Below are 122,304 nucleotides of genomic sequence, written 5' to 3'. Positions count from 1 at the left end.
GCCCCTATAGTATGGTCACAGCTATCGGGGGTAGCTTTGTCTGTGTATGTAAATGCGTGCTGATGAATGTCCTCAATACCCCCCCCCCAATCCTCGTTTCTCTCCAACTGGCCTCTTTCTCAAATGAAAATGAGGTCCACTTGTGGGGTGGGATGGAGGTACTTGCTGCCTCGGGCTGTCTGCCACAGGGGGAGAGCAGCAGAAGAAGAAGAACAGCACCCCCCTCGCCAGACAAGGCAGCAAGCGGCCAGCAGACAACACACGCACACAGCTACACACAGCTTACACACAGCTTACACACAGCTACACACAGCTTACACACAGCTACACACAGTTTACACACAGCTACACACAGCTTACACACAGTTTACACACAGCTTACACACAGCTACACACAGTTTACACACAGCTTACACACAGCTACACACAGTTTACACACAGCTTACACACAGCTACACACAGTTTACACACAGCTACACACAGCTTACACACAGTTTACACACAGCTTACACACAGCTACACACAGTTTACACACAGCTACACACAGCTTACACGCAGCTTACACACAGCTACACACAGTTTACACACAGTTACACAGCTTACACACAGCCACACACATCCTACACACAGCTACACACAGTTTACACACAGTTACACACAGCTACACACAGCTTACACACAGTTTACACACAGCTTACACACAGTTTACACACAGCTTACACACAGCTACACACAGTTTACACACAGCTTACACACAGTTTACACACAGCTACACACAGCTTACACACAGCTTACACACAGCTACACACAGCTTACACACAGTTTACACACAGTTACACACAGCTACACAGCTTACACACAGCTTACACACAGCTACACACAGCTTACACACAGTTTACACACAGTTACACACAGTTACACACAGCTACACACAGCTTACACACAGTTTACACACAGTTACACAGCTTACACACAGCCACACACATCTTACACACAGCTACACACAGTTTACACACAGTTACACACAGCTACACAGCTTACACACAGCCACACACATCTTACACACAGCTACACAGCTTACACACAGCTACACACAGCTTACACACAGCTACACACAGCTTACACACAGCTACACATCTTACACACAGCTACACACATCTTACACACAGCTTACACACAGCTACACACAGTTTACACACAGCTACACACAGCTTACACACAGTTTACACACAGCTTACACACAGCTACACACAGTTTACACACAGCTTACACACAGCTACACACAGTTTACACACAGCTTACACACAGCTACACACAGTTTACACACAGCTACACACAGCTTACACACAGTTTACACACAGCTTACAAACAGCTACACACAGTTTACACACAGCTTACACACAGCTACACACAGCTTACACACAGCTTACACACAGCTACACACAGCTTACACACAGCTTACACACAGCTACACACAGTTTACACACAGTTACACAGCTTACACACATCCTACACACAGCTACACACAGTTTACACACAGTTACACACAGCTACACACAGCTTACACACAGCTTACACACAGTTTACACACAGCTTACACACAGTTTACACACAGCTTACACACAGCTACACACAGTTTACACACAGCTTACACACAGTTTACACACAGCTACACACAGCTTACACACAGCTTACACACAGCTACACACAGCTTACACACAGTTTACACACAGTTACACACAGCTACACAGCTTACACACAGCTTACACACAGCTACACACAGCTTACACACAGTTACACACAGTTACACACAGCTACACACAGCTTACACACAGTTTACACACAGTTACACAGCTTACACACAGCCACACACATCTTACACACAGCTACACACAGTTTACACACAGTTACACACAGCTACACAGCTTACACACAGCTTACACACAGCCACACACATCTTACACACAGCTACACAGCTTACACACAGCTACACACAGCTTACACACAGCTACACACAGCTTACACACAGCTACACATCTTACACACAGCTACACACATCTTACACACAGCTACACACAGCTTACACACATCTTACACACAGCTACACAGTTTACACACAGCTTACACACAGCTACACACAGCTACACAGCTTACACACATCTTACACACAGCTACCACACAGCTTACACACAGCTTACACACAGCCACACACATCTTACACACAGCTACACAGCTTACACACAGCTACACACAGCTACACACAGCTTACACACAGCTACACAGCTTACACACAGCTACACACAGCTTACACACATCTTACACACAGCTACCACACAGCTTACACACAGCTACACACAGCTTACACACATCTTACACACAGCTACCACACAGCTTACACATAGCTACACACAGCTTACACACAGCTTACACACAGCCACACACAGCTTACACACAGCCACACACAGCTTACACACAGCTACACACAGCTTACACACAGCTACACATCTTACACACAGCTACACACATCTTACACACAGCTACACAGCTTACACACAGCTTACACACAGCTACACACAGCTTACACAGCTACACAGCTTACACACAGCTTACACACAGCTACACAGCTTACACACATCTCACACACAGCTACACAGCTTACACGACAGCTACCACACAGCTACACAGCTTACACACAGCTACACATCTTACACACAGCTACACACAGCCACACACAGCTTACACAACTACACACAGCTTACACACAGCTACACACAGCTACACACAGCTTACACACATCTTACACAGATACACAGCTTACACACAGCTACACAGCTACACACAGCCACACACAGCTTACACAGCTACACACAGCTTACACACAGCTACACACAGCTTACACACATCTTACACAGATACACAGCTTACACACAGCTTACACACATCTTACACAGATACACAGCTTACACACAGCTACACATCGTCAAAGGTCCACGGCCCTTCGACGCGGCCAGAGTCGTTTACCAGCTGGTCGCAGTCCAACGCTTATAAATCCGACTGCGTGTTGAATTGATTGAAGTGAAATGTATTTTGTTTTAAACATAAGGGGTCGTGGGTAACAAGTGTTCTTGGCCTGCGTGATCGACACCCCACCGCGTCCTCCTACGCACATCGCGGATTTGTACCTCGAACAATCCCAAGTGCACGAGTTCACGGCGCTCGAAGGCCAACAACGAATGTGCAACCGACGACGCGTGGTATCGCCGTCGTGTGTGTGTCTGTGTGTTTGTGTGTCTGTTTGTGTGTGTGTCTGTGTTTGTGTATGTTTGTGTTTGTTTGTGTATGTGTTTGTGTGTCTGTGTGTGTTTGTGTGTCTGTGTGTGTGTCTGTTTGTGTGTTTGTGTGTCTGTTTGTGTGTCTGTTTGTGTATGTTTGTGTGTCTGTTTGTGTGTGTGTCTGTGTTTGTGTATCTGTTTGTGTGTTTGTGTGTGTGTGTTTGTGTATGTGTTTGTGTGTGTGTTTGTGTGTCTGTGTGTGTTTGTGTCTGTGTTTGTGTATGTTTGTGTGTGTGTTTGTGTCTGTTTGTGTATGTTTCTGTCTGTGTGTGTTTGTCTGTTTGTGTTTGTGTGTTTGTGTCTGTGTGTGTTTGTGTCTGTGTGTTTGTGTCTGTGTGTGTTTGTGTCTGTGTGTGTTTGTGTGTGTTTGGGGAGCGATAGTGTAGCGGTTAGCGCTACGCTGCGCTATGAAACTGGCCACCCGGGTTCGATTCCCGCTCACGGCCAACACCAGTGACGATTATCTGAACCAGTCCCGGGCCTCCCCTAGGTCGACTTAGCCTTAAATGAGTACCTGGTGCGGTGTGTAAACATCGTCACTGGGGAGACAAAGGCGGTCGGGCGTGGTGCTGGCCACCCACCCCCTCATGTACCGTTCCGGCCTTCATAGGTGCTCGCTAACAGCACTTGCCCCTACAGTCCGTTAAGGCTATATGGGGGATCTTTGTCTTTGTGTGTTTGTGTCTGTTTGTGTGTGTGTTTGTAAAGCCATCTGGTCGCAGTACAGACGTTGGTTCCAATGTAGCAATAATTCGTAATCTTTATATATGTAGTGGGTTCCACAAAGACGCCCACTGGAACTTGGAGGCAACACGTTGATTCTTCATACAACGGGGTCACCATATAACCAATCGACGGGATAATGACTTCGGGTGGTGACCTCCACGGTTAGCTACGTAACCACTCGACGGGATGACTACGTACTGGTTACCAGGTCAGCTAACTCCCTGCCTGGTCCACGCTGCCGTGCGTGAGGCCCGACGACTTAGCCAACAAATTCCATTCCAAGAGACGAACAGCTCAGCTCGCTCTCGGGACTCGGCCTGTATAGCTACGGCAATACGGCCACGCCCCCTTCCAGATCCTTCTCGGAGACTCTGGACCCACATCACGTGTCCCTCTCACCTCCGTGGCCCTCGTTACTACTTCATCTGGTCACGTGCCCGCTCGGATTCACCCAGACTCCCATGTCCTCACCCGACCTCCCTCTCGCTGCCACCCGAGCGATGCCCCCTTGGGGCCCTCCGTTCCGTGCTCATCCCGGTGCTCGAGAGAGAGACTCCACACCTACAGTACCGCCCTTCTCTCGGGACTGGCGCTACGCCACAGAGACACGATACACGCCACTACATATACAAAATAAGTTAAACTTAACAACATGCAGGGGGTCAATGTAGTAAGTACTTAGAATGGGCAAATGTTAGCAATGCTAAAGCACATTTTACGATATAAATGTGCATCGCACGAGCATGGTTTTTATGAGAAAACTAACTTTTACTTCTTTTAAAGATCAACTTATTATTTTCGTTAAAACACAGTTATGTTTGCTTTAATTTAATATAGCTTTAGATCTATTTTTCCACAAGAGGAAACAAATGAATTGCGAGGAACTGACGAAACCGTACGCCTCACCGTTAACTGCACGGCAATGGAGAAAGGGACAAAAGAGGGCTTTAATGTCCTAACAATGTTACTCATTAGAATCCGCAGCATTTTCTTTGGCAAAGAAGTGACATTGGCAGCCTGTTGCTATAATCGAATTAGCAGTGAGCGGGGCTGATTCTTGCTTTAGCCACAGTTATATGATCTCCTGGGGAATTCATGCAGAATTCAAAAGAAAACTCCCCCCCCCCCCCCACGCTGTCTCGTGTTTACACATTTTCTGTGTGTCACATTACTGTGGGCACCAACATGTTGGCAGGATTGTTAGTATCGTAATTATTACAGGCAGCTCTCTCGAGCCATTAGCAGCCTGGGTATCCGTGCTAAGCAATTACGACGAATAGAATATCTGCTTTGCCTAGATTGTGTGTCAACTGATACATGGTATTCGTGTAATAGCATTAGTTTAGCTTAATTGGAAAGTTCCACTCCACTGTGGCTCACTGATTCTTAGTTTCTATGGTTGCAAAAAAAGTATCAAAATCTAACACCTCTCTTGTGGACCCAGCCAACATTGCCAACTCCCTTCCCATGGTCAAGTGCAGGCTAAAGAGTTTCCTCATCATTGCTCTCAACCTTTGATTTTTCTCAAATTTTCCCAATGATTGATATACCACTACGTAGCTTTTTTACATTGGATTGCCAGCCTCCCTGATGTGTTTTCAGTTGTCACGCATCCTGTAAGGCATGCTGTCTTGACAGTTTGTTCTGCATACTAGGAAATACGTTGCTGAAAAGCTTCCAGCATGTGGAACAAAACGTTGGACGTTATGCCGAGCAACGCGCAACACGACCGAAGGTGCATTGTTTATTTTTAAAGTTACAGAAATCATTGCCATAAATGTTTGTTTGAGCAAATAAACCACACACATACACACACATGCGCACACGTGCTTCGAATTGTATTACATTATCCCGAAGGTGCATATTTACCCTTGTCAAAAAGGTATGACCCTGATTATAGTGTGGGCAAAAAAAGCACATTTTATTATTTTTCCCAAATTCTCTGCCCAAGTCCAGGTACATCACTCAAGGCTCCCTCCATCTCTTCACCCCACAACATTAAAATGCACAGGAGAGCGAGTGTAGGTGTATCTATGGAAGGACAGCATCGAGGTGGTTCCCTGTTTCCTTCCTGACTGGATGAGGCTTCACATCAGCACCAGGACAAAGCAGCAGTTTTACCACCAATCGGAAAAACATTGGTGACTCGAGAAAGTTTAAAAGCTCACCCTATTAATCAAAAACATTAAAGTTATGCGGTCGGCCATAATCCATTAATGGCAGTGACCCCCGCATTTTGGAAACACCTAAAACAACAACCCGTGTGGCTTCATGGTGACGCGTTCACCTGGGTCCAAAGGTCGCCGATCCAGCGCCGTGCCACGGCTGCCACGGCTGCTACGTGTGGGGCCCTGATCGCCGTGCCACGGCTGCCACGGCTGCTACGTGGGGCCCTGATCGCCGTGCCACAGCTGCCACGGCTGCTACGTGGGGCCCTGATCGCCGTGCCACAGCTGCCACGGCTGCTACGTGGGGCCCTGATCGCCGTGCCACAGCTGCCACGGCTGCTACGTGGGGCCCTGATCGCCGTGCCACAGCTGCCACGGCTGCTACGTGGGGCCCTGATCGCCGTGCCACAGCTGCCACGGCTGCTACGTGTGGGGCCCTGATCGCGCGGAGCTTCAGTGGGGAGGTCCACGTCGCGCTTGCCGTCTTCTCGACACGAAACCGTGTAGAGAGACAGAGAGACACGGTGGCGTGGACTGGCGTCATGGCCAGGTTGCCGCGGTGTTTTTGCGCTGGGTTCTTGTTTTGTTTACGTCCAAGCCGAATGTTTACTGGAAGAAGACAACAACAAAAGGATGGGCAGACATAAACAACGAAGATGAAAATATTTAGAAAAAAATTGGTCTTCATAAAGTAAGTGTATATTAAAGAGAACTGCGAGCAACATGTATACAGCATCCAAACGTGTGAATGACAGGACAACTTGAGCAATCTTAAGGCTGAAATACTGTCATTTATAGGCTAGTCATCCTTCATCTGAAAACCAAATAACGTCACCTCGTCACCGAAACCTTTATTCAAGGAAAATTTTACATCACTCTAGGCAATCATAAAAGTAGCTCACTGCTCATTTTACAGGCGTTATTTATTTATTTATACTTAAGCACCACCCAGAATGTGGATGTAGAACAACCGTTTAGCTTTCCCCTCCATACCAGCCATAAAACCTGGGGACACCTGAGTCTCAACACGTGTCCCAAGCTTTAATAGCGATTTATTACAAATGTTTCCCAGGAGAGCTGTAATATTGCTTCCATAAATTTCCTTCTGCTCAGGATTCTCCCTAATGCCTAACACATGGACTGTTGAAGTTGAGATAGTGCAGCTCATACTTTGTCCTATCCAACAAATGATCAAACAAAAGAAAATGCATCTATTTTTTGGCTCCAGAAATACTGTTCCAATTTTTCTTGTGATTTTCATTAAACACAATAAAAAACATTGCCAAGGTAACTTTAGAAACTGTTTTAGCAAACAATTTCTCAAACAAGTCTGCACAAAAATTAATCACACAAAGAGTCTAATTATCAAGATCATACAATACAATGTAATTTTAATTTATATAGAATCTAAATGTGTCTGCATATCAAGACTGTATATAAGCAGTGGGCAAATACATTTTGTAGACAAAGGCAGCCAGTCAAAGGCAGATGAAAATGTGAATATCTTGAGTTTGGACTTAAACGGGGACAGGGAGTCAACAGCATCAATGGGTCGGCTCAAGGTGTTCCAGCAGACGAGAATGAGCGACCCCCCTGAGCGATGTTTCATTGGTGGCTTGGACGGAAAGCTTGATATTACCGTTTGATTTTTCAATATATGTAGCTGCACGATACCCCAAATACATGCCATTTTGTGCATCACTTAAAGGTGTGTTATTTTTTGGCATCCTCTCTCCTTGAAACATATATTTGCAAATTACTTCATCAACATCACAACCTACTGACAAACTAATGCCCACTTGGCAGACCGACGCTGCATCACCTGGTGTCGCGCAGGGACAGCCATCATCAGGGGTTCCCTGAGACTAAAAAAGAAAAACTACAGTTGGGCATTGGAATGACTGAGATGAGATGTCAAGCGCTTTGAGTTACTGGGACATTTAAGTCTCCAAAACGTATCCAGTGTGTTATATTGTGCCGAATGCCTCTCAAAAGCAAGGGGCTCTCAGAATTTGGTTATTCTTTACTCTACCAGGCTCAAGATAACATAAATATGCCCACTGATTTGCACAACGTCTTGATAAATTATCGTATTCATACCCTGCATAAATCTAAATTGTATGGTAATGTGAAAACATTTAATCTTGTGTGGACAGGGGCATGGTATATTTTTACATACACTCGCCAAAAGTTTCCACTGCCATGACTCGGAACCAGTTATTTACATAGTAACTCTTGCGGTTAGCTTATTTACGATATAGACTAAAATCCTGCATACAAAGGTGTATCTCTAAGTAAACATTGATTTATACTTCTCTAACTCACAACTGTGCTATTTAAGTAAAACGAGAGCCTCCGTATGAGTCATGACCCTGGTATTCGTGATTTTCTCTCTCTCAAGATGTTGCCACTAGATGGCAGACGTGTGGCATGATCAAATACACATTGTGCCCTTGCACAAATGTACAGCAGAAGAGCAGTGATCTGGTTCTTCGTGGTTTGTGTTTCGAGTGTATGAAGACAAGTGAACCCTGTATTAAAATGTGCAAATATTTAGATGGGCAGAACAGCTGCAGTCAAGATGTGAACATGTTTGTGATGACAACAGAAGTGGTAGGCAATTTATTAATCTTTGAAATTCACTCGTGTATATATATATTTAGTTGTGTGTGTGCTTTATCGAGTCAATGTCTCTTTGGTCAAACCAAATGTTAGGCAGTAGACGTTACGATTCATAAGTTAAAATCGATCATTGACTATATTACAATTGTTATGCACATATTACCACCTTGGTTGATAAAACATAATAATAATAATAATAATACGTAATTAACACTGCCTTATAACAGAAAAAACTACGTATATATAACATGTTTAAGTTTCGAACAATGAGCCACCTCCTAAGCCGAGAAAAGCCTGAGAGCCTCGATCATAGCTGGAGGTCGCGTTGATTATTAGGTTTTTTACCCTATTTCTGCTGTGAAAGAGTTCCATCTGATGAAATGAAGCCTGCTATATGAATACACTTAAGTTTTAACTCAGTGTTACCCATGAAGGTGTAGCGTTGTTTGCTAATGGACATCAAAAAGCTGACATGATGAATTTAGGAATTATATTGTACTTGATTATAATGGTCAGAAACATATCTGTACTCAACAAATTACACGCAGAAACATTTGTGAATTGAGAGTATATCGGTAATGATGGTGCATTGTACCACAACATCCTGAGCTTGACTCCTCGCAATACACAACAGTGGTAGAACCGGCACCTGGCCTGGCCCTCATGCTTGTAAACATTGCCACGAGTAAGTACCTGGTGCAGGTGTGTCAACACCAGCATTTGGAAGACAAATGCTGCTGGACATGGTACAGCTGGCCTCTTGTGTGCCTTGTCAATCAAAACAGGAGTTTGTAGCGAACAAAGGTCTTGACTACGTAGTCGGTGTTTATGTAGTGGTTATAAATTATTTTGCTCTTTCACACGCATCGGCTTTCCTTCGAGAGAAGCGTCTAAAGAACCCTTTCAACGTGATAAAATAATTGACGAACTCTCACCACAACCAATGGTTCAATAAGGTCAATGTGCAGCCCTGCAATTGCTTGCTCACGCCACTGCCGACAGGAGGGGCCTCTACCAGATGCCAAAAAGGGCATTTAGGCCGACCCTTCCAGGTTTTCCAGATATTCTGGAATAATTGAGAGTCCCTGCACTTTACTCCACCACACAGGATCAGCCGATCGACTAACTCCGGCGCACTACTTTATATATACTGCAGGGTGGACAGAGATTGCGGGTAAATTTAATAAACTTTCGCCAATTGTTTCAACTGCCATGGTGAGAGAAGAATCGGCGACCTCTGGGACAGCCAGTTAAAGTGCACACTAACCAATGCACCACGGCAGCATCCCCACACCTCCCCAAATAAGCATGAGCATCGGCGAGCACATAAATTACGTGCATCGGCAATGAACGAGTGATGAAATGTGCCATGAGGATGACATTAAATAACACAATTAGTTTATCTATGGCCAGTGCGGGTCAGCAACACTGGGAGATAGGTCCGAGCGGCGGGGGCTTGTTTGAGCATGATGGATGTCCGTGCCGCCCCCGCACACGGACGTGTTATGTGCAGTGTGGCGGAGCGCGCTCAGAGTCAATGCTTTGCATCTCACCTCGCTCACGCGAGCGGCCTCAGCCCAGCTGGACCCAATTTCCCAATCGGGGCCACGGAGAACAGGCATGGTCTTGTAACAGAGGCACAGTGCGTCATGGTCTCGTGTGATTCTGGGCAGCAAAAGTATGAAAACGATTCCAATTTGTCTGCCCGCGCATGTCATCTAAAGAAGAGCATGGGGCAGTGGTGGGCATTGGGTATGTGACGGGGGGTGGGGGAGGGAGAGGAAAGTGATTGAAACCAAATTGAAGAAGAAGAAGACTTGGAAATAATTAAACAGGGGGTCAGAGCGCAAGGTTAAACTTCAGGAGCAGCCAACTTAAGTGACCCTCAAGTGGTAGACATGAGAGAGGAGCCGTATAGAGTGCCTTCTGTGAGACGCTTTGTCAATCATTCTTTCATCGGAGAGGGCAGCAGTTATGTTGTCTGGGATCATGGGGGCAGGCTTGCAAAGAGGGCTCCTTGCTGAATGGTTGAACGGTGACCCTATTTGCACACTACCCTCTTTGCATTAAATCCACAATGCAGTTCTACAAATGCCTTGCTACACTTAATTAAGTCTCCATCGTACGCAACCGTCAGCACAGTCGTTATGGGTCACTGATATGCAAAGCTGCAATTGCATAAAGAGCTTCCATGACAATTATTATTCCTAACTATACATACCGTTATGTCTGGAAAAGAGCTGTAATAAATGAATACCTAAACGAAAATAACTAATCGTGCTCATATATAATACACGACTATGTAACATCTGTAAACCCAAGTTGCAATTAATATCAAGCAAATGTCAACCTTATACCAAAAACGAAATGCCAGTTATTTGCCCATGAAAACTTCAATTAATCTCAAGACTGCTTTATTGGAAGGGTCTTGCATTGGAATGTTTGACCGATTCCACGAAGTAAGATGTAACGTGTTGGGGGGGGGGGGGTGGTGCAAGAGTACCCCCCCAGAGAAAAACGTACGCAACGCTGTCATCTCCGTACCACTTCACAGCCCCATGCCTACAATGCTACAATGCCTGGCAAGCCCTGGCGGTCACCTAACCAAGCACTAACCAGATTCCACGATCTGACATCAGGCACGTTCAGGTTGATTTGGTCATGGGGAAAAATAATAACCGTTGAATCTTGAGCCATCGCACATGCATGTAAACGTCAAGTGTAGAAATCAATTGCTGAGCAGTTCAACGAACTCATCCCTCCACCCCGGAAGACCCCTTTTGCTACCATTCCTCATTCTCAAGACACATCCATAAACCCAGCCTTTGAGTCACCTCTGATCTGCCCACCTGCTCTGTGTCACTTGCCATCATTCCCTCCAAACAAGATGCGTCTTTCCTTCTCAACAAGAGCCTTCGTCTACAGAGAAGCGGCTAGCACACTGTACATCAAACGGCATCGACACAAAGGGGCTTGGGGGGAAAGGCCTTCCGACACAAAACGTCGCAACAAAGACCCACTGTGGTTTCAAAGACAGAACATCAAGTAAGACATTCTGAAGTCCAGTTGTTTTTTTTTGTTTCAGCATTATAAATTCACATGAGACCTTTTTGCACCTATTTGAATATTTTAAGCGTGTATACATATCCAAACTGATGCAAGCTTGTACAGTAGTAATTACATGATTCTAGATGAGTTTATAATTCAGACAAATATATACAGTGCAAATTAGCATTTAAGCTGCATCAAAGCATTTTTAGTCAATTACTTCCAACATTTTTTTGCCCTAACATTAGAATCTTGGCTAAAGCATTGCATTCCTTAATATTTTACCATTAGCTAAACATTCCTTAATTTGTCACAGAGATTAAAATGGCTTACGACAAAAACATGTTTCTGAAGTTTAAGACATTCTTTAAACAGGGAAGAGGAAAATGTAATTTCGATTTTTTTTTTATTGCTATGCCGTGATATTTTTTATTTGGTATCAAAATGTCAGAAAATTTCCACTAGAAAGTTTATTGATTGTAAATGAGATCCCAAGGTAGCATATGCTGCCTGCAACTTGCCAAACTAAACAAACCCTTTAGACATGATCACGATGTCGCCAAACATGACCAGGTCTCACTCGTACTTTCCAGTGCGAGCCTCAGAGTGAAAACACTGAAGGCAGCTTGAAATTTTCCATACGTATATAGCGCCGTTAAACCCACGAAATGCCTTTACAGTCACATTTAAAGTGTTTGCTGACATTCGCTTGTGCCGCGCATTGCTGCCAGCAGTCAGTACGTAAAGCATAGTGTGGAAAATTTAATTTTACGTGCGGAATGGTAAAGTTGACAACTAAATTTGTATGAAGAACTGAAACGAGATGCTGCGAGTCAGACCGTTTCCCAGTTTAATCAAGTTGCCCAAAGAAACATTTGCTTTTCGCACAGTCCAACACGATTCGGGCAGCTGTATACAGGCTGTATGCACTGGATCAGCAAAAAATTGTGCGTATAGTCAGTAGCCAAAAAGCCAAAACACACATTCTTGTAGCATGATTTCATACTACGTGCGCTAATCAAGGGACTGGAACTGGGCAGTATCAAGGGGAGAGGATCAATGTCCTGATGAGGGCCACACTTTCTTTCTAAATCTCCTCGCCCGCACGCATGCACAGACGCGCCCTACACGTGCTTGGCTCAAAATAGCAATCGCAGGCCTGGACCATCGGTCCACATAAGTACGAGGACGGACGTGCTGCGGTCAAAAGTCACGGGATAACATTTCACGAGTTGGTAACACACGAAGCACTTGAAGAGTATTTTTGTTGCCAAGGTATTTATAGTTACACAAACAATGCAATCCTCATACTGTAATAAACATTAATAAATATAAATTATAACTTTGTAAATCTCCATGCCGTGTCTGCAATGGGTGCTGCTTGAGTCGATGTCGCTATGCTGGTCAGTGTGGGGTGGAGAAGGAAGGGAGGGCATGAATTGGTTCAGATAGCACACTGCATTTTTTTAAGTAAGTTTTTTATGCCCCCTTGCACTATTCACTCAAAAAATGTACTGAAAGGAAATCCAGGCCAATTTTTGTTAAAATATGTATATGCATTTTGAAATTGAGGGAAATTAAAGCCAGTTTCATGACGAATCTCGAATCCAACACGCAATGCCAAGAACTGAGCGAGGACAACAACACACTGTCGGCAGAAATGCCATGCCACCTGGCAAAAATAAATTATTGAAACTAGTGATATATCTTCTTTGTTTCTTTCGGTAAAGTCACGTAGAATGAGAATAAAATAATAAATTGATAAAATAAAATAACACAATAATATTCTCACGACGTTTTGGCCACAACACAAGCAGCCTTCATCAGGTGAAGGAATGAGACTGTCTGGAGGACAGCGCTGGAGTGAAAAAGCCACGCTCAGATCGCGACCTTTAAGCTGTGTGAGAAGAAACAAAGCGCCTTGACAAAGGAATTAGCATAGAATTTAGCATTGAAATGGCTGAGTGATTAGCTTGTGACTGGTCACAGAAATGGCTATGTTAAAGTTAAAGCATACACATCCGCAGAGGCACCCCTTGACAAAGAATTAGCATAGAATTTAGCATTGAAATACCTGAGTGATTAGCTTGTAACTGGTCACAGAAATAGCTATGTTAAAGTCAGAGCATACACATTCACAGAGGCACCTAGTACAAATCAAACAGGAGAATTTAGCATTGAAATAACTAGGCGAATTTAGCATTGAAATAACTGAGTGATTAGCTTGTGACTGGTCACAGAAATGGCTATGTTGAAGTCAAGGCTTATACATCTGAGCTATTCACAGTAACTGGGTATACACTACAATATATAATGAATACTATATAGTGAACCAATACAAAACTAAAATATAAAATTACCTCAATGTTATCAATAAACTCTATATATTCTCCAATAAGCTAAGCTACCAACAATAAGTCGTTATATATCACAATGCTATATGGCGAAAAAATGGGTGGATTCTTACCCTCAACTTTAGCAACATGGATAGCTACGGGCCCCGTTCAGACGGACGAGTTCATCCATGGTCGGAACAGAGGAGGGGGAGAGAGACAGCTGCGAGGCGCTGTTATACTCCATGTTGTAAACCATACCATTAACCGTGGTGTGAGAGGTATTAAGAGTCAATGCCAGCGAAAGAGCTGCGGTCTGAAGGTCATTGTAATATACGATTAATTAAGAACGGAAATGGTTTAAAACATAAAAAGAGATCCCACCAACAGCCTGGTTACCAAAATGAACAAAATCATCTCTGATTCAACAGCATTAATTGATGAGACCAAACAGTTCTCGTTGAAACCCTCTGCTGCCAGACCACCAAGATTATATGGCCATCGAAAGATACACAAAGAAGATACACCCCTTCATCCCATCGTCTCTACTATCAACTCCCCCACCTATACTGCCACGTTTTCTTGCTGATATACTGCGACCTTTCACTGGAAAAACCACCTCTGCAGTACTAAATTCTACTCACCTGGTATCGACAATCAAAGGCATTTCCCTGTCCCCAGACGACCTTCTTGTCAGTTTTGATGTGGTGTCCTTGTTCACCCAAGTCCCGGTACCTGACACCATCGCTATCATTGAAGACCTGGTTCATCAAGGACTGCATACTGATGTACCCCCCCCCCCTGGTGAGACATTTCTTAACCAACACATACTTCACCTGGAATGGAACTTTCTACATACAAACTGAGGGCACCCCAATGGGCTCCCCCCTATCTCCGGTTGTAGCCAACGTATTCATGGAAAAATTTGAAACTGACGCCATCAAGACTGCCACTCTACGCCCAACCTTATGGAAGAGGTACGTGGATGACACCTTTGTCATCTGGCCACATGGCCAGCCTGCTCTAGACCAATTCCGCGACCACATCAATTCCATACACCCAGCCATCAGATTTACCATGGAGGTCGAAAAAGATGGAAAACTACCCTTTTTGGATGTCTTAATTAAAAGGAGACATGATGGTTCAATGATCCACTCTGTCTATAGGAAAGCTACCCATACATATGCTTACTTGAAACCGGATTCCCACCACCATCCATCCCAGAAGAACTCCCTCATCAAGACTCTATACCATAGAGCCCAATGCATATCCGACCAGGAACACATTACCAGTGAACTCAAGAACGTACACCAGGCTCTCAGGGCTAATGGTTACTCCGACTACACAATCCGCAAAGCCATCACTCCAGTCATGAAGAAGGATCCTCTTGTGGAGCCACTCAAAACCATCACCTTACCCTACATTGCAGGGGTCACTAAAAAGATCTCCAAAATCCTGAATAAACACAAGATACAGGTCCAATTCAACACAGTACATAAAATCCGTGATCTAGTTCCATCTGTAAAATATGCTGTTCCAGACATACAGTACCTGGGCGTTTACAAACTAAAGTGCTTCTGTGGTAGTAGCTACATTGGAGAAACCAAACGACATATCTCGGACCGCATCCGCGAACATAAAGCAGACTTGAAACACGGAAGAACGAACTCCTCTGCCGTGGCAGATCACTGTTATAATTCAGTGGGCTCACATGACATTGACTTCTCCAAGACGGAGGTTCTTTGCAAACCAACCGACTACCATGAGAGATTCGTTCATGAGGCCATTTACATATACAAGCACAGAGACAATTTCAACCGAGAAGATGGATTCTGGCTTAGTAACCATTGGAAAGATGTTTTAAACCATTTCCGTTCTTAATCAATTGTATGTTACGATGACCATCAGACTGCAGCTCTTTCGCTGGCATTGACTCTTAATACCTCTCACACCACGGTTAATGGTATGGTTTACAACATGGAGTATAACAGCGCCTCGCAGCTGTCTCTCTCCCCCTCCTCTGTTCCGACCATGGATGAACTCGTCCGTCTGAACGGGACCCGTAGCTATCCGTGTTACTAAAGTTGAGGGTAAGAATCCACCCATTTTTTCGCCATATAGCATTGTGATATATAACGACTTATTGTTGGTAGCTTATCTGATTGGAGAATATATAGAGTTTATTGATAACATTGAGGTAATTTTATATTTTAGGTTTTTTTTGGTTCACTATATAGTAGTCATTATATATTGTAGTGTATACCCAGATACTGTGAATAGCTCAGATGTGTAGGCCTTGACTTCAACATAGCCATTTCTGTGACCAGTCACAAGCTAATCACTTAGTTATTTCAATGCTAAATTCGCCTAGTTATTTCAATGCTAAATTCTCCTGTTTGATTTGTACTAGGTGCCTCTGTGAATGTGTATGCTCTGACTTTAACATAGCTATTTCTGTGACCAGTTACAAGCTAATCACTCAGCTATTTCAATGCTAAATTCTTTGCTAATTCCTTTGTCAAGGGGTGCCTCTGCAGATGTGTATGCTTTAACTTAGCTCTTTCAATGCTAAATTCTATGCTAATTCCTTTGTCAAGGGGTGCCTCTGCAGATGTGTATGCTTTAACTTTAACATAGCCATTTCTGTGACCAGTCACAAGCTAATCACTCAGCCATTTCAATGCTAAATTCTATGCTAATTCCTTTGTCAAGGCGCTTTGCTTCTTCTCACACAGCTTAAAGGTCGCGATCTGAGCGTGGCTTTTTCACTCCAGCGCTGTCCTCCAGACAGTGTCGTCCCTTCACCTGATGAAGGCCGCTTGTGTTGTGGCTGAAACGTCCTGAGAATATTATCGTGTTATTTTAATTTATCAATTTATTATTTTATTCTCATTCTACGTGACTTTACTGAAAGAACCAAAGAAGATGAATCCTTGCAGTCACGAAAGCTTTAAATCGAAAACTAGTGATATATTTTTAAATTTTAGGGTTAGTGCAATGCGGACATCCAACCATAAAGCAGCCACTGGTAGCATGCAACGGCCGCATGTAATACGCGAATGGCGTGCACATATATCACACACACACCTAGGATAATTATATCACGTGGAGAGCAGTGCATACTTTACTTCTAGATTTGAAGTTTTCGTGACTGCAAGGATCCATACTCTTTGGTTCTTTCGGTAAAGTCGGGCACAACACAAGCGTCCGTCATCAGGTGGGAAAGCATGGTCTGCTGCTGATGCAGACTGTTTTAAAAGGTGCATCAGTTTGCATCAGCAGCAGACCATGCTTTCCCACCTGATGACGGACGCTTGTGTTGCGCCCAAAACATCGTTATTTAATTTAGTTATTTTCATTTTATTATTTTCATTATTATTTTTATTTTTCATCTACGTGACTTCACCGAAAGAACCAAAGAGTATAGTGCATACTTTCTTTCATTTAAGAGCAATTACAAGATGATTAGGCCAATGCTGATGGTTTTCCCACTCGTTAAATAAAACAGCTGAAATAAGGACATTTTCAAAAATGGCCAGAAATGTTGGGCGTTTAAAGTTAATTTTGATGTTGTTGGAACGGCAAGCGAAATGTCTCAACCAGAAATAGTAAAATTATTTCATGTCAGGAAATCTGTCGGTGTTTAATTTGTTCATAATGTGCTTTTCTTCATACGTAATGGTGTGCAAAGATAATATATGTGATTATTTAATTATTATTATTTTGCAGTTCTGAGGCAAAGAAAAAGATGTGAAAAAGCAAACTAATGTTACATAAAGAACGCATAAAATATATATTTTAAAATTTCCATCCAGAGTTGAAAATTATTTCAACTCTGGATGTTCAGCATTCTGCACCATTTAAACTTCATTTATTCCACACGTTTTGGCTGAAAGTGAATGTTATTAACTGTGTGTAGGTGTGCATGTGAGGACTCTACAATGTTAACCTGCACCGTTTGGTCTCAAAAATGATAGAAGGATTGTGGTGCCGCCGCAGCGGAGCAGCTCCGTCGGGGGCCGTACACACCGCCGTGACACCACCAGCGGGGGGTGACAACCCCCCCCCCCCCCGCACGAACGCACACACACCCCACGTAGAGCCGGGAGGGGAGGTCACCTGGCCGACAGGTTTTTATCCAGAAGCCCCAAATGGGATCAAGCTTCATGGTTTCCCGCAGCCGGGAAATTGGGCGATCTCCCCCCATAGCTGATATTAAAATTATGTGGTCACGGCGGAGGCTGTAGAGCAGTGGTTCTTAACCTGGGTTCGATCGAACCCCAGGGGTTCGGTGAGTCGATCTCAGGGGTTCGGCAGAGCCCCCGCCACGGAGGTCCGGACACACTTGAATTATTGTGTAAATTTGTGATGACACACACGGCCCGCTTGGCCATCACTGGCTGCAGATGATCATGCTACACTGCTTGGCCAATCAGCGCTGCGGGGAATTTAGTGCGTACTCAGTAGTCAACGTGTGACTGTTGTTGTCGTACGTCGTGTGATTTCTTTAATATTTTATCCATACTAACTATGTCGGGCAAAAGAAGAAAGTGGTCGGACGAATATGTACAACATGGATTCTCATGTATCACGGAACGTGATGGGAGTGAGCGTCCTATCTGCATGATTTGCAACGCCAAGTTGAGCAACTCTAGTCTTGCACCGGCAAAACTAAAGGAACACTTCTTGAAGCTGAATGGAGACGGGGAATACAAGAACACAACACTTGCTGAATTCAGGGTGAAGAGAGCCAGATTCGATGAAAGGGCCACTCTGCCTGCTCTTGGATTTGTACCTGTTAACAAACCGATCCTGACAGCATCGTACGAAGTTGCTTACCTGATCGCAAAGCAGGGCAAGCCACACACCATTGGTGAAACACTTGTGAAACCAGCTGCATTAAAGATGGCGAATCTGATACTCGGAACAGCGGCCGAAGGTAAATTATCCCAAATTCCCCTTTCAAATGACACCGTCAGTGACAGAATAGAAGACATGAGTAAAGACATCTTGGCTCAAGTAGTCGCGGATCTGATTTCAAGCCCGGCAAAATTCAGCCCTCAACTCGACGAAACCACAGACGTTTCTGATCTAAGCCAGCTTGCTGTTTTTGTACGCTATGTGAAAGACGACATGATAAAAGAAGAGTTTTTATTTTGTAAGCCTCTTACAACAACAACGAAGGCAGCCGATGTGAAGAAGCTTGTGGATGACTTCTTCAGAGACAACAATCTTTCATGGGATATGGTTTCTGCAGTTTGTACGGACGGAGCTCCAGTCATGCTGGGAAGAAAGTCTGGTTTTGGTGCGCTAGTAAAGGCCGATGCACCACACATCATTGTGACGCATTGTATTCTGCACAGGCATGCGTTGGCAACAAAAACCTTACCTCCAAAAATGGCAGAAGTATTAAAAACTGTGGTGGAATGTGTGAACTATGTGCGAAAAAGTGCTCTGAGGCACCGCATCTTCAGTGAGCTGTGTAAAGAAATGGGCTCTGAATTTGAGGTACTTCTGCTCCATTCTAATATTCGGTGGTTATCCCGGGGACAGGTGCTGAATCGTGTTTTTGCCATGCGTGTGGAATTAGCCCTGTTTTTGCAAGAGCACCTACACTGCCATGCAGATTGCTTCAAAAATCCTGAGTTCATTCTCATTTTAGCGTACATGGCTGATATATTCGCAGCTCTCAATCATCTCAATCAGCAGATGCAGGGTGGTGGAGTCAATATCATGGAAGCGGAAGAACACCTGAAGGCTTTTCAAAAAAGCTACCGTTATGGAAACGACGAACAGAGAACAATAACTTCGCAAACTTCCCGCTTCTGGACGACTGTGCAAGTAAGATCGAAGATGTGTCTGAATCGGAGATATTTCTGTATCCACGGAACTGAAGCAAACAATTGCCACGCACTTAGATGAGCTTGCAAAGTCTCTCGACGGATATTTCCCTACAAGAGAGTCATATCCAGCATGGGTGAGACAGCCGTTCACGTTTGCTGTTGAAACAGCAGATGTCAATGATGAATTCCTCGACGAAATCATTGAAATTCAGCAGAGCCAGGTTCAACAGCAACTCTTCAGAACAACAACGCTCTCAACGTTTTGGTGTCGACAAATGAACAAGTATCCAGTTATTGCTAAGAAAGCCCTGGATTTTTTTTATACCATTTGTTACAACATATCTTTGTGAGCAATCCTTTTCGAGGATGCTGGACATAAAAACGAAGAAAAGGAACAGACTTTGCTGTGAAAATGACATGAGAGTGGCACTTGCCAAGGTCAAGCCACGCATATCTGAACTGATCTCTCAAAGGCAACAGCAGAAGTCACATTGATTTCCAGGTATGTAATTTGTTGTGAGTTTATGCATTGTGTTGGTTTTATTCTTTGAACAAGGTAATGTTCATGCACGGCTCATTTTGTGTACCAGTAAAAAACATATCTATGTCTTGAATTTGAAAAAAATAACATTTTATTTTTCACTAAAGAGGGGTTCGGTGAATGCGCATATGAAACTGGTGGGGTTCGGTACCTCCAACAAGGTTAAGAACCACTGCTGTAGAGCCTCCGCGGATGAAATCACACACACACGGCACGGGGCGTGGGAACAGTGGTACGCCTTTGTCATAGGTAGAATTAGGGACCCCAATAACAACGAGACAGGAGCATTCCGACATCTGAATGGACTGGGCAGCCCGGGGTGTGGGAACAGCGGAACGCTTTTGTTATAAGTAATATTACAGATCCGAATGTGAAAGGGACGAGAATAACTCGGCCTCCGATTGGGCAGGGCGGCACGGGTATGGAAGCATCTGAATGCCTTTTGTCATAGGTGGGATTATAGACCCGAATATGAAAAGGCACGGGCGAGCAAGTGCAGGGTCCGTGCAATACCTTTTGTGATAGGTAGGATAAAAAGCAGGTGAGGGTGACAGTAGACCAGTGTTCTTCAAATCATCGCGGTCCACAGAACAGGAGAGTCAGCCGTTCGAGACGTCCTTGTGACGAGCTTCAGCAGAGCCAGGCTCAACCCTCTACGGAGACGACCCACAGCCTCGCCCGTGTGAACGATTTAATCGAGGGTAGAGAGCGGAGCGATGGGCAGAATAAATTGAGCCTAGGACTCTCGAAGGATAGGCTAGGAGGGCCTGCTGACTCACACAATCACGCATAGTTTAACGGGTTACTCGCGGTAAATAAAATAACAAGTAGGGGGATAAACTGTGTCGTGTGATCTTTGGGAGTGTGAAGAGGAGGGTAGAGCGTGCTGGGTGTTCGCGTGCATGCGCGGTTGTTTACCCCGAGGCGGAGTGTTCAGCGTGCGCGTGCCTACGCGACTGTTTTCGGTGGTATTTAGCACTCGCGTACCTGTCCGATTGCTTACAGTAGTGCTTAGCACTCGCGTGCCTACGCGACTGGTTACGGTAGTGTTTAGCGCTCGCGTACCTGTGCAAATGTTTACAGTAGTGCTTAGCGCTCGCGTGCCTGTGTGACTGTGTTGCGGTCGCGTGTCTGCGCGATTGTCTATAGCGAGGTAGCGAGCTAAGCGCCTGGCGTGCGCGTATTCGCGCGGCTGTTTAAACGGCCCTTTAAATCGGAGCGGGGCGACTCCCTCCAATCAGCAGCGCGCGCACGGCCCACACCCCTGCCCCCTCACCCCCGATCCCAACTCCCTCGCATGTGATTGGTGTACGGGGCTGGCAGGTAGCGGCGTCGGGTGTGTTATTGCCTGGACGCGTGGAGCGTGTGTGTGAGGGAATCACACATCGGCACGCCGTGCCCGTTTTGTCCGTGCGGGACGGAGTCTTGCTTCACGAGCACGCTCACCGCAGCACGCCGCCGATCTAGCGTGGCACGCCGTGGGCAGCCACAAAGTTGGGGGCGCAAGGGGGCGAAGAATTGGGGGTTGGTAGCCCGGACCCCACAGAACAGTCGGGGGGTAGTGGGACGAATTTAACGGGGGAGTCGGGGGACAACGGCCCCGACAATTCGGTGATGGCGGGGAACAGTAGCCCCCACAGGATGACAGGTCATTGCTGAAACTTTGTGGAGAAGTAGTGGCAACATCTGGCAACTCCTACGGGAAGGGACATCACGGATGTGCAAAGCAATCTGGGTATTTCTAAGATAGATGTAAACAATGCCATGTGCTGTGGAATAGCGTTGGAGAATGAATGTAAAACCAGCAAGAGGCAAGCTGTACAGTTGGACAATAAGTGTCTCTCGTTAAGATGATTGTTTTGAGAGGTGTAAAAGATTTAAAAAATCGACATCAAATTTTGATTTAAAGCTTTCGTGACCGCAGTGATTCATATTATTGGTTCTTCCGGTAAAGTCACGTTGAAGGGAAACAATTAAATAATACAATATATATTAAACAATAAAAATTCTCACGATGTTTCGACTACAACACAAGCAGTCATCATCAGGTGTGAAAACCAGCGGAAAGAACATTTGTAAAAAACGCCACTTGTTTCAAATGTTTTTGCCGTTGGTTTTCACACCTGATGACTGCTTGTGTTGCAGTCGAAACGTCGTGAGAATTTTATTGTTTTATATATATTTTATTATTTTATTGTTTCCCTTCAATGTGACTTTACCGAAAGAACCAAGAATATAAATCGACATCAGTTGGTAAAAATAAAGATATGAGGATATTTAAGCAGATGTCCATAAATATATTATTGCGTACGTATCGAAAATAAGTATATGATTTGGAAATAAGCTGTTACGACAAAAATGGGAACTAATGTGGAGTGGAGCAATGGAATACCGTGAAAAATAGGGAAGGTTTCATTCGACGTTCACTAATTCAGATTTTTTTTCAGACAAAGAAGTACTTGCTAACGTATGCTTGTAATTCTACTTTAAACGGTCATCCCATCATGAGCATGCCCTTCAGAACAGCACATAGTTGTGCTGCCCAGAATTCATGCTTATACCGTGCACAAAAAAATATATATTCATGCTCATTCCAACAAGTTCAGGAAGATTCATGGTTCTCATGAGAGAATACAAACATTAGTTGTCACCCAAGGATATGTTTTTCTTACTGTAGACAGTAAAAATAATACTGCAAGGCTGCTCACAAATGGACTGCGACCCTTGAAAGTGGGGCTTACTGCATTGCTAAAAACAAAATTTTATCCAATCCCCAAAGCAGACATGGTGTGGTGAATGTGCTTTCATTGATTTTTCAGCAAATAAACGTACGTTTTGTAGCGGACACAGATTAATGCACATTTGGTTCATCTTGAAATGTTGGCAACCTAGATCCAGCTCTTAACATTCTACTGTAAATCAAATAAGAATCTTTAGGAAATTACAAACCATATTGGTATCGATTTCCATGGTTATGCTGTATGGCTCTCTTGCGTGATGTTGGGTTTGACCACGTGTTGTTGTTCGGCGTCTGTGATGTTTGACGTATCGCTCCACTTGCTGGGCACTTCTTCAGTCCCCGAAGAAGCTTTCAGATTTCTAGTAAACAGGAAAAACCAGCGAGGAGGCAACTTTGTACGTAGATTAAATATCTAATGGAGAGAAAAATAAAACAAACTAAAAATAATACTGTACATCACGACGTTTCGATCGCAACACAAGCGGTCGTCCTCAGGCGGAAAAAATATCCAGCAGTGGAACTGTTGAACCAGCGAGAGAGCAGCTACAAAAAGGCAGTATATATGTGGCGATGGGCAAGCAAGCAGGGTCTGAGCTGGAAAGGAATTCCATCCATGGACGCAAGCTCCTCAGTTGTGTTAGGGAGAGAGGGATTAGGGAGGGAGATTAGCATGAATGAGCTTCCGTCACCGCATAAGAGTAGCATGCCCGCATATGCGCACAACAGCAGTGTTAATGAGAGATTAGCACCATGAGAGTGCAATCCAAAGGACATGTGAGCATGAGAGGTGCAATCCAAAAGACAGGGAACTTGATTCGGAGTGTGTGGAGAGAGGCCGTAGAGTGCCTTGGCAACTGGAAAGTCTCACTGGGTTGCAAGACTTTTTTAGGTGTCCTTTCAGTGGAGGGGGTGGGTATTGTTCTCTATAATCCCAATTGAGTAATGTGCAGCTAATTTTTCAGCATTGGGATGTTTAGCTATGTGAGGAAACCAGACTACCTGGAGGAAACCTATGGAGGACAGTGGGGAGAACGTACAAACGGTGAGCAAGTCAGGAATCGAACCCTGCACTTACTGTTGTGAGGCCCTCGTGTATCCAATGCGCCACCCTGGACACACCGGAGTGCAGGCTGTTTTCGGAGTTATGGCAATGGCTGCTGGGTTTTTTTTCACCATCAAAAAGTTGTAAAAGACTGCCATTCTTAAAACACAGTAAAAGTTTCTCCAGTATCTATTGTGGAGATTGCTGAGGCTTGAACCGCTACAACAAGAAGGATAGGTGAGTTTCAGCTTCGCCCTTCTCTGCCAAGTGGTGCTGTGCTGAGCTTTCAATATGGCAGCAGTGGGGGCAAGCTTAATGCTACACAGGGCGGTATTTAAATGCTGCAATCAGCCGAACGTCAGTCCATAACATTTACAGTGAAGGAAACAATGAGAAGATTTGGCTCCAACTATTTTTCCTTCCCCCCCCCCCCCCAGGGGTCCAACTGCTAGCCCTTGCTCTGCCACGCACGGTGCCACCGCAGCACAACCTCCTGCTCTCACGCCGCACGCAAGTGGCGCCCTGCCGAGTCCGTTGCATCAGCACCGTCACCGACAGCGGCGAGGCAAGTTGGGAGCACGTGTGCGATTTGCAGGCCGGTTCTGCATTCATGCAGGGTGGCACAACAAGAAGGAGCTAGGTTCGATTCTCGACTCGGGAAACTTTCCGTGTGGCGTTTGCATGTTCACCCCCTTGATCTGCATGGATTTTCTCTGGGTTGTCCTGTTTCCTCCCATGGATGAAAACAACATAGATATACCATGTAGATGATATTGGCCAAATATCCCTATAAAAAATACTTTAAAATTACCCACTTGGGATCACACATAGCAATATCACCACCTACTGCGAATATTGGCAGGACCCTCCTGAAAAATAGTCTTTAGACGCAGTGAGGCTTTCGTGGCTACATAAGCTTAAGCATAATAATAAATTATTGTTGTACCTCACAAGGAGAGCTGGAACTGGGGGTACCCTTGGATAAACTGCAGCAGGACACTGCGACGATTGAGAGTTGATGTAAGGCACGTTGAGATTCTGAGACATTCAACTGCCCTATAAATGTCTTGTCCTTATTAAGACACAGGCTATAGCCCTTAAACATTTATTGTTCACATTTTCGGTCGTTATTTTCCATGCTAAGGCCTGTGTGGTGCCACAACAGCGAAGCCGCTCCGTGGAAACCGGGGCCGTCGCTGTGCTGCTGCGACCGAGAAGCCACCCGGCCACCGTCACAGCACTTCCCCCGCCACATAAACACACACACTCAAGTAGGGCCTCGTGGGGAGGGGGGGGCACCTGCCCTGAGTTTTTACCCGAGAGGCCCCCTCGTGGGGGTGCTCCACGGTTTCTCAGGGTCAGGGAATTGGCCAGGGTCAGGGAATTGCCCCCCAGGCCAAATGGCACTGCGGCGCCGTGGCCTAACTTAAAAGTGAATGACCACGGCCGCAACCTCCATCGCTGCGAGGTCGGACCGTAAGTACGAGGGAGAGAGGTAAGACAAAGGGGCGAAATTCTGAGAGAAAATAGAGAGCGGGCAGGTCGATTAGGTATCAGGCAGTAGCGAGATAGGTTAGACCTGTCCTGCTGGTCCGTACTGACACGCACAGTCTAGTTCGTTTATTCGTGGGGAATAAATCGTCCGTAGGGTATAAACCGTGTCGTGTTGCCTCTGTGAGTACGAAGGGGGGGTGCGTGGTGTGGCGAGCCTGCACGCTGTGATTCCACGGGACGGGGTTTCACTCCGCGGGCGCGCTCATCGCTGCACGTCCGCCCCTGAGCCCGCGCCGCGCGTGTAGCGCGTAGAGATAAATTGGCGAGCGGGTATTCCGCAGCCTAATTAGTTGATTCCGAATGGCTGCGACGGTAAATAAAACAAGATTACGCAATTCAAGCGCGTGATGCTGCTGGCGGTGGTTACCGCGTGTGTAGAGCTGCGCCGTGAGGTACCCGGGTACCCACGTGCATAATCATACAGAGGTTGTTGTGGTAGCGGTAGATGTGGTTATTGTGGTGGTGGGCATTGTGGTTGGTGGCACGGCTAGTGGTGCTCGTGCTGCGCCGCTGTCGCGCATCTTTACACGGCTATTCATAGCGCGAGTCGTAGCGGACGAGGGGAGCGACTTGCGGGCAGCTGCCGCGCTACCTTTAGCGCGTGCACGTGGTGGCCAAGAGGCGCGGGTCGCCGCGCGTGGCCGAGTGTGGGCAGCGGCGTGGCCGGGCACGCGTGTGCCAGGAGTCTTCTCCGAACATTTGGGGGGAATGCACGCGGGGAGTGTGTGTGAATGACTAGAGGTGGCCGAGAGCCAGCCAAGAGACGTGTCTCAGAGGAGGTGCGCGGAGGCAGCGAGCTCGGAGCTGCGAACGGCAGCAACGAGGAGGGAAGAGGAAGAAGGGGGAGAGGAGATGAGGGGCAGCAGCACCCACACCTGGTTTCCATTTTTATCTTTGTCAGTTAGATTAATTGTCTGCTGCAGAACCTTATACGTAAACATAATACCTGGGTAAGTTGTTTTATTAAAACATTAAGGATATTAAAGTAAATTCATGTTTAAAAAACAAGCAATATAGAGAGACAAATATAAATATAGCAATTATTCACGTCAAGCAGCAAATATGGTCAAGCACGTAGAGTTCTAGAGATAGCCCACCTAGAGCTCTAGAGAGAGCCCACCTAGAGCCCTAGAGAACCCATCTAGAGCTCCAGAGAGAGCCCACCTATAGCTCCAGAGAGAGCCCACCTAGAGCTCTAGAGAGCCCACCTAGATCTCTATAGAGAGCCTACCTAGAGCTCTAGAGAGAGCCCACCTAGAGCTCTCGAGAGCCCACCTAGAACTCTCGAGAGCCCACCTAGAGCTCTAGAGAATCCAACTAGAGCTCTAGAGATAGCCCACCTAGAGCTATAGAGAGAGCCCACCTAGAGCCCCAGAGAACCCATCTAGAGCTCTAGAGAGCCCACCTAGAGCTCTAGAGAGAGCCCACCTAGAGCTCTAGAGAGAGCCCATCTAGAGCTCTAGAGAAAGCCCATCTAGAGCTCTAGAGAGAGCCTACCTAGAGCTTTAGAGAGAGCCCACCTAGAGCTCTCGAGAGCCCACCTAGAGCTCTCGAGAGCCCACCTAGAGCTCTAGAGAGAGCCCACCTAGAGCTCTAGAGAGAGCCCACCTAGAGCTCTAGAGAGAGCCCATCTAGAGCTCTAGAGATAGCCCACCTAGACCTCTAGAGAGAACCCACCTAGAGCCCTAGAAAACCCATCTAGAGCTCTAGAGAGCCCACCTAGAGCTCTAGAGAGAACCCACCTAGAGCTCTAGAGAGAGCCCATCTAGAGCTCTAGAGGGAGCCCATCTAGAGCTCTAGAGAGAGCCCACCTAGAGCTCTAGAAAGAGCCCATCTAGACCTCTAGAGATAGCCCACCTAGACCTCTAGAGAGAACCCACCTAGAGCCCTAGAGAACCCATCTAGAGCTCTAGAGAGCCCACCTAGAGCTCTAGAGAGAGCCCACCTAGAGCTCGAGAGAGAGCCCATCTAGAGGTCTAGAGAGAGCCCATCTAGAGCTCTAGAGAGAGCCTACCTAGAGCTCTAGAGAGAGCCCACGTAGAGCTCTCGAGAGCCCACCTAGAGCTCTAGAGGGAGCCCATCTAGAGCTCTAGAGAGAGCCCACCTAGAGCTCTAGAGGGAGCCCATCTAGAGCTCTAGAGAGAGCCCATCTAGACCTCTAGAGATAGCCCACCTAGAGCTCTAGAGAGAGCCCACCTAGAGCCCTAGAGAACCCATCTAGAGCTCCAGAGAGAGCCCACCTATAGCTCCAGAGAGAGCCCACCTATAGCTCTAGAGAGAGCCCACCTAGAGCTCTAGAGATAGCCTGCCTAGAGCTCTAGAGAGCCCACCTAGAGCTCTAGAGAGCCCACCTAGAGCTCTAGAGAGCCCACCTAGAGCTCTAGAGAGAGCCTACCTAGAGCTCTAGAGAGAGCCCACCTAGAGCTCTAGAGAGTCCATCTAGAGCTCTAGAGAGCCCATCTAGAGCTCTAGAGAACCCATCTAGAGCTCTCGAGAGCCCACCTAGAGCTCTAGAGAGAGCCCACCTAGAGCCCTAGAGAACCCATCTAGAGCTCTAGAGAGCCCACCTAGAGCTCTAGAGAGAGCCCACCTAGAGCTCTAGAGAGAGCCCATCTAGAGCTCTAGAGAGAGCCTACCTAGAGCTCTAGAGAGAGCCCACCTAGAGCTCTCGAGAGCCCACCTAGAGCTCTCGAGAGCCCACCTAGAGCTCTAGAGAGAGCCCACCTAGAGCTCTAGAGAGAGCCCATCTAGAGCACTAGAGAGAGCCCACCTAGAGCTCTAGAGAGAGCCCACCTAGAGCTCTAGAGAGAGCCCATATAGAGCTCTAGAGAGAGCCCATCTAGAGCTCTAGAGAGAGCCTACCTAGAGCTCTAGAGAGAGCCCACCTAGAGCTCTAGAGAACCCAACTAGAGCTCTAGAGATAGCCCACCTAGACCTCTAGAGAGAGCCCACCTAGAGCCCTAGAGAACCCATCTAGATCCCTAGAGAACCCATCTAGAGCTCTAGAGAGCCCACCTAGAGCTCTAGAGAGAGCCCACCTAGAGCTCTAGAGAGAGCCCATCTAGAGCTCTAGAGAGAGCCCATCTAGAGCTCTAGAGAGAGCCCATCTACAGCTCTAGAGAGAGCCCATCTAGAGCTCTAGAGAGAGCCCACCTAGATCTCCAGAGAGAGCCCACCTAGAGCTCCAGAGAGAGCCCACCTAGAGATCTAGAGATAGCCCACCTAGAGCTCTAGAGAGAGCCCACCTAGAGCTCTAGAGAGAGCCCAACTAGAGCTCTAGAGAGAGCCCATCTAGAGCTCTAGAGAGAGTCCACCTAGAGCTCTAGAGAACCCACCTAGAGCTCTAGAGAACCCACCTAGAGCTCTAGAGAGCCCACCTAGAGCTCTAGAGAACCGACCTAGAGCTGTAGAGAGCCCACCTAGAGCTCTAGAGAACCCACCTAGAGCTCTAGAGAACCCACCTAGAGCTCCAGAGAGAGCCCATCTAGAGCTCTAGAGAAAGCCCATCTAGAGGTCTAGAGAGAGGCCATCTAGAGGTCTAGAGAGAGCCCATCTAGAGCTCTAGAGAGAGCCCATCTAGAGGTCTAGAGAGAGGCCATCTAGAGGTCTAGAGAGGGCCCATTTAGAACTCTAGAGAGAGCCCATCTAGACCTCTAGAGAGAGCCCATCGAGAGCTCTAGAGAGAGCCCATCTAGAGCTCTAGAGAGAACCCATCTAGAGGTCTAGAGAGCCCATCTAGAGCTCTAGAGAGAGACCACCTAGACCGCTATAGAGCGCGCATCGAGAGCTCTAGAGAGAGCCTATCGAGAGCTCTGGAGATAGCCCATCTAGAGCTCGGGAGAGAGCCCATTTAGAGCTCTGGAGAGAGCCCATCTAGAGCTCTGGAGAGAGCCCATCTAGACCTCTGGAGAGAGCCTATCTAGAGCTCTGGAGAGAGCCCACCTAGAGCTCTAGAGATAGCCCACCTAGAGCTCTAGAGAGAACCCACCTAGAGCTCTAGAGATAGCCCACCTAGAGCTCTAGAGAGAGCCCACCTATAGCCCTACAGAGCCCATCTAGAGCTCTGGAGAGAGCCCACCGAGAGCTCTGGAGAGAGCCCATCTAGAGCTCTGGAGAGAGCCCATCGATAGCTCTAGAGAGAGCCCACCGAGAGCTCTAGAGAGAGCCCATCGAGAGCTCTAGATAGAGCCCATCTAGAGCTCTAGAGAGATCCCATCTAGAGCTCTAGAGGGAGCCCATCTAGAGCTCTAGAGAGAGCCCATCTAGAGGTCTAGAGCGAGCCCATCTAGAGCTCTAGAGAGAGCCCATCTAGAGCTCTAGAGAGAGTCCATCTAAACCTCTAGAGAGAGCCCATCTAGAGCTCTAAAGAGAGCCCATCTAGAGCTCTAGAGAGAGCCCATCTAGAGCTCTAGAGAGAGCCCATCGAGAGCTCTAGAGAGAGCCCATCTAGAGCTCTAGAGAGAGCCCGTAGAGAGCTCTATAGAGAGCCCATCGAGAGCTCTAGAGAGAGCCAATCGAGAGCTCTAGAGAGAGCCCATCGAGAGCTCTAGAGAGAGCCCATCTACAGCTCTAGAGAGAGCCCATCTACAGCTCTAGAGAGAGCCCATCTAGAGCTCTAGGGAGAGCCCATCTAGAGCTCTAGAGAGAGCCCATCGAGAGCTCTAGAGAGAGCCCATCTAGAGCTCTAGAGAGAGCCCGTAGAGAGCTCTATAGAGAGCCCATCGAGAGCTCTAGAGAGAGCCAATCGAGAGCTCTAGAGAGAGCCCATCGAGAGCTCTAGAGAGAGCCCATCGAGAGCTCTAGAGAGAGCCCATCTACAGCTCTAGAGAGAGCCCATTTAGAGCTCTAGGGAGAGCCCATCTAGAGCTCTAGGGAGAGCCCATCTAGAGCTCTGGAGAGCCCATCTAGAGCTCTAGAGAGAGCCCATTTAGAGCTCTTGAGAGCCCATCTAGAGCTCTAGATAACCCATCTAGAGCTCTAGAGAACCCATCTAGAGCTCTAGACAACCCATCTAGAGCTCTAGACAACCCACCTAGAGCTCTAGAGAGCCCATCTAGAGCTCTAGAGAGCCCATCTAGAGCTCTAGAGAGCCCATCTAGAGCTCTAGACAACCCATCTAGAGCTCTAGAGAGCATCCCCAGCAAGTGCTGTACACGAGCATTATCTGTTATTATGCGCTAACAAAGCCTCTGATTCTACAGCTTTGGTAAAAAACGAAGCCAAGTTTACTTTCACGAATATGAGAATTTGGAGCCAGCTATAGCAGAACCAAGGTGGCTCGAACTTCGTTTCGAGTCATCCCGTACGGATAGTACAAAAACATTTTTTTTCCACTAGCAGCGGGAACCAAATGTTAGCAATCATGCCACACAAGAATCTTAGCAGGGCTCATTAATTTCTGGAGAGTTGAAGAAAATAACTCAGCTGTGAAAATGAAAAACATTCGGAGAGTGGCTGCAGAGAGAGAGAGAGGGCTTTTCCCATGCAGGGGCAGGCATCCCCATTACACAGCGGCTAAGTGACCCGTCATTCCTCAATCAACCACAGCACTCAACCCACCATGCCTTTGCGAATCTGAATGTGAATAAATCAGACATGTCAAAAGGTGGTCCCCCAAGAAAGTCACATTAATCCTAAATGTTTTCTTACTGCTGGCTATATATTACATGGCCATGTCATGCTACACATGTGAGTGTGCATGCACGGATGGATTATGTCGGCATGCATTATATAATGTTGATCGTTTTATATATTTATATACTTATAAAAACAGCAATCTGTAATTTACTCACCCAGGAAACCCTCTCGGGACCCTCAAGACACCCTTTTTGAAAGAGTGGCCTCTTTTAAATATATATCATCGATAAGTTTGGCCAATACCATCGATGAGTGTTTGGCTTGATGCAAGAGGGTACTGGAGAGTCCAGAGAAAACTGCACATACATGGTGGGGGGCGCGGCCATTTCCAGGCCACATTGCAGCCCCATGCCTACAGCACCTGGCATGCCCAAGCGGTTACTGATCCAAGTACTGTACTAGCAAGGCTAAAGCCTGCTTAGCTTCAGAGAGCTGATGAGATCTGGCACATTTAGGGTTTCTATGGCCAAAGGATAACAACTGGCAGGGAAAGATAATGTTTCAGCTTGCGGGTACTGTCGTACGATGCCTTTGGAAAGGTTTGTCATTGAATATGCTCATTGCTCTCTGCCCAATCAGCATAGATTTATTTTCTCACCTAAATATTGTAGCTGTTACAGTATTGAATGTTAATCAGTGCGTGTATATATATGATACGCTTCGTGTCAGGAAGCTGAAAGTGCCAATACGCACAACAATACATGGAAACGTAAATGATAAGTCATTTTCCAAGAATATCTTTGCTCGACTCTAAAACAAACAAGGTGACATAAACTCTGATACTGTTCACTGATAACAGAAACTTGCCTTATTTTAAAATAGCAAATATGATAAGAGTAGTGAAAAACGGTTTACTTTTCAAATTAAACATGGATCAAATAGCACGCAAAATAAGTCTACCGAGTCTGTATTGGATGATACAATGTTGCATTTGAGATCTGTACACGCGTTTAACCGTATTACCTCAAACTCCCTCTGTAATCAGTGGATGTGAGCCATAAATCTGATCAAATAAGTATCAAACAGACTGTTCGCATCCTGTGACAATTAACTACACACAGAGTTACACTCAATCTCGGAATGTTTGGTGAAAATTGTCCCTTCTTCGTAATGCACAAATGTATTAATCTGTTTTTATATTTTAAATAAAAAGTTACTTCACTTTATAATTGATTCCCTTCAAACACTAGCAATGGCTTAAACTACCTTTCCAGATAAAATACGAATTCAGTATCACTCTTCTTATTTGTGGCAATATCTGCAATTTATATTAACTGCCAGATATATAGGGTGTGGGGAAAAACTCCTATTACCTACGCCTCCAATCATTCCTATTATCTGCAACTAACATCGGATTCTCCATAACCGCATTGCGGAATAGCATCGTCTTATTATCCACAAAGGTTGTGTGTGTGTGCAAGTGGAATCGCATGGGAAGTTCATTTCCATTCTACGCGGGTTAATCACGGGTCTTCAGGGGCCATTTTCATTGGTAATTACTTATGGTAAATACGTCAAAACTACCATCATGCGCTAAAACAAATTGCATATATGTGGAGTTCGTCAAAAAATTAATATCTATTTGTTTATCAGCACGTGTTTTTTTTCAAGAAAAAATTGAGCAAATTCACATCAATTCAAAATGGTGCGAATGTTCTTCACGTGCCATCGTGGAACACAGGATCTGCGCTATTCGTTCCCCACATTACTGAGGGTGAGAGGAATTCTACTGTCTTGCAATAAAACATTTTTTTAATAGTACGTTTTGTCTTGTTGACTGTTCTCTGTGCTGACTTGTAGTAGTGCGCATTGAAGAGATTAGAAATTTGAGGCAAGAGCAGCAACTTACACACGGTGTTGGCAGAGGTTTAAAGTGGTTTCTGGTCGTCAATGTCAAGCTGTTTGCTTTCAGAGAAAGGAATTCAATGCAAATCTTCTTTCAAAGAAAGCAGCACATTACTGTGAGGTTGGCAAGGTGAAGAGCTTACGCAACATGATTCATCGATTGGTATTTATTCCCATTCGTCTTCGGTGTAACTTGGTGTATGTTAAGTCAAGTCACTATAACCCAGTCCTCATAACCCACCACGATGTGTCTTTCCGCATTTACCAAATGACTCCCAGTTCAAATACAAGTGAACGCTGCACGTGTCCCTTGATTATTAAACTCGCCGCACGTGACGCGCTGAGCAATTAACGCTTTTGCATCACGTGGAACACGCGTACATGCACACACAGATATTTATTTCACCAACTACTTGTTTCCTCCCTTAACATCTTAAATCTTCCTTCAAGAAACATCCTGAAGCAGAATATTACTGCGAAACACAACTGCCTTTGCAAATGTGACTTATAACTTTGATCCACATATATCTATGGTTCAATTTTAATGTGGAAAATTTATTGAGGGACTGTGTGATGTTTTGGTGTGGTCTGGGACTGTTTTTGCTGCTTTTCTGCCTTACCCAAACATGGGAATTGGTGTACTTGTTCATTTTGAACGTATATACTTTTATCGATTTTTTTATTTTATTTTCGTAAATTTCTTATCTTTCCTATACTTTGCACTCCTATCGTGTTTTTATATTGTTTGTTGTAACGTACTGACCTGCCCCTACTGGACATATGTGAAAAGAGCTTCATAGCTCATGGGATTTCTCCAGGATAAAGATTGTGAATATGAATCGGCTTGTGGCACATGTTTAACAATCACCGTGCACGTGCAGCGTGGAACGAGTGAATTTTCATTTGAATGCGGAGTGAATTGGCAAGTACGGAAAGACATAGCATGGTGTGCCACGAGGACTGAAGTTTGGGAAACCCTGCCATAACCTACGTGTAATATGATTCTTTTAATTGTTCATAAGCCAGAGCATTAATTCAAAAATAATCCCATTGCCCGTGCCTCTTCAGTGTATGAAAACAAGATGGCACATATAGCATGGGAACAAGATGGCACATATAGCATGGGAACAAGATGGCACACATAGCATGGGAACAAGATGGCACATATAGCATGGGAACAAGATGGCACATATAGCATGGGAACAAGATGGCACATATAGCATGGGAACAAGATGGCACATATAGCATGGGAACAAGATGGCACATATAGCATGGGAACAAGATGGCACATATAGCATGGGAACAAGATGGCACATATAGCATGGGAACAAGATGGCACACATAGCATGGGAACAAGATGGCACATATAGCATGGGAACAAGATAGCACATATAGCATGGGAACAAGATGGCACATATAGCATGGGAACAAGATGGCACATATAGCATGGGAACAAGATGGCACATATAGCATGGGAACAAGATGGCACACATAGCATGGGAACAAGATGGCACATATAGCATGGGAACAAGATAGCACATATAGCATGGGAACTAGATGGCACACATAGCATGGGAACAAGATGGCACATATAGCATGGGAACAAGATAGCACATATAGCATGGGAACAAGATGGCACATATAGCATGGGAACAAGATGGCACATATAGCATGGGAACAAGATGGCACACATAGCATGGGAACAAGATGGCACACACAGCATGGGAACAGATGGCACATATAACATGGGAACAAGATAGCACACATATAGCATGGGAACAAGATGGCACACATAGCATGGGAACAGATGGCACACATAGCATGGGAACAGATGGCACATATAGCATGGGAACAAGATGGCACATATAGCATGGGAACAGATGGCACATAGAGCATGGGAACAAGATGGCACATATAGCATGGGAACAAGATGGCACATATAGCATGGGAACAAGATGGCACATATAGCATGGGAACAGATGGCACATATAGCATGGGAACAAGATGGCACATATAGCATGGGAACAGATGGCACATATAGCATGGGAACAAGATGGCACACATAGCATGGGAACAAGATGGCACACATATAGCATGGGAACAAGATGGCACACCATTGCATGCTGAACATTTTAAGGCCATCGACAGACACGTAACATTTTAAGAATGCCGGCAGATCCATAACACGCAAGAACTCGTGTGCGATTTTTTTTAAATACCATTCTTAATTGCATGGGTTTAACAAGCTTACAAAACGACATTGCAAAAAATTTAACACTGGTGAAAGTGAAATGTGATGCAGATGTCTCAAGTGTTTCACCACTACCACCGCCACGACCACTTTATTTTTATGTTTTTATTATTATTAACAGGGACATTATGGTTGTTGAGAATAACAAGAAAACAATAGAATGTTCATGATACCACCTCTGAGGCACAAAAACATTGGGGCATATCATGGCAAGAAGAGGAATATCTCACAATAGCAGATTATCAGAGAACTACATCAAATTACATTGTTTTGAGTGGTGTATTACGATGGATCTGACAAGGAAGAGGCTTTTAATGTCACTGTATTTCCCAGGACAGCCACCTCAACAAGAGGATGAACCCAGGAAAGCCAGGACAGATGGCAACCATAATCAAACCTCATATATAAACTAAAGAGGTCGTTGCCCATTTGATTCCATGTAATGGATAGTGTTATCACAGATGTGCATTCATGTCATTGAGACTTTAAGACACATTGTTCTATGCTAATTTTTGAAATCAACATTATGCACCCTTCCACTGTGAACAGAACCTTTGTTTTCCAAAGGTAACCAAAGTCTACATTTTATGACTCCAAGCAGTGTATCCATGAAAATATATCCACTGCTGGATGAGAGCCTGCTCACACTTTTGGCCACTGCACTGTTGAAATATGAGCTATATATGTATTAATTATTTAATAGCAAATGTGTATAATTTCACTTCAAGAGAAGCCAACAAAATAATAAATAAATAAATTGCATTGAAACATTATCCCGCTTCTAACTTTAAAGTTCCTCAAAGTATAGCCAAAAGAGATGCAATGCTTAGCCAGGGGGGTCATGTGAAAGCACGAGAACATGCTGTCACATCGCACAGATTGACTGCGACCTGCCAAGTCACGGCGAGGAGCAAGAAATCAAGAGGAGCAGGTGACGGTTGCCATCGATATGGGTCGTGGCATGGTCCCAGGGACAGCCCTGCTTTGCAAAAAGAAAAACAGTATTGTCTCAGTGTGTTCTCACCTGGTTATAAATAAATGGAATTGACTTATTACCGTTGGCTTTCTTAAGTCCCCGTGGTGTACAAAACTCAACGGCTCAAGGTCAATAATCCATTGTCGTCGATGCCACCACACCCACCCCATTACCATTGATGCCATCTTCACTCCCTTCCTTCTGCGATACATCACAGATGTACACCCAGCATCTGTGGTGTGCCCGTGCCTCCACCCACCATCTGCCTTCAGGTCTTTCCCGTGGTCACCGATCTCTGGGCGCTACTCCAATTCCTGTCTCGGTAAACTGCCCTCCTCGATCACACGCACAGAACACGTCTCCACCTGTCGCAACCTCCATTCAACAGCTACAAACAAGACAAAAAAAACACACGCATTTCGGGCTCTCTCTCTCTCCAGCGTACGGCAAGTCTGCGCAAACCACACGTCCAAGTTTAAGTCTGTGAGCCATGCGATAGCTTCGGAAGTTGCGCGACTAATACTGCTCAGTCCGCCGGAGAGCGGGCATAGGATGCAAGTCATTCGCAATATGGTCCATTGTCTAGTTCAAGTGTCCGCAGTCACACTGTGGATTGTCTTTAAATCTCCACTTGTGGAGGAGGTGTGCGCAGCGACCAGATGCTGTTCTGAAACGGTTAGTTGAGCACTGTAGTTTTCTTTGCAGATCGCTCTGTTTGGGCACTGTTTTCGTGCAAGTCACTACATTAAATATGAGCGATCATCGTGGTAACTTGAATGGTCACGTCAGTTATGATGCTATCAAGCCCGAAGATCTACTTTGTAAGTTGCGTGGGGTTTTGACGGCTGTGCTCTACAGTTTTCCGTCGTGTTGTTTTAGAAGCTCCCATCACAGGAGACGTCGCACATCGCGCCGAACAATTATCGCGGTACAACCCTAAGCGACGTCGGAGAGTCCGACAGCACCCTGAATCCAGTGGCGTCACGTGCTTCTGCATGGGCCTCGGAGCGAGAAATCAATTCGCCCCCCACCCCCTGTTATAATTCCACTCCCCACCACCTAGCCCACCTCTTTACAGCCCGGCACATGGGCCCCCATCAGCCCGCGGTGCCCTGGTGCAGTTGCACTGCCTGCAAACTTGATAGCTTTAGCCAATGCGCTCAGTCCATTCACTGTCAGTTCTGTTGCTGCACGCTCCGAGCGCACGGGGGAAGAACGCACGACTTGGAGGACACCTACTGGAAGAAGCGTCTCTGGCACGACACGCGCATCAGTGCCAAGACCACACGATGCTCTCATTACCCCGCTGCCTGATTAGAAAGCCGGAGAAAACCAACAGACTACTTGGGTGGTTCGGTGTCCTCTATTTTGGTCTAAACAAACACACGCGCCCACACGCGACGTCACGTAAGGTGACCTCAAAATAAACATTCTGCTTGGGGGACTGCGTTGGACATATATACACTTCGCTGCAAGTGACCAAAGTAAATGACGATGCACTGCAATTGACAACTGCTTTTTTTCTAACCCTTCATTAGCCTGCGACCAATTCACCCGAAACGTGCTCCATTTCGAACGGATCTAGTAAAGCTAAGCAGGTTGGAGCCTGGTTGGTACTTAGCGGCTGGCCACCAGGGACATACCCCCTATTCCCCCCCCCCCCACTCCTCCACATGCCAAACACTCAGTCATGGAAATGATTGAATATTATAATGCAGGGCCGTCTAAACAAAAATATTGACACTCATTGAGATTTCCCAGGTTAAATAATGGGAGTTTTTATTTTATTTCGTCTATCTCAACTATGTTTATGAAATGAAAGTTAACCAAAATCAAAGTAGCGATCCATAAGAGTTGACCATACAATTAAAAGAGGCATTTTCTTTTGCTTAATTGAACTCAAATATCTTGACAAATTCTAGATTTGAAGCTTTCGTGACTGCAAGGATCCATACTCTTTGGTTCTATTCGGTAAAGTCACGTAGGTAAAAAATAAAACAACAAAAATCACGACATCGGCCACAACACAAGTAGCCTTCTTCAGGTGAAGGAACAGAACTGTCGGGACGACAGTATTATTGATGGTGAATGATGATGATGATGATATCTAGTGAGCAACTGTCCACTCTTACTCATTCCCTGGAAACATCTTTGAAACTGAGACAGGAGATCAGCTTTGTGAGGCCCTGTGAGCTCAGCAGCTCTGTTGCAAGGGCTACCACAGCAGTCCAAGACTGTCGGGTGAGAATCTTCAAACTAAAAAGAGCAAAAAACTAAAAAATAATGTACGTGTAGGCTTTCGCGACCAATTTGATCAATAAGAGGTTTTATTTGGGTTAGATTGCGTAAATATATAAATGTGTCGTTCAACCAGACACAGCCAATTAGTAAGGTTTGTCACCTAAACAAAACTTTCCAATTCGTTACGAGTACAGCACACCGGTGTGTTGGAGAGTAAACCCACAACATTTAGAATTCAATTAAAGTACGACGTTTCGCCAGTAACTACAACTAGCATCATCAGGCGACAGCCAGAATTGTGGAGAAATCCTCCTGTTTCGTTCTTAAATAGAGGGATAAATGTGATGTCGTCACTTGTGAGCCAATCAGGTGCAAAGGCCAGAGGGAAGGTTAATGAATGCATATAAATTACAATGGAATCCCATTACCGGTTGGGTTACTCATATGCTAATCAACATACATTATGTATGCACATTATGCATGCACAATATCCGATACATGCGGAATCATAGTGCAAAAAGGACAAATAATGAACAGTGCAAGAAAACAAATTAAAAACAGTATAAAAAATCATGTCACAGATATATCTGAATAAACCATACATACAGCCCCTAGAGATGATGGAGCTCAGCTTATAGTATTTGCAATTGTAGCAGAGGACATCTTGCACATGGCCTTAAAGCACATGGCTCGAGACGGTAAGTTATTTATAAACTAAATCTCCCGAAGCTCTTTACCGGGTATCAAAAGTTTACATGATCTCTAAAAGTTTACTATTCATCCATAGGAAATCATTATTAAGATGATATTTCATAATTATTGATGATGATGGTGATTATTAATACTGTATTATGAGTATTTGATTATACGAGATCGGGACGACAGGATTGCAAAGGCAGCTGCTATTAATTTCCGACAGATAACGTTTTATTTTTATCCCTACGTTGTTAACGATGGACCAAAAGACATGAAATATTATCCACAGGACTTACGACAAAGCCACGGGCGATGGCAGTGACGTCCATGATGTAATAGTTCACAGAAATAGATTTTTAATTAGCTCACAAAGGAGTTGATTTTATATATTTTTTTCTTTTTCTCTAATGACCCGATTAGGTAGAGTTTGGCGATTGTGTATTTGATTTATTTAATGCTCGATCATTATAAGCTGTAAAATATTACTACAATTACGTGTGATTTGGTTCGGAGTGGAAGAATAACCTTGAAAGGGCTTTTGTGTTGTGGGTAGGCAGCAGCTTGAAAGGGCCCTTGCTCTGCGTATGTTTTGCCGAATGTACTCACACGGTAAGGTCAAGGTGAAAATGCTGGGGTGTCTGCACTTCTAATGGATGTTGTGGATTTCACGACGCCACGCTCACGAGCGAACAAAGTGCCCAGTATATGTATTGCACAGGTTACCGCCAGGGAGAAGGGTAACCCATGGGAATAATACCTGCAGCTAAACGTGCAAACATCAGTGCAGTGCAAGATTCAAAGTCTGCGGTTGTAACGCATTCTGGAACATACAATGCGTAAATGATTGTTTTACCCTCATTGGCCGCCGCAAATTCAGCTCTGTTAATGTGGAAGAGTAAAAATGTTCGTCTCATAATGAAACGCGATGCACGCGCGTGGACTGGCGTTGTCACCTGTCGTGACTTTTCTATTGTGGGACCTCCTCTCCTTGAGGGATATATTCGATAACACTGCGTTCTCACTGGTGCACAATCAAAAACGAAGACAAAAACTCAACACATTCGTCCATTGCACTGCCTTAAAAGGGAAGAAAATGTATATGAGATGTTTCAGGCAACGGCACTGCATCATCGCACATCAACTGTGCTACCTCTTTTTGAGGTAGCTGTCTTTGGGACGTTAGAAGTCCCAGTTTTTGCCTCTTACTGTACATGTACACCACTACACGTGGTTCTCCATTCTTCCAGTATTGTGACGATCTTCTTCCCATTAAAACTTCCCAGGTGTTTTTTATACGTCGGACGTGACAACCGTAAGTCACATGATGCAGGAATAACGTAGGAATGCTCAAGAGTTTAACGGTGCACACTGCATATTATGTCGCCTGCCTGTAGCTATGTACACTGCATACCGGTATCAGTTCGGTTGCCGGTCCAGAAGTGCCCCAATAACTCAGACTATCAGACGAAGGAATGAAAGGCGTTCCCTGAAAAGCGAACTTTTCGTGTCCGCGGCACATATAGCTGTGTCAGCAGAGATTCATCAATCACAGAGATCTTTAAGTTAAGGAGCAAACCAAATGAGGTTACGTTCCACGTGGCAATACGTAAGGTCTAGACTTGCTCCTGCTTTACGATTGGCAAGCACCAAAATAACATCTAACCTTTTCCTCTCCCTTAACCTGGATCAGACTAAGCTTGTAATACATTTAATGTGGTGGCATTTAAACAGCGCAGTATTTTTTTGCCAAGGTGGTATGTGTTACATCGGAGTACTATAACGGAAAACTATTTGATGTCGTAGTTCTGTTGATGCTCCAATAGTATGTATGGGTATTAAGACAGTATGTACAGTGAGGGAAAAAAAGTGTTTGATCCTCTGCTGATTTTGTACGTTTGCCCACTGACAAAGAAATGATCAGTCTATAATTTTAATGGTAGGTTTATTTGAACAGTGAGAGACAGAATAACAACAAAAAAATCCAGAAAACCGCATGTCAAAAATGCTATAAATTGATTTGCATTTTAATGAGGGAAATTAGAATTTGACTCCCTCCCAATCATAAAGATTTCTGGTTCCCAGGTGTCTTTTATACAGGTAACGAGCTGAGATTAGAAGCACACTCTTAAATGGAGTGCTCCTAATCTCAGCTTGTTACCTGTATAAAAGACACCTGTCCACAGAAGCAATCAATCAGATTCCAAACTCTCCACCATGGCCAAGACCAAAGAGCTCTTCAAGGATGTCAGGGACAAGATTGTAGACCTACACAAGGCTGGAATGGGCTACAAGACCATTGCCAAGCAGCTTGGTGAGAAGGTGACAACAGTTGGTGCGATTATTTGCAAATGGAAGAAACACAAAAGAACTGTCAAACTGTCAATCTCCCTCGGCCTGGGGGTCACCAAGAAAACAATTGGTAACACACTACGCCGTGAAGGACTGAAATCCTGCAGTGCCCGCAAGGTCCCCCTACTCGAGAAAGCACATATACATGCCCGCCTATGACCCTTAGAACACCATCCCCACCGTCAAACATGGAGGTGGAAACATTATACTTTGGGGGTGTTTTTCTGCTAAGGGGACAGGACAACTTCACCGCATCAAAGGGACGATGGACGGGGCCATGCACCGTCAAATCTTGGGTGAGAACCCCCTTCCCTTCATGTTTGACGGTGGGGATGGTGGATGGGTATTCCAGCATGACAATGACCCAAAACACACGGCCAAGGCAACAAAGGAGTGGCTCAAGAAGAAGCACATTAAGGTCCTGGAGTGGCCTAGCCAGTCTCCAGACCTTAATCCCATAGAAAATCTGTGGAGGGAGCTGAAGGTTCGAGTTGCCAAACGTCAGCCTCGAAACCTTAATGACATGGAGAAGATCTGCAAAGAGGAGTGGGACAAAATCCCCCCTGAGATGTGTGCAAACCTGGTGGTCAACTACAAGAAACGTCTGACCTCTGTGATTGCCAACAAGGGTTTTGCCACCAAGTACTAGGTCATGTTTTGCAGAGGGGTCAAATACTTATTTCCCTCATTAAAATGCAAATCAATTCATAACATTTTTGACATGCGTTTTTCTGGATTTTTGTTGTTGGTATTCTGTCTCTCACTGTTCAAATAAACCTACCATTAATATTATAGATTGATAATTTCTTTGTCAGTGGGCAAACGTACAAAATCAGCAGGGGATCAAATACTTTTTTCCCTCACTGTATGTGTAGATCTGATAATACTTTATATATGTTATGAATGTAATACTAATAAGAAGAATGCCATTTATTTTCACAGGAGAGCCTCAATTAGCTGCAACACATTTTAGGAGCATCCTGCATTGAAATACTAGGACCTCCTCCAGGAACTGGAATCGCAGTAGTATCTACTCAGAGCTCCTCACAGGTAGCTTAAATCCACAGACCAAATTTATAAAAAAATATTGAGTGTGTGGACTGACTCATTGTTGTAATGCCATCTCCTGGCAAAGTCGCAGCCCCACACCTCGTAAAAATTCTTACAATGTTATAACATTTTCACAATAACTCTTTATGCAATCCTCCAGAATGAAAATGTTGATGGATGTGGCGAAAATTTCCACGCAATATGCAGTTTAGCGGGAAAGTGAACCCAAGCACCTCAGGGGCCAACTGAGGACTCATGGAGCTGTATACAATAAGTCAAACTTTAAAAAAAGAATGTCAGCAGGCACATGCAGGAGCATTTATTTCATCATCATCATCATTCTCATCGCCCTACAATTTCACTGTCTACCGATGCGCAGGTGTTTTTTTAGTTTTCACGACTGTGAAATTCTAACCCGTCAAAGATCGTTTAAAGCTAAAGTACTGTACCATCGCAGCCTACATCCAGCAGAAAAAATCAAAAGGCAGCTAAGCACACAGCGCTCTATTACAGATGTGACATGCCCAATTCTAATTGTAAAGACAATTCCGCCGTATAAATAAGTGGGGATAGCGCTGACGCAGGTTTCTGCATATTAGTCTTCAATCTCCAACGCAGTGACACAAATCGCCGACAACCCATAGCATCGGCGACGCGCAGTTGCTCAGCCCAGCGTGACCGATGAAATAAGCAATGAGCTTCTGTCGTTTGCCTCAAAGGGTTCCTTTAGCGGCAATTATTTGCCATTAATATTTGTTTTAAAAAATCCTCTTGCTCATTTCTGTTTGCTGGTTAAACCGCCAAAGAAAAATAAATCATTATCGTCGAGTTCAGGTTCTAACCGTGCACATCAGTACGGTTCAAGGGGAATGTCTGATGATCAAAGAACCATAATGTATGCACCTTCATTCGAGAAAGTGTCGCGAATTATAAAACGAAGATAGATTACGCAAACGATTGCTTGTATGAGAAGGAGAGGGGGAAAGTACAATTGCTTAAAGGAAAGTTGTGCAGCGAACATGTGGTTGTCTTGTTCACAGATTATTAAACTTGACAGAGCAGCTGTCAGTTTGTGACCCAGTTTTCCAAGTTGTAAGCTTCTGTAAGCAATCACAATGTTTCACTTGGTAGCAAGTTGCTGACATGACTGCAGTTATTGTGCCGTCTTTAAAAAGGACACCACGTGTTCTTGTGGAGGGTAGCGCTGGAGCCAGTTTCACGTCAGTATTTGCGGTGATGCAACAATCCATATTGCCCCTGCAAGTGAGCATATTTCATCCTCTATCCCCACTTCGCCAGGCGATGTAGGAGTGTCATTATTGTGTAGTGGATTGAACTTAATAACAACGTAACTAGTGTAGTTAGCCTGTTGGTCACCACCAGGCTAACTGCACTAATAACAACGTAACTAGTGTAGTTAATCTGGTGGTCACCACCAGGCTAACTGCACTAATAACAACGTAACTAGTGTAGTTAGCCTGTTGGTCACCACCAGGCTAACTGCACTAATAACAACGTAACTAGTGTAGTTAATCTGGTGGTCACCACCAGGCTAACTGCACTATAATGACAACGTAACTAGTGTAGTTAGCCTGTTGGTCACCACCAGGCTAACTACACTAATGACAACGTAACTAGTGTAGTTAGCCTGGTGGTCACCACCAGGCTAACTGCACTAATGACAACGTATCTAGTGTAGTTAGTCTGGTGGTCACCACCAGGCTAACTACACTAATGACAACGTAACTAGTGTAGTTAGTCTGGTGGTTACCACCAGGCTAACTGCACTAATGACAACGTAACTAGTGTAGTTAGCCTGGTGGTCACCATCAGGCTAACTGCACTAATGACAACGTAACTAGTGTAGTTAGTCTGGTGGTTACCATCAGGCTAACTACACTAATGACAACGTAACTAGTGTAGTTAACATGGTGGTCACCATCAGGCTAATTGCACTAATGACAACGTAACTAGTGTAGTTAGCCTGGTGGTCACCATCAGGCTAATTGCACTAATGACAACGTATCTAGTGTAGTTAGTCTGGTGGTCACCACCAGGCTAACTACACTAATGACAACGTAACTAGTGTAGTTAGCCTGGTGGTCACCACCAGGCTAACTACACTAATGACAACGTAACTAGTGTAGTTAGCCTGGTGGTCACCACCAGGCTAACTACACTAATGACAACGTAACTAGTGTAGTTAACCTGGTGGTCACCATCAGGCTAATTGCACTAATGACAACGTATCTAGTGTAGTTAGCCTGGTGGTCACCACCAGGCTAACTGCACTAATAACAACGTAACTAGTGTAGTTAGCCTGGTGGTCACCACCAGGCTAATTGCACTAATAACAACGTAACTAGTATAGTTAGCCTGGTGGTCACCACCAGGCTAACTGCACTATAATGACAACGTAACTAGTGTAGTTAGTCTGGTGGTTACCACCAGGCTAACTGCACTAATGACAACGTAACTAGTGTAGTTAACATGGTGGTCACCATCAGGCTAATTGCACTAATAACAACGTAACTAGTGTAGTTAGCCTGGTGGTCACCATCAGGCTAACTGTACTATAATAACAACGTAACTAGTGTAGTTAGTCTGGTGGTCACCACCAGGCTAACTGCACTATAATAACAACGTAACTAGTGTAGTTAGCCTGGTGGTCACCATCAGGCTAACTGCACTAATGACAACGTAACTAGTGTAGTTAGTCTGGTGGTCACCACCAGACTAACTACACTAATGACAACGTAACTAGTGTAGTTAGTCTGGTGGTCACCACCAGACTAACTACACTAATGACAACGTAACTAGTGTAGTTAGTCTGGTGGTCACCACCAGGCTAACTGCACTAATGACAACGTAACTAGTGTAGTTAACCTGGTGGTCACCATCAGGCTAATTGCACTAATGACAATGTAACTAGTATAGTTAGCCTGGTGGTCACCATCAGGCTAACTACACTAATGACAACGTATCTAGTGTAGTTAACCTGGTGGTCACCACCAGACTAACTACACTAATGACAACGTAACTAGTGTAGTTAGTCTGGTGGTCACCACCAGGCTAACTGCACTAATGACAACGTAACTAGTGTAGTTAACCTGGTGGTCACCGTCAGGCTAATTGCACTAATGACAACGTAACTAGTGTAGTTAGCCTGGTGGTCACCACCAGGCTAACTGCACTATAATAACAACGTAACTAGTGTAGTTAACCTGGTGGTCACCATCAGGCTAATTGCACTAATGACAACGTATCTAGTGTAGTTAGCCTGGTGGTCAGCACCAGGCTAACTACACTAATGACAATGGAACTAGCGACCACGGACCGGGACCACAGCTCAGGTCCAGGTCCACGTGTTGGGAGACTCGTTGAGCGGAGAACGGAGAACGTAGAGCGTAGACGAAGGTTTCTTCAGGATGAACAACAATGCCAGTCCCTCTGGAGACCCGACTTAGATCCTCTGCGGCGTGGCTGGCTCCGCCCTTGGCCACGACCACCTTCCAGAATCCTCGAGCAGGATCTGGACCCTGATCACGTGACCATCCCTAGCCCCCGCTTGGGGCCCTTTGTAGACTAAATCGGTCACGTGTCCTCTCGGGTCAACCAGAGTGCCATGGCCTTGAGTAACATCGTTCCTACGGCCGGCACTCCCACACCCTGTCCTGTAGGGCTGGCACTGCACGCCGAGCGTGGTGCCATCCATCAGCGCTATGAATCAGAGCTTACCGGGCCCCTCTAGGGCCGGTAGTGCACAGTGACATCCCGCGATGTCACGACAATTGTAATACAGCACCATGGAGGTTATAGTTGGTGGACCACACAAATGTTAAGATGCTGAACCCTGGCTTACAAGGAGAAGATAGGCCAGCAAGTGGACTCATCGCCATCTGTTTCTACCGTACGGGTAGAACCAGATGGCGATGTTGTACCGTTCACACACATGTGGTGTTTGGGTGCTCTGGCTGGGTTTTTTTTGGTGCTCTGGGTGCTCTGGTTTCCTCCCACATGTATCATCTATGTATGTATGTTATATGTATGTTGAACTTCTTTCGCACAGTACGTAGCCAACCATTATAATCGGTATAAGCACCCAAAGATTGGCTGAAATAAATATTAAAATACAACCCCAATTCAGGACCTTTGTTAAAAAAGTCCTTAGACTCAGTGTGGCTTTCCTGGATAAATAAGTAATCATCATGATTATTTTAAATTGCATCATGGGATCATGAGAGATGCAATACCTGAGATGACAATTAGGATGATTTGTGATGATGCAATGCTATAGAACGGAAAACAATCGTACATATGATAAACTTTAGAAAATGTTGTTCTGTTTTTGTTTACTTCAAAATAAAAACATATCGTTTTACTGAAAAAGGAGTATATTATTACTTTAACATTTAATCCCATATATTCACATATGCGTAAAGAGGAAAGCATAGATTGACATATTACTATGCACAAGCTGAGATGGACATGATGCAAATCCTGAATATACCAAACACAGTGCAATGCTGTGGTATATTTGTGAATGACACGCATTTTCTCTCCCTGCTTTATACATTTATTTTATTCGCAGCAGCAGTGACACAAAAAAACAACAAAACATAAACCCATCACGGGACAAAATGTCACGAGGCTCGCCTCACTGCTTGTTATTTAGATGCCGGTGGTTGTGGACTTGATGCCAGACTTATTAACATAATTGCAATGCCACTCAGCAAGCTGGGGCAACTCATTTGCAACATTTAATTAACACCAACACATTTCCAGGCTCGTTCCGAAGGACAAGCTTTTTAATGTTTATTATTTACAAAATTTCAAGGCACCAAACACATTAACTGGCTCGCCATGTAGCTGGGAACTGTCGCTTTCCTGCACAGGGTTCCAAGACTTATAACTTGTAAGACGAGGCCCCGCTGCGATAACTCGTCATCGTCACTCGATTTTCCCAGTTTTTACTTTTAAAATATACATCCATTGCCAGTGCGATATTTTTCGTTTATGGTTTACAGGAGATATACATTAGTATGTAGCCTTTAACATATTGTCAGAGCAAATGCTGTTTGCAAGCACTCATTAACTCCGGCGCATTAAATATAAGGGATGGTGAGGTTAGCGCTGCACCCAACTGCATCTGTCTCCACGAGTGCCATATTTCCTCATCGCACCAGGGACTAATTTAAAGCCATGTCAACCCTAGGGGAAGCCTAGGAATATGAACCAGCTACTCATGTCAACCTGGGCTGAGAATTGAACTCAGGTTACTGGGCTTGAAGAGCAGTTCAATAACCACGACACTGACACTCCCCATACAAACGTATAAATTCCTCCAGTGCCAATGAAGATTCTGAAAAGCAGACACACATGTGAACATGCGTTACATTTGTTAATACTGCTGGCAAGTTAAAAGTTCATCGGGAAGCTTACTTAGCAAATAAAAAAATACCAACAAAATGTTTACCTCTTAGAAAATAACCACTGCTAACGTTTCATGAAGTTTAATTTATTTAATCTATTCCAAAGGGATGATGGACCGAGTCTATACTTGACGGGGATTTTAACTCACAGTTTTCAAAGTGTGAGTCAAGTGTTCTACCACAGTGCCACCTGGCCAGATTAAATACTGTATACTCGGGTGTCTCCTGACATCCTGATTTGCAGCTGTTCCACCAATGTGTAAACATTCCCACGATTCATACAGTTTTCATAATATTTGAAGATTATTTTTTTCCCCAAAAAATCTCGCTTACTACCGTAGTAAGCGACTTCCGAGACACATCGAGTAGAAGGCTTCTTATTTATTAAGAGCACATTGGGTGATTCATTGTGTAACGCAGCTACACATAGGCGATCCTAACACTCACAGCCCCATCGCCGGCATACAACTACGCAGCTGTCCGACTAGCGTAGCGACAGCGGCGGAGAGGGCCTTGCAGCAGATCAGCCGCGTGGTCGGGAAACGAAGAGATGACGACGGGCAGCGACGCAGCCAGGACCCAGGACTCCAAACAGCACCGAACCTCGGTGCTGTTCGGCCCCCCTTATATACACCCCGGCGCGGCCAAGCTCCACCTCTGGCCACGCCCCCTTCCAGAACCAACGTGCCGGTTCCCGGAGCTTCTCGACTGACTCCGCCTTTCACCTTTACCCCAGACACGCCCCCCTTATAATAAGGCGTTACGCAATGCAGCCATCACCGCAATTACCACTCCAGGCCGACAGGTGTCACCCTGTCATTACACTACTTTAGACCCTCAGAGAACGAAAGTAAAGAACTTCTTTACGCTTTGCCAAATTCCCGGTTTAAGAGTGCTGCCGTGTTGTCATCATGTGACAACAATTGGAAACAAATAATTGTACATTTAGTACCTGGGATCATCGCCCACTTACCTTGGAGTAAGCCGCTGTAGTCTGCGCTCCTTCAACAGACAAATGGCAAAACTACACTCTCTCTTGAGGTCTGTCGTGGCAATCAGAACTCGCCATTGACATTTAGTTCCTCAACATATTGCCATACACAAGAATACAATAGAATGTCGCATTTACAGGGCATTTTTTTAATAAAATGGCATTGACATATAATACAGAATTGAACTACTCTTACGATTAAACGTACAGGAATATAAATAACCTATTACAGAGTAGATTATGTATGTTTATCACTTTATATTGATCATCCAATTAATTGAGCCCTTATCAACCAATACAACTTTTCCATTCTTCAGCAGCGCTAGCACTGTCACCAAAATCTACCGCGAGCTCTCCTCTGCTTGAGATTTTCACTTACAGAATTTGCAGATCTGTTGCAAAATATAAATCAAATTGAAAAACTCTGGACTAAAAACACCTACATCAGTGAAAAGCAGTAAAGTAATTACGTCTGAAGACCTCCCAAAAAAAGGGGCCGAAATGGCAAATTACAATCTAAACATATTAACAATTCAAGTAACACATGCATTGGTTCTTAATTAAATGATTATGGTCACAGTGAAATTATTTATCATGCATCAGCATGCAATATTTAACACTGGCCATATGACGAGGAGAGCCCTATCGCACACAAAAGATAAAGGTTAATCCGAACTCTCCACAGCAAGGTACTAGAGAGAAGACGTGCACAATTATGTTACTCTATTCATAATGTATCAACCTGCATGCGGGCGTCAACATATCAGTGCTCGAAGCACCAGGAGTATTTAAAACACCATACATACGACTGTGGACGACGTGTATGATATTCAACTTCACATCGACTTTCTTTAGCAAAGCATATATTTAAAATTTCGTCGCTGGACAGTGGGGTGGGGGGTGCAATTTGGCGGATGTTTCTGAGCAGAGATTGTGCCAGTGTATGACAGCGGGGGTAAACTAGGGTCCGCTATCACAAGTATACACTGGCTAGGTCCACACTAATCCACCATCCACGTGATGATTACCAGGCTGCCCAAGCACTCTCGCTGCCATTAGGCAAATCTAAAGCCAACACTGGCCCAGCGTACAGTAATTACAGCAGATGGCTTTCTAATTCCTAAGCAAACAATGTCCTGGGACCAAGGGTATGACTGCGAGCTGCAAGATAGAGCAGTGGGTCACAGATGGCCTTTTTTTCTACAACGCTGAAGTCGACAGCCATGTACCTCGACCCTGGCTCATCAGCTTGCTCGACTGTGAGTCTTGATGAGCCGATAGCCTTTGTGTACAAATACATCCCTGTTTTCAATCCACTGCTGGATGAGGGACCCTCCCCACACCATGCGGATTGTGGGGGTTATTTGACCATACTTCACCGCGTTTTGGTTCAGTGCGGGATTTATTAAAGCGGTGGGATTTTGCAGTACAGTACAACAATGGATTTGGCTTCACTGCTCCTCTGCTGCCCAGCACGGTCCCTTTTCTTGTCCTGTGGGTCTTACCTCCTGCCAGTTTCATTCATATAAACCTGTGCCACATCTGCAGATACAGGTACATGGTAAAGGTACAAAGGTACAGCCCTTACAATTGCTTGCTCACGTGATTGTCGGTGGACGGGCCTCTACTCGGGGGAACTCTCGAGAGCCCCTCCAGAGAGGCCCTATCCTACTCTTACACACTGGTCAGACGTCTTGGAAGAGGCCGGAGTACACACATGTCACCCCACCACAAGTCACCTACCACTGATCGACTTACCGTGGAGCCAGGCAACCCTGTCCAAAAGATATCTGGCAAGTAAAATACTGCACCTGGCAAAGGACAGTGAAGGGACAGGGCAAAAGCGGAGGGGTGACAGCCAAGGCATAAGCGGTAGCGTCACTACCACTGTGGTTAAAGGATGGATACGTACGGTGTGAAAAAGTTCAACATACGTACACAGTTGATAAGGATTGGTGAACTACTCTAGGTCGGTATATCTTACTTAACTTATGGAACTATGAACCAAATGTTATTTTGATTGGGTTGCAATTGACTGATGAGGATATTATATCATAGAACACAGAAAGATTGACGATTGGTATCTCACAAATAGCATCCCTTACAATACAAAATTGAAGCGTCTGAAAACTTGAATTTTATGCAGACCTCTAGAAAAAAATGCCAGTAGCCCAGGTATAAGACTATTTATTCTATGCAGATGAAGTTCCAAATGTCACATTTAAATCAATAAAACACTACTCTTTACAGTATGAACAAAGGGAGAACTCCTGAGCCAGATGGCATAAATGTGGACATCGCCACATGAAGCTGGACTAGAATTGTAAGCTAATGAGACTTTTACAGCCAAACACCCAATAGCCTCTTGTTGCGCGTGTAGACATTGTTCACGAAGATCATCAGGAACAGAACCAACCGCGGGAGCTTGCAGGATTGAGGAAAACCTTTCTCTCACATGGACCACGCACATGCTATTAATGTATTCTGGGTAAACACCAAATGCATTTAAATAACCAAAGTCCCTCGCCTTTGGTAGATTATACAAAAGCATTTGACTCATCCAAGGAATGCAATGCCTAAATAAGCAGAACAGCCGTGCTAACATTACACAAAGAGAATACTAAATGCACGTTCATTGCGAACCAGACAAGGTTGTTTGCCAAAGTTATTCACAGCAACATAAGATATTTTACAAAACTTAGATTGGAAAAAGGACTAAATGTTTGAGGCACAAAGCATAAACCATCTCAGATTGTCTGACAAAATGGCCATAATGACGTGCAATGGGAATTAACTGCAAGTAATGCTCAAATAACTGAATACAGAAGACTGCAAAGTTGGGCTCAAGATAAATACCAGTAGAATACAAACAATTGGAGATATCTGTTGAAGGATCACAACTAGAAAATACATGAGAGAATGTGTACCGAGGGCAACCATTGAAGGCAGACTGAAATTTAAATGATCGTGAATAGTAACACACTGATGAGTCTAAAGTAGAACGCTTATTTCTCAGATTCAATAACTACTACTAGTTCAGAAACAGTCACTCGTGCAACAAATTGAACAAAAACTGAAAAGTGCACAAAAAGTGTGGTGAGTTGCACGTCTGGAAATACATTGAGAGACAAAGAGCAACACATGGATTCAAGAACAAATCCAGGTGAATGTCATCATTTAAACTGTGAATTTGAGTAGGTGGGTTGGGGCAGGACACGATTGCTAGAAAGGATGGTGGCCAACGGTCAAGAATAATGATGGAGTGGCAGCCACTCTATGGAACGCTTCTAACAGTACATCATCCAAGGAGATGGAGTGATGAAATCAGCTCGTGTGCAGGAGCTAGTCGGATTATTACACCGCAGGATCACGACAGATGGCGGCAGCATGGGGTGGCCTTAATCCAGCAGTGGATTGACAGTTGCTGATGATAGTGATTGCATAGGTTAGTGCCATAGTGTTAAGTACATAACATTTGGCGAATGCGTGGTTGCTTTTGCAAGCACACGATAGCACATGTTGTACAGACTCACGCTGGAGGCCGGACTATGCGGTACAACTCCCACTGCCCCTCCAGGGACTCCTTGATCCAACCCTGACCCCCAACAATCAGGGTCCACACGATGACGCTGTTTTTCCACCAAAGTGCACACTTATTGCATCTGATGCACAGCCTACCAGGCCAAACTGTACTGCCGAGAAAAAGTGACATGGCCCATATCTCATTTCAAAGCAATACAAAACATTATTTGGCCAAGTCAAATTTCCCCATCCAGATTAATTGCTAATAAACAAGTTTTTCCTATAGGGAGGAAAACATTCCTTTAAGACAGACGTTGTGCATCTCAGTGAGTGAGAGAATAAATATGCATTATGAATTGCATTCTTATTATTTATTACTTAGCGCAGGGGTGGAGTGATGGCGCCACAATACTGACAACCTGAGTTTGATTCCTGCCCCATGGCTGACATCATTGTGGAGTGATGTGTGAATCGGCCCCAGGTCTCCCCACTCCCGCCTCCCCCAGCGTGGTGAAGCATGGTCAAACAATACCAATGACCAACAATGAAAGGGGAAGTCTTAATCCGCACCTCCGATTAGCACGGTTGGCTACGTACGGTATGGAAAAGTTCAACTAAAGTAATTCAGCAGTGGATTTAATAAAGAGCTGGAAGCTGTTATTATTATTATGTTATTATTATATTTATAGCAATATGTATATCAAAGTTATAAATCCCAGTGCTATGCAGAGCCCTTATTTCTGATGTAGCTTTGCTATTATAACGGTTCAGAACAACTTCCATTGCTCAGTAAAAGTGTCTCACCATACCTTCATGGTGTTTCATTCCCTGAAATGTATTGTTCACTTTGTGAGCATTGAAGTTCTGAACACGTTAACCTAAGTCCGTTTAAATAAGTATCTGCTTAAAAATCTTGCTCACATTTATGGACAAATTATAAGGTCCTCATGAGCACAAAGATCACTCAAACTTGTGTGCGCATGTGCTTTTCACCCGCCAACGTGAAATAAAGAAAACGGTCCAAGTTGTTGAGCATCAGCAGACATTGATAGTTTCCAAAGATTGCTGAAATCTCGGGCTTCAAATCTCAGGCTTTTAGGCTCAACGTCATTTCCAAGAGAGTGTGTGAATCGTCTTAAATGCAGTAGCCAAACATTTTTTTTATCTGCAAAGATCACATCAATTAAAGCCCTTAGCCTTAATGATCTTAATGGTGTAAAATTGGAGCTAAGAGCAAATAAATATTTATCCATGTGCAACAGCATGAGTGCCAAAAGTTGCCTGCGAAAATGACAGCTGTTCCCAAGTCTGATTATAACCCATGGATCACTAACCTACCAAAACAAGCAAATGAAAACTTTATTAAAATTTTTGTAAACATGCGTCAACATTACAGACTCTTGCAATGGCCAGTTTCAAAAGCTAACATTCCAAATTGACAGTTTAGCCACATTGTCGAGAGGTCGCCAGCCGCACGTTGAACGTACAATGAATGGATCATCCACACAAAAAAATCACCATAACCAGGATGCAACAGCAACAGTGTGTGAGCGCCGTCAAGCGATTCACAAAGTTAACAGCTTAAGTTGATACCCAAATGCGGACAGCACACAGGCCAGATGTCAGCCGATCAGCTGTTATTAATTGTGAAGAACAGCCTACATCTGGTATTTGTTCTGTGTACTTGTTTGGGTTGAATCAAAAGCCAATACCCCTGGCTAATACCTATTAAAGCGTCTACATGTGGCACTCGCATTAGCAGAGTGTGCAAGAGTGAGTGGAGGTGGCAGACACCATTTAATCTATTGGAGGATTGCAGGGGTCTCTTGGAAAATCAGATTCCGCGGAGGCCAAAGTTGCAGTAAAGGCCAAAATAATGTCGTGGGACTGTGAGAAGTAATCCTCTGGCTGACTCTGCAGGATGGATATGTGCGAGTGCGCCATGAAGTGCTGTCAGTGATAGCAATGCCATCATCTTTCTGAGCTCTTCTCTCATTCACTTAATCAGTTACTGCTATGAAACAACTAACACAAATGATTACCTATCATATGTAGAGCAAGTTTGTCCATGAAGCCAGTTATCATCATCATCACCATTCACTGCTGAATGAAGGTCTCCCGACGTTGTGAACACGTCCATGGTCTACAATGACAACAGCCCGTCAAACCCCAGTGGTCGCACCATCGTCAGGGTGACCATCATCTCTGACATGCTCTCTCCTCTGGCTGCGATTCCATCAACAGCTGAGTGCCTTGTCCATCTTCGTGGTCCCTTTAAGTGGTCACCCTTGGACTCTGGCAATTAAATAAACAGTGCAACTTAATTTGACTTGAGCTCACTATTTGGCGATGCTGTATTGGCAGTGGTGCACAAGTACAAACAAGAACACATCTCAACACATTCGTCAATAACACTCTGGCCTTAAAAGGAAAAGGAAGGGGCTCTCTTTGTGCAATGAAGATGGGCCAGTGCCTGAAATGCCACCGATGATGTGTTTTTTGTCTCATTGACGAATTTATTAATTTATTTTGTTGTTGTTAAATTGACAGCCTTTGCTGGGCAAGCCCACTTACTCTTCTTGGCCATCAATATGATTTGCATTTGTCCCCTGGCCCACGTGATCGTCTTCGTGCCTCGTGGTGTCATTTCTCGTGTGCTTCTTTTCCCTTCTCAGATTTGTTTCACTCCTCTGTCATTGATGATGATCCATGACACAGTTGACAGTGCTCACTGACCGAAAACTTTTGGCCTCACACACGTTGATATCCTGCTTTAAAAATGATCACTTTCAGCTTCACAAAAGCACTCCCTTCTCTTGCTAGATTGTGTCTTCAATTAATGGTTTCTATCCCCAATCTGCCATCAACAAATGCCCCTGGTGTGAGTATTATATACTGCGTTTTAGCAGTTGTGTCCTTGCACAAATAATGATTGTATTTTCATGAGCAAACGTGCTATTTATTTACATTTGTTTTGCTCATTGTGAGGTTGAGGTCAATTTGCAGCACGAGCTTGTGAAGTTGTCCAATCGTTTCACTACTCTAGTTCGTTAACATTGGTTGTTATAATGAGGCCAATTATATGGGTGAAAACAAATATTTTTGGGGGAAAAGTATTTGAATCGTTGTTAGATTTTTTTCAATTAATATTATTGATACAATTCAACATCACGCCACTTTGAAGTTCAGATGTTGGAGAACGCCTGGTACGTTCATCAGCTTGCCTGTAAATGTGAGCGTGTTTTTGCGTGAAAGTGCGTCATGTGAATACTTTTTAGGAAAAAAATGTAAATCCGAATGACATTAGAAGTGTGTTTGAATAATAGGGCCATGCAGGGACACCTACTCAAAGTAGCGTTTACTGACCTAGGCTAAAGGTCAAATTTAGCTGGGAAATTTTAAATAAAAAAACTACTCTGGAATAAATATCCTAAGACCACATTCCGTGAGCTCTGGAATGACAGCGAGAGATTGCATGTCCAGGAGCGTGATAATGGTGACGTCTGAGAATTATCTTTGAACACAGTTGTGCACACACATGCTCAAGCACACAAACATTCTCTGAAATCACTTCATAGGCAGTTGGAGAAAGTGCCCTTATAGCGAGTTCAGGGCAGCGCAGCGCCTGAGAGGGTCGCCACGCCCAGTCGCCTTTGCATTGTTTTTGATACAGTGCCCCATACGCCAGGGCGCCTCAGAGCACTTTACATCACGACTCAGCACCTAGCCTCCTCAAAGGGAATTAGTCTGCCAGTCAGGACCGCTGCATGCTATGTGTAAATCCAATTGAGTAATTTGCAGTGTAATTTTCGAATTTGGCAAATTTGGACCCTGACGCCGGCACATAATGAATGGCCTTACTCTTGAGAATGACGTCAGGGGATCTTTAACGTCCACTGCGAGGCAGACGGCTCGTCGTAGTATTGCTACGGCTATTACACCCGCAGTTATAATCAGGGCGGCCGGTGGATTCGAACCGTGAACTTCTGCAGCAAGCGGTGAGCGTGGCCACGTCGCCGGCCATTCAAGGTTGAGTCCATCTAGGAGAGACCCAAGATACGTTCTGACACCGCTTGCCACTGTTGTTAGCTGCGATTGGGAATTGAACTAAAGTCATCAAGTTTGTATCACAGTTTTGCTAAGCGCTGTTAAACCCTTTAGTTTCCAAATCAGAGTCCATTTAGCAATCAAAATAATGGTACAACAGTAGTGACTTTTCAAATGTTTTTGTTTTAACAAGCCACAACTAGCATGCCACAGCTAATGATGCCGGTGATGTCACCAAGCCTCTTCGTCTCTCACCTCCCGTCCAGCAGCACACGCGGGAAGAAAGCTCAGACGTTTTTCTCCCCCAACTATTGCATGTCATTCAATTAGCCGAGTAATGCAACCAATAATTGGAAGCGTAAGCGATTAATTATATAAGTGAGATATCCCAGCTCGACCCAAATGTATGAGAGTAGAGTAAAGATGTACAGATGCTTTAGCTAAAACAGGGCAAAACGTTCTGCATGCCGACAAAGTGTCCCCAAGAATGGAATTCCAGAGCACTCAGTACCAGTCAAGAGTAACATGATAATCATAGACTCCGGACATGTAACTGCTTCAGTGAACCATGCTGAAACTATTATAATTTCTACCATTCAATTGAAAAGCATGGCGATGGATGGCAGTGGAGTATATCTGAAGATGCCTCCCCAGATTAGAAAGTTAAAGGTATTTGCTTAAAGTGATTACATGGATACATTTTGAAGCACAGCTCAATTAAGCTGAAAATTAAAATCAAACTTGGGGCCAATGCCAAGTCCAGCTCTAATTGGCTTTCATTCCCACAGAGGGGCCATCAAGTTGGGAAAAAAATCGTTTTCACAATCATTGCCAGGCTGGCTTCATGATATAAGAAAATTTCTGTGCATGCCACATATACACTCCAATGCACATTGTACACATACGCATCAGTGTACATTCAATGAAGTTCAGTGCCGCTACTACATTTGACCAATGCTTGTTACGTCGGAATATAAGCCATGGCTTGGTTTTTTATGCTTTTAAACTAAGGTTGAAATCGTTTATGCATTATCTGTCTGTCTGTAACAGGGAAAGGGGGCAATGATAACCCTCGTAAAAGTGCTCCAGTAATATGAAAACTTTAGTATAACATTGTGTTGCTTTCACAGACAAACCCATATGGAAACTGGTGAAATCAGTCTAAGGTTTGCCCTTACCTTAGAGGAACAGGTCAGCGATAAAAGTATCTGCCTCAGGATCGCGGACCTGCAGGTGAAGGCAAGTGACCCCAGTCGGAGTCACTACCAGAGCCCCGTAGGCTCAGAACGACCTGCAGATACACTGAATTCCTGTGCTTGGCATGGGTGCTGCCGTTATTGCTTCCGAGGACAAACGCGTGTTGGAAAGCGTTACAGGATCCATGCATGTGCACAATTTGTCTTCATTGCTTACAACATACGTGAGTGTGTGAGTATAGACTGTCTATGTGTGTGGGCAACCCGAGTTCGATTCCCGTTCACAGCCAACACCAGTGGCGATTGTCTGAACCGGTCCTAGGCCTCTCCTAGGTCAACTCAGCCTCAGCTGAGTACCTGGTGCGGTGTGTTAACACTGCCACAAGGGAAACAAAGGCGTGGTGCTGGCCACTCATCCCTCGGGTGCCGGGCTGGCATTCATAGGTGCTCGCCAACAGCACTCGCCCGTACAGTCTGTGCAGGCTATAGGTGGGATTTTTTTGTTTGTATACATATATAACTATACACACAGATACATGTAGAGTGTCAGCGACATATTGTTCCCGAGTCGCATTCAATGTCTTCAGCACTGTTCTACTTGAAAGGTAATGAATATATCTATTAATTCAAACAACTTTTCTCCAAATTATATATTCGTACTTGCTCAGGGTTCTGCCGTCTAGCATAGGAAACCGCAGAGCAAACCGAGAGCAGAGATCACACGGTGCTGGGCAGAGTCATCACTCATCAGCAAAGTGGTAATGGGATAATATTGTTTCAGAGTTTCTCCAGCACGTCGCATGGCAACGAGCGAACACACCGAGCTCCATGCTATGCAGAGTTGCCCCAACACGTGGTGTATCCCGACTCTGTTACACGTGACTGACGATGGCAGTGACAAATGTGTGCCCATATGCTCACAGAACTCCCCTACCTGAGCATAGCGGCTCATTGTGCACCGATTTGCGGCATTGTTATGGCATAAATCACCGCACTGTCGTTGTGTCCCGTTCTGTATCGCCACAGCAGAATAGAGTGATTATTAGTCTCTTGGCCTTCAAGACTCGTGTTAACCTCGGCATGTGTTCAAGCAAGTAAATTCTAGAATCATTCCAGGCATGATATTGCTGGTGAGAGCCCAAAATTCAAACCCCGTCAAGAGATTCCTTGCTTGGGAAAATGCTGCTGTCATTGTCTGTTATTGTTGCTCTAGATTCTAAAAAGAAATAACATTCAAAATGTGATGATTGCTTGTGTTGCAGTCGAAACGTCGTGAGAATTTTATTGTTTTATATTTTTATTATTTTATTGTTTCCCTTCTACGCGACTTTACCGAAAGAACCAAGCATATTCAAAATGTAGTTATGAGTTAATGCACGGCTGGCTCTGTGTGTCTCTGTGGACGTTTGCTTTGCCAATAAGTCCCTCTCTAACTTCACGTTTGATAAGTCCTTCCCTGAGCCTGGTTCTTCTTTTTTAATTTAAAAATCTTACTTTTATACGGAGGACCACTACCAATATTCATAATTGTGTTGTGGGGTTAGGTCGTCGTGTAAATAACTGTGTCGTTCACCCTTGTCCACCCGACAAACCCAATTACTAACGAAACAGAACTTCGTATTTTAGCAGGTAAGGCCTACTGAGCTACATATCTCTTTTTCAGAAGCAACCTGGCCACAAATGATAGGTCAACAAAGTGGCTTATCGTGTGGAAATGTGTAGCAGCCAAATACTCGAATCGCAAGTTTCCAAATGTGGAGGGAAAACCGTAGGACCTGGAGAAAAATCCACACGACTGTGAGGAGAACATGCAAACTCCAAAGACACAGCAGGCATCAGGGTCGGGATCAAACCCACGACCTCCTGCATACCAGGCGAGGGAGATAACATATCGCCAACAGTAATTGACGACTCAAATGCATCATTACACCCCTACCAACAATCACTTGAGTAAGCAGACACTATGACATTTTAGACTTTACCTTACAAGTTGGTCGTAATCACTGCCCAATTAAAAAATAATAACCTTGTTCTTACACATCTCTCGGTGGGGGGGTGGGGGGGAGGTGTCCGTGGGTAGTCAGACGCTCTCGCCAGAGCCGGCGAGGAGGCACCGGACACGGAAAAGTCAAAGGACGCAAGACAAGTCACACAAAGCAGCAAGGTGTTACTTGTCAAGGGTGATGGCAGCCACCGCATTCACGTGTCGCCCAGCAGGAAAGGTTTCCAACGTCTCTTTGTCAACCGTTATACGATTGCGAATTTCTGAATATCACTGCCCGTATTGAAAACAAGTTTAAGTATTGTTTAATATCCCCCCCCCCCCCCTTTTGATGTGCGTGTTCTATGACGCACACCTTACGGCCTTCGGCTGCATCACGGCGGACGGGGTTTTCTTTGCAGGAAAAAAAGAATGCCTTGTGCGATAAACAGGCCCTCGCTGAGACGCGGAAAATAGTTCACGTGTAACTCATTAGCGGTGGTTCAGCGCAATACCTGCCACTCTAAAGTAGCACTGAATGCTTTGTGTTGTTGGCCATTTATTTATTTATTTCCCCCTCATAAACTGCTGCTACTACTATAGCATGACAGGCAAGCCTACTTAGCACTCTGGTCCATATGAACTTATTAAAAACAAAAGCGGCCTATTTAAAAAAACACCCTGCATTTTCTGCCGAGTACGTTGCGTAGCGTTAACGTTGGACACGAGTTAGCCGGGGCTCGCATGCTCAGCAAAGCGGTGAAGTGCTTAAACATGAGCAAATCAAAAATTCCAGTGAGCACTTTGCTGCACAAACACTGTTAGGTAATTGAAGAAAATCAATAAACAATAATAACTTTCAAACACCAAATAATAATGGCAGTGGGAAATCAATTAGATTTATGAAGTGCTGACTGGTAAGACTGAGACGAAAAGCAAACTAACTATGGACTGTTTGGCAACTAAAAGAACTTTGTGAACAATAAATTAAATTACGATCATGGTTTATACTGTATTGTACAGCGGTGCAAACAAAGTCAAAATCATTTTTTTCCTTTGCTAATAAATGTCACGGACTATAAGGCATGCGGAAATGCGAATGTGTGTAAACACCATATTCGTGGTTCTTTCGATAAAGTCACGTAGATAGAAAATAAAATTAAAATAAAATAATAAAACAATAAAATTTTATTGAAAATAATAAAAGCAAAAAACTCAGGACGTTTCGATCGCAACACAAGCGGTCTTCAGCCAGCCTTTCAATCAGTCCACCCTCTCCTCCGCCTTGCACACTGTGTAATTTATTAAGTAAAATAGCTAATTCTATCTTTTTTACCACCTGATGACAAATGTCACCATCGAGAATTATTCTGCCCATCGCCGCAAGCAATGACCGTGCTAATTTGTTCGTTTATTTATTCATTCATTCATCATATTTCTGGGACCATGAAGCCATACAAAATGTATGAGGGTCACGACAACCTTCGACACATCATATCAAGGGTCGCCTCACCGAATATGAGGGTTGCGCACTCATAAATTAGCATGGAAACCCCGGCACGGATGGTGTTAATGGTTAAAATCTACGAGGCGGGTTTGTTTAGCGAGCCTAATTAAAGTACGGCATACCATCTCATTTATAATGCGGTCCTGGTGACAGTTCAGGGTCACTACAAAGATGCATGCTCGGCACCAAACACATTTATCTTCATGTTGATTTTCTGGAGCTGATATTAAGTGATATTAACATATATTTACATGCAACTTTTAGTTTACTTATGAGCACAGTGCTATTTTTTGCTGATTATGAATGGACCCCCAGGGGCCTGAATAATAGCTCTTTGCTCTCAATAAGGCCCATTGCCTGGAACGTCTATTCATTTAAAATGTGATGAGATATTAAGTGTTGTTGTTTCGTCCGCATTTGGCACAAGAAGTTGTGAATGTGTTTTATCGTCATCGTCGACATCATCATTATTACAAGAACTTTTTTTTTTCCTGACCAATGGTGCTATCATGTGTACTCTTAATACCAATGATTTACCAAAGAGTTCACCGATTGTCAAGACTCATTTCAGGAGGGTCCTACACTCGGATGCTGGTCCATCTTTATGCATAAGTGTTTGGAATGATTGCTTTAAAATCAAGCAGGAGTAACAGTCACATATGGTTCCTGTAATATAGGTACATCATTTGTCATGCCAACCAAGACATTGTTCCAGTGAGGTAGTCACTCGAAACTAAAAAAAAACATTTCATAGAATGGAAATATTCTAAGAAAAAAGGGACGTAAGTTCAACAGCACCCAGCATAGAACACCACCTGGAAACGCAAAGTAAAGCCAATTCCACTCTTACTCCTGCTGGATTAGATATACTTTAGTGAGACTTACATCTAATGCGGTGCTCTGTAAGACACCCAACGGTAGTGTCTGCCAAATACACACACTGACAAATGCATCTGGTCTTGAACGATGGATGTCCATGTCAAATAATTATCAAATGGACAAATGAGCCGGTCATAGGTTGAGGTTTTTTTTGTTACAGCTTATTAAGACAAAAGCATGCTCACAACGTTGAATTGCCAGGCTTTCTAAGTGAATAGTGTTAATGTTGAATTGTTAGCAGAGGAGGTAAGCAAAGTGTATTTACTCTGTTGTGAAGTGCTCTGAAAGGGGGGTTAAGGGGGGCTATGAGTACCTGAATACATTTTTTTTTAGATCAATTGCAGATGTACTCGCTGACCGTTTGCACTCGTTCAGATTAACGTGGCACCTGTCTCAGACTTCCAGATACAGCGAATGAATTCCGGTCATCCTCGCAGTGGCTTTTAGCTAGCCATCGAACAAAGATGGTCACTGCATCGCGCACCTTCAGATGTGCTTCTGCGGCCTTCTAGAATGCTCTTCCTCCCGATGCCACTGGAGCTATGCACTATTCAATCTCGATTGAAAACTCATTTCTTTAGAACTGCGTTTTGTGTTTAGTTTGCTGTCCTTGCCCCCAACCGGCTTAATAGCACGGCTGGCTACGTACGATGCGAAATAAGTTCAACATACACACAGACAGATGGCAGAGGGAACACTTTCTGATGCATTACGACGCAATATAAGTTGATAAACAACGACTAAATAAGGGCCATTAACTAATTACTTCATAAATGCACAATATTTCAAGTTGTAAGTGTGTTACCCTCACATGGTGGAATTAAAGAAAAAGGTTTAATTGCATAATTGAAGCAATTTAGCCATGCTCCACCATATCCTGTGTGTGGCGTTTTCTCCCTTCCCCAAAGTGCAGGATTACTGGGCCCCTCCATCCAGCATCATACAGCCATTTAGAACTCTTCTGGCACAGACTGTTACCCCCAGACAGCCACTTGGAGGAGCTACGGATTTTACTCGACGCTCTTGTGCATCGCACCAGAGAGTCTAACTATGACGCGTAACATTTCTAATCAGGATAATGTTTATCTATTTGAGCAGTCAAGGAGACGTTGCTGCTGTGTAGCTGTCAGGGCACTGAACTCGCACTCCAGAGGTAGCCGCTTCGACTTTATTTCCTGAAGCAAAGGTTTCAACAATGAGGGCAAGATGTTTTTGTTTATATATATGTGTGTCATTTTGTATCGTCATAAAGAATAATCCAGAATACAAAGCAGATTTCAAAAAGAGGGGGAATAAACAACAGATCCCGTGTAACAACCTCGATGTAATACACACTCAAAGTTAGGGCTCGATCGAGGGCGTAGGGGCAGGCAGGTTTCTTCAATCCCCTGGGCCACTTGCCAGCCAGCGGTCTCAATGGGTGCACCGCAGCAGTAATGCGATCGGCAGGGCGGCGTTCGGTGGAGTAGAAAAACGGGAACTCCGCCTCCTCAAAGACGTTTGGCCAACGCAGAAGAGTGGCCCACAGTACCCTCTGGAGGGGGCCACTACAGATTGCAATGTTCACTTGTCTTTAATGCGGCGTGCACTGTAAATGGCAATATTCGGTGATGCAGATATAGATTACCAGATGGATGCAGGAATTTAACTTCTGCCTGTATACATTGGCTTACTGGAAAATGTCCTCAATAAAGAGGCTACGTGCGGTGCGAAAGAAGTTCCACATACACATGTACCACGTCAAGAACAATCACAACGATACATAAGCAACAGAGTGGTACACTGCTGTGTGGGCAGCAGAGGGCAGGACATGACAATCCATTGCTGGACTGTACTTGCGCTCACGCATCTATGCTACCCACCACCAACCCACACAGACCAGCATATTAAAATATTGTCAAATAAACTCACACAATGCACACAGCACGGGTGAGGCTTTAATTTTGCACTGGACTGATAAAAAGAGCCATCCAGGTCTCTTGTAACTAGAGATATTTGCAAGATTATAGCTTTTTTCGCCATTTGTGAATCCACATCTGCCCCTTTTTCCTTTGAATTAAAAGCACCTACCTTCACTCATCGGCTGTTACTTCTGCACTGGTTGCTTCATCCGGCTAGATTGTTCGATTAGTTGGTTGTCCCATTAAGGCAAACGATGGTTGGTATGGTGAACCTAACGGATGGAAATAGAGAAAAAAAAGCAATACCGTATTGTGATTTCTAAACAAGAACAATAGAGTTATTTTATTTTCACCTACGTGACTTTACCCAATAGAACCAAAGAGTAAGAACAATAGAGGCTTAAAATGCATTGTCCACGTAAGTATGCGCATTTCAATATTTCATGGATTAAAAAAAATACAACTAAACATAACGTAGGCACATTGTGTGCATGTGTGGGTGTAAAATTTCTCAACGAGCATCGTGTGCCATGCCACGTGACTACAATCACACGGGGTGGTGTGTTTCGACAATCTCACAGTATGGGAGACGTTGACACAAAAAAAACTTTGATTTTCCAGAGCAGATGTTTCTTTGTTGTCGTTGCAATCATTAACTTTCAGCATGTACGGAATCTCACATACAGTAATTGTACAACTCGGTTCGCAAACCAGTAACGCACTCAACAGATGTGCGGAAAGCTTGTTTTACACTTTACAATTGCATGAATCTTGATTTGAAGCTTTCGTGACTGCAGGAATCCATACTCTTTGGTTCTTTCGGTAAATATCGATGGTAATTGTGAGAGGATGTCCGATTGCTGGCTCTCACGGCTTTACCATTCCCCGTTGATGTTTCACTGCAACTCTTCCACTACCAGCGTGGACCGTAACAGCTCGGGGTGGAACAATTCACCTCCCCAGCAACGTGATGAAGTGTCGCGATTCAGCAATCCTTTTTTTCCCAAAAGTGCAATGACAATAGCGGCCTCTTGTGGCTGAAATAATAATTTCAGACATGCGATTCGATGCATGCATAGTGAGATATTAATCGATTAATCAATAAATTGTTCGCGACAACCCCACCTGAATTTAAATGACGCAAGGGTTTAGTCGAAACATTTTCCTTCCAATAGCTATACGATGCATTTTCATGTTGTGTCACAATTTTGTTGGACATTATGTGTAACGTTCTGCTCCACGTGCTGGGACATTCGTCAGGAACCGAACGGAGCAGTTGCCATTCTCCACTGATGTAAAAACTATTCAGCACAACCGCCACATCCTATGCAGTCAGTAATCCCTTTCTGCACAACAGCTTTGGTGTTGTTGAGTGTTTGGTTGTTATTGTGCACTCAAGGACAATCAATATTTAAATAAACCATGATTACAAAGGATCTGCATTTATTTTAAATGGAAACATTTCGTTTCTGTTTCCCCCCTTCTAATGTCTGCGTCTCATTTTCCAGACATATTAGCGAGAGTGGCAATAGCTATACAGTATTCATTTTGGTAATCAAATGGACTATACAGATCAGAGCTAAATATAGTAAGGGGGGAAATCATTGATTTAAAAAAATGTGCGGTAAAAGCAAAGTATATATATAAAGTATATATATACTTTGCTAATAATTACCGCCTGTTTAATCTGACAAAGCCTATCATATCTCTCATTGGTCATTTATTGAACATCACTTCGTGGAAGTCGGGGGTGCTTTTCTTAGAGACAGATCAGGGACTGCCGCAGGGGCAACTGTGGCACGTTACGACTTCGCAGGTTTTCAGCGGTGATGTTGTTTGGCTCTCCAATGTGTTTTCGGTTGTACATTTTGGGTTATGATGTCCGGAGTTTCAACTCCACATGCTGGGAGCTTCTTACGGCAACAGCAACGTACGTTGAAATGGACATTTGTACCGAATTACAGGCGGTACAATAAAAAAGCATCGAGAAGTTTCATTACTTGAGAATGTTTCATACCAATCCATGCCCAATATATGCTCCTCTACAAACCCGAAAATTTTCATTAAACTTTGAAAGACATCGCTCATATATTTTGCTCACACATTCGTATCCTAGTCCAACAGTTTACCATGCAAAAACACACACTGGCTATAAGTGAGACGTCCTTGCAGTTAGAATGGAGCAGACTGGGAACATCGCCACACATGTCCTTTCTACAAGAACTGAGAGCTTTCTTGAATAGTTAACAGGCACGCGATTCGTCAGCCGAGTCAAGCATGGGCCACGTCGAATGCAAGTAAATATACCCGACGAGGAAAAAAAATCCTGCAGCAGCCAAAATTATAGAAAACACAATGACTTCATTGATTGCAGTATACTCTTAACGAAATAAACTAATTATATCGGGGACTCTTCATGAGTATTTTTTTCTTTCAACATAATTCGCAGTGCTAATGACTGCATGCAAAAAAATGCGAGTTTGGAAAATTTGGTGACTTTCAAAGGCAAGTGTCGGTCAATAAAAACAAAATAACCTCAGGAAACACAAAATAAACCTTTCAACCCTATCCTCCAGGTCTGTGCATAATATCTTCCAATGGGGCTGTTATTATAATCCATTTCAAAACAACAAAAAGTAATTTGCAAGATGCTTTTTTGCGCAATCCCCAACACCAGACATCGCCAATGCATTCATTGTGAATACATTGCATAAATTGTGCATTTCGATTTCCTGAATCAGCCACACCTCTGCTGTGAAGAAATTTTGAAAAAAATGTTTGCAGACACCCACCCAATTTTGAAAGTATACATTTTTGTCACTGCAATTTACTGAGTGTATTGGTGATAACTTAATAACAAGAATTTGTAATTATGTACATGAGTGATGAATTCATTGTACAAAGACCCTTTAATAAATATTCATCATCCAGAGTAATTTTGCTCAACTCTAATACATGTTCCAAAGTTATAAATGAGAATATAATGGTCAAAGTGCAGCACTGCAATTACTTGCTCACGCCACAAAAGGGCATGCACTCGAGGGAGCTAAAGAGAGCCCCATTTGAAGGCACTTGGGCCTACTCATCCACGTTGACCAGACACCTTGGAAGCAGTGGGAGTACGAAGAATTGACCCCTTCGTACATGCGACCTGCCGATTAACTGTGGCGGTTCTCTGCCGGGTGGACAGAGGCGGCGTGGGGGATTTAAAAAAAAACCTGAAGCGTTGTTTCAACCGCCGCTGTGGGAAGTCGAATCGTACCGGTGACTTCCTGGATTGCAAGTCCACTGCACTCACCGTTACACCATGGCACCACCCCGATATGGGGATATGTGAAAGCAAATCTCATCGGTAACATTTAAAATACATAGCCATTGTTCACTGATATATTAATTTCAATTTATTTCTGTTTAACATTTTATGTTACATTTGAACCATGTACTGCTTCATTAATTTATTGGGCTAATTTTATTCCAGAATTTATTTCCATATGGATTAAAATGTTTCAGTTTATTTAAATTAAATCGCCAGATGCACAGCTGGCATGCAAAATCTAATTTACAGTCTGTTACAAGTGGCAGAATAGGGTCATTCGTGATTACAGAGTGGAGAGATATTCAAGATGTGTCACCAAAAACATTTTTCCACACTATGGTAAATAATGTTATGTTAGAATGAATTGCATTAGAGATGCAAGGCATTTCAGGTCATTATAGCAATGTCACTACATGTCAGGACAGAAATGTGTTTTTTTACGTGAAGGAATTTTGATGAAAGCTATAAAATGATTGTTGGACAAGACTTCCCAGAGTGATGAAGCATACCATCAACGGTGCATTTACCCAGAGTTACCACCCATGATATCCTGGATGTGCAACGCTTAATCTCTGCTAATGGCAGTTATTAAAGTAATAATACACGTATTGGATTTTTTTGTATGCGTATATGTTTGGCAACGGCAGTGGTGGCAATAGTATAACACTGATTTAAGAACTTGGCGACTTGAGTTTTATTCGCGGTCAAGGCGAGTGATTTATGAACTTCTCCTGGGCCCCCCTTCAACAACCAACAGTAACCAGCAGGAAGTTTGGCCAAATAACCCCTATGACCAACACAGCGTGGGAGGGCACTTCATTCAGCAGTGCACTGACACGAGGCCTGATATGTTTTATATGATAATTTGAAAATCAATGACAGAATTCTTTCAAGTATTTTTTCACATTCAATGTGCTTCTATCTTTTCTAAATAAAAGATATAGTATATACTGGATAAAGTACCTTTCAATTGCATCCTGTGAAGAGATTCGCATTATTACGAGATAGGATGGCAAAAGTTAGACAATAAAGTATATAAGAAACCCATTTGTACGAACAGTCTCATAAAACTGTAATGCCATTTGTCATTCATGATGACAACCAACCATTCACAAAACAACCAATGTATCCACATTTGTACACTTTACAGGTACATGAGAATATCACCCCAATGATAAAAAGGGTGTTGTTTATCTATGATGTTAACTAGAAGGGGGATCGGCAACCTGCGCCTGCATGCAGCTCTTTAAGCACTGCTTCATGACTTTGTGTATTAAGGACCACCGTCTCATATTCACATGCATTGCGGTTCTTGAAATATTGATTCTTTTCTATCGAATTCAAAAAATGCCTCTTCTTGTTACTTTGGTTGCTGAGCCCTGAACTAAAATTGATGTTCTAATGCAAGGGCAATGTTTCAGCACAGTCTATACAGTTTCTGTGCTGGTGTTCTAATGCAAGGGCAATGTCTCAGCACAGTCTATACAGTTTATGTGCTGGTGTTCTAATGCAAGGGTAATGTCTCAGCACAGTCTATACAGTTTCTGTGCTGATGTTCTAATGCAAGGGCAATGTCTCAGCAGAGTCTATATAGTATCTGTGCTGGTGTTCTAATGCAAGGGCAATGTCTCAGCACAGTCTATACAGTTTCTGTGCTGGTGTTTTCAATAGCACACACATAGAAAAAGAGTCCCCACAGAGCCTACACAGACTGTTGGGGCAAGTGTTGTTAGCGATCACCTCTGTAGGTCGGAACGATACACACAGTCGCCTTTGTCACCCCGATGCTGACAAGTGCACACCGTTCCAGGCACTCATTTAAGGCTGCGTCGACCTAGGGGAGGCCCAGGACTGGTTCAAATATTCACCACTGATGTTGGCTGTGAGTGGGAATCGAACTTAGTTTGGATCGCCGCGCAGTGCAGTGCTAACCTTTCCTTCCTGTTTGTCAATGCAATCTCATAATGTCATAGAAGCAAAATTTAGCCCATGCGAAGGCTGGAAACCCCCCTAAACAAGCCAATCCCAGCGTGACCCGGCTGATGATGCTCATGGCGCTGTCGATGTCACCAAGCGCTGCCCATCACCTCCCGTCCAGCGGCACACATGGGAACCGAAGCGAGACTTTTTTTCCCTCATCTCTGTCCGTCTTGTTTGAATAGTTGAGAAATCTAACCGAAAATATGGCAGAGTAATAAACTGCGTCGCACATCACGACAAAAAGTTACATTGCCGAACATTTTTTTTGTTAAACCACCCATAATGGATCATATCCAATAACGGTGCCCAGCAATATGCCCCCATCCTGATTGGCAATGAGCGAGACAGCACGTGTGATAATTAAGCGTGCTCACCAAGCATGCCAGGTGATTTCTAATTTTCTGGGATTAATCCCAACGGCTCAAGTTGGCTTCCTCTCGTGCCAGGAGCTCAAGCCAACTTGGCAGACAGTAGCTGGCTCATGCACCACACTGCTGGATTCTTGGGTTGGTTAGCGTTGTGCGTTGCTGGGTTGATGTGGGGGCGGCGAGCGTGGGGGGAGCACGGGGTATACGCCTGTTATACAAAAGGAAGAGCGGCATCTGCATACACAGCTGTTTCAACAAAGCATCTACTCTACTGAGTTCATTGCAAGATCTTGCGATAATACACGCCTGTCAAACAATGGCAGACTGATAATATATTGTTAGCGCCATGGTGTTTGGTCAGGTTGTACAGAGAGGGTTAGCTGTGATTGAGCTCCCAGCTGTCATTTCCCTGCCACCAGAGTATGGTCACTAAAGCCCCCATTACCGTTAACGGACTATCCAAGCTGGCTTTGTCTCCCCATCCTGTGACAGTTTAGTGTCCAATATGCAAGCGATGAAACGAATTATTTCAATTTTACACCACTAGTCTTCATTGATGATTAGACCTGTTGGTGATTGGTGCTTCGGCAGAACCATCAACTCACAATAGAGAAAGTTGCGAGTTCAATTCATGCTTGTATTCAACTCAGCCCACCCCTCCTCTGGGGTAAGTGAAATGGGTGCGACTGTGACGGAAGTCAACTCTGATCGTTTTTGACGTGTGAGCTGGCCCCGATCCATAAGAATGTGAAATTTACACCATTAGATGTGGTTCACCAATGGAGCACCACCAAATAATGATTTAAGAATGGATACACCATGACTTTCAACTTCAATTACAAACTAAAACTAAACTTTTTGTTTTAGCAGTTAAGGCCCACTGAGCTATGTAGCTCTTGATCAGAGGAGACCTGGCCACAAATTATAACTCAACGAAGTGGCTGACCATGTGGAAATTTATAGCACCCAAACTACTCTAATCGCATATTTCTAAATATGCAGGGAAAAACCTGAGGACACTGAGAAGAATCCACGCAACTACGGGGAGAACATGTAAACTCCAAATATACAGGCGTCAGGGTCGGGAACGAACACATGAACCTCTTGCATATCAGACAATGTAGTTAACACTTTGACCATGTTAATACCTGAAAGAATTTTCATGTCGCCTGCCCTTCTAGTAGGGAGCTGTGGCACAGTTGTTAGCACACTGCAATATGAGCCTGGTGACCTAAGTTCGATCCCCACTATTAGAATCAGTGATTATCTGAACCGAGTTTAACACGTAGGCTTTCGCGACCAATATTATTCATAATAAAGGTTTTTGGGTTAGATCGCGTTTATTTATAAATGTGTCGTAACCCTCCACCACCCGACACGGCCAATCAGCAAAAAAAAAGTGTCACGTTGACAAAAGACAAATAATTCACTACTTCAGCCCACCGGTGTGTTGAAGAGTTAATCCACATTTACAGTTTGAGTACGACGTTTCGCTGGTAAATACTTCCAGCATCATCGGGCAATTCGCCGTAAATACTTCCAGCATCATCGGGCAATTCTGGCGAATTGCCCGATGATGCTGGAAGTATTTACCAGCGAAACGTCGTACTCAAACTGTAAATGTGGATTAACTCTTCAACACACCGGTGGGCTGAAGTAGTGAATTATTTGTCTTTTGTCAACGTGACACTTTTTTTTTTGCTGATTGGCCGTGTCGGGTGGTGGAGGGTTATGACACATTTATAAATAAACGCGATCTAACCCAAAAACCTTTATTATGAATATCTGAACCGATTTAAACAGAGAGACTGAGTGGATGTTACGTGAACAAAGGGAATCTACTGACAATCTGCTGTCTGTTTTACAGGCTTCCTTTGAATAATCATCAACGTCAATTCACAATAGTCTACTCCAGAGCCTTCTCCGTGGTGTTTATTCACGATGTACTTACTAAAAAATCCGCAGACTACCTGCTGGATCTCCTCTCTGTTTCAAAGAACAAATTTGACCCAGGTCTTCGCTCATTTACCAGCTTCACATTCATCTTCTTTGGTTCTTTCGGTAAAGTCACGTAGAATGAGAATAAAATAATAAAATAATAAAATAATATTACACAATAAAATTCTCACGACGTTTCGGCCACAACACAAGTGGCCTTCTTCAGGTGAAAGGAACAAAGGAACGTCGTGAGAATTTTATTGTGTTTTTTATTATTTTATTATTTTATTATTTTATTCTCATTCTACGTGACTTTACCGAAAGAACCAAAGAAGATGAATCCTTGCAGTCAAGAAAGCTTTAAATCGAAGCTTCGCATTCCCTATTGCCATACAATAACTGGAGGAAGGGCCTTTGCTATTGATGCCCCCAGGGTCTGGAATGCCATTGCCAATAAACTGCAACTTGAATCACTACCTATGCGATCTTCACTCAAAACTGCTCTAGAGGAGTTGTACACCCCTAGCTGCCACTGCTATTCAGTGGCCTAAAATAAAATAAAATGTTTCGCTCCGGATGACCGCTGCAAAGTATGATCTATATTTAGATTAAGTGTGCTGATCTTAAAAGTGCATTAAAAAATTTGATATTCCGACTGATGCTCCTGTTGTTGTGGAGTGACTCATGCAGCCAGCTGTGGCTGCAGGGTTTGGCGTTACATGTTGTTTGTCGTTTATTCTGAAAATTCGGTCACAGTTCCTATGGTCACTGTTACATTGCATTTATGGATTTATTTTGGTGATGTCGAAAAGTTTTTTGGTTTGGCCATGTTTGTTTGTTGTAGTACGGAGTTAGACTGATGGCCTTAATCTAAGTTGTCTTGTGGTTGTTGTTTGACTTGCATCCCACTGGTTTTTTTGCACACAGCGTTGGTGTATAATGCTATTTCAGGAATATTTTGCTGTTTTTTCCTGGATTTTCTGTTTGCACAGTCACATAGTTACTTTAAGATGTTTTCTTGTTCATGTTTTTGTGTTTGTTGCGGTTGCACCCGATTCAAGAGCCGAATGGCTCACAGGGCTATACCAAATAAATGTAAATTGAAAAACTGAAAGAAAACTGTTGTGACATCTCAAAAGAGGGCGTTTGAGGAGTGAGGGAAAGGAAGCGCAGCACACTGCAAAGGTGACCATCATGTTGTCTCCGGTTCGGACAAACAACAGTAGGAGCTGTTGTAGCACTTGCCCAATCGTCTGGTTGAAGCTATGCGGGCGATCTTTGTATTAGTATTTTTAGAATATAAGCTCCACTCAACATTGGCATGGCCCAATTGTTATTTGATTAATGCCGAACTAGAATCAGAATTATGTTTAAATGGTGACAGATGAAGTCATCCGCATGAACTTTCACCTCATATTGCAATTGCTGTCGAAAGAAGTGAGATGTGGAAAATATTGCTCTCTGGTCTCTGCCAAGCTTGCAGTCAATGACATCAAAAACTAATTATTACTATTTTAATTACAATGACATTTCTAATTACTGGAAGGGCATCACTAATGCCACATTGTTCATCCTGAAAGGCAGCACCCAATGCCATGGATGAAATGTTAATATTTATTTTATGTAATGTTCTATAATAAGTCGTCATGGAATTTTACGTAATACCACACTGTATAGCTGATATTTAAACCACTTTAAACAATGTTATCGTCAAAGTGTGTCTAAGTGCATTAAAGGTAGAATTTTTTTATCATTTCCCTTTCCTTGTTTAGTTTTTTATATCATCATCATTATCCACACATCAACCGTGGCCCAGATATAAAAGCATTTTAGTACACATTCTCTGTCCTGTTCACGACGTGAATTTAATGAGAATACATAAAAGACTGACTATAATACTGCAAATTCACTTCGACCCTTTGTCTCTATTACAAAACTCAGGATAGATTAACTATGGGGGTCCTGCATCTGCATACGTTTTGTTATAATATGGTAAATCATTTTCAAAATGTCACCGTCTTTAAAAACAGTCGCACATACATATCTAAAAATGCAGCACATACATAAATTAATATATGCATCCACACGTACTTACGTGCAATACATACGCAGACTGTAACTAAATCCAATCCCCTCGCTAACCGTAACATTTCCCAAATATGAGGTTGCGATTCAACTGAAGAGTCCACTATTGTTTTCCATTGTGGTACAGATAGCATCTTTTTGGGGCAGTGATATGGACCAGCTGTAGTGCGTTCCCCGCTTGTTGCAGAGGTGCACGGTTCAAATCCAGTAGGCTGCACTGGTTAACACTATGCTCGTATTAACTCCAACTTCCACGTCGTATAAGAGATGGTATAGATCCCATGTCGTCATCGGAAGAAGAGTTTGTGTGCCGCTGTCATGGTCCACATTTTCAGAAATTGAATAAATGGCTCGCAAATTACTTCATTGGGAAACACATAGCAAGTCCCACCACCACCGTCCCCTCTCTCCGGACTACGAAAACTTAGCAGTACCCTCCTTTTTAAATTGCAACTCAACACGAGCCCAGTACTAAGCACGGGTGACAGAACAAGAGGTGGCGGTGGGGGGGAGAACAGACACTCGGCGAGTAATAGCCCAATATCGGCGTGCCGGGGACTTAGCGAGGGAGGGGAGGGAATTTGGGCTCTCTGCCCCCACCCAAGTGGGGACCACAAGCGAGAACATGAAAGCTTGATTGGGGAGGGGAGGATGGGGGGACAGAAAACGAACATCGTGGGCGGAGAGAGGGGGCTGGGAAATGGTCGGGACGCGGGGGGGGGAATTAGCAGTACCCTCAACGAGAGTTTTGAGACTCGGTGAGACATTCCCTGGTAAAGAAGTGTAATACTATTTCGTAGCTTGCAGGTGATACGTGAAGTAATTCATTTCCATAGTGTATACAAACCGAACCGTATTGATTCTTACACGCACTATTCGATGCATCAATCAAGCATGTAATAATCCACCTTAATCGTTTAACTGAAGCATCGGACACACACAATCGAGGGGGGACTGTAATGCAACATAGCAGAGTGTGAGAAAGTGTGACCCCCCCGCCCCCCTCCTCCATTGGGTAAGGACAAAAAGTCCATCTTCACGGATTTTTTTCAGAAAGCCCAAAATCTCTTCAGCAGCGATGATCAGACACTAGGGGTGCACTACTCTATGCCAGAATTAAATTAAAAAAAAAACATAAAATTGAGGAACATATTCACAATTATTTTATTGTTGGAGTGAGTGTTGTTCGCAAGCACCTGTTTGCCTGCACAACTAAACTGAATTCGTTTTTATTTCACCAGGTATGGCCCACTGAGCTATATAGCTATTTTTCAGAAGTAACCTGGCCACAAATCATAGCCCAATTAAGTGGTTTATCACGTGAAAAATTATAGCAGCCACATACTCTAAACGCGTGATGTTTCTAAGTGTGGAGGGAAAAACCAGAGGACCCGGAGAAAAATCCACGCGACCATGAGGAGAGAGACGCAAACTCCAAATATACAACAGGCGTCAGGGTCGGGATCGAACCGACAACCTCCTGTACACCGAGAGAGGTAATTAACATCTCCTAGCCACCGTGGCACTCATATATAGATCATATAAGCCACAGCAAAACAGCACACATGGCCAGATGCCTCTGCACTCCAGAGCACTGTGCTAAGTGTTCCAGTTAAAATAAGTTGAACTCAATATAAAACACAATCTAAATATATATGTTTTATTATTAAAGCTAATATTAAATGTTCTATACTAATGTTATAAAAGCCTACTCAGCAGATCAATTTCTATGCCAAAGCATAGACTATACATAATACACAACGAAGTTCCCCTTAATAGAGACCTTGTTATTTGATGCTCCTATTATCCATGACCCAATCGATGCCCAGGAAAGACGACTGCCATGTGTATTTAGTAATGGAGTGGAACGGTGGTGCAGCGGTTAGTGAACCCAAGTGGCTTGACTGCAATTCCAGGCCACAGCTGAACGTGAGCGGCGAGTGACATTTGAGGCGGACCTTCCCCCCTCACAACCACTTCACCCACCCGCACCAAGCGGCGTGAAGTATGGTCAAACAACCCCACAGCCAACAAAGGCCTTCATCCAGCAGTGCTTTCACAAAAGTGTATAACGTATTACTTTTTAATTACCCATTGTGGATAATAAAATATATTTCATAAAACGTGGGTCAATTCTCTTGCACACAGTGGTCTACTCACGAGAAATTACATCACAGAAGTTGTTTTTAATTCTGCAGCAGTCAGCACACTTTGATAACGTTCAACACCATTACTGGCCAGAGGTGGGACTCAAACCTCCCAGTAGAATACAGCATCGAGTCGTGTTCCCCGGCGGATACTTACAAGTACTTTGCGTGCCATCATCTCATGTGCCAACCACCAAACTGTCCAGCTGGTCCACGATTTTGCCTGTGTTACACCTTATCAAGTCACCCATCCATTCTATGAGTGGGCTGCACGTGGGGAATGTTTAAAATGAGCTCGCTTGCATTGATGTAGGGAAGGGCAACGAATACCCACGCCACAGGCTTGTCAGTCTGCCTCATTAAGTTGCCTTAGCTTCTAAGTTGGGGGGGGGGGGTATTTATATTAAATTTTAGAAATGCTACGAGGTGGAGAAACATGGATTCTGCACTGTGCTTTCTGTAACCCTCCACGTTAAGTAATCTTAATTGGAAACAAACAGCCTCATGCACCCTGCTAATCATCGCGTGACAGGGTTTTATATATGTATATGTAATTCAGGGTTTTCATACAAAACCACCTTAAACCGATTTGGCCAATATTACAACATACGCAGTGGCGAACGTGTTGGCGTGCTTTAGTTGCTTGATGGTTGCGCGCACAAATGATTGGGAAAGGTTTTCTCAGGGTTAGAAAATAGCAGCCTTTCTCACCTACATCGTCAGACTGGTTTCGTGGTTAAAAGAAGAATTCCCCCCAAAGCGGGAATAAACGTTGGCGTTGCTAATTAAGTTCTGAATTTATGCCGGTCGGCCCTGCATGGACACGAACTCTTGACAATTCTCGACGGAGTTTCACATATCGGCGGTGACATCATGTTGACGTCAAATGCTCAGAATTTATGAAGCCCTAAGCCAGCTGTTTACAAGTTCGTTGTAAATTATTCACGTCACTTCAACATGCCACCCACATGCACTGCAGAAATTCACAAAGGTCCCACCATAGCAGAGCTGTTGGTTCTTGGTGTACGTTTGTTTTCTGACCTTGTGTGTGGTGGAGTAGCTGGTGGTTGCTGGTGGAGTAGCTGGTGGTTGCCTTGCCAGCGTTGTCTCTTCTCCTAAACACTTGTGGAGTTGAGTGCAAGATTTTAATCAGCTGTGGAAAAGACTTAGGAGACAAAGGGGCCAAGGTATAAGAATGGAAGCAAAGCGCGTCAGATACATCATAAACTTACTTTCAATTAGTTACATTTAATTTTCTAATATTGATGCAATTTGTAATGCATTCTGAAGTAATGAAATCGCAGCTCAAGAAAAACTTTGTTACTGATGACATCAATGTGTTTTATTGCTTATATTTCTGTTTATATATCAATTTTTTGTTTGTCATTTTCCCCCAACACAATAACACACCTTGCTATCAGCATCAATCCATTTGGATCTCTCGCATAGCAGTGCAACCTTTCGTGTTAGTAAAGAATGGCCCACAAAAAGTAGATATCACAGAGCTCCCTCTGAGACCCGTTTAACGAGCCACCATTGGTCAACACGGTAGAGGGCAGAACTTTGCCATCTGCTCTGCATATTCGAGGAACGTGTGTTGCATGACAGTTACAATTATATTTAAATTCTGAGCAGTGGAATTTAGCCAAAATTAATTTCGGAAACAAATTGATGGTGATGTTGTTATTGTTGTGTAGCCACTGGTCATGGGGCTGAGGCTTAACATAGTGTATGAAAACAACATAGTGTTTACAATTTAAAGTGTATCTATCATTGCTATCTTCTTTGGTTATTTCGGTAAAGTCACATAGAATGAGAATAAAATAATAAAATAGAACAATACAATTCTCACGACGTTTCGGCCACAACACAAGTGGCCTTCTTCAGGTGAAAGGAACAAACACCTGAAGGCCACTTGTGTTGTGGCCGAAACGTCGTGAGAATTTTATTGTTTTATTTTATTATTTTATTCTCATTCTACGTGACTTTACCGAAAGAACCAAAGAAGATTAATCCTTGCAGTCACGAAAGCTTTAAATCGATATCATTGCTATGTTAATCAAGATATCAAAAAAATAATTACCTTGTATAACCGAACAGCGTGAATTATAACTCTGTGCAGCAGAAATCACATAAAGTGGCCAACAGTAACAAGGTATCAACAGAAATATAAAACAATAAATGATGAATATGTCAACGCCGTGTGTTTGTTAACAGTAGCGTGTCAACATAAGTCTCCAACTGTTTACAAAACAACAAGTGTGCTCATGCATTATAGCAGTCATGGATGTCATTGTGAAATTATTTGGAATATGGTCTATGAAGAATGCATACAAACTTGATTAGTATTGCTAAATCCAATTCATAAAACGTGGCTTATATAATTAATGACGAAACAGCTTGTTTACAAAAGGATTGGTGGCAGGGAATGTGATGACATTGATGTTGCTTGGCATTGGACAGACACACACAGCACTGGGGTAAGCTGTTGCGTTTCAAACTGACCATACCTGTGATCGAGAGAAGCGCTCACACCCCCGAGTCTTTGTGAGCGTCAACGATGAGAATCCAGAGCAGAGTGGAGTAGCTCATTGAAATGGTACTGGAATAGGGGTTGAGACCGGGGATGATTGGTGAAATCATATTTGGTGATTAACATGGAAACTTCCAATATCATCAGGCAGCAGCAATAATCTATCCCCTGCTGGATGAAGACCTCTCCAAGTCACTGTCATCTTCCACGATCCTGCGATGATTAGACGTCCTCTCAAAAGCTTGAACATTTCTCAACTCGTCATATTTCATACCGGAAACTTCCCTTCTCTTACGCTCATCTGCTTCTTGCACCGTACAAACGTGATGTAATCTATCATGTACACGTATTGGCTTTCATCACTGCTATATAGGCATTATTATTATATACATTGATCGTTTTGCCTTTGGGTCGCATGAAGTGACCTGTTCAGCTAATAATGCTTGCTCATCATCATCATTAGCCCAGGTCCATCCACTGCTGGACGAAAGCCGATCCGAGCTGCTGCCAATTATTTAACTGCCCTGTTGTTGAACTCAAGTTTCGGCTTGGGTTTCTTCGTGCCAATCATCTGGCGGCATGTTGTGAACACTTTCAGGCTTACAAAATCAGCTAAATGTGCGTCACAATAGCTAATGATTTCGAAAAGCTAACGATCTTCAAAGAGGATGAAAGGCTTCGTGTGACGACTGATTCCCAAAGCCAGCTGGAAAAGCCACCAAAACAACAGCTTCTTGCGGAACATCCATCTCAGATGACCTAATGTCGTCTGCCTGATATTTCGTCGCCATTACAAATTAATGCAAGAACAAGGATCACAATCAATCCTGAATAGCGTCGGCTTCAGTCTAATAAATTGGGGGGGGGGGGGGGGGGTGGAATGTATTCTGCAGCAAATGTGAATGACATCCCCAGAGACAGAGAGAGACAGGCAGGCAGATTGTCAACATAACTTACATGGCGTCGGTTAATTGTAAAGAGGAGACACAGATATTCCTTTGGTCAATTTGCATTTCAAACTTGGGTGTGTTATTTTTTTTTAACACGTGATAAATAATACAGCGTCGTGCCACAACATTCACGTCAAATAATCGAGCCCACACTGTACGCTGTGGCTGGATTCTAGGAAAGTGCAGAGGTGCCTCTGGAGAAATTTTTATTTTAAAACAAATAAATAAATAAACACATTGCCTTTGGTCGTTTGTACCCACCAACGGTGTACCATTGGCTTTAAAGATAAATATTACAAAATGAATATTACAATGCTGCCCAATAAATAAATATTACAAAGTAAATATTACAAAATAAATATTACAAAATAAATATTACAATGCTCCCCAATCCCGTCGAGTGCTCCCACAGTAAAATGTGGGAGCCACGTTGTGTTTTCAAAAAACAACAACCTAACTCCGCTGTCATCGACTGTCATCCAGGAAAAAAAACTCGTCATCTCACCCGGCAAACGAGGGAGGGGATTTATCAACGGGGAGTGATGGAGGGTGTCCGTTTCATCACGTCGCTGCGGCGCGGCTAAGTTGAGCAATCTTTGAACCGAATTGTAAAATCGCCTTGAAGGGAACTCCCCCCCGACTCTCCCCCACTGCCCCCCCCCCACCTCCACTTCCTTCGATCACGCCGAGCGCCATGCACCGCCAACAGCGACACGATGGGAACGTTGCGAATCCCCCAAGACAATTACCCTGACCCACGTACAGATGACGTGGGAATAATAATACTGGCTGCAAATCTGGTGGATGATTGGATTAGTGCACTTAAACGTACCATTGTTAGGAGAGGGAGTATTTCACTGTTGATTTTAAATCAGTGTGCATGCAAACTATGCTTGGTCACGTTCTTTTAACTAACAGTTCAAATGAATGTCTTTCCACTCACCACCTAATAGACAGGGGTGTATCGTGGATGTCATCTCTGTTGGTGATCTCGAGCCAGACCCAGACCACTTGTATACATGCTGTGCACGTAATGAGTAATTGTAAAAAAAAAACACTCGACACATTACATAACACAGTATAAATCATCTTATATGATTTTATGTGGGGTGGGTGGGGGTGCATTGATCCTGTTTTCTGTGTTTTTATCCACACATTTTACTCAAATTATCCAGTGGAGAGGCAAGGATCAATGCGGACAATAGGATGAATATTCCGCTATTGCTGGATTGCTCCTCTTCACCCCTTCATATTGCTGTGCCATCGATGGCAATAACTTCATTGAGACTCCAATCCGTGGAGCAATCCCACCAGCACCACCATCATCATGATTATCATCACCAACACCACCATCGTCATCACCATCATCATCACAAACACAATCGTAGTCACCATCATCGTCACCAGCATCGTCATCACCACTATTGTCATCACCAGCAGTATCGTCATAATCATCATCGCCACCACTACCACACCGGGGCATCAGGCATTGGCGATAATGTATTTAGGACTCCCCGAAGTTCCATGCATGAACAATGCCTTTGGGCATTCCCTGGCCATGGATACGTGTGGGTTTTAGAAAGGGTTTTCCAACAGGTCTAAGTCACCTTTTGTTAACCGCACGATTGTTCCAGATAACCGGGAGGATTTTCTGATATGCGTGAGTCACATCTGCCCAAAGTCTCACGTAACCAGAAGAATGGAGCGCAGATAAATAGGGAAGGTGCCGTGCATCATGTAGGGTGGACGTGAATCGTGTAGGGTGGACGTGAATCGTGTAGGGTGGACGTGAATCGTGTAGGGTGGACGTGAATCGTGTAGGGTGGACGTGAATCGTGTAGGGTGGACGTGCATAGTGTAGGGTGGACGTGAATCGTGTAGGGTGGACGTGAATCGTGTAGGGTGGACGTGCATCGTGTAGGGTGGACGTGAATTGTGTAGGGTGGACGTGAATCGTGTAGGGTGAACGTTAATCGTGTAGGGTGGACGTGAATCGTGTAGGGTGGACGTTAATCGTGTAGGGTGGACGTGAATCGTGTAGGGTGGACGTGAATCGTGTAGGGTGGACGTGAATCGTGTAGGGTGGACGTGCATCGTGTAGGGTGGACGTGAATCGTGTAGGGTGGACGTTAATCGTATAGGGTGGACGTGAATCGTGTAGGGTGGACGTCAATCGTGTAGGGTGGACGTGTAATAAAGACGTTTGTAAGTCGAGTTTCACCCGACTTACAAACGTGCCTACTGAATAGCATTAGGTCGGTATAATTCCTTTAGGATTCCATTCTCAATTTTCTTGACTGCCCAACTCATAAATCGTATTCATTCTCCTTTAGGATGGATAACATAATTAACATCCTGAAGGTGACATAATCACAGTGATCTTGTATAACAACAGCATGGCTCTCTCGTAAAAAAATTATAAAGTAAAGAATATAATGATGCAATTTATCATGTCAGAGCGTTGCTTTTCCCCCCCAAACAATTCCAATCACTTCCACGCCGCCCACACTTTGTGTATTCGCGACCCAAAAAGGTAAGTGCTCACGACCGAATTGTAAGCACACATTTTTCAAACTCAAGAAATCAGCCTGTGGTGCAGAGGAGATGTAAGACACCTGCCACAGCCATTTCTCAAGCCGCATTGTTTCGCAATCCACCGTCCAGGGACACTGCCCCACCTTGCCCACCCCTCCTCGTCAAGGCTTTTGTTTTTTTATGCTGGATCAATATCTTGAGCAAAAAAAAAAGATGCCTTCAACCAGCGTGGCGCTACCAACTAATTTACGAGCATTGGTTTTGGAATCGAATCTTATGAAAAATAAGTGTTTGAGCACCGTAGCTTATTTGTTTCCTTTGCAATGTATAAGCATCCACATCTGAAATGGGAAAATGTGTTTCGTTGTTCACCCGTTCAATCGTTTACCCCATTCATCATCCGCTTGTCAATTAGTTTGGTGAAAGGTAAAGGGGCAGAACCGCAAGTCTTGCTCATGCCACTGCTGGCAGAAGGGCTGCAACTGAAGTGAGCTCCACAGCAGCTCTCTGGAGTGTATTTGGACCCCTTTTCTACACTCGCCAGACGTCTTGGAAGAGGTGGGAGTCGCCACATGTTACCCCACCACTCGCGACCTGCGAATCGACTGACCGTGGCGTGCCGATTACACACCGCTTGGTAGAGAGTGGAAATTTAAGAAACGCCCACCGTTGTATCAACCGCCACGCCAGGAGATGGAAGCAGCGACTTCTTGATTGCAGAATAATCCATAGAGTATTATATAATAACCTTCTTTGGTTCTTTCGGTAAAGTCACGTAGAATGAGAATAAAATAATAAATTGATAAAATAAAATAACACAATAATATTCTCACGACGTTTCGGCCACAACACAAGCGGCCTTCATCAGGTGAAGGGGGCGAGACTGTCTGGTAGGACAGCGCTGGAGTGAGAGAGCCACGTTCAGATCACGGCTTTTAAGCTGTGTGAGAGGAACAAAGAGCCTTGACACAGGAATTAGCATAAAATTTAGCATTGAAATGGCTGAATGATTAGCTTGTGACTGGTCACAGAAATAGCTATGTTAAAAGTTAAAGCATACACATCCGCAGAGGCACCCATTGTTAAAAGGAATTAGCATAGAATTTAGCATTGAAATAGCTAAGTTAAGGCGTACACATCCGCAGAGGCACCCCTTGACAATGGGATTAGCATAGAATTTAGCATTGAAATGGCTGAGTGATTCGCTTGTAACTGCTACAGAAATAGCTACGTTGAAGTCAGAGCATACACATTCACCGAGGCACTTAGTACAAATCAAACAGGAGAATTTAGCATTGAAATAACTAGGCGAATTTAGCATTGAAATAACTGGGTGATTTGCTAGTGACTGGTCACAGAAATGACTACACATCTGAGCTATTCACAGTACTATATAGTGAACCAATAAAAACTAAAATATAAATTACCTTCATGTTATCAATAAACTCTATATTCTCCAATCAGCTAAGCTACCAACCATAAGTCGTTATATATCACAATGCTATATGGCGAAAAAATGGGTGGATTCTTACCCTCAAATTTCCGTACCACGGATAGCTATGGGCCCCGTTCAGACGGACGAGTTCGTCCATAGTCGGAACAGAGGAGGGGGAGAGAGACAGCTGCGAGGCCCTAGTATGCTCCATGTTGTAAACCATACCATTAACCGTGGTGTGAGAGGTATTAAGAGGCAATGCTGGCGAAAGAGCTGCGGTCTGAAGGACATCGTAAAATTACAATTAATTAAGAACAGAAATGATTTAACACATCTTTCCAGTGGTTACTAAGCCTGAATCCATCTTCTCGGTTGAAATTGTCTCTGTGCTTGTATATGTGAATGGCCTCATGAACGAATCTCTCATGGTAGCCGGTTGGTTTGCAAAGAACCTCCGTCTTGGAGAAGTCAATGTCATGTGAGCCCACTGAATTGTAACAGTGGTCTGCCACGGCAGAGGAGTTCGTCTTACCGTGTTTCAAGTCTGCTTTATGTTCGCGGATGCGGTCCGAGATATGTCTTTTGGTTTCTCCAATGTAGCTACTACCACAGAGGCACTTTAGTTTGTAAACGCCTGGGTACTGTATGTCTGGAAGAGCATCTTTTACAGATGGAACTAAATCACGGATTTTGTGTACTGTGTTGAATCGGACCTGGATCTTGTGTTTATTCAGGATTTTGGAGATCTTTTTAGTGACCCCTGCAATGTAGGGTAAGGTGATGGTTTTGAGTGGCTCCACAAGAGGATCCTTCTTCATGACTGGAGTGATGGCTTTGCGGATTGTGTAGTCGGAGTAGCCATTAGCCCTGAGAGCCTGGTGTACGTGCTTGAGTTCACTGGTAATGTGTTCCTGGTCGGAAATGCATTGGGCTCTATGGTATAGAGTCTTGATGAGGCAGTTCTACTGGGATGGATGGTGGTGGGAATCCGGTTTCAAGTAAGCATCTGTATGGGTAGCTTTCCTGTAGACAGAGTGGCTCATTGAACCATCATGTCTCCTTTTAATTAAGACATCCAGAAAGGGTAGTTTGCCATCTTTTTCGACCTCCATGGTAAATCTGATGGCTGGGTGTATGGAATTGATGTGGTCGCGGAATTGGTCTAGAGCAGGCTGGCCATGTGGCCAGATGACAAAGGTGTCATCAACGTACCTCTTCCATAAGGTCGGGCGTAGAGTGGCAGTCTGGATGGCGTCAGTTTCAAATTTTTCCATGAATACGTTGGCTACAACCGGAGATAGGGGGGAGCCCATTGGGGTGCCCTCAGTTTGTTTGTAGAAAGTTCCATTCCAGGTGAAGTATGTGTTGGTTAAGCAATGTCTCACCAGGGGGGGTACATCAGTATGCAGTCCTTGATGAACCAGGTCTTCAATGATAGCGATGGTGTCAGGTACCGGGACTTTGGTGAACAAGGACACCACATCAAAACTGACAAGCAGGTCGTTTGGGGACAGAGAAATGTCTTTGATTGTCGAAACCAGGTGAGTAGAATTTAGTACCGCAGAGGTGGTTTTTCCAGTGAAAGGTCGCAGTATATCATTCAACAGACTTCGGGATAAGAAGGCTCAACTAATCGAGTCTCTCACCTTTCTGAAGAGATGCCGCGACTCTAAGGTAATACCAACCGCATTTACACTAACCTCTGCTGTTGCAACTTCTCTCAATGCAAAACGAATTCTAGCTAGAACTAGCTTCGCTCTTATCTCGGAAAAAATCAGACTTACACGCACCGAACTCGATCAGTTAGACAAGACACTCTACAAATCACACTTAAAATTGACAGCAACAATGTCTACATCGGATTGGGAACATGTAGACAATATGACTACCTCTTCGGCTGCCACTATGTCGAACAAATGTAGGGACAATTTGATTTCCAAATTCAATCACCTCTCCAGCAAAAAATCGGATCCACACACCGAAAAGATAGACGTCAACAAAGTCGTAATTAATCGCAGTAACAGTTCCATTTCTGATGGTCTGAAATCCGTTTTAGCTAAAGGTCTAAACTTTGCTGTCACACCGAGACACTTACCGGTTAATGATATCATTGCCCATGTTGACGTTGCACTCAAGGGCTTGAGTCACATCTCTGCAGACGTAGCAAGATCTGAAATCGCTGCAACCCTCAAAAACGCTAAGTTGCCACCCAGCAACATCAGCAAAGACGAACGTTTTGAATTATCTCAATTAAAAAAGAGGGATGATATTGTCGTTCTCTCAGCCGACAAAGGCAATGCCACTGTCATCATGGACAAAACAGAATATAACAACAAAATTCAAGAACTACTCAACGATGGCAGCTATACAAAAATAAAAAGAGATCCCACCAACAGCCTGGTCACCAAAACGAACAAAATTATCTCTGATTCAACAGCATTAATTGATGAGATCAAACAGTTCTCGTTGAAACCCTCTGCTGCCAGACCACCAAGATTATATGGCCTTCCAAAGATACACAAAGAAGATACACCCCTTCGTCCCATTGTCTCTACTATCAGCTCCCCCACCTACAAACTGGCACGTTTTCTGGCTGATATACTGCGACCTTTCACTGGAAAAACCACCTCTGCGGTACTAAATTCTACTCACCTGGTTTCGACAATCAAAGACATTTCCCTGTCCCCAAACGACCTGCTTGTCAGTTTTGATGTGGTGTCCTTGTTCACCAAAGTCCCGGTACCTGACACCATCGCTATCATTGAAGACCTGGTTCATCAAGGACTGCATACTGATGTACCCCCCCTGGTGAGACATTGCTTAACCAACACATACTTCACCTGGAATGGAACTTTCTACAAACAAACTGAGGGCACCCCAATGGGCTCCCCCCTATCTCCGGTTGTAGCCAACGTATTCATGGAAAAATTTGAAACTGACGCCATCCAGACTGCCACTCTACGCCCGACCTTATGGAAGAGGTACGTTGATGACACCTTTGTCATCTGGCCACATGGCCAGCCTGCTCTAGACCAATTCCGCGACCACATCAATTCCATACACCCAGCCATCAGATTTACCATGGAGGTCGAAAAAGATGGCAAACTACCCTTTCTGGATGTCTTAATTAAAAGGAGACATGATGGTTCAATGAGCCACTCTGTCTACAGGAAAGCTACCCATACAGATGCTTACTTGAAACCGGATTCCCACCACCATCCATCCCAGAAGAACTGCCTCATCAAGACTCTATACCATAGAGCCCAATGCATTTCCGACCAGGAACACATTACCAGTGAACTCAAGCACGTACACCAGGCTCTCAGGGCTAATGGCTACTCCGACTACACAATCCGCAAAGCCATCACTCCAGTCATGAAGAAGGATCCTCTTGTGGAGCCACTCAAAACCATCACCTTACCCTACATTGCAGGGGTCACTAAAAAGATCTCCAAAATCCTGAATAAACACAAGATCCAGGTCCGATTCAACACAGTACACAAAATCCGTGATTTAGTTCCATCTGTAAAAGATGCTCTTCCAGACATACAGTACCCAGGCGTTTACAAACTAAAGTGCCTCTGTGGTAGTAGCTACATTGGAGAAACCAAAAGACATATCTCGGACCGCATCCGCGAACATAAAGCAGACTTGAAACACGGTAAGACGAACTCCTCTGCCGTGGCAGACCACTGTTACAATTCAGTGGGCTCACATGACATTGACTTCTCCAAGACGGAGGTTCTTTGCAAACCAACCGGCTACCATGAGAGATTCGTTCATGAGGCCATTCACATATACAAGCACAGAGACAATTTCAACCGAGAAGATGGATTCAGGCTTAGTAACCACTGGAAAGATGTGTTAAATCATTTCTGTTCTTAATTAATTGTAATTTTACGATGTCCTTCAGACCGCAGCTCTTTCGCCAGCATTGCCTCTTAATACCTCTCACACCACGGTTAATGGTATGGTTTACAACATGGAGCATACTAGGGCCTCGCAGCTGTCTCTCTCCCCCTCCTCTGTTCCGACCATGGACGAACTCGTCCGTCTGAACGGGGCCCATAGCTATCCGTGGTACGGAAATTTGAGGGTAAGAATCCACCCATTTTTTCGCCATATAGCATTGTGATATATAACGACTTATGGTTGGTAGCTTAGCTGATTGGAGAATATAGAGTTTATTGATAACATGAAGGTAATTTATATTTTAGTTTTTATTGGTTCACTATATAGTACTGTGAATAGCTCAGATGTGTAGTCATTTCTGTGACCAGTCACTAGCAAATCACCCAGTTATTTCAATGCTAAATTCGCCTAGTTATTTCAATGCTAAATTCTCCTGTTTGATTTGTACTAAGTGCCTCGGTGAATGTGTATGCTCTGACTTCAACGTAGCTATTTCTGTAGCAGTTACAAGCGAATCACTCAGCCATTTCAATGCTAAATTCTATGCTAATCCCATTGTCAAGGGGTGCCTCTGCGGATGTGTATGCCTTAACTTAGCTATTTCAATGCTAAATTCTATGCTAATTCCTTTTAACAATGGGTGCCTCTGCGGATGTGTATGCTTTAACTTTTAACATAGCTATTTCTGTGACCAGTCACAAGCTAATCATTCAGCCATTTCAATGCTAAATTTTATGCTAATTCCTGTGTCAAGGCTCTTTGTTCCTCTCACACAGCTTAAAAGCCGTGATCTGAACGTGGCTCTCTCACTCCAGCGCTGTCCTACCAGACAGTCTCGCCCCCTTCACCTGATGAAGGCCGCTTGTGTTGTGGCCGAAACGTCGTGAGAATATTATTGTGTTATTTTATTTTATCAATTTATTATTTTATTCTCATTCTACGTGACTTTACCGAAAGAACCAAAGAAGATGAATCATTGCAGTCACGAAAGCTTTAAATCGAAATTTATTATATAATAAGCCAAGAATGTCTGCGCGTCCCGCGCATGACGTCGCCCCACGTCGAACAGCCCCCCTCATTAATAATCATTATAAGGTGACGTCCTCCAAATGGACACCCCCTCCCCCCCCCCATTAATAAAAAAAATAGTGGGTGACGTCACTCCACATGGGGGGGGCGAGGCGCCTCCTCCCCCCTCCTCAGCATCAACTTACAACCCTCACTACAAAGGCAGAACCCTCACGTCACGTGATCTCCGAACGCTACTGAGACATAGAAGTAAAAAGGACGTCGTGATGAACAAGGGATTATAACCTTAAAATGAAATAGGTCTGTGTCACCGCGCCCTTACAAACTGCACACGAATGGATGCAATAAATGTCACGTCGCGGTCTGCTTTTCGCTTTCAAGTTTCAGATTTACTGCAATACACCCGTCCTTGGACGGGCAAAAGGCGAGTACATATATAAGAGTTAAACGATCAACCGATCAACCAGTAAAACACTTTTGATTGGTTGCAGGCCACGCGCTGGCCAGCCAATCAGAACAAGGAGGGGTCACGGGTGGTCGCCGTGTGCAGGTAGGGGCGCACGGTTGGGGGACGGGGTGTTCGGGGGTAGAGGGGGGGGCGTGGTGGGGGGCGCAGGGGAAGGGTGTGCGAAGGGGGGCACGGGCAGGGGCAGGGGTTATGGAAGCTCTTTGCAGCACGTGCTTGCATTGGGCTTGTTTGACCGATTCATTAATGAGCAAATTACCCAGAGAAAATACACATGTCGTGAGTGAAAAACTACATTCTCTAATGTAATCTCCTGGCCATCTCGAAGCCCAGCAGATGTATAGTATCTCACACACACACACCGAGCGGAGAAAGCTGAAGAGACGGGTTGAGACGTGAAGAGATGGGGAGACGAACGGGGGTCATCGACGCTTTTGTTCAAGCGAAATTAATCAAGCGGAAATGAGCGGGACACGTCGTGAGAACAACTGAAACAACTGACGAGGAATAACAGATTAAACTAACTACGGAGTGGAGACCGGGAGAAGGCGAGAGAAGCAGAGGGAGCCAGCGCAAGAGAAGTCAGGAGCGAGACGACATCACAGAGTTCGGAGGCCACCACTGAATACGAAAAATTAAGGAATGGAACAAAATTGGAGCGGGTAAGTTATATGCTGACAACAATAACACATATTCTTAGTTTTTTTTCGGTAAAGTCACGTTGAAGGGAAACAACAAAATAATAAAATATATAGAAAACAATAAAAAAATAAATTGTTTTATATATGTTTTATATATATTTTAATTTAAAAATAAATTGTTTTATATATGTTTTATATATATTTTATTATTTTGTTGTTTCCCTTCAACGTGACTTTACCGAAAAAAACTAAGAACATGAATTACTGCAGTCACGAAAGCTTTAAATCAAAACAATAACACAATTAAATTCCACATTCCCGTGACAGGAGTCATTTGCTCCAAAGAACAACGACTGTTGACCGCCACAATGGTTAGAATGGTCATCTACATAAGTATTCGACGCAATTCCACCGCACAACGGAGGCAGAGTGACATTCCTCGGAAGCGCAACACTGCCACTCGGTGCCTTTGCCCTCGAGTGGAATAACCTTGAAGATGGCGAGAGCCGAAGGAAGTGGCCACGTGCCATCTCTATTTAGCACTCAGCCACCACCGCCACGGCAATGAGTGAAGTGTCGATGGGTTCACACCGTTGCTTTCCCCAGAATGAAATAAAGTGGTGCACAGCCCCCACTACCCCCCCCGTTGGTAAAAGAAAATATGCCCAAACATGTCTGTACCCACGGATACAAGGGTTCGGGTTAGAGCAAGAGGCCAACACGCTGCACCCAAGTGGGTTTCACGAACAACGCGGACAAAAAGAGACGAGCCGGGGAGGGGTGAATGGACGCAGCAGGACGCCTTCAACGCGGCCGCTCCACGTCAAGGAATAGTAAAAAGCTAAGAAGACCAAAATGAATGTCGCACTGCGCGGAATTGCATTCAAATTAGTAGCGTGTGCGGTTTTTAATTACCGATGTAAAACACGCATTCTTAAAGTGACAATGAAAACCGACCGCCGGTGTTTGTTCTCGAGCGCGTCGGTGTGTGTGCATGTGAGCGGCGCATTTTATATTTAATAGTGGAACTGATATTGAATTCAAATGAGTGCCGCGCATGTCTATGAGAATTACTCAGGAGTTAATTAGCACTATTGGTCCATTGCAATGAATAGAATGCGGTGAATCTCATTCTAACTCTTTGAAAATATATTCTAATGTATACATTCTTGATGCAGCAATGAAATCAGTTTATTTCGCAAGTGTTGGGGAGATCAATTGTTACACCACAGGATCACGAGAGATAGCGGCGGCGTGAGGGTGCCCTTCATCCAGCAGTGGATTGTCCAAGGCCGATGACATATACTTTGACGTGATGGCCTATTATGGCTTCAGGTATTTTATCACCGATGAATCGAGCACATTATGTTGTTTGTAATACATTTGGTGAAAGCGTAAATATATTTTATTTTAAAGTACTAAACCACAAATGCGAACTTTTAATAGGCACATCCAATTGCAGAAAATTGACACAAGGTAGCTGTAGTATTTTTACTAATAAACTCTTTTCGGGTTAAAATGTATTCAATTTGAAACCATTAACCCATCTCAGATGTCAGAGCTTTCTTTGTCGAAATTCATTTACCAAAATATGCACATTTTTTCGTCGCACTAGAACCTCTGAATTATATTATCACCACATCAAGCTTGTAACCGATACAACCCCTGGAAGAAGAGGTCCTATTATTTGGGAAAATTTACTTCGGAAATCATGTTGGATATTGCCGACTTCTTGAAAGTCCCAAGACCACTTTTGTCCCTTCCATTATGAGGAAATGGGCAGACGCATCCTGTTGGATGCTGTAATTACCTCATGAACGTGCACAATGTTTAAATGTGTGTTCTCTTACCAGCTCCCATCCCAGTGAATAAATACAGCTGAGGTGACCTCTCAGCACTAAACCAGGAGGACCATGCCCCAAGGCATTGGATGTCAAGCCCGGCGCTACATCAGAGCACAGAACTGTCACACCCCCTGCCCTTGTCTGTATCACTTGAAGACAGCACCGGGTTTAATGATGCTGGACTGGTGGCCAACCTAACTAACTCCATCATAGCATTGCAGGGCAATATTCTGCACTCTCTGTCTGCTAAGAGATAATGAGCGTGTGGCGAATGTTAACGCTGTCGACCAAAGAACAAAGTCAAATTAAACATTATACACGCACCGTAGTGTAGAGCGGGGCTTTCTGATTATTCAAGTAATGGACTGCTCCCACAACTGTCAGTTCGATTGCGTGTAATCTCCTGTTTCTCACATGTGCCACTGGACGGGAGGTTAGTTGCGGGGCTTGGTGATGTCGTCAGCCGCATCGTGCTCGACATGGCTTGTAAGGGCCTTGATAGCCGAACACAACCAAAATAGTTGATGGTACTTTTGTCGTAGATTCGTCGTTTTAATCGACAACTTTGCCCAGCTCTACCGCACGCATTTATTTATTTCGCGTATTTATTTATATTAAATTTACGTGAGCTGTGCGTCCTCAGATCAGTGGAGACAACACCGATCCAAAACAAAAGTCTCCTCTGTCTGGAGTTGGTAACACGAGACTTAAACATCTGGAAGGACTTGCATTTAAATGTCGTGCTCTTAGCTGTTTTTTTTTTACAAAACCTCAATTTAGAAGACGTTACAAAGTAAGTTTATTTGACAACATATGACCGCAGACATTAATGATTATCCAATGAAGTAATTTTCTGTTGAAGGTAACAATGACATGGAAAAAGTTTGTGAAGTTGTTACAATGCATTCTGCACCTTGGCATTTCACTGGAAATGTGAGGCTGCATTATAAAAAAACGCTATTAAGCAAACATAATGTTTTATTTCAAACAGCAATGTCATACAACTGTCTCCCAACGATTATGAACGTAGTAATTGTTCTCATGAATGTCTTATTACACATTAACTGGATATAAAGACTATATACTAATTTAAAGCTACATTTCACCACATGATATACAAAAATCTTAATAGTGTTTCCATTTCGTTAATTGGGGTCTTGAAGAACAAAGCCACTTTCACAGTAAATGGCTCCATACTCCTAATCGTGTATGCTGGCAGTATGTCCACACAAGCTCCACACAGGTACATCTGAAATGACTTCGGACTGATCATGTGATGGACACACATCTCCATGGAAACAAAAAAGGCAGCTCTGTAAACTTTGTGTTCAAAATAATCACATTTTAAATGCAAAAAAAAAACCGTTTACTCTGGGCCCTGCCCGAAGCACAGTTCCACTGGCAGCAGAACGATTAACACTCTGCGTCTTCATTTCTGTACTGATAAAATAGCACGGATTTAAATTTTGCAACACAACTTGTTGCCAAACATTTGCTGAACATTTGTTTTAAAGCGCGCAATCTCCTTGTGGTGTAGCAAGCGCGTAATGTGTGAGCACACCGTCTTTGTGTAGGGACTACAAGCCGACGATCGAGATCCTGTAACTGTTTTCACGACAATAGGCAATTTACGTGGCGCGTGGTGGGGCAAATGGCTCGTTGTATACATTTCAGAAACTTGAAAAAAATTGGAACATTTCTCATTTTGTGCTTGTAAATTGTTGATGATTTTACCGTACGAGGACTTGCTACCGTGTCGAGTGCAATCGGGAGGTTGATGCACCTGGCCTCAAAACAGGGCCTGACATTTCAAATGAAAGACAACAAAAAAAAGCAAAAGAAAGATCGTAAAACTAAAATTTGGACAAAAACACGAGGTGAGTTTTCTCGCAGGGAAAGCCGAAGAAGACATACACATTATAAGTACTGCCAACTTGCTTCTGAAACGGAGTTTCAAATCCACGCGCTGAAGGAGCCGAACCGTAAAGTCGCCAAAGAAGTCGCAGCTGAGCAGGCGAGGCCACCGCTCACAGTACCGTACGTCCACAGCGCGGGGGCTGAAGGCGCGGAGAACCTCACGTGGCAGTGTAGATGTAGACAAAGACAATGACCAGGAGGTTGAGCACGGTGCCCACAATCCCGAGAGCGGCCAGTATCGACTCCTCTTTGCTCTCCTCCGCTCTCCTGCCATCTCCCTCCTCCACGCGGGCCCCGGCGCCCGCGTTGGGAGCCGGCAGGGGAGCGTGGAGGCCGGCGGCGGCAGCGGTGGCGGTGGCACTCGGCAGGGCCGTGCTCGCGTTCCCGGTCGCGTCCGCCTCTCTGGTGCCCATGCGGTCTGGGGGCATCCTGCCGGTGACCTGCTGCACATTGACAAGACGGGCAACGTGACGATTTTTTCGATCGGTATTATGAGATGAAGTGTCAATTCGTATCTCTCAAAGAGCATTGCGAAATCTTTTGAGTTAGAGAATGGGCATGTCTAGAGAAGGGACATGTCTATGCAGTTGAGGAAAACACTTTCTGCTCTGCTGTGCATATTCGAGGAATGTTCATCGCAAAACAGCCAAACATATATTTAATTCTCAGAGCTGGACATTAATTAAGTGCACAACCAAATTGAATGTGATGGCTTTTTTGTGCATTAATTAGTGACTGGGCTTAAGACCATCAACTCCCTACACTTGAAAACCCCGGACTAATCACCGGCAAATACGTGAATTCAAAACCAGGATCTCATCAGTGCCGACTCACCGCTCTGAACTCAACCACTCAGCCACCGCCTGTTACGACACGATTCCTCACGATAATCATGCCCTGTGGTCTTTACACAAATCAAAATCAATGTGTCGTCATGTGCAAACGAGTGTGGAGTGGTTCTAATCCCCATTTCTTTCCGAGAGCCAGTGGTGCAAAGTCCACTTTCCCGTGCCGTATGCCAGTTTACCCACAGCAGACAACCTCTGTTGACTTAACACAAAACTGTGCTAATTTTATTGACCCCGAGAGGATCGTGAGCTGAGCCAAATAGCCCAATCGGGAGTTGAACTCGTAACCTCATAAATTTGAATCGGGCCCTCTTCCGCAGTGACACCCAGCCAGACAAAAAGTACATATTCAATATACCGGAAGTTGTTATTGCTAGTGAGCACAAAGAACCATTCATCGTTTATTTGTTGACCCACATTGATGTTGCTTACAGCCAGCCAGCCAAACCACACCCATATGCTCAGCTGTGCATTTGAAAAAGAAGTTAATCTCAAATTTGCTCGGGTTTATACCCAGAAAGAAATATCAAATATATATCAATTTATGAGCAGCACAGTCATTAAACACATATAAGGTACAGCCGTGTATTAATCCACTGCTGGATGGAGGTTGTTTGACCATACTTCACCATGCTGATTAGTGCGATCAGTTGACAGGGTGCCCAGCACTGATTCTGATATCACTCCACACGGATGATGTAATCCATGGCCGGGAATCGAACTCAGATGACCAAGTTCATAGCGTAATTCCCTTATGACTACACCTCTACCACACCAGCCCAGTCGCACTGTGTAATATTCGGTTTGAGCTTGTGTGCCAGTAATTCCAATGATCGTAAGAATGATGCATGACGATGATTAATAGCTCAATGGGCAAGATGATGACCATCATGAACATCTCCATCATCATTAGTCGCTGCAACATCTCATTACATTCTCAAACGCCAACAATAATATGTATTAATCCTTGGCATTATGCTGATCAAAATTATTATAATAAGCGCCATGCTGACTCGGTATAGCTTTATTATTGGATCTGTGCTTTTGTGAGCATTGTGCTCATCATCAACCTAATAACGACCTGTAGACCACATGGGGCACAATTGTCCAACGAAATCTATGCATTATCAATCCCTCTCCGCTGGAAATGATATCTCTTCGACAAGCCGTCCACATCTTGTATCCAAGCTGACACAATAACAAGGACCGCCCTGTGCTCACACAGTGGTCTTCCCCTAGGTCAAATTCCAGCTCATTTGGGGGAACACCACGACCTTCTCATGTTTGACAGCCTGAAGAAAACGACCAGCCGATCCAAGTGTTCTTCTCACCACAATACGTTTGATTGCACCCATTATTAAGTGCATGCGTATCGACACGAGTATGAATTGCCATTGATATCATGCGCTGCTCAAGGATGACTTCAAAGCTATTGGGCTATGTTTGTTTATCAAATTAGAACGGCATTGGATTATGTTTTCTCTAATTGCAGCGTGTCCGTGTCGTTTGTGTACTAAGCTCCTGGCATTGCCGATGATTTAAACACGTCTAATTTTAAGAAACTAACGTTAACATTTTGCTGGATTTCATTCAACTTTATTTAGGTACATGTGATTTCACTGCCAATGCTCGGAAAATGACAACACAAATTCAATTGCATTTTCTTTGGCTGCTTATTCACAGTTTACGTTTATATCTTCTACAGTGAATGGAAATGAATATTGATGCTAACCAATCATGTGAATAGTATCAAAGTTTAAACCAATGAACAAAATACATGTAATGTTTAAAATGATCAAATTTAAGATTAACAATGGATTAATGGCACACTGAACTAAAATGAAAATGACACTGAAATACTTTATTACAATCATTTGGCATGGATACATTGCAGTCTATTAATTTATATGTACAAAATGTAAATATATATGCAGGCCGCCCTGGTTATCTTTCTGTGCACCTGGTTTATAAAGTCCTTATGCGGTTACTCTGACAAATCAGTTCCTTTATAGTCAAAGTTCTTATTTGCGAGCCACAGCCATGCGTAACAAACAAGCTGAACATATACGACATTAATTAGATTCGCTGGTCTGGTAAAACTACAACAATGGGAGCTGCCGTGCTGAATTGTTAGCTCCAAGAAGCTGAGCTCCAGAGGGTCACTGGTTCAATTTCCGGGTGCGGCAGTTTAAACAATGAACAAGTTTCTTAAAGCCACACCCCGAAACTGTTCACTCAGCAGCATACATGAGTACAGCACAGTGAGTCAATTAGTAGTAGGTCATCGCGTGTGGTGGGGTAAAGTGAGCGTCCTGCCACCTCTTTCCAAGGCATATAGCCAGTGTGGAAGAGTAGGCCAAATAACCTCTAGCGTCTAGAGGGTCTCTCTAGAGCGTCCGCCAGCGTAGGCAAGCAATTACAGGGCTGCACCTTAAACCTTTAGACAATACAACAATTTCGGACGGGTGAGTGCAACGCACATGGAGCAAATACGTGCAGCAGCAGCCTTTTTGTTGAACTGGAGCTAAAATCGCACTCGTGTGCTTGGCATTTACTTTCAATGCAGATGCATTGCTCGCAGAAGTAAACACATTTAATGTAAAGTTACGATCATACGAATGGATGATGATTGACGACTGGGTCGTGAATTAAACAGCGTCGTACTTATGCAGCAGCAGCGCTGCAAAAAAAAAACGTCGAATGCTCAGGTTTATTGCGATCACATTTCTGTTGCAAATCAAATTTACAATGCGCACATTCAGAATAAAAGGTGCAACATTAAAAAAACAAAACGCCAGTAAGATATTTCACAGATAGCAAAAAACACTTACCGCATTCCACATAACTGTGGGTGGAAAGCTATTCATCACTTGGCTTGCAATCACTGTGTGGCAGATTCCATCGGAATGAAGAAGTTTTCGGCAAGAAGGCTCTGCAGCCTGAGCGCCGGCAGGTCCACGGAAGCATCACAACAACATCCCAGAAGTGGCCGCTTGCTCGCTCCTCGTGTGCTCCTTCTCCCTCCACCAGTCAATGCCTTAAAATCCTTGGCCACGTTTTGTTCCTTCCGTGTAGCAGGACAAAGCAAGACAGCGTCGGGATATAAATATGATACATCCGAGGCTGTGATGAATCTAAAAAAAAGTTTTAGGAAAGAATCGAAAAATATTTTTTTGGGAATTGTAACTAGAATGAATTAAGAATTCATATTATTTGAGAATATTGCTTGACGATGACGATAGCATGGGGGGGGGGGGGTGAAAATAAATCGCAAAATTTAATTGTTCAACAAATCCTTTTGGCTCAGGTTGATGTATTCCTGGCTGTTGTGCATCAATGCCAACAAAAGATGGTACAACAACAAAAAATCGGGAAAAAGTCAACCACACTTCACATCACGCCTTCTGGAGTGACAGCCAAAACTATTCCCGCGAGGCAGCTAGGAAGACGAGAAAAAAAATCAAAGGATTTCCATTCGTGTCAGATCAAAGACAAGCGAAATGGTATGGAAAGTTCTGACATCAAGATTCGGATGGTTGATCTTTTTTTAAGGACTATTGTTAATTATTATTGTTATTTATTTTAGGAGGGGAGTGGTGCGGTCAGGGGGAGAGAGTTAGTCACAAATGTAATCTCCTCCCCACACTTCCCGCACCAACAACAAATACCATGGTGGTACCGATTTCAAGGAGAGACCGTTTCGGGGGGCTGTGGTCAACGCTGACAAAAAGACGTGGAAAAAAAATCCGTCGCTCGGGGTTTTTTTTATTTTTAGGTGAAGAGGGATGCCTGCCACAGCTTGCGCACGTGTGCCTCTCCGCTCATTCTGGGGTGCGTGCCTGCGCGTGTGTAGCTTGCGCGTGAAGGGCAGAAGAGGCGGGCGCACCACGTGTCGCGAGCCCCGGAGGAGGAAGGAGGCGGCGGCGGCGGCGGGTACTCCCTCGGCTGATTTTGCATTGCTCGCTCCAGTTACAATAAATCACCAGCGAGTGACAGCAAAGGAACCTCCGGTTGCTCAGCCCAAGCACTCCACTTCTTTTCATTAAGTCTGCCTATCTCCCCTCGATTCCCATCCTCCTTCCTTCCCTCGCTCGCTCGCTCACTACCGCCCACCCCCTTCCCTCTTGCCCCCCACCGCCACCCAGCCAACCCGGTCAAACTCTCCGAGATTTCTCCTCCCACTCATGACTGTCCAGAACCTACGCATCCTCTTCGACTCCAACCTCCCTACACCTCCATTCCCCCTCCCCGTTCCACAATTTAATTCAATTTGCCCGAATTTGAAGCCAATGAGAAACGTTGAAGACGGACAAACAAGAAGTGGCTCATATTCAGCCAAGGGTTTAGGCTCTCACCAGCAGAATGAACACATGTTTTAATGAATTGTGACCTAAATTATCATTCGCAAATAATCCCATGAGAACATTCGCAGTGCCGTGCACACAGTAACATGCAAGACATTTTCTTAATGTGAATGGATATCGATTATTTCATTCCTCCACTTTGGCCATCATTTAATTTTTAAAAATAAGATTTGTATTTGCTTAACGTACATGACACTATTGATATTGTTGTAAACCAAACCCTTTATCTTCCTGTACACTGACTTCCCACCTTAAGCATGCATCATATTTGAAGATCAGAGCTTTACAACAATGGCCCTGAAATCCCCACTGGCCGACATGTGTGTGCGTATAATTTTGTTTTTATATAGACGTTCATATATAACGTAAAAAAATGAAGCATTTCTTTACATTTATTTTATTACAGTGGCCTGTAAGAAAAGCCCTTCTGGCTAAATGATTTAATCATTTTTTATAAAGCCAGACTGGATTGGGGATTCCCAGTTAAACAAACCGACGCATCGCTGCATCGCTGGCCAACGCAAATTCTCGGCTTCTACTTCATTCTGCGATATGGCGTCTCGGTTCATTCCGCTCCAATTAAAAGTTGTCCGCGCTCGGTACACAGGAGCGGTGTTTTAATCATTGCAGCACAATAGCAATAACCTAGTATGCATTTCGCACGATATTTTGCATTGTACCTTGACATCTCTATGTAGCAGATGCCTCTCAAATGTTTTGTTTATAAGGAAATCAATAAATCACGACTTCGAACAGTAATATTTCTTTCACAAGAGATTATAAGAATGCTTATATCTTCTTGGTTCTTTCGGTAAAGTCACGTAGAAGGGAAATAATAAAATTATAAAAATAAAACAGAATAAAATAAAATTCTCACGTTTCGGCCACAACACAAGCATGCTTATAGTTCCTTTACACTCGATGTCAACATGTGAAAAAGCAAAGGCGCAGTCCTGCAACTGCTTGCTCATGCCACTGCTGGTCGTAGAGCTCTAGAGACCCTCTCTAGAGTATCATAAAATTGTTTCATTTTTCAAGATGTTTATAATAGAGATGGAATGATGCATCAAATCATCAGCTAATGATGATTACTCAGCACAAGATGCATGCACAGATTGGCACGTGGGAGAATGTATTCGTTTCAATTCGTGGACGTTATATTTAATTGGTTCCCATCACTCAGGTAGTGAAAGTAATTGGAGTTAAATAACAAGCAGAATGAAATCTAGGATCGAATGGTGACATCCATCGCAATTCATTGAATCTCCAGAGGGCTCAATTGTTCCACATCTAGTTTGAAGGCTGACAACCTATAACATATATGCAAAGAGGCGTCTTCTACAGCAAAACATTACAATAATCCCAGCATGCTTTGCATGTCAAGTTGACATCACCTTTTTCGAGTGTTATTCTGCATATTCACGCACAATTTACCTTCGCGAATGAGGGTGCTTTCTTTTGCACGTCGATGTGAAAGTCAAATAATACATTTAAAAGTGTAAATGTATTCACTTGTCAGCACAGCTGCATATGCTTGTTTGTTGGGTGGAGGCCATGGTGTTACAATGTTTTTGACAGAATCGTAATGCTTGGGTTTTTCCACAGAGCAATGAGCGCTACGCGACATTTCGCGATAGCCACTGGGGGACAGTTGGGAGACAAACAAGACCGAGATAAGATTGACAGAGGTCACGGACGACGTATGGCAGCGTGCCAACGTCAGGTGACAATGAGCTGAATAAAGAAGATGTATAAATAAAACGAGACACTGTACATCCTCTCGACATTGTTGTGCAATTGGCTGACAGCGCGAATGGAAACATTTGCATTAAAATACGATTCTACAAAAAAATGAAAACATTTCTAAATATGTATTTAAATAAAACCTGCAACCACCAACCAAAATCTAGAATTTGAAAAAATGCAGCTGTCCACGTATTACATTTGCAGCATTATACTTTTAATGAGATAATTCTAGGTGGCATTATAAAACAAACACATATCTCATCTGCTTTGAAGTCAAGAGCTATTATAGCACTCACACCAAAAAAACTTCACCCCAACCAATCAATCCGACCAATGTAGATAACAGAACCCATTTCTCATTTAGCTTCAGTCGTTTCATATATTTACGGCGTATTTTTTGACATCACTGTGTATTTTGTTTCAGCCACAATGTTGCACTCTTTTTGTTCACATTAATGCCTGGTTTGTGTTCTTACTCGTTATACTCAAATTCACTTTACAACGCCCGTTTTTACTTTGATCAACTCTGAATTTGAATGTATTGCACTGTGAAACCTATTTTTTTATAATTATATTTCTTCTTTAAGATGTTTCATTTTGAATTTCCATATGCAGCTCGAAAGAACACTCTACTGTTGCAAAAGGTTTGCTGTTTAAACTCTGTGTTTTGTTTCACTCTGGAACCTTTTGCTGTAATGACATTTGTTGTCTTTATGTTTAACATTCTAATTTGTTACATTAAAACCTGTTTGCTGTTATAATGGAGTTGTTTTTTTTTATTATTCAGTTGCTGAGCAGAGAATCAAACGTCAAAAACCAATGGCTGTTGAAATGTATTTATAATTCACCAATGCCTCTTTTTAACAATAAACTTCTGGTTTCAATAAACTCGTATCTGATCTTAAATCACGAAATTAAAATGAACTGACATGTCTTTAGTGTTTGAATTTCGTGGCTTCTGCTACCCAACAGTAGAGAAGGCACTCTTCTACAATAATAATAAGAATAATATCAATTTGTAACGCACCATCGGGCAGAGGCCACGAGGAGGAACCACAGACGAGCGGGAATGGCAGCAGCCACGTGATGGGCCGGCACCAAATTCCTCCTAAAGCTCTGCAGTCCCCGACATGTGAAGGTGTTATCGGCCAACGAATGAGTGTTTACTCGCGAGAGGAAACAGCGGTCCCCGAAGAAAATCCATGCGTGCGACAGGGCAACACTCTATCCCAGACAGATGGAACCGCTGAAGTCCACATTTGCTGTACTGCATTGTCTTGGCAAGCCAGGGCATGGCACCTCGATGCCCACAAGAAGGGCGTTTCACAACATTTGTGTGATCCACCAACCCCCGCCGCCGCAGTGCTAGACTACAGGCGTGTGCCAGGTCAGGTCGCAAATATTTAATCATTAACAGCGCTCTATACACTGCTTGTTAAAGGCCTGCCCGATGTACGCATGTATGTTGAACTTCTTCCGCACCGTACGTAGCCCACCGTGCTAATCAGAGGTGCGGTGGAAGGACAACGAAACACAAAATCAGTATCGGTCACGGGGGTTGATTGACGATACTTCGCCATACTGGCGAGCGTGGTTTGGTAACAGCGGTTAGATATTACCTGTCACTGATGTTAGCCGTGGCCTGGAATTCAACTCAGATCGCTGGGTTCATATAAAAGTGCGCCACCGCTCCACCTCCCTTATGGCTTGACAAGCTGTCTACAAGCTGTGTGCCGCTACATTGACAATCGGGCGGGGCTCACCTCCACACGTCGCTCCTGATCCAGCGGCACAAATCCGGCAGAAAGCGCCGGCCAGAGAACGGTCCCCGTGTCCAGATGCCAGCGAGAGCGTGGCGCTGCCGCGGTGCCATCGGCTCGTGAGGCAGACGGATCGTGGCATGGAACGCCGTGACCTGCCACGGGTCGCGTTGTCTACGCGGGCCTTGAAAGGCGCGGGCCCGCGTGACAACTCCTCTGCCTTCACTGGCACTGCCCACGAGTGCCAAATCCTGCAAAGCGAGGTCCCTAATGCCAAGGACAGCGCCGTGGCTTCAATTAGCGTGCTGATTATTTCAGCGTCCGTACGCTTTGCGTTTGGCGACAAAAAAAATGATATCCGATGTGTAATTAAGCCTCACCGAGTGCAAGCATTCCCACCTCCCTCCATCCCTACCCCCGAAGAGATGCAACACATTGGCTGTGTGCCTTTGCGCAAGGATTGCTAAGTAAGCATCGTTTCTGGGAAAAAAAAAGTTCGCTTTTAGCCCTAGTTTTAAACTCCCTGCACCGCGGTTGAAATAATGGTGCAGGCTCCTTTAAATCCCCCACGTCTCGCCATTTGTGGCCAGATCGCTTATAAAAGCAGCTCAGTTAGTTAACTATTTTTTAAAAAATGTAGTTGCATTTTTAGTTTCAGGTACAGGAGCGAGATGGATTGTTGCATATTGCGCCCATGAGGGATGGTAATGACTCTGAGGAGCATATTTCACAGTTGTACATGTATATAGTAACTACAGCGGTAATATGCAGCAGTCAATAAATCATGGCAGGTCATGATGCTGATGATTATTTGGCAAGAGATGCATTGCCATGTATGTCCGTGTGTGCAATCAAAATATCGGTACCAACAAAACAAAACAGATCTCGCATGTTCATGGGCCGTGGGGATGCACCCCACGTCACCTCTCACCTGCAGAGTTGCGCGCTGCACTGCGGCCGAGCGGATGCATTCGCCGTCTTCACGAAGCGTCGAGGGCAGCGCTCTTCACTGCAAAGCCCGCGGGCTCCTGGCGGCCCTTGGTGTCCTTTAGTGCGGCCCCGGACAACACACAACACGTGAAAACAGCCCCCATTATGCTTAACAATTAGGCTTTCGCGATCAATGTTATCCAGAAGAGGTTTTTTGGGTTGGATCGTATAAATATAAATGTGTCTAGTTTTGAAGCTTTCGTGACTGCAAGGATTCATACTCTTTAGTTTTTTCGATAAAGTCACGTAGATAAAAAAAACACATGCCATCGCCTGCACACGGCAATCTCTCCGTCCCCCTAACCCCCTGCAGCATAACAAAAGGCGGCTTAACTTAGCCCCCCCCCCCACGGCCCATCCTGGCTCCTTCCCCCCTCCTTAACCTGTATATAATCTCGAGTCTCTTAGAGCGCTCTTCACTTGATACAGCAATTTTGCTGTGACGGTTTCCACCTGAAGACGGAAGCTTGTGTTGCCTCCGAAACGTCGTGATTTAATTTAGTTGTTTTCATTTATTTTATTTAATTGTTTTTTTTTTTACCTACGTGACTTTACCGAAACAACCAAAGAGTATAAATGTGAGATCCTTCAACAAACTCCGGGATTAGAAGGCTCAGCTAATCGAGTCTCTCAGCTTTATAAAGAGATGCCGTGACACTAAGGTAATACCAACCGCATTTACACTAACCTCTGCTGCTTTAACTTTTTCTAATGCAAAACGAATTCTATCTAAAACTAGCTTAGCTCTTATCTAAAAAAAAATCAGACTTACGCGCACCGAACTAGATCAGTTAGACAAGACACTCTACAAATCACACTTATCATTGACGGCAACAATGTCCACATCGGATTGGGAACATGTAGATAATATGACTGCCTCTTCAGCTGCCACTGTCGACCAAATGTAGGGACAATTTGATTTCCAAAATTAAACCGCCTCTCCAACAAGAAATCGGACTCACACACCGAAAAGCTAGACGTTAACAAAGTCGTAATTAATCGCAGTAACAGTTCTATTTCTGATGGTCTGAAAGCCGTTTTAGCTAAAGGGCTAAACTGTGCAGTCACACCTAAACACATACCAGTTAATGATATCATTGCCCATGTCGACGTGGCACTCAAGGGCCTGGGTCACATCGCTGCAGACGTAGCAAGATCTGAAATCGCTGCAACCCTCAAAAACGCTAAGATGCCAGCTAGCAACATCAGCAAAGATGAGCGCATTGAATTATCTCAATTAAAAAAGAGGGATGACATTGTCATCCTCTCAGCCAACAAGGGCAATGCCACTGTCATCATGGACAAAATAGAATATAACAACAAAATTCAGGAACTATTCAACGATGGCAGCTATATAAAAATAAGAAGAAACCCCACCAACAGCCTCATTACTAAAACCAACAAAATCATATCTAATTAAACAGCATTAATTGATCAAACCAAACAGTTCTTGTGTAAAACCTTCTGCAGCCAGGCCACCAAGATTATATGGCCTCCCAAAGATACACAAAGAAGATATACCCCTTCGTCCCATCGTCTCTACTATCAACTCCCCCACCTACAAACTGGCTCGTTTTCTGTCTGAAATCCTGCGGCCTTTTACTGGAAAAACCACCTTTGTGGTACTAAACTCTACTCACCTGGTATCGACAATCAAGGGTATTTCCCTGTCCTCAGACGACCTACTTGTCAGTTTTGATGTGGTTTCCTCAATCACCAACGTTCCTGTACCTGACACCATCGCAATCATTGAAGACTTGGTTCATCAAGGACTGCATACTGATGTACCCCCCCTGGTGAGACACTACTTAACTAACACATACTTCACCTGGAATGGAACTTTCTACAAACAAACTGAGGGGACCCCAATGGGCTCCCCCCTATCTCCGATTGTAGGCAACGTTTTCATGGAGAAATTGGAGACTGACGCCATCCAGACTGCCATTCTACTCCCGACCTTATGGAAGAGGTACGTGGATGACACTTTTGTCATCTGGCCACATGGCCGGCCTGCTCTAGACCAATTCCTCGACCACATCAATTCCATACACCCAGCCATCAGATTTACCATGGAAGTCGAAAAAGGTGGCAAGCTACCCTTTTTGGATGTCCTAATTAAAAGGAGACCTGATGGTTCAATGAGCCACTCTGTCTACAGGAAAGCTACCAATACGGATGCTTACTTAAAACCGGATTCCCACCACCATCCATCCCAGAAAATTCCCTCATCAAGACTCTATACCATAGAGCTCAATGCATTTCCGACCAGGAACACATTTCCAGTGAACTCAAGCACGTACACCAAGCTCTCAAAGCTAATGGTTACTCCGACTACACAATCCGCAAAGCCATCACTCCAGCCATGAAGAAGGATCCTCTTGAGGAGCCATTCAAAACCATCACCTTGCCCTACATTGCGGGGGTCACAAAAACGTTCTCCAAAATCCTGAATAAACACAAGATCCAGATCCGATTCAACATAGTACATAAAATCCGTGATCTGGTTCATTCTGTAAAAGATGTGGTTCCAGACATACAGTACCCGGGCGTCTACAAACTAAGTTGCCTCTGTGGTAGCAGCTACATTGAAGAAACCAAACGACATATCTCGGACCGCATCCGTGAACATAAAGCAGACTTGAAACACGGTAGGACGAACACCTCAGCCATGGCAGATCACTGTTTAAATTCAGTGGGCTCACATGTCATTGACTTCTCCAAGATGGAGGTTCTCTGCAAGCCATCCGGCTACCATGAGAGATTCGTTCATGAGGCCATCCACATATACAAACAGAGACAATTTCAAGCGAGAAGATGGATTCTGGCTTAGTAACCATTGGAAAGACGTTATAAACCATTTCGGTTCTTGATTGATTGTATTTTACGGTGACTTTCAGTCCATTCGCTGGCACTGCCTCTTAGTACCTTTCACACGACGGTTAATGGTATGGTTTATAGCATGTTGTATAATAACAAATAGCATAACAGTATAATGTTTAACATAATTCATAAGGCAATATATAGTATCGTAATTGTATAGTGAATATACAGCAGTGTGGTATACAGTAGGGTTGGTAGAATAATACATAGTGTAATATTACAAGTCAAATATTTTATAGTCTAAAGATAGGGTAGTGTAAAGTAACGCATTGTATAATTCAAGGGTGGGGTTTGTCTATGGCAGTGTATATTACGGTGTATAGTCGTGTAATGTAGAAACAAGTTTAGTTGGAGACATATCAATATAATGCATAATGTTAGAGCTTACATTGGGCTGTGTATACGATATTATACAATGTAGTTTAGATTGGAAGGTATAATATTGTAATGTATAGTCGTCTAGTTTATAACATAGTTGTAACGCAACACAGGACAGAGCAGCGCATCGTGGTTGTGTCCCCCCCCCCCCCCCCTCCTCCGTTCCGAGCATAGATGGACTCGTCCGTCTGAACAAAGCTCGTCGCTTTCCGTGGTGCTAACGTTGAAGAGAAAAAACCGCCACCATTTTTTCGACATAGAATTGTAATGTATAACATCTTATTGTTAGTAGCTCAGCTGATTGGAGAGTATATTGAGTTTATTGAAAACATTGATGTAGTTTATATTTTAGTTTTTTTATCAGTTTACTATATGGTATTCATTATATAGTGTAGTGTATACCCAGTTACTTTATGTTAATAGCTCAACTTATTGAAGAATATATTGAGTACATTTATGATATTGATGTAGTTTATACTTAATTCTTTCACATCGGCTTATTGTATGATAGTTGGGTAGTTGCAGTTCTTTAGCGTCAATATACTAAATGCCTCTGTTGATATGTAAACTTTAACATATCTCCTTCCGTGACCAGTTACATGCTAATCCTTCACATTAACAGCATGCTAATCTCCCAGTTAATTTCTGACTTTAACACACTGCTAATCCAACACTTTAACACAGCTATTTAAATGCTAAATTCTTCTGTTGATATGTAAACTCCTTTGTCAAGGCGCTGTGCTCCTCCCACCCAGCTTAAAAGACGCTGCCAAGTTTAGCAGTGTTCATTGAAGCGTTGTCGTCCCGACAGTTCTGTTCCTTCACCTGAAGAAGGCTACTTGTGTTGTGGCCGAAACGTCGTGAGAATTTTATTTTATTAAGTTTTATTTTTATTATTTTATTTCCATTCTACGTGACTTTACCGAAAGAACCAAGAAGATATAAATGTGTCGTTAAACCTGCCACCACCCGATCCAGCTAATTAGCAAGGTTTCTCACTAAACCAAACATGCCAATGGGTTACTAGTTCAGCACACCGGTGTGTTGGAGAATAAACCCACGACATTTACAATTCGAGTACGACGTTTCGACAGTAATTATAACTACCATCATCCAACACACCGGTGTGCTGAACTAGTAACGAATTAGCATGTTTTGTTTACGTGGCAAAACCTTACTAATTAGCTGGATCAGGTGGTGGCGGGTTTACCGACACATTTATATCTACACGCTCTAACCCAGACACTTCTATTATGGACTCCATCATGCTGTCAAACCCAATGGTTTGAAATGTGTGGTGGCACTCACTCACACTGATATCGACAAAAGTGACTCCCCCTCTGAAAATTAGTGAAGAGCACTGGTCTGGAGAATGGGCAGCAACAGCTGCACACAGCAGCCGCCGATAGCGTAAGCCGGGCGAAAATTAGAGGCAGATGAGACACACGCGTGGGGAGCGGTGGTGTCATGATGAGCATGCTGCGCTATGATTCCAACGACCCGATCTTTATTGTCGCTCACTGCCACCAACAACGTGTGATAATTATCTGAATCGGTGCTGATGTTGACTCAGCATCAAATGGATACCTGGTACAATGTGTAAACATCACCACTGGGGAGACAAAGGCAGCCGGGTGTGATGATGGCCACCCACCGCCTCGTGTATCGTACTGGCTTTCAAAGGTGCTCGCTAACAACACTTGCCCCAAAAAGGCAAGACAGGAATAATTGCTTCTTTGTGGACTCGTGCTGTCTGCTGGTAACACTGCGCTCCCAGCACTGTCTTATGATGATATATTAACTGCCTCGCCTGGTATACAGGAGGTCGTGGGTTTGATCCCAACCCTGACATCTGTATATTTAGAGTTTGCATGATCTCTCCGTGGTCGCTTGGATTTTTCTTCAGGTCCTGCGGTTATTCGCTCTACATTTGGAAACACGCGTTTACAGTATTTAGTTGCTATACATTTTCACGTGACAAGCCACTTTGTTGAGCTATCATTTGTGGCCAGGTCGCTTCTGAAAAAGAGCTATATAGCTCAGTGGGCCTTAACTGGTAAAATTAAAATAATTTCGTTTTTTAATAGTTTTTACTTCCTTTGCTTGATGTGACGGCAGGTGTACTTTATGATGCGTTGCCTCCTCCATTTTTCCCATCACTTCCTTCTCAATTCGCCACGTTGTGTTGCTGTATAGACCTGCAGTTACCCAGCATTCCTCCACCCATTCTCGCCATATTTTCAGATTCATAAAAAAAATGAAATCCAGATGATCCCAAATCAAAAAATCAGGACTACATCTGCTACTCGCAATCCTTTGTCAGGAGGGCCCTACGCTGAGATGTGAGACCAATGCCATTCATTCACGGAGTATGTTTGGGAGGAATCCGGCACACCCTGAGAAATCCTCCCACACATTCAAGGGAGTAAACACTCGGCACTGCCATCACCCGATCACCTTGCAACCCTGCACCTGCAACACCTTGGCAAGCCATTGTGGCTACCCATCAAAGCTACTGCATTAACAAGGACGGCTCAAACCTACACTGGCTTCTGAGGACACTTTCTTCGCCCTATGTGAACGCAGGCGCAAGTCCATGCGTTTTCATGATGCACCTTTCCTTCGGTGGAGGTCAAGTTGTCGGTTGTAGATTAAAAGACGAGAGTGATGATCACGATCGTGACATATTCCCTTATTTGACCGAGAAACTAAAGTCCTGAATTTTTCCACGGAGGTTAGAGGTCACTGTAATGTTTTTTTACAAAACTGCCGTGAGAAATATTTACGTAATAAAGAGGAACGTTTAAAAAGTAATAAACCATAAGTTAATACGTAGGGTTGTAAAGCACACACGTAAAATTGTGATTATTTGGTAATTACTTAAAAGTTGTTGCTGTACACATATGTCTATAATTATATCTTCCAAAGAAAAGCTACTGAAATCGAAATAATCCACACTTATAAATGAATACGCTCGCTAAAATCCATTAAAACTAAATAAATAATATACATAAACCATAACCACTGTCATTAATATTAATGGCACGTATGCATATTTATGGATATCATACATTAGCAATGCATTAGAACCTTACAAAATATGATTGACTAATCTTTGCCTAATGCGTCAATTTTAATTCTGCTGTAACGCGTGGGTTGAGGTGTTCATGAAAAAAAAGTCCCCGTCAACTTGAAGTAAAGAGCTTCATTATTTTGCATCCCTCAGAGAATAATAACACTTGCTCTTGTCAGCTGTTTGATTTGCTTCCTTTGTTCAGAATGCAGTATATTATTAAGAAAATAATCATACAAAACCTCAACGTAAGGAATAGAAAATATCTCTTACAAATGTCCTCCTAAAATTCAATCATGAGAAATCGGCATTCAAATTGTCAACTAAGCCAGCAATCTAAGCCACATTACAACCCAAGCTGTTGCACTAATGGGAAAGCGGAACGCAGAGGAGACACGCACACAGCAAGATGTGGTCACATTTGGAGATGCACACATGGTACGAAATTATGCAACAGTGTAGCTCAATTCTCCAAACACACAAAACACAACCGCAATTAACTCGTAATTATATACAAATGTCAAATACACTTTAGTGTCGAATCAGATCTCAAGTGGATTTTTTGGAACGAAACGGTGAATGAGTATTAAGTAGTTTCCTTTGTTATTTTTAGCCATTCGTAATACAGTACTTGAAAGCAAAAGCTGTTCCAGAATCCATTTGAGAAGCCAAATATTCTGTTTACACATTTCCATGGGACTTGCATTACAATATAACAGGGCACGGACTAACAAACATTATTTTAGCTGTCAAACCGCTCTTGAGTTCGCTGCGTGTTCTGAAGGTCTCATGCCCTCTCTTTGAACTTCAAAGTCAAGAAGCCATGCTCTGTGTGCTCACCATAGTACAATTTACATGTAGGCATCGTAACAATAGGAATAAAAAAAATTCCATTATGAAACCCGAGAAAGCCTCAATGAGGCTCAAAACTATTTTCCAGGAGGACCTCGCATGGGGATGTTGACATGAATGAGAGAACCGGAGTACCCGAAGAAAATGCACTAATTATGTGAGGCGGTAATACTCAGCACTGCCATCTCCCCGCCGCCTCGTGGCCCCACACATACTTGGCAAAAAAAAGTCATAGATCTGCGATTCAATCAATAAAAGTTTTTTTTGATTCGCCAACTCGAGTAGCCGGATCTGTTGTGCAGCACCCTGACGGCTCCGCACGCACACACACAGACACACGCACACACACGCACGCACACACGCACACACACACACGCACACGCACGCACGCACACACACGCACACGCACGCACGCACACGCGCACGCACGCACGCACACACGCACACACACAACAACAACCGCCATTCGCCACTAAGTGGCGGTGACGTCACCACGACGCTTGTGCCAGGCTATGTGCACCGTGAGGCCACGTGAAGTGTGGAACGCCCGCTGGCAGGAGGTCACTGGGCAGAGCCAGGTGCCACGGGTCGACTGACTGAGATGACTGGCTGATGCACCACCTGTGCCCCCTACTGTGCCAACCTGCTGTGCTTTAGCCACCCGGCGCTCCGCTCGTTGTTCTGAGCGTCGCTCCTCCGCCCTCCGTTGTTGTTGGAGGGCGACTACCTCCAACTGCCCAGTAGCGTCCTTCACGAGCCTCCTCTACAGAGGCCGATCTTGACACCGCTGGTACCAGTCATCGGCAAGTCCACTCAGCTCCACGTCCTCCTGTACCACATCACTCCATCTCTTCTCTAGCCCGTGCCGCGCCCGTTTAGCCCCCTCGATCCGGCCGAACAAAAGCTATTTCGGCATGCGGTGGCTGGGCATGCGAGCTACATGACCCAGCCAACCCGCTGGAGGAGCTCACCGATGGGACCTTGCCCAGATCTTTCAAGGATTTGTGAGCTCCTCACACAATCCAGTCTGGTTAATCCCAGGATGGATCGTAGGCAGGCCAGCCTACATGTTTCTAACCGGCGAAGATGTTCCATTAGGGGGGTCCACGTTTCGCAAGCGTAGAGAAGGGAGGGAATGACCCTGGCCGAGAAAACCTTAAGCTTAGTGCGGAGCGACAGACCAGGTAGCTTCCACACAGCGTTACGCAACCGATGGAAAGATATTGCCGCTCGACTGATTCGGAGTGAGACCTCTGCTGTTAAACTGGAGCCGGTCATAAGCACACTGCCGAGGTATGGGAAACTCTCCACTCTCTCCACAACTGCCCCATCACCGATTGGGAGTTGTGGGGGTGGAGTGTCCGATGGTACAAAATACCCAGGCAGGTGCTTAGTTTTGGTGGGGCTGATGGTAAGGCCCCATCTCCTAGTGGCACGCTCCAGTCTCAACAGAAGCGTCTCCAACTCCTCCTCTGAATGAGCAGCTATTACCAAATCAATGGCATACATAACGTGGTTGAGCAATAGGGAGCCATCCCTTGACCGCACCCGGGCATCGATCAGCCTCCCATTATATCTGTACCATATGGAGATTCTCCCGGTACATCTATTGAAGGCTTCACGAACTACGTGGTCAAAATAGATGTTAAATAATGTGGGAGCCAGAGGACATCCCTGTCGCACCCCAAGGTGTACAGGGAATGGCTCGGACTCCCGGCCACGTAGTTTTACCCGGGCCCGCTCACCATCATGAAGGTCCTTAATGATCGTGAGCAGAGGGTCAGATACTCCAAAAGCACGAAGAACAACCCAGAGCCCAGGCCTACTGATGGTATCATAGGCCTTGACCAGGTCAATAAAGCAAAGATGTAGGTCTTGCTGGAATTCCCTACACCTCTGCTGTAGCAGACGGACAGAAAATATGGCATCTGTGCAGGACCGCCCTTTCCTGAAACCGCATTGGGGCTCCGCAAGCCTCTTTTCAGCGTGCCTGGCAAGGCGATGTTTAATAATCCTTGCCAGGACCTTTCCCGGCACACTGAGGAGTGAGATGCCCCTGTAGTTGTTACAGTCTGTGCGGTCCCCCTTCTTAAAGAGGGGAACCACCAGGGCATCCTTCCAATCCTGCGGAACCCATCCAGTGGTCCAGACTGTTGTTATGATGTCATATAGGGCAGTCTGTGCACAAACGCCACCCTCCCTCAGCATTTCGCTTGGAAGATCATCTCTGCCCGCTGCCTTTCCTGGTCTCAGACTCCGGATCGCCTTCAGTACTTCCTCAACAGATGACACTTCAGCCAGCCACTCACAGGGGGTGACATCTTCCAATATTTGAGGCATAGCAGCCTCAGCTGGGTCATCCTCACTTTGTGCCACGATGTTTTCCTGGCTGAGGGATTTTCCCTCCCACAGGACCTCACAGAAATGCTCAGCAAATCTGCAAACCTGTTCCTGGTGGTCGGAGATTGGATCACCGTTTTTCCCTTAACGATGGTAATAGGTGTGGCGCTGCAGGTTACTTTTTTGATGGCGTTAAATGGAGATTTGTGATCGTGGGCCACTGAGGCAGACTCCATCTCCTCAGCAACCCGCGACCACCACTCATCCTTGCAGCGCCTCACGGCTCTCCGAACCTCCAAGCGAAGGCTGCGGTAAGCCTTCTCATTCTCTGACGTGGGATTCTGTAGCCGATGACAGTGGGCCTGTCGCTTTTTCTCAACCATCCTGAACACCTCCTCTGTCAGCCAGGGTCTCCGGGGAGGTCTGTACCACGTACCCAAAGCAGCAATTGCGACTGCATGAGTCACAGTTCTAAACCTCGCCCATTTACCCTCGACATCAGGAGGAGTGGGGGACGATGCCAACCCCAGCCGCAGGCGATGATGAAATTCTCACTTGCAACTTTCATCAGATAACTGAGACCAGGCCACTTTTGGTTGGAATGGGGTCCTGGGTGTACACCCACCAACGGAGCGGAAAAATGGCAGGCGCATCTTACAGATGAAAAGTCGATGGTCAGAGGGCAGATCAGCTCCACGGTAGGTCCTGGTGTCAAAGACTTGGGCTCGCATCCACTGGTCCATCACTATGATGTCCAGCAGATGTTCTTGTTTGGACCCGGCATGCATCCATGATGTTGTGTGGATGCGCTGATGCCGGAACAGCGTTTTGGTAATTACAAGCCCATGGGCTGCACAAAAATCTAGCAGCCTCCTACCGTTGTTATTGAGCTGATCCGGCCCATGCCCTCCAATCACTCCAGACCAGGTGCCAGCATCATGACCAACTCGGGCATTGAAGTCACCCAACAAGATGACTCTATCCCGAGGGGCCACTTTAGCCAGCACCTGTGACAGGAGGTCACAGAAGGCATCTGACTCATTGGCTTTGCCTGCATCCCTCCATGGATGTTCGTCTACGGTGGGGGCATAAGTAACCACGACCACCAATCCTCGCCTCCGATTGATGGGAAGGCGAGCCCAAAGTAGCCTGGGGCTTACAGCTTCCCACACCTCACCGCACACACACACACACACGCACACACACAAAGATAAAAGACAAAGATCCCCCATATAGCCTTAATAGACTGTAGGGGCAAGTGCTGTTAGCGAGCACCTATGAAGGTCGGAACGGTACACGAGGGGGTGGGTGGCCAGCACCACGCCCGACCGCCTTTGTCTCCCTAGTGGCAATGTTTACACACCGCACCATGTACTCATTTGAGGCTGAGTCGACCTAGGGGAGGCCCGGGACCGGTTCAGATAATCGTCACTGGTGTTGACCGTGAGCGAGAATCGAACCCGGGTCGCCAGGTTCATAGCGCAGCGCACTAACCGCTACACTAACGCTCCCCGCACACACGCACACACACACCACACGCACACACGCACGCACACACACATACGCAGACACGCACGCACACACACACGCACGCACACAGCACGCACACACGCACGCACACACACACAACCACGATATCAATCAATTACCCACAAAGAAAAACACCCCGGAGTTGAAAGAGTTTACCTAGAGGCAAAACATACCATGGCGTGAAGATCCTCTCATATACAGATAGGATGTGAGCTAAGGTAATCAATGAAACATCAGAGTAACAGCGTTGCTCAGCAAGTTGATAAAAAAATCATTGAAAAATAGGACAAAACATTCTGGGCAACTACTTAAGGAACCATCACTCCGTGTTAAATCGTGCACACCGCATTAGAAATTTAGACATTTTAAGAATGTCATGGTTTATAATTAAAAATGTAACTGCTTTGTCCATGGGTGAGTTGATAAGATTGCCATGGCGGCGCCAGAGGGAGGAGGCAGGGAACTCGTTGTGTCTCCCTGCAGCTCCATGTCGCTGGCAGAAGCGGCACATGGAGTTGACAGCTACGAGACATGATCACATTTTGGGTGGCTTGCCAATCCACCTGAACAACTTTCCGTCAGTGTCGCAGAGTGTGGAGCTGGTGATATCAAGGGTGCTTTTCATTGCTTTGTTCTCTCTCACACACTATCTCTCTCTCTCCTCCGCGGAAGCGCAAACGTAGAGCAAGCGCAACGCTGTTGTTCCTGAGCATACATTTCACTCTCTTCTGGATGGCAGATGTAGTGACATAGAATGGATCACTACGGCGCGTAGCGCTAGGTACAGTTTGTTGCACACTCGAAATGAAGGACGTGGGCAGGTACTCCAAATCGAGGGCAAACACAATTATTGTGGTTAATCTGTAAGATGCAACAGCACGTGCGTCACGCAGCAATCCTCAACCGAGGCGCCATTAACCATGTGACTGGTGTAAAAGTGCGGTTATGCAATAACCTTGTCAGCCCCCTACAGGCCCAACTCCGTTATCGCATGCTGGTGTACACACATGCATTGATGTACTGCAGAGCACATCAGGACTTTCACAGAACCACACTTTACTCCCTTGCTGCACAAGGAAATAATTAAAAGAGTGGTCTATTCCTAATGTGCCACACTCTCCCCCACAGAATGAGTGTCGTCTCGACACTCCATTTTTCCCCTTGCAAACATTTTGCAGTCTTTTTCCTTAAACTGGTCATGAAAGGAGTTTATGAAATCGTGAAAACAATTCCTCTAGGGATCATATTCCTTCCAAGATAGCGCCACTCCACGAGCTCTCTATTTTGGGTGGGCTCCAACTCTTTGTGCACGAAGAGGCAGAAGCCCAAGCATTGTATGATGCTTTTGGAGTTATTAGACACTCTGGTATTATTAAACCATGCTTCACATTTTACTGACCAGAAATGGTTAGGATTCTTTTCCCAATACCTGTCAAGATAAAATCCTTTACAGCTTGTCAATGCCCTGTGGAATGTAGCTCTTAGGTACTTACTTATCGGCCTACCAACATACTTTAAACCTTTTCCTCACCATTTTTTTCATCTTAGGCATTAACCCCTTCTTAACATATTAAACACAACACTAACAAAAAAACATCTTAAACAACTAACAACCATATGACCACAGCTTATATCTTGTCTTGATCACCCATGTTGAAGGCCTTCTTCTTCACCGCCAGCGCCGTCGTCAGCGGTAACTTGACGATGGCGTAGTGGTCCATCTTGTTGCGCGTAGGCGCGCTCCTGCCCGGGTACTTGGGTCACAGCTCCAGCCACAGCATGAGGCCTGCGGAAGGTGGGGGCCGTGTGCACCTTGCGGTGGCGCACCGCGTGGCAACGCGCTCTGCTTGGCCTTCAGGGCCTTGGCCATCGCCTCGCCCTTGGGCTGCGCCTCGGCCCCGCGGGCCTCGCTGCCTCCCTCGGGATGCCCCTTGCCTTTGGCCCCCTCGGGCTTGGCCGGAGCCGCGGCCGCTGCTTCCTGAAGGAGCTTGGGCACCATGATGTGAAGACCGTTCAGAACCTTGCACGACGGAGCTGGCGGTGAAGAGACGGACCAATTGCTTGGTCCGTCTCGTTGGAAGAGTTGACCTTCGTAAGTGGTCTCTGGGAAACTCTCCTGCCAGGCTCGCCAAAATATGTTGCTCACTCGAAATGAAGGACGTGGGCAGGTTCTCCAAATCGAGGGCAAACACATGTATTGTGAAGGGAAAGAACCAAGAATATGAATCCCTGCAGTCACGAAAGCTTTAAATCAAAACATTTATTGTGATTAATCTGTAAGATGCAACAGCACGTGCGTCACACAATCCTCAACCGAGTCGCCATTAACCATGTGACTGGTGTGCAAGTGCAGTTATTCAATGACCCTGCCAGCCACCTACAGGCCCAACTCCGTTATCGCATGCTGGTGTACACACATGCATTGATGTACTGCACAGCACATCAGGACTTTCACAGAACCACACTTCGTAGACTCCCTTGCTGCACAAGGAAATAATTAAAAGAGTGGTCCATTCGTAATGTGCCACACTTAGCAGCAAAGAGTGTCCTCTATATAAGCACTGGTACACATTACACGCAGGTTTACATAGCCAATACTAATTCATAACTTTAATAAGCAACTTTAAGGCACAGCCTTAATTAAAAGTCAGCATCTTCATCTCAGCTTAAAAAAGAACCAATTTACTCTTCTTCTTTGGTTCTTTCGGTAAAGTCACGTAGAATGAGAATAAAATAATAAATTGATAAAATAAAATAACACAATAATATTCTCACGACGTTTCGGCCACAACACAAGCGGCCTTCATCAGGTGAAGGGAGCGAGACTGTCTGGTAGGACAGCGCTGGAGTGAGAGAGCCACGTTCAGATCACGGCTTTTAAGCTCTCTCACTCCAGCGTTGTCCTACCAGACAGTCTCGCTCCCTTCACCTGATGAAGGCCGCTTGTGTTGTGGCCGAAACGTCGTGAGAATATTATTGTGTTATTTTATTTTATCAATTTATTATTTTATTCTCATTCTACGTGACTTTACCGAAAGAACCAAAGAAGATGAATCATTGCAGTCACGAAAGCTTTAAATCAAAATTCAATTTACTCTTCTTGGTTCTTTCGGTAAAGTCACGTAGAATGGGAATAAAATAATAAAAATGATAAAAATAATAACAGAATAAAATTAGTGACTTTAATAACAGAATTTTATTCTGTTATTATTATTTTTATTATTGTATTCCCATTCTACGTGACTTTACCAAAAGAACCCAGAAGATGAATCCCTGCAGTCACAAAAGCTTTAAATCGAAATTTAACCAATTTACTCTCAAGTAATTTAAATTTTGTTTCAGATTTGTTTTTATTTTTTCAGGAAGTTCCTTCATTGGGATGTTTGGCTAAGTCTATGAACTCATATTTTGCATGTGGGAGGAAAGCGGTGTACCCAGAGAAACCCCACTCATATGAGGGAATAACACCCAAAGCTACGCAAAGATGGATTCAATCCCCCTTGACGTTCTGCCATCTCTAAGCCAACTGGAAACTCAGTGGGCTTGTAGGTTTTTTTATCGAGTTTGAAAACCAATTTCTCTAAAAATGCTTTTTATGTTGAGTTTGCTGTCCTTCCCCCACACCTCCGATTCGCATGGTTGGCTACGTACGGTGCGAAATAAGTTCAACACACAGACGTACATAGTTTCACAAATCTGTGTGATCCAGAAACCCTCAGCCGCAATGTTCCAGATAACAGGCGAGTACCACAATGTCCATCTTAAATGGATAACACAACTGACAGGAATTGAAATGAAATTTCAAATGGAAGAGGTTTGTGTGGAATGTATAACATATGGTATGTTGTTTGTTCCACTAACTTGCTCCATGATGTCCAGCGCTCCAATGAAAGATACAACACCAGTTCCAGATTTAAGGAGAAAAATTCCAGTTGGATTTGGATAGTAAAAATATGAATGGTGCCTATATGTTCTCTCCTACATGCTGGAGAATTTAGGCACATTCACAACCAGCTCTTACCTTTACCAAGAAACTCAGCACATTCATCAACAACACTAACTTAAAAGGAAAAAAATATGTAATAGACAACGTTTCAGGCAATGGAAATTCCTCATTGGACAACATTTACTGAAATGTATGTGCTATGAGCAAGGGCCATTTCTTGAAACGTCACTTCTTATATATGTTTCCTTTTAAGGCTCACAATGTTATCGATGAATACATTGTGTGTTGTTTTGTATTTGTGCCTATGTATGACGATCAACACAGTATCAACAAATAAATAGCATACCTTCATCAGGTCACAATTAGTGGACTCATATCTGGTTGTCAGTGCATGTCATTTATCTTGAAGTGGCCAGGTAACTCCGGGACTTGGAGCGCCATTAAAATCCTGAGTTCGAATCCAGACACCACGTGACTAAACCAGGTTCTCCAGTGCCTCAGTCCAGTCGCCCAATGTCTGCACTGCACCATAAACAACATTGTAAGTTGGTATTTGTAATTGCTATGCAAGATAGATCTCTGAACGTTTCAAACAACTCGTGTTTTTTCGGCCACTATTGTTATTTCTAGTTGATGGGTTGTTTTGTGAGAGTTCAGAATGGACGTTGGAATGTATTGGCAGTACACCGATGGTTGGCGGTATAAATAAAATAGTTTTTTTTCGCAATAATTCTTTATTTTCCCGCGATTCGCAACCCCGGCCATAAAATTTTGCGGGTTGGTGCATCAAAATCAGTTCTCGTGATGTCGAATCAGTCGGAAGACGAACATTGTGGGCAGCTGAACACGAAGCTTCAGAGTCTGTTGCCATACAGCACCCGGCCTGATGACGATTGGCTGCCTCCGTGCTCCAAAAGTAGAATTCGACTCGTGCCCTAGACTTGGTCGGACGGTTCCTCGATTCATTTCCAGAATAATTTCTTGGTGGAGGTGGCATTAAAATATGATGACTCGTGGTGTCCCCACACGTTCGAATGGGACAGCAGCAGCTGCTGAATCTCAGGCAACTTCTGATGGAGAGTCGGCAACTCACTCAAGGGCAACAGCTAAATCGCCAGACTGTTTGATGAGGACCGGTGTGTTATGCTGCACCGGTATGCGGACAATACGTCCTTTGCCTCAGGACATTACAGCTATGGTACAACATGAACCAAATTGTGGGGGCCAACTTACATGAAAACAATGAGTCATCCTATCTCCTCAAGTGCTCAGAATTCACTTGTAAACCCTGTCTGTTCCAAATGCATTCATATACTAAATTGTTATTTTTTTATTCAGCCCATCAGCCCTCTGAGGTAAATAAAATAGGTATCACTTACAGGCTAGGCATCAACAGTTATCTTATGAAATTAGGACTCCTGCTATTAAACTGTGGAATATCTACCACTGGCTGAGGACCATCAATGGGTAATGATCAGTGGCCAATAATTTGAGAAAAGATGATAAAACATTTTTTACTTTGCTTCCCCTCCCCTCATTTTAAAAATATATAATTTGACAAAATTAATAGGAAACAATGCGACCTGTGTTTACCTGATAATTTCTTTACTGTACGGGACAGATAAATGCACACGAGGCACATCAGACAAATATTTGGCTGAAGACATTTTAATGTTTTTGTAAGTCTATGTATCAGGAGAAATGTTTACTCACTCTGGCATTAATTGCATTCAAGCCTACTCTTTCCCCACCACGTTGAGCGTCAACAAGAACGACAGAAAAAAGACGAACTAAAGAGCTAACATCACCAATTTTCCCAAGCCAAAATGTCAAGCTAACGAGCAGCTGATGCGCTCATTAGTAATGGAAGAAGCTGCCAAATAAGGCTGCCACAACACAGCAGTGAGATATAGAACATCTTATTATTTATAGTGCCGGGAACAGCCTGTCCGCAGATTATGAAAGTCTAAAATCTTGAGGAGTGGAGCGGTGGCACAGTGGTTAGTACATTGCACGATGAACCCGAAGACATGAGCCCCATTCCCAGCGATGGCTAACACAGAATGGCAAGTGGCATGTGGATCAGTCCTGAGCGTTCACTCACCTGCACTTGGCTAGCGTGGTGAAGTATGGTCAATCAGTTTTCATTACCAACACAGCATGGGAAGGCCTTCATCCAGCAGTATATTGACAGAGGGATGTAAATAATTTCAGTTTTTAAAATGTTTGAGGCTAGCTTTTTTAAAAAGCCAATTACAAATATTTTTTTCTCTGGGACTTAAATAATATGTATTCATAGAGAAAATGGTTTTCATCATTGCCTTCCACCTCATCTCGTCTCTGTCTTGTTAACATTCACTGATTTGCGCTCATAATGTGTACTGTTATTTTGTTTATCAGGCAGCACATCTATATGTTTACACTGGTGTTAGTTCACTGATATCTTTACACTGGTGTTAGTTTACCGATATGTTTACACTGGTGTTAGTTTACTGATATCTTTACACTGGTGTTAGTTTACTGATATCTTTACACTGGTGTTAGTTTACCGATATGTTTACACTGGTGTTAGTTTACTGATATCTTTACACTGGTGTTAGTTTACTGATATTTTTACACTTGTGTTAGTTTACTGATATCTTTACACTGGTGTTAGTTGACTGACATCTTTACACTGGTGGGTGTTAGTTTACTGATATCTATACACTGGTGTTAGTTTGCTGATATCTTTACACTGGTCTTAGTTTACCGATATGTTTACACTGGTGTTAGTTTGCTGATCTGGGCCAACAATACAGGTCTCATATACTAAGCTAAAACAAAACAAACATTGAGACATTTCAAACTTCACTGGGCGCTTTCGTGACTGCAGGAATTACTCTTTGGTTCTTTCGGTAAAGTCAAGTAGAAATAGAAAATAATAGAATAAATAATAGTATACACCGTTTCGATTGCAACACAATCAATCATCATCAGGTACAAATGAAAGAGAAAAAACCTAGTAAACGTAGAAGTATAATGCAATACAGCACAGATTGAGACAGTTATATAATAATCAGATTTAGACATACTTAGGGCTCAATTTCAGCCGGAACCATCAAGAATGCTGTTATGGGAAAAATGTTGGCACGTCACATTCATCTCACCTAATGTTGTCCTCGTGATAATGCAGCGGCATGCATATACAGGGTGTAATAACGTATGGATATCATGACGTCCCTTGTACTCGAGTGGTAGTGCCTTACACCTATAAGCCCTACTTCAAGCCAGCCCAGCAGCGTTCTGGAAAATATCAAGTGAGAAGTTAAACCCTAAACTTAAGCGTTATGATTACATATAGGCCCTGATATTTCTCTTACCTGTTTTGGTCACCTAGGAATCATGCAAAAATATATATCTTTGGTAAAGTGCATCGTAGGCATATTACGTAGGACACGGACGGTATCTCAATGTTGTCCTCTTTAACATTTCAATATTGCTGCAGGCTCAGCAAATTGGTAATAAAGTGTGTGTCCCGATTTCCGGCAAACCCACATCATGCGTCATCCTGCCCCTCCAAATGTAACCTTTAAAAACCCGCACATGTCAGTGCTGCACTCTATACTAATGGGGTAGAGACCAAACAAATGTAAACAAATGTAAACAAATGTACATATAAGCAAGAAAGGCACACAAACAACGTCAATTATCAATAATAGAGGGGTTTTTGGGTGAGATCCCGTAAATATATAAATGTGTCGTTAAAACCCGCCACCACCCGACACATTTATATATTTACGCGATCTAGCCCAAAAAAACTACTATTATGGATGATATTGGTCGCGAAAGCCTACATGTTAAAAAGGTCAATTATATAATTATATAAGTATTTGCTCTTTCTTTCATTGCGATCAAGCAAACACTTTGAGGACCACGGCTCTATGGAATTGCACGAGTTTAATATTTTATGCACAGATTAATATGTGAAGCATTGGAACGGATTCCGGGATATATTAACTGGTGCAGAGATGAATGGGTGATAACCAAAGATTATGAGTGATGGTGATACATG

The 122,304-nt window shown here is 44.2% G+C and overlaps 1 protein-coding gene and 1 long non-coding RNA gene across 3 annotated transcripts; both read right to left on the bottom strand.

Moving 5' to 3' along the window:
• Nucleotides 1–53,394: 53,394 nt before the first annotated feature.
• Nucleotides 53,395–79,686, bottom strand: LOC116943139 (uncharacterized). The gene is made up of 3 exons (XR_004402878.2): nt 78,795–79,686; nt 77,326–77,449; nt 53,395–64,722 (listed from the first exon to the last, which is right to left on the bottom strand). It is a non-coding gene; the product is annotated as an uncharacterized LOC116943139 (long non-coding RNA).
• A 12,725-nt stretch (nt 79,687–92,411) lies between these two features.
• LOC116943140 (uncharacterized) lies at nt 92,412–102,680 on the bottom strand. 2 transcript variants are annotated; one of them, XM_076067736.1, is made up of 3 exons: nt 102,268–102,680; nt 97,226–97,458; nt 92,412–93,989 (listed from the first exon to the last, which is right to left on the bottom strand). In XM_076067736.1, exons 2-3 carry the CDS (start codon nt 97,259–97,261, stop codon nt 93,705–93,707), a joined length of 321 nt encoding a protein of 106 aa, XP_075923851.1. In that variant the 5' UTR covers nt 97,262–97,458; nt 102,268–102,680; the 3' UTR covers nt 92,412–93,704. The 2 variants fall into 2 exon arrangements, with proteins under 2 accessions (XP_075923851.1, XP_075923850.1); XM_076067735.1 differs by lacking the exon at nt 102,268–102,680 and adding an exon at nt 98,281–98,534.
• Nucleotides 102,681–122,304: the final 19,624 nt, after the last annotated feature.

The sequence above is a fragment of the Petromyzon marinus genome, chromosome 17 (assembly GCF_048934315.1).
Source record: "Petromyzon marinus isolate PM22_M1 ecotype Great Lakes invasive population chromosome 17, UKy_Petmar_22M1.pri1.0, whole genome shotgun sequence".
NCBI lineage: Eukaryota > Metazoa > Chordata > Hyperoartia > Petromyzontiformes > Petromyzontidae > Petromyzon > Petromyzon marinus.
This window is presented reverse-complemented; position numbering and strand designations above follow the sequence as displayed.

Bases quoted from the DNA above. Each gene is read 5' to 3' on its own strand.
- LOC116943140 (XM_076067736.1), bottom strand. From the start codon at position 97,261: ATGAATAGCTTTCCACCCACAGTTATGTGGAATGCG. The intron at 93,990-97,225 runs GTAAGTGTTTTT...GTCAATGTGCAG, and splicing joins CCACAGTTATGTGGAATGCG to CAGGTCACCGGCAGGATGCC.